At 39.1% G+C, this 109,541-nt stretch overlaps 4 protein-coding genes, 5 non-coding genes and 1 pseudogene across 9 annotated transcripts; 1 reads left to right on the plus strand and 9 right to left on the minus strand.

Annotated features, from left to right (window-relative positions):
* Positions 1 to 353: 353 nt before the first annotated feature.
* Positions 354 to 1,760, minus strand: LOC113080806 (fibrillin-2-like; the record flags this gene model as incomplete). The annotated part of the gene is made up of 4 exons (XM_026252855.1): positions 1,678 to 1,760; positions 1,358 to 1,478; positions 828 to 953; positions 354 to 476 (listed from the first exon to the last, which is right to left on the minus strand). Coding segments are annotated over exons 2-4 (337 nt in total), but the record flags the coding sequence as incomplete, so codon positions are not given.
* A 2-nt stretch (positions 1,761 to 1,762) lies between these two features.
* Positions 1,763 to 33,155, minus strand: LOC113080807 (fibrillin-2-like). The gene is made up of 12 exons (XM_026252856.1): positions 33,067 to 33,155; positions 29,133 to 29,427; positions 24,457 to 24,539; positions 23,496 to 23,594; positions 19,606 to 19,701; positions 19,170 to 19,265; positions 13,536 to 13,733; positions 11,538 to 11,663; positions 7,545 to 7,670; positions 3,668 to 3,820; positions 1,901 to 2,112; positions 1,763 to 1,819 (listed from the first exon to the last, which is right to left on the minus strand). The coding sequence occupies exons 2-11, from the start codon at positions 29,306 to 29,308 to the stop codon at positions 2,027 to 2,029; spliced, it is 1,239 nt and encodes a 412-aa protein (XP_026108641.1). The 5' UTR covers positions 29,309 to 29,427; positions 33,067 to 33,155; the 3' UTR covers positions 1,763 to 1,819; positions 1,901 to 2,026.
* A 17,272-nt stretch (positions 33,156 to 50,427) lies between these two features.
* LOC113080805 (ceramide synthase 2-like) lies at positions 50,428 to 57,435 on the plus strand (annotated as a pseudogene).
* Positions 57,436 to 63,008: 5,573 nt separating this feature from the next.
* On the minus strand, positions 63,009 to 63,080 carry trnad-guc (transfer RNA aspartic acid (anticodon GUC)). The gene has a single exon. It is a non-coding gene; the product is annotated as a tRNA-Asp (tRNA).
* A 1,179-nt stretch (positions 63,081 to 64,259) lies between these two features.
* trnad-guc (transfer RNA aspartic acid (anticodon GUC)) lies at positions 64,260 to 64,331 on the minus strand. Its single transcript has one exon. It is a non-coding gene; the product is annotated as a tRNA-Asp (tRNA).
* A 1,329-nt stretch (positions 64,332 to 65,660) lies between these two features.
* trnad-guc (transfer RNA aspartic acid (anticodon GUC)) lies at positions 65,661 to 65,732 on the minus strand. The gene has a single exon. It is a non-coding gene; the product is annotated as a tRNA-Asp (tRNA).
* A 2,294-nt stretch (positions 65,733 to 68,026) lies between these two features.
* On the minus strand, positions 68,027 to 68,098 carry trnad-guc (transfer RNA aspartic acid (anticodon GUC)). Its single transcript has one exon. It is a non-coding gene; the product is annotated as a tRNA-Asp (tRNA).
* A 1,074-nt stretch (positions 68,099 to 69,172) lies between these two features.
* On the minus strand, positions 69,173 to 69,244 carry trnad-guc (transfer RNA aspartic acid (anticodon GUC)). The gene has a single exon. It is a non-coding gene; the product is annotated as a tRNA-Asp (tRNA).
* Positions 69,245 to 70,987: 1,743 nt separating this feature from the next.
* Positions 70,988 to 79,725, minus strand: LOC113080802 (UV excision repair protein RAD23 homolog B-like). Its single transcript, XM_026252853.1, has 10 exons — positions 79,452 to 79,725; positions 78,088 to 78,169; positions 77,860 to 77,939; positions 76,769 to 77,106; positions 76,638 to 76,684; positions 76,424 to 76,551; positions 75,947 to 76,058; positions 74,643 to 74,800; positions 74,429 to 74,569; positions 70,988 to 73,580 (listed from the first exon to the last, which is right to left on the minus strand). Exons 1-10 carry the CDS (start codon positions 79,518 to 79,520, stop codon positions 73,467 to 73,469), a joined length of 1,269 nt encoding a protein of 422 aa, XP_026108638.1. The 5' UTR covers positions 79,521 to 79,725; the 3' UTR covers positions 70,988 to 73,466.
* A 631-nt stretch (positions 79,726 to 80,356) lies between these two features.
* LOC113080803 (calreticulin-like) lies at positions 80,357 to 84,334 on the minus strand. The gene is made up of 9 exons (XM_026252854.1): positions 84,124 to 84,334; positions 83,389 to 83,490; positions 83,040 to 83,243; positions 82,821 to 82,915; positions 82,530 to 82,739; positions 82,308 to 82,421; positions 81,517 to 81,660; positions 81,005 to 81,097; positions 80,357 to 80,861 (listed from the first exon to the last, which is right to left on the minus strand). Exons 1-9 carry the CDS (start codon positions 84,212 to 84,214, stop codon positions 80,658 to 80,660), a joined length of 1,257 nt encoding a protein of 418 aa, XP_026108639.1. The 5' UTR covers positions 84,215 to 84,334; the 3' UTR covers positions 80,357 to 80,657.
* Positions 84,335 to 109,541: the final 25,207 nt, after the last annotated feature.

Raw genomic sequence — 109,541 nt, forward strand, 5'->3', positions numbered from 1 at the left:
TTCAAGAATAACGTGTCAGTAATGAATAAAGATGTCAATGGCGGTCAATAACAACTTAAATTATGGTCACTAAAGACATTGGTGAATGACACCAGATGCGAGAACCAAAGACGTCTCAAGATGTGTGACATTACGATTGTAATCAAAGTTAAGATTTTAATAATTCCTTGTGACAGTTTGCTGTTGACGTCAAATATGCGACAATGACTTGCAGTTACATGCAAAGCCATTTTGAAGAGCTGCACTGAAGAAACATTGTTAAGAGAATAACGACTATGGTCTTTAAAGACTTTTATTTTCGTCTCAAGTATTTTTTTGATTTTCTTAGGTTTAATAATTCCAGAAATGCTTACCAGTGCAGTAGCGTCCATTGGGAGCCAATGCAAATCCAGGTTTGCAGATACACTTGAAGCTCCCGTCTTCATTTATGCACATGCCGTTGAGACACATGTTGGTGGATGCACATTCATCATGATCTAGAGGACAAGAAAACAATGTTTCAATGTTCCTAAAAAAATACACTATGAACAAACATTTGATATTCAGTTTAGTTCTTGGACTAGCTGTATTCATCAAAAAGATTAATTAAAAATGATTATTTAGACCTTCCACCCTCACACCTTCCCCAAACTCCAAAAGAGATTTATAAAACATTTTAAACAATTTTAAGCAATTTAGCATTTATAGTATATTATCTAATACTCCGCAATCAAACAGGTGAAGGATCTAATTTTGTGTGAATATTTCAAAATACTGAGTGTAAAAAACCAAAAACATATTAATATTAAGTGGTTAGAGTTAGTTAAAGTTGCAGTTTAAGCTCTTACCGACACAGTTCTTCCCGTCAGGACTGATCTCAAAGCCAGCATTACAGATGCACTGGAAACTTCCATCTGTGTTCACGCAGCGTCCGTTACGACACATAACGCCGTTCACGATACACTCGTCGATGTCTGAAGCAACAGGAACAGATTTAGTATACATATACATTTTAATTGAAGGTGAGGTAGACACATCAGCAATTTTTAAGTTGAAGTATTAAAATGATAATAATATAATAAAATAAATAAAATATCATAATAAAACATCTTTGCAGTGAAAATTGAAGAAATTGTAAAAAAATAAAATAATATAAATAAATATATAATTTCAATAATAGTGTAGGCATAGAGCACAAGCCTAGACAATTTTATAGTATAATTATATTTTTGCTTTAAGGTGTTGTTTTTTAGTCCTAAAGATTTTGCATGTAAAAATGTTAGCATTAAACTTGTTCTTGTCCTAAACTGCGAAACCCTAAACTGCGAAACCACAGACATGTTTCTGGCATATAGTATAATTATATTATGCCACAAACCGATGCAGGCCTGTTTGGTGGGAGTTCCCTGATATCCCTCGTGACATTTGCAGTGGTACGATCCCTGTGTGTTGACACAGTCCTCCATTCACACACGGGTTACTGACGCACTCATCCACATCTGAGGGTAGAAAGCAGATGTATGAGAGACACTAATAATCAATAACATGCTGAGATAATGACAAAATCAGCTGTTTATAACCCTCAGGCCTGTGGAAGACAAGCAAACCGCCTACAGATGGCAGCAGAGGACATTTCAGATCATGCCAGCATTCAAGGCACTGACTTTTCTTGAGTGAAAGATGAATGCACAGGTTTACCGATGCACTCCCCGCGCACGTCCTGCCGGTATCCCATGTTGCATTCGCAGCGGTAGCTGGTGGGCGTGGGAATGCAGCGGCCGTGTCAGGCACAGGTTGGTGAAATGCTTGCACACGTCGATCGTGGTCTCGTTCAGCTGGCCTGAGCACAAACAGGAAAACACCACTGAGTTCTTAGCTTCTGACAGTTATTTGAAAGGAAAAGCTGGCAGCTTCCACTCACTGATCTGAATCTTCTGGCCACCGTTGCCTCCATTGCCATTTCCAATGGTGTGCTCGCGGCCGTAAATGTAGCCTCCGCCGTTTCCGTTCTGTGACGGGCCTTTGCCATAGCTGCCGATGCCGATATTCAGAACGCCGTTACCATCATGAATGACGCTGCCGCGTTACCGGTGCCAAAGGGAAGCCTCTGGATGCACAGTCTCCTGTATTCATCTGCAAATCAACAATAGTAGCTTTAACACTATACCAGTTGCAGGGAGATGGAAATATATAGCAATTTATAGAATTCCTACAATTGAAGAAGTTTCAAATTGCAGAAATTCCTATGTACATTCCCACTTTAAATGCAAACTTTTTAATAACTTTAAAATAATTACATTTTTCAGTATTAAATATATTATTTATTTATAATGATATTATATGTTTATTTATAATGAAATATTGTGTTTATATTATATTATATATTATATATCTTTTTTTTTTACTGTAAACAAATAATGTCATCACATTTAGATAATATTAATAAAAATCTACTTGTCTAATCTAATGGTTTAAACCATTGAAAACCATGAAATAATGAGCAATCTGAGCTTTGCTTGCGCATTAAACGAAAGCAGAAAAACTAAGGATTTGGCAGCCGCTCGACACATGCATTCCTGTGGAAGACACATGACGGTGTCAAAGAGGAGGGAAGGCGTAAAACAGACGGGTGAGAAGAAGTGGGAATGAAAGAAAACGTTTTATTATCCCGAGGGACGATGGCTTTGCTGACCTGACATGTATTTATCATGATTTTGTGGTGAGGTACAGTATGTCTGGAGCGATTCATCAAAGAGCTCTACTTAAAGGTCAGATGCTTGCACGTCTAAAAAAAATAGCTCCTTTGAAATTATGTTTTTATTGTAATACAGTACAAGAAGAAAGGATCATAATGTACTTTGAAATCTGTGGCCGTTCAGAACTACATTAAAAACACCACAAAAGATGGCATGTAATACAGTTTTATTTCTGTATTTCTTTATATATTTTGAAAAAGAAAGTTTGGACCCTTTTTGAAGGTGCCAATAGTCTATAGCTTGCATTACAGCCATGAACTATGCTACTTGCTATCGCTATTCAAAAGCAAAAGTTTAATTTATAAAAAAAGTATAATTTTAAATGTGAATATATGCTAAATATCTTTTAGTTTTAGAAGCATGCTAGCATACAGATGTTAGCCTCAAAGCTAACAGATATGGACTATAAGCATCAATTTATATATATTTTTTAAGACGCTAGCCGCTAACAGACGCTGACTAAATGTTCTTAAAAGCTCATTTAAAAGTGCATTTTAAAAGTATGCTAGCATACAAATGTTAGCCTCAAAGCTAATACATGTGGACTAAAAACGTAACAAAAAAACTTTTCAAAATGTGTATTTATGCTTATTGTCTTGGAGTATGCTAACATACAGATGTTAGCACCAAAGCTAACAGACATGGTCTATAAACTTCAAAAAAGTTTAGATTTGTATATAAACTAAACATATTTTTGAAGTATGCTAGCATACAGACATTAACCTCGAAGCTAAAAGACAAAAAAAATTAAAATTAACTAAAGTTAATTTTATATGTGTAAATACATTAAATATCTTTTAGGAATATGCTACAATATGAACATTCACCTCAAAGCTAATACTCTAACGTTCACATTTCTAGCATTAGCAATAGTAACAGTGATGGCTGACGTCTTAGCTGTAAATGCTAGTGATTAGCATTAGCCCACTCACCAGATCCTCTGACGGCGCACATCTCTGGGATGTGTCCAAGGGCCCAGCAGCGGCCAGTGTCGCAGCAGCACTGCATCTTGGTGTATTGACCGGACAGCTCGCTAGCACACCGGCCATTTGCTAAAGACGAGAAACACGTACCGAGCCGATGATCTGTGAGAGAGAACGAGAGAAATTTCAGAAATGCTACTGTTTTTGCCTAGTATATGCATACTGTAAACAATATGTGAATTTTGTCAAAATGAGCAATATGAAATAACAGTATACTGTATCCCACAATGCAACGCGCTCAACTTAGCCTTTTATTTTAAGTGAGAGGCAATTAGTACCAAATCGTGTACTTATGTACTAATCTATGACGTTTTGTGGTATTGGTAGTGTGAGGAGTGTATTGAAAATTCCAACTGAAAATTCTGAACATTCCAAAATTAATAACATTCATACTCTACATGGTTGAGTGCATAAGTACATGGTGTATAGTGCATCATGTGGGCCGCAGTTATTGACCAGGAAATAACATCATTTAACTCCGACACCGATTCCCAGAAGTGATGACATTTATACCAATTTATTAACTCCAAATAAAACAAATGCTTCTCTCTCAAGTACATTCGCACTTCACAGGAAGTCCGGTCTATGCGTGCCCTTTTACACGGCCCCCTAGCAGGAAGTGAATTTATGAGGTGGGAGCCTGAGAAAGCCACTGGAGGGCCAAAAACATACAGACTTGAGATGGGACGTTTCGCTTAGTCAAGGTCAACGAAGGGGGCTGGTTGCGATAGGGTGTGTACACTGCGACATTAGCGTGAGCGAACCATGCGAAAGGGGGGTGAGAGTCGATTAACTCGACTAATGAGCCAGCACTCTGCCATAAATCAAGTCCATGTGGAGTAATCTCAAACAATTATGTCGGACATAAGAAACCCTTCGTCTGGAGGTTGCAGCCGTACACTCCCGAACTGCAGCCTCCTGGGATTGACCCGGCCTGAGGGGGGCAGGGTGGGTTTTGCAAGCATGGTGATGGGAAACTGGCTTCAATTGGAACCAGAGCTTCTTTTGAGCCTCAAAGAGAGATTTTTCATGTTTGCATTGGGGCCCTGCGGTGCATTAACGCTGATTAGCGTCAGGGTAAATGACTCCCAACGGCCTGGTTTTGTGCGATACAAAGCACCAACGCAAAGATACCATAAAACTTTTGTGCCACCTTTAGTTTCTGGCCTAAAATAATGTCTAAATAGCTTGTTGATGGTTACTAATAGCATGGTTTGCCTTTGGAATAACATGCACTGATGAATTACGCGCAATTACACAAAGTCAATTTTGATTTCGCATCAACTTTCGAACATTCTCCCATGACATTGTGCTCCCAAAACCATTTTGGCTTCCTCTTTCTGTATGTCAACATGTAGAAAATCATGCGGGCTGCCCACATTCTCCACGGATCCATATGTACAGTGAACGTTTGCCGTAAATCCACACGGGTTTCTGGGAACGAATGAAGGCCACGTCAATGCGTCATCCAGGGCCGATAGCTCACGTTTCTGTATTTGCACCCGGGGACCAGACAGATCACAGGGTTACGAGAGACATATGGGGTGGCGGGAGTGAGAAACTCAAGACGACGTGTATAAAAAGAGAAGGGAGTGTGAGAGAAACGGACAGTTAAGAGAAAAGACAGAGGAGATGCCAGAGACAACAGTGCCTCTGCCTCACTGTATTGGAATGTTAGCAGGAGGAAATAGCATCCATGTGACTCTGTTTTCACCGTTGTCTTCTGGCGTCTGATCCCCCGAGACCGGATGAGACCACGCGAGACCTGTTCGCCAAAAGAAACTAAACTGAAGTCTCAAACTAAAAAAAGACTAGTTCATTTGGATTGCGTTTTTAAAGGCAATTTGCAACGGTTTCACATTTAAATACGTTTTCATTTGCCAGTGCATTTGACCTTTGTGACGTCAACAGAAAAAAAACACGAAATGAAATCACCAAACAAATTTCCAGATATTTGCAAAACCAAACGTTTTTCGTAATGCCAATTGAAAAATAAATTTGTTCTTCATGTGTTTCCCAAAATAATTTGATGAAAACACATGAAAAAACATTTTCTTATTGAAAGAAACGATTGTAAGATGAGCATGAATATGACAAGCGGTTTCCATTAGTACAAAGTTTCGTTTGTATATAAATTGTTGCATTCATTATAAATGAACCAAATAAATTTCTAGGTAAATTATTTGCAAAACCACAATTTGTTATACAAACATTTATCATAATGCCAATTCATGCACAAATTTGTTCTCCATGTGTTTCCCAGAATGTTTTGATGAAAGATTATGGAAACATAATTAACACATTAATATTACTTCTTTTAGCCCAAATATTTTCATTTATTTATTTGTATGTTAATTCATTGTTGCGTTTATGAAACGAAGCCGAACAAATTTCCAGCTAAATTATTTGTGAAACCCAAGAAGTGCATACAATTTTTTTTTCTTACAAATAAACATGTAGAAATGATTTCTGCTTGTGTTTCCCAGAATGCTTTGAAAGAATATTACAACAAATATATTTTATTTAGAAATCAACAATCATTGTAAGATGAGCCCGAGTTTAACCTCTTTTATTCAAGGGATGTCAGACCACAGTTTTTTTAATAAATTCCATAACGCAAGCATGTCCTTCAGCAAAATTGGATTTTTCTGTGTCAGTGTCGTTCTGATATGCACTGAACTGTGCAACACCTGGCTTAGGTTTCACGACAGCTGCTTCACAAACATGATCGAGTTTCTAAAAGGGTTTTACAGCCCAATACCATAAGAGAGCATTCATAAGTTCTTATAATGAAATTCTTATAACCTCTTTTAAATCCTTATGATTAAAAGTTTGTTTCATGACGCAATCTTTAAGTTTTATAATTTAATCTTTATAATTAAATTTTAAGTTCTATTGATTAAATTCTTAGGATGAAATTCTTATAAACTATTTTAAAAAATTCAAATGATGAACCTAAATTCTCAGAAGAACCTTTTGCTAAAATGGACTGACAATTTTATGTTTCCTGAAAAGAAATACAACGAAAACATTAACAATTAACATTAACATTAACAATTCTGACACAAAAGGAACCTATTCGAAACCTAAAAGCTAAATGATACCTAAAAAGAATATCATGATACAGAATAACTTCCAGAGATCGACTGACCATTTTACGTTTGTTAATTATCAAGATGTTAAAAACACCTGAGCGTAATAGTTAATCCTGACGCGAAAAATGTTATCAAAACAAGAACCAATTCAAATCTTAAAAAGATTCTAAGTTTTTGTGAATCAATTTTAAAAAACAACCTTTTTAGGATCATATGATGCTACAGAAGAACTATATTAAGTTAGCTAACAATAGAAATAAAAAACAGCAAAATGTAATAAAAACACGAATGTACAATGAGCAAATCCTAACAATGAAAAATGTTAAGAGCTCAAAATAACAAACTTATTTGAAACGTATACATTTCCGCACTATTAGCAGCACCAGAACAATTTTTTCCCCCGTCAAACAAAATTCAGTTCCATTAGATGCCACTAGAGTGGTGCAGAAATTACACTTTTGACCTGAAACAATATGTCGCCAACTCGTCCAGGTTTATTTACATTTGTAAAACAACAGTTCTGTCCTGTTTGCAGATGAAGAGACAGGCCTATATACACACAAGCACACTTGCCCGGGCTTGAAGTGCTTGACCACACACAACTTCATCCCATGAGTCATACAAGCAATATGATGCACGGCTCAGATGCAACCCAGGAGTGTAAGGTCACGGGAACACGCGTGGGCATGCTTGTGTGTTTATATGTGTGTGTGTGGATGAAAGAGTCTCACCGACACATCTGGAGCCGTCTGCGCTGGTGACATATCCCCGCGGACAGGTGCATACGTAGCTGCCGGCCGTGTTGGTACATTCCCCGCCATCACACACTCCAGATATGGTTGTACATTCGTCGATATCTAAAATACAACACAATGATACATTTCCTAGAACTGTTAAACATTTCAAGATGCTGATGTAACCGAAATTGTAGTAGAAACCAAACGGTATGAACTCAAACGCATTTTTTTTCTTTTTTGGAGAAACATTTAAGGCAGCAACTCTCATTTGGATTCTACGATGCGAGCATTAATTGAGAAACCAGAGAGATTTGCATTTTGGCTTCATCCATCTCCGCACGGGCATGAACTCAAAGCAAAAACTGACAGATGGTTAAGAGATTTCTTGGTTTTTATTGCGTGTCGTTCTTATTTTTATACACACGTGCAATTTAGTAAAATTAAATGCGGACGCTGTGTGGGGTTTGTCGCATGAGATTAAGGCGGGATGTGGGAAGAGCATGACGAGCGATTACGTGTTTGATGTGTGTGGAAACTGGGAGTCATGGTGTCCCACTGCAGCTGAAAAAGGCCCTGCTGAAGTCATAAAAACCTCTGCAAAACAAACCCTCTCGTCAGCGGAGCCCCAGAAGCGGGAATAGACTTTACTCAGGGCAGAATGACAAATGACTGCTGGAGTGTGTGTGTTTGCATCCTCATATGTCACGAGGAGAACACTTCTTTGGGTTTTTGCATTGCAGATGCAGTTGTTTCTCTGATCAAATGATTATGTTTAGTAAAACTCTGAGAGAAAAAGGAATTATGAAGGGTGGGGTAAAAAAATAACATTCAAAAATGTCATGTTTATGAAACTACCCCATTACTTGGGCTTTTTTGGCAAGCTTAAAAAGTAATGGACTAAAAATGGTCGAAAAAATAATGGTTCTAAATAATGAGAACATTCCAAGTTCTCATATTGCAGTATAAGAACTCTTTTTAAATTATGATGTCATGAAAGTTCTTTTGTGACATAAGAACGTAAAGAAGCTTTTAACAATGGTCTTTACAAGTAGTGTTTTACAAAATTCTTAAAATGTTACCGAAGAAACTGTAACTTATTATAAAGCCATCAAAAATAACTTTTTCTTATGACATCATAAAAGTTTTCGTCTATGACAAAATTACTTTAAAAAGGTTCTTCTAAAGGTCATTGAAGACTGTGTTCGAAATTCTCATCCGAAAATTGAATGCGATCTCACGTTGTGTCAATCACGTTAAAAAAAAAAAAAAGAAATGCAATGTTTATGAAACTACCCCATTACTTGGGCTTTTTTGGCAAGCTTAAAAAGTAATGGACTAAAAATGGTCGAAAAAATAATGGTTCTAAATAATGAGAACATTCCAAGTTCTTATATTGCAGTATAAGAACTCTTTTTAAATTATGATGTCATGAAAGTTCTTCTATGACATAAGAACTTAAAAAGCTTTTATAAATGGTCTTTACAAGTAGTGTTTTACAAAATTCTTAAAATGTTACCGAAGAAACTTTAAGTTATTATAAAGCCATCAAAAATAACTTTTTCTTATGACATCGTAAAAAGTTTCTTCTATGACAACATTACTTAAAAAAAGGTTCTTCTAAAGGTCATTGCAGATTGAGTCCAAAATTCTTGTCCGAAATTGTAGTACGATCTCACGTTGTGTCAATCACGTTACAAAAAAAAAAAAATTGGATCAGGTTCATTTTTCTGCGGTTTCTTATCCGTAGTGAGCATTTTGATAGGAAAGGATGACGAATATGAAAAAAAACTTTTGTTTTTGTAGTTTTATTCAGTTGCATTTAACGTTGAGACAAAAAGGAAAAATTATGAAGGGTGGGATAAAAAAAAAAATTCAATGTTTATCAAACTGTACCCCATTACTTGGGCTTTTTTGACTAGCTTAAAAATTAATGGACTAAAAATTGTCAAAAAAATAATGGTTCTAAATAATGAGAGCATTCCAAGTTCTTATATTGCAGTATAAAAACTCTTTTTAAATTATGATGTCATGAAAGTCCTTCTATGACATAAGAACGTAAAGAAGCTTTTAACAATGTTCAATTTTCTGCATTTTCTTATCCATTTTTATAGGAAAGGATGACGAAAATAAAAACGCATACGCATAGTGTGCAACGACCTTACGTTTTTGAAGTTTGATTCAGTGGCATTGAACTTAGACAATTTAAGTTCCTATAAAGAACTTTAGTCTCTTATGATGTCACAAAAAGGTTCTTCTGTGACCTTAGAACTTTGAAAGGTTCTCTTTTTCCAATGGAAATGATCTAAAATGATCCTGATCTGAAGAACTATAATATAACGGTAAAAATCTCCAAAGCAGCATGACTTCTCATCTCAGGAGCTCATGACAAATCAAAATCCCTAAATCACTAAGTCTTTAATTAAAGAACCTTTATATGTGCATTTTCATGCAAACTTTGTTTAGCTTTCTAGACCTAGTTTCTCTGAAATGAGCTCCTGGCTTCTGTAAGTCAGAAAGTGCCCCATAAGCAGTGCGAGGTGCGCCTCATTCTGTACCTCCTCGCCCGGGGCAAGACTCTTTCCACCACACCACTGTCTTGTAATTAAGCGCCCCTCCTCACCCCACAGAACTACCACCTGGGTTTTTATTCCACCCTCCATGCAGCTTCAAAGAAAACACTTTTTCAGCAAACTAAAGCCATTCAGCCTCATAGTTCAGGTGTTTCAGTAATCGCACGAGTATCTAATTTACAGACGTTTCTCTTTCGCTTGCTCGAGGGAAAACGCTGCTGACAGAGGTCTGCTTCTTCTCCAAACCTTTATTTTAGTCATGGCCTTGTCATTCGGGGTCAAAATGTGATTCAGAGTTAAACTAATAACCTCAAGGGTTGGGATTCCCTCTGTCTGGCTTACTGGAAGTATATCGAATCAAATTGGTTCATATGCTTAACTCTTTGCTAACAGTTTTGAGCGAGAAGTGAAAATGTAGAAACTTGCAGGAATGAAAAGTCTCAAATGAGATCTCCGTTGTTTCTCCTAGACGCCGACAGGATTAACCTGGGAGTAAGCGTTTTCACTTTTACTTAAGTTTCTTGCTTGCCAGATGCAAATAAATGTGAATTTTTAACAGCGCTGTACTCTTGCTGTATATCAAAACAGCTCATTTGTGCCTTTTAGTATTCCTCCTCAGGAATTTTATGACAAATATCTGAGACAAAGTGCACACTGGAATGAAAGTTAAATCAAGCTAATGGAGCCGTGATAAAAACAACCTCTGAGTTATGCCATTTACTTCAGGTAAGACTCGTTTCATTAAAAGGCTGTCTGGAAACCCAGAATGCAATATGTAATCAACGCTGACATTTATAAAACACAGTTTAATGAAACCGCAGTGTAAAATAAAATATTATATTTGAATACACTTATTTTAGAAATAGTGCAACAGTGTAAATTGTAAAAAGAATACAATTAATACATATTCTTATTTTCACACCTATTGTTTTACTATTTTTTCCATTAACTGTTGTTAACTCACTTGCATTTTTCCTAAATTGAAATATAATACTGGTGGTAGATAAGAAATAAGCTCAGCCATCTGGTATATAATAGCTGTGATCCACTATCTCTCTCTCTTTATCTCTCTATTTAGGTTTATCTCAATCCGCCTAAGAACCGCAGACCGTCGCTTTACAACACGCCTGTTTGTTTTCACTCGGCATTGTTCAAATTCCACCCAAACAGCACTGTCTAATGTTAAAGACGAACCTCAACCCAAAACAGCATAAACCATCATGTACTGTAGGCTGATTCAATGCAATTCTCCCCGGACGTCAACATTTCATGCATATTAACTCGCTTACAATGTCGACGAAGATGCCAAGTGTGTGACTCAACTTCTTTTTTTCCAGTTACGAATAGGACTGAGATCATCCTCGTGCTGTTTTCTGACAGCTTGTGTGGTTTGGACTCGGTGCAGTAAGTGACGTACCTTCGCACTTCTGGTTGGTCTCACTTTGCCGGTGACCCGCGGGACATTTGCACTCATAGGAGCCCACGGTGTTAATGCAGTTCCCTCCAGCACACAGTCCTGGGACGGCCTGACACTCGTCCACGTCTAATGAAATGAAGAGAGGAAAGTGAACACAACTTGACCAAATGGTTTTAAAAATATATATTTATCTCATAAACAGTACTTTTACAAAAATGCAGTAAACAACCAGAGCATATTGTACTCAAGAATACTCCATAAATCCAATGCACTCAACTCGCTACCAATAAACTTTCAAATTAAACTAATTTTTTACAACCTGGAAGGAATATCAACCACTGGACTGCAAAATTTAGTAGTTTTTTAAACAATGAGCCTTATTTATTAAACATTTTTTTTTAATCGTTCATATAAAACTAAATATACGAAGCCAATTAAAAATGGACTTTACAATTTATTTACAGATTAATTAGTTCGCAAAGAAGCAAAAACAGTGTTGTTTACATCTAGAGCAGTGTTTATCTTGCATATTATTTCACATAACAAAAAAGACTATATATGCTTCGAAGTATGCAATAAGTACACAAGTATTTTATTCTAAACATAACCTATGTTTTTCTTTACAGGTCAACCAACATGACCGCACTGATCGCAAAACCTTTTATTTTTAAATGCAGTTTGTTTGGATAGGAAATAGTAATTTCTACTAGAACAAAAACAGCAGTGTCTAAAGTTCTTAAATGGAGATCCATTATTGGTTTTCGCCCACTTTAAAGGATCTTTCATAGGTTATTTTATGTCCATGAAAGGGTGAAACACATGTATCATCTTTGTTTGCTCATAGTCTGGGCATTTTCAGACTTATTAAACACAACTACAGATCTTGGGTATTGTCTGGATTGGATAGCGCTTACATATCTGGCTAGCACTGAATCAATCTGTCTCTTTTTGTTGATACGCACATCCGCAGACCTTCAACCTGTATCCAATAAGCACCAAATCATTGGTTCTGTCTACTAATATAGACTGAAAATAACTTCTTCCATTAAATGCCGTCAAACACAAAAAGACTCTGGAAAGCTCGCTGCACGGTACGCAAATCCTCCCGCCCGAATGTGCACATGTGTGTGCTTTGTACTTCAGCCAGACTGACTTTTGCAAAAGCACTCCGTCTTTGGGCAAATCCAGGCCAGACTTGGAGCTGTCTCTTATGTTGTATATTAAGGGGAGGGAAAGAATATCTTAAGTTTAAGAGAGACGTCTGGGAGTGGTCGTCTTTGAGATGATGTGTGAAATCAAGGTGGCATTTGCTGTTTTGGCTCACAAAATATCTAACATTGTAAGAACTGGTTATTTACATCTGTTCTGCTGCAGAATCTGTAATTATTTAAATCTAAATGGTATATAAAACACTGTGCAGAATCTACAGCCTCAATGAAAAAGGAACTGAGAACTGAATGTAGTAACATAAATGTACTGGATACTGCAAAATAATACGTAATTCCCATTAAAATAGTTTTGCTTGCCCCGATTGCAAACAAAAAATTGTATCTGACTGAAGAAAGCCTCTCCAAACCAGTGTTAATCATGCTATGGTAACCTCATCTACTGAATGTTCATGACCTAATCGAATAAGTTTATAATGTGTTACAGGCCTTGAGAACAGAATTAAATCACGTCCATCTGTGTCCCTGAAAATCAAACAAGAAGTCCAAACAATACCCCCTATAATTACAAATAAATGTGACAAGCCATTACGAAATCCCATTTAAAGCACTCCCACTGGAAGTCATCTAAATATTTGACTCTACCAAGAAGCACAATGGGGAAGTGTCCTCTTGGACAGGGATTGGAGACGTAGGGTTTACCCTAAACGGCCCATGACTGCTCTTAGTGTCATCTGCCGCGTCAGGCTGCTCATTAGGACAAGAATTTGCCAGACGCTGAGAAGGAAAGAGCTGTTTGTTCAGACGCCAGACGCCAGACGCTCATTCTTACCTTGGCAAGCACCAGTGCGGATGTTGGGGATGAAACCTCTTCGGCAAGGGTGGGGTTGGGCAGGGCACATCTCGCATGGGTGACCCCATGCTCGCCCGATGGTGGCGCAACACAACGTCTTGGTGCACACGATGCCACTCAGCTGACCTTGGCACATCTGGTTGTTGACTTGTGTGAAGCATGGCCCGGTCCTGTAGTCTGATTATAGGAGAGATGAAGAGCATTAGAGAGTTCAGAAGTATGTGAATAAGATTACGTACAAATTGCAGTCCATTACTGATTCCAAATTTCATTCATTTAATTGTATTTAGTAACGCTAGTCCATTGCATTACACTTTTTAGGCCACATAGTCAGACTACTTTTGGATTACTTTTAGAATAATTTTGAACCAACTCGTTAATACATGATCTTGTACCTTATATAAAAAGGCAAATATATTACATTCTTTGTAATTAACAATGTGAAGTCCATTAAAATATATATTACTTCAACCAAAAGTAACACCCAAACCAGCCAAGACGAGCAGGCCAACATTGGCATGGAAATCCTTTCTATAATATGACAAAACAAGCACTAACAAACATGACATGCAACCAAGAAATTACGACCACAAGAAATCCCATTTATGGATAAAGAAGTAAGCAGATGCATCTTCTCCATCGCGCAGCTGTTTCCCATGCTGGAGGTGGGTCTGGGAATGCTCTGACAGGGATTCTCTTTCACGGTCTTCTAATAGGATAACCAGATAGTCACTAAGAAATTGCTGGGTTGCACCAATAATGGCAATTTCCATGACAAACGGTCTTGTTTTTGGCTGAGGTCAAAATGTGGGATTGTGGTGCTAGCACTGTATTGACTGTTGGAGATTTGGCCAAATGACTTCCTTTGTGCTGGTTGCCAATTGAGACGACTTACAGTAATCACATTAACAATGTTTTGAGCATCAAACAAACCAGTTCGACAGAAATAAACTGACCATTTCAGGATGCAGTCATTTCTGTTTAAAAGAACTCAAACAAATGCCCGGCTGTGCGGTATTGGATCCTCAAAGTCTTTGCTAGTGTTCTTTTGAAAATATAATTGAATGAGATCCTGCATTTGTTTGGGGTATAGTGTGAGAGTCAGTTTACTCTGGTGGGATATGAATGAGATCCTGACCCTGGTCATTTCTCAAAGATATGAACAAATCTATCCATATCCTTCATAATATTGCATGCGAAACCAAAACGAAATCATATATCCATACCCAAGAGGGAGGGAAATGGCACTAAGAAAGTAGGTCAAGAGGGGAATACAAGAAGGGAACCTTCATGTGCCTTCAAATCCCGCTGCTGTCCCTTCTCCTCATTCCTCATGCGCTCCCCTGACCTGCCCATTCTTCCTGGACGATTTGAGTCCAGGAATGCAGGTCCTCTCCAAGTTGAGGGGACCCACTGCGAGCATCCTATGCACATCTGGGATTGATTAATTGTGCCTGGTTGGGACTATGTTGGGACAAGCTAAGGCCCAGATGTGTCCGTGCATATCCAGTATTCCAATTCATCAGCCTCTCTATATTGCTGCTTTGACTCTTACAGTGAGTGATGATATTCATATGGGTAAAACCTTCTGGGTCATATCTTTAAAGTCAAAATCTTCTTGATTTGTGGATTTGGTCATTTCCCCTGATGGGAGCAAACAAATCCAGTGCAAAAAATAGAGTATCTATTAGCAAAAACAACCTTGCGACCTCTACTTTGAGGTAGCTACGGTTGGAAATCGAACATCGATTCCAATTCCAGAATCGGATACATGTGGTCAGAAAATTGGATACTTGTAAAATGTAAATTTGTATTCTACCTATTGATTCCTGTGTGAGCATTTTTCTTTCATCTGTGAGGACCCAAACTGGCGATCTGCCAGGACTTTGCTCATTAATCGAAGCACTCCAAAGTTTGGCTACACTTGTAATCAGATGCCAAAAATGCTAAGTAAATAAATGTAGGTAAGTTAAATATTCCAAGAGAGATGTCACCACCACCCCATGACAAAGCACTTTAATTTAACAGATCGTTAAAGATCACAAACATGAAACAAATAATGTGATTCTATTCCTAGATTACAATGATTCTTCTGTTTCAGTAGGCGGTGAAAATGATCTTTTAAAATGTATTTGTCTTTGAATCATTTAAGAGATTCGTTCAAAAATGCTGATTCATCCAGTAATGAAAGAAGTAAATCTTGACTTAGTCATTGAATCATTCATTCATAAATGACATGTGAATTCGTTTAGTTGTCTAATGTTTTTTCTCCAGAATCCTGAGAAAACCATAATCTACATTTAAAGAAAAAAATAATCAATTTATCCAGAATCATGCAGCTCTATTTTGCATACAAACGGCTCTTAAACGAGTCCAGTTTTTATGTAGCCTGCTGATTTTTGTTCATGCTATTCAGCTACAACTTAAAAGTTTTACAAAAAGAGACAGAATAAATATACTTGATATCATTCTTTAAATATCAAACATATTTTATATCAGAGTCGATAAGCAGAATCAGAAACAGAATTGATCAAATTCAAATGATAGCCAATCCTAGAGGTAGCTTGCACCACTGCCTAGTGCCATTAGTTGGTGAATTAGTAGTGACTTGTCAAAGGGTGGACTACAGGAGTATCCAATATCGGTCCAGGTGAGCTAGTGTGTTGCATAGTTAAGCGCCAACCCTATTTAAACACACCTGAAGCAGCACATCAGGGTTCTAGGCATACTAGAACTTCAAGACAGGTGTGTTGAGGCAATTTGGAGCTAAACTCTGCAGGACACCAGCCGTACACGATCAAGTTTGCAGACTCCTGGTCAACTTTTTCCGACATTTACAATACCTACACAAAGGACTACATGGATGTCACAAGTTGCCTTGCAGTGAAGAATAGCAATGTAGAAAGTACTGAGAAATTTCTGCAATAAGACTATCCTTGAAGCTGCTCAGGTCTGTCTAACAACCTTTTGATCTGCAATGAAACTGGAGCCACTGAGTCTAAAGGCTCCTGCCAACATAATTCGGAAGCCGCCACGTTGTTCAAATCTGCCAATTTCTGCACTGAACCATTTGTATGCGCACACGGCCAGAAGAATAAAGGCAGTGTAACATGGTAGGTCCATGCTAAAGACTGGACTCCTTTGAGGACTTTAATCTCGCAAAAGGGAGATCGGTTAACCTCAATGTCACGCTGGCAAATTTAGTGGCAATGCGCAGAAGCAAGGAGAATCATAATCCGTAGAAGAGAGTATGTGTCTGTGATACAGACAACATTCGGAATCAATTTTGACTTGATTAGAGTTTGAGTGGTTTGTCAGATCAAAACCATTCACCTACACCCATCCTCCCAAACGCTTACTCACCTCTACTTTCCGTTTAGTCACCACAGTGTTTCTCTGCCAGTTACATCTGCCAACTATTCAGCAGTGAACATTATCATGAATCATGAGGCAAGAAGGGGGAAAACGATGCCTCAGAAGGTCGCTGATATGTGGCATTCACACTTGTCCAAAGCTTGAGCAGCAGCGTAATTTGGCAGGAGGAATTCCAGTTTTCTTCACACTCCAAAGGCTTGGCCTGTTTTTATCATCCTCAGTGCTAATGGACCGAAAGAGAGTAGACTGTCATGAAAGACCTTCTAAGAAATGAAAAATCAGCCAGAGGGAAGTTAATCTAGTCTGGAACGTTAAGCCGCGGGGACCAACTGCAGGTGGAAACCTCAAGCGCAGCCAAAAACCTGCTTAAGAGTGAATGACTGAGAATAGTCATTCGCTTTGTTGTGACCTATTTCGGTTTAATCAGAGTACACACCAAGATAAGAAATGTGTTTTCACTTGGGGAGAAGCAGAAGTTCATTCACGTAGGCCTGAAGAAAAAAAAAGGCGGGGGGAAGGGGTAGGGAAACATTAGACGGTCAAGCTTCCCGGAGGAAGACTTTGAAGTTTTTCGGACAGACCAACAAACTGTTTTACTGCTCTGTGATTTACACTACAGCTAAATAAAAACAGCCAATCTCTTCGCATCTTATCTCTGCTATACACATCCAACAAGCCAAGGTTACAACAGTTTTATGACTCCCAAATGAGTCAGTCTAGTGACACTCGGCCCTTTTTATTCTTTCTCTTGTGGTTACAGGAGGATTAGTCACATTTCATTGCTCGGAAAACACTTTTTCTCTAGAATTCAATGCACCACATAAAAAAAAGCCATCTCTGCCATAACAGTGGTAATTGATCAAACTAAGATGGACTGGTGACCCATGACCCCGAGCAAAGTCAACCATTGACTGCGAATGAATATTACACATAGCTTTCTTCGGTGTGGGTCGTGGTAAGTGATAATGCAGAGCACACGTGACTAAACGGAAAACAAATTAGATGGGACTAACACCATTCTTACCGTTAACTTGCTTAACTCCCTCTAGAAACCGTGCCAACTCAAAGCTGAGCTTGCGTTATGTTTCGCTGAACTCTTCTGCAGAAAACTGACTTTATAAAAACGCAAGCCAACTATCGTGCTTCAGTCTTTTCAGGATCCAATTTCTTTGTTACTACCTCTTTCTTGGAAGACGGTGCTGAATTTTTTGGGAAAAACCAAATAGAGAGACTGACATCAGGCCTGCATCATCTTTTGGAAATTCATCAACTGTGTGAAATCCAGTCGCTTGATGATAAACAGGCGTGCCTGAGACAGGCTAAATAAAGACTCAGTCTCTGCTCTGTGAAATGACTGATTGTTTAGATTGATGTTTTTACAACCAACAAACAAGGACCTTGAGGGTGAGTCTGGACTGAAGCGATCTGGTCGGGTGGCCCACAAAGGAGGAAGGTGTCCCATGGACGGCGCTCTCCGTGTGAAGGGATTGTTTGTACTAGTTCAGGCCTGGCTGTGTATACACAGCTGGGGTCTCCATTTCTTGGAGAACACCCCCCTCCACCACCTTTTCTTGTCAGAGAAGTCTCCACAGAAACATTCCCTTGTCATTTCCACCCTACTTTATCTACTGCCAGATGTCTCCCAAACTTTTCCACCTCCCTGTGTTGGGTTTTCAAAGGGAACCGGCCTACAATTGCACAAGGGGCTTCGTGAAGGGGTGGGGTCAAACAGAGAACCAGACGCAAGAGGGTGGGGTACCAAAAAAGGGCTAAGGTATTCGGTCTAGTGTGCCTGGGGCGCTTCTCTACCACATTTCACACGGACTGATGGGAACTGCCTTTACGGTCCTCTCGGTCTGTCATTCTCTCATAACTCCAGTCAAGGATATCACCTCTGATAGCACGTCTCGTGCACATGTGAGGGAGGCTTTCGTCCTTTTTTTTTTCTCTCTCTCTCTCTCCCAGATTACCTCATTGTTCCTGCTCTGAGAGACTTGGCCACAATGTAAACTGTAGCATTAATTTCACACCGGCTACAGTGAAGAGGACTTTGAAGCACACTGCCTCAAAACGCAAGTACTGTAAATTACCCTCGGGGCAATTCTGGGTCACATTGACACAGTGTTACCACATTCTTGAAGCAGGCCTGAGACGGTAAACAAACCACACATCTTCACAGACGTCAACACAATTAAGACTTGGGAAAATATGAACTTTGGAAGCATAGCGATGGCTTACCTCTCTCGCACTGCGGCCCAGTAAAACCGTAGACACAAGCACATCTGTTGGGTCCAATACAACGTCCGCCATTTTGACATCCGCTCTCGCACACAGCTACGGAAAGCAAAGTTGGTGAAATCAAACAATCAGTTTTAGTGCATTTTATCCTACAATTAGAAAAATATACATATAGAGTTCTTGAGTTGCTATGTGGTTGCTTTTCTTTGGAATGTTTGGAAAGTTCTTAATTCTCATTAAAAGGTCTTAAATAAAAAACAATAAATAAATGACATAAGAGATAAATAAAACTTATATAAATATATAGTGGGGTCTGAATGCAATCAGAGATAATTTGTGTCTGTAAGCCAAACTCTAGTGAAATCATCTATTGTTGTCTGTGTCTGGACAGCTATGCGGTGATGTCTGGCCATTATGAAATGAAAGATTCACTTACGCTGTCCACAGTGATTTCCTGTGTAGCCCTTCTGACACGAGCAGGCATCTTCATTACAGACCCCTCCATTCATGCATCTGATGCTGCAGGACTGGACTGTACAGAGACAAGAGAGGTGATTACAATTCATCTAGAGTGCTCAGTATAACAATAAACCATGCATGCAGCTAAATGTATCCCTGTTATTTGGGAATAAACCCCCTCCCCCCCAAAAGCTAAAAAAGCTAAATCATTGGATAAAATCTTAGATTAATTTCCAGCAATCAGTTTAAACTGCTTTTTAAAAGACTTGGCATTGTACACTATGAATATTGTTGCCACGGTGATGTAATTATCACAAAGAATTACAAAGAAATAGCAAGTGACACACTGAATTAAACACGAACATTTAAAGTGAAAAAAAAAAAAACTGTTAATCTGTTAAATATCTAAATATAATGAAATCGATTCAAAACTGATAAAAAAGTTTCACGGAAGTTTCCATGTGGCATTTTTTACATATTAATGAAAAGTAGTGTGTGAAACATTTTTACACTACATTTTTACCAGTTTATAGTTCTTGTATTAGATTGTTACACTTTTAATTAAGAAATGAAGATCCCTGGATAAATGTGGAAATATGGAAAATACAGAAAAGCCCCCCCCCCCCCTCTTGCTATATCCTACAGCTTATTTATTAAGATAATTGTTCAGAGAACATATTTTGAACTTTCTTCGTATTTATGTCACATTAGTGTTTACTGCATCTTCCTCCCACTATTTATTTAACTTAATCATACTTAGAGTATATATTGAGAAAGAACCTTAATTCTTTTACATATATATTGTCTATCCAATATCGGCGACCGCCAATTCCTGGAAACTTGGCCAAATAGCCTATTTTCATAGGCTATTTTCATCCTGATTTTCTACCAGACATTTTTTTGGATGAGTAGATTTATTTTCCAGCGATTTTCACAAAATGGAAATTCTGTTGGCACAGAACGAATCAATAAAGTTCAATAGAGTTTGCATATGGAACCATGAAGATTTAAAATTGTATTTAGATGACATAAGCACACAACGAATCATCTCTGATGAGACTTTCGCACCGAGTTTTTTAGGAAGATTGATGTTCCCCATTGGTTGCATCAAAACGTTGCTCTCTCCAAACTCTTTCGTTCTGTCTAAACAAAGGCATCGTGCCATTACGCTTCAGCCCAAATATAATTCAAGCTACTACTTCTCCCTCATTTATTCCTCATTTATCTTTGCCTGCCATGATCTAATCCTTTTAAAGAAACTTTAAAAGAATAAACGAAATCAAAGGGTAAAGGATGAAAAGTTTTTTTTTTGCTTGTTTTTGTCTGATTTCGCATGAAAAATGTTGTTGGATAGAGATCAAACGTGAGCGATTTTTTTTTTCTTTTTTCGATGATAGCATGCTTTCAACAGTGAGGCCTGTAAATGTTTTAGCATGGGCTGTGTTTTCCTAAAGCGCAGGAAATGACTTCATTGGCTAGACCTGCTGACGGCCCCCTACAGGTGGTTCGCTCGCTGACCCATGCTAAGTGAGCTGCACGTGCTGAGACGCATACGCACGAAACGGGGCTCCCTGAGGCCTGCCGCCCCACAATGCACCTCTGTCTACAGCTGTCACATCTGTCACTTTTTTACAGGCTACGTTGACGGCAGGAAACATGAGCGAGGTTGAGAAACATAGGTCCTTTATGGTCGTTTCTTTCTCGTGGCGTGGAGATCCGTGGCCTGTCAATGTCAGATTCACCAACGAGACATCATGGGGTGAAAGACAAGATGAAAATGAATAGCTTCTCAAAGAGTAGCAGGGGGCGCTAATTCTTGTTCTGCGTTCTATTATATATCCAGAGATCCGATTTAAGAGCTGTCGGCCAGACAGGTTATTAATTCAGTTTATTTGTATAGCACTTTTCACGATACAAATCGTTGCAAAGCTTTATAGAAAATTATGTTTCTACAGTATATGTAGTAGTAGTTTATCAGTGGAAGAAGTAGTTACATTAAGAAGTAGTTATTTGCCTAGGCAACATTTAAAAATTTTCCTTAGTTTAAGTACTAAAATAACCAAAACACAAATTTCGCATTTTATTTCAGGTAGTTGTCATAGTTTAAGAACTAAAATAACTCAAACAAAATGTAAACGTTTTATTTCAGTCAAAATGAGAAACATTACAAATTACAAATAATAGTACAAAGATAACAAAAAAATCTTAAACTTTAAGTTATTTTCTAAGGCAACTTTTTAAAGATTTTCATTTGCTTTAAATACTAAAATAACTACAACACAAATTTAACACATTTTATTTCAGTTAGTTGCATAGCAACATTTCTAATTTCTTTTCTTAGTTGAAATACTAAAATATCTAAAACAAAACTTTATTAAATTTAGCTTCCAATGCAACATTTCTCATTTTCATTTAGCTGAAGTACTAAGAAAATTAATTTTGGTAATGCATTGCAATAAGTTCTTATTAGTTACATATGTCGCATTAACTAACGACATTTTTCTTTTTTAAATTTTGAAATCATTGGTAACATTAATAAAAATGCAACTATTCATTGTTAGTTCATATCAGCTCAGTTCCATTTAACATATTAAGTTACACCTTTTTACTTTAATAATGTATTAATAAATTAAAGTTGAACTAAAATTTGTATTTTTATTAAGTACTGTAGTTAACTAGTGTTAACAAGTGCAATAGGTTAACAAAAAACGAAAAAAATTACTAAAACACAACAAAATAACAAAAAAACTTTAATAATAAATTAATTATACTAAAATGACACTGCTGATTCAGATTCAGAAAAATCAGAAAAATTCAGATGTGTGGTAGACAGACATTAAGGATGAAGAGGCTAGCATTAAAGTATCTTGAGCACAGCTGCAGTATTTGGACGCTAATTGCTACGGCTAACATCTGTGTGGTGGCTTGTTATTTATGGAGTAATTGCAGATTCATAACTGACTCATAAATGTGGCCGCCTCCAACCACTGCAGACGGCACGCGGTCGAGTAGGCGTAATGACAGCATCACCGATCTCGCAAATCCCATAAGGCTGCCAAAACGGAGTACAAGCGTATGTTTAGCATTTGCTTTCAAACAGTCAGAGGACTGGCAGCTAAATTAGATGGTCAATTTCTCATTGCTGAATAAATTGACTCTGGTTTTACAGCTTACGAGACCAAACCCTATGGTTTGGTGCATTTGGGTTTATTTGTCTATGACCACATATTCCGGGCATTCGCTGAGAAACGTCTGGACGCCATTGGCAGGGAGCAAGTGCAGTAAGAGAAACCTGCGCTAATGCTAAACACCTCGTCCAGGAATCACCGACGGTCATTACTTTTCCCAGCGCCATCTAAACAAAATCAATCACGCTTTTCTAAGCAAGTCATAAAAAACGCTCAGTGCAAGGTTTCACCGGTGGACGTGTGGTCTCAAATTTAACATATCTCAACAGAAAACACTCCTAGCTAATGATTCGAAGGATGAAACACTATACAATGTCAGAGCATTTTCACATTTCCAGCATTTCCAGCCGGCCATATCTCTGCTCAATTTCACCTCTCAACATAATAAATTGCTGGAAATGTCAAGGAAAAGTTTGAAATTATGACAAGCCATTCAACCACAAAGTAAGCAAGCAGGGTAGAGAGAATTATTTTAAAAAACACATCTACAGTCAAAGCTGTGCCCTAGCGGTTAGCACACATGCTCCAAACATTGCAAGAAGTCATTTCATATCCATTTCCTCTTTTTCTAAAATAGGCCCATGAATGAAAGTACCAAAATGGCCAAAATTCTGAAAGTTTTTCATATGGCCCAGAGCGTTTTGTTGACACAAAATGAGACCGAAATGACTAAACTCACCTGCGGCCGCACCACAGCTGGGGGCAAGATGACCACTGGAGCAGGTACACATGTTGGGCCTCGAGCAAAAGCCATCCCCACACGAGTTCCTACAGATCGCTTGAGAGACAAATATTCATGATAAGTGATGAGCAAAGGCATTTTATATCTGTTAGCATATAAAGAGGTGGACAGTACACAAGATAAAAAACATTACATGACATTGTTTACATGCTGTTACACTGACATCTTTCCATGGTTAAAACACTGACTGAGTGATTAAATGAGACAGGATACAGAATTCGGTAAGTTTTACTCTTTCTTTTATCATAACTGCAGATATTTATTCAAGTTTATTTTGTGCTGAAACTGCTATTAAAGAAGAGGAGATGATCATGTGCTTTGCGCTGCCACTTCTTTTAGACACTACAGCGATTTTTCACTTTACATTAAACAATTGCAAAACGGTATTTATTTTTTTGAATATTGTAGTAAAATGGACAGAATTTGAGATCTGAGACTTTGTTTCATATCAAACGTAACAAAGCACAATGCTTATTGCGATTTATTGGGTGCGAAGTGTGCTACAATTATGCATTCGTTAAATGAAAACAGGCAACAATAATATTCTTGGGATTTAGGAACCATTAGCTTTTTGAGAATTAATTAAAATTGAGAAATACATATTTTTTATCCAGTCCTACTGTGCAGCATGCTAGTATCAGGATCCAAATATAGCTTGGGTCTTATGTTCAAACCTTTATCTTGTGGGTTTATGTTGTGGTTAAAGGTCTTGTGGTCAAACCCCAGAAAAAGCAATTCATGAACTGTTGAGTTGCTGATTTCCCCCCTGATGTAACCTTGTTTAAGAACCTTGACCACAGTTAGCCTAAGGCTAAATGCTAACTTTGTGGTTAAGTGTAGTGTGGGTAAGTGGCATCTTCAGCATGCAAAGTTAAAAACAAATATTGCAGATACTCACGAACTATACACTGGTTCCCACCGGGAAGCGTTTTCCACCCTGGACAACAATAGGAGTGGAAGCGGGAACCACATACGTTGGGCCTGAAACAACGGAAACCACTCCATTAAATTACAGAAACCAAATATTATTCCTGAACGTTTCTCAGAAACATACAACATAATGAAATATCTACAGTCTCAAAGACCTCATGACCCTTGGCAATAAATATGGCTCAATACATAAAACGGCCCCAAAGGACTTTCCAGGGAAATGACATGAAAAGAGTTTGTTTTGAGTAAGACCGTAACCAAACTTCCTGACAGAAATATTTACTAAAGCTACTCTTAAGTTCCCAAATGCGCTCATCCATGAGCTGTTTTTTGGCAACTTTCTCACAGAAAGTTGATTTCAAGGAAAAGTGTCTGTTTAGTCATAGTACATGTGATTAATGACAGGACCAAACCCAAAGTTCTGTATGTTTCTGCTTAAGTGTGAACAAACACAGCATCATGTTTTGGGGCTCGCTGATTAGTGACTTAATCCAAGATGACCAACTAGTAACTGACAGCTTGGAGGCAAATTGCCCTCAGAATGTGTCATTTTGGCAGTTTCTTTCCAACAAGCCCTTAGGATCTCCATCAAACCTGGACCCTTGCTGCGAAAACAGTTTTATTTCTATCAGCACCAAGTTAAGCCTGCCATAAATGGCCCTTTAAAAAAAAATCACAAGGTACATCTGTCTTTCTGCGCACACACATAAATTCCTTTCCTCTACAAGTCAAGATGTTTACAAATGTCAGTCACCTGGGGACAACCAGCTGTAGTTTAAATCTTTTGATGGATTTCAAACCGCATTGCCAGACGACACAACCGCTAACAGCAGAAACCAAGAGAGATGTGGAGGGCCAGAAAGAGTAGAGGCCGATGGAGGGCTAGATGTTGGAACATGAAAACGGAAAATGCTGGGGAAAGGGCAGGAATCAGTGGGAGGTAAAGAAAACAAGTGGAAGTGAAAAGTTTGGGGGGGTTGGGAGGTGGGCGACAGAAAACAAAAGCAGCAGTGGAAATTAGGCCAGATGATGATGAATTATCAGCAATGTGGAACCGTAGAGACTTATTTCTCAACTGGAGCCTGAATAATTAGGTCTGAAACTCATGCACAATGATGCCAAGAAGGTTATCCCTGGACACAAACCGATCTCTTCTTTCTTAAATCCTACATTTTTCGGTGGTGATGCACCGAATGTTTGGAAACTGAAATTTTTCATCCGAATAAGTTAAAATGCTGAATAAATTGTACCGAACAATGATGTTTGTGGTGACGTGATTAAATACCAACTAGCGTAGAATGACAGACGCACATTCTTTTTTTTTTATGCAGCAAACATGTCCAAAAGTGGGGAATCCACAGAATGTTATGTTTTCTAATACATGCAGATATTGCATGTATTTTGACTAAGCTGAATGAACTCATACTGTTATCTGCTTGTTAGCCAGGGTTCACTTAAACAGTGTTAATCTTCAGTTAAACATTTGCTGATCAAAGTGTCCAGTTTTCCTTCTTTTTTGTCTTTAGCCAAACACATGCCTGATTCAAGAAGGGGGTATCAAAAATGGCTGAATAATATTTAAAAATTGGTTTTTAATTGGTTTGAGACATGGAAAAAAACATGAAAAGAACATGTGCTCCAGAAAATGCATTCCAAACACGCAATGTCGCAAACTATGTGCAAACTACTAAATGTATTAGTTGCAGTACGGTATGTTTACCAATACTAAATGAAGAACATTTACAAAACCCAACATCTTGAATGCGAACCAGCACCTCAAAGAGAGATATAAATTGGTAACGGGTTCTTTGCTACAAGGCAAATACCTGGAAAGACCATGTGACTCCTTCTGCTAGATGGACCGATTCACTTCACTAGGTCAAATCCTTTTTAATTTACAGGGTCTACCAGCCCTCAGGCCTAAAGATATTTGCAAGTAATTCTTTGCCAAATATCTCCAGATAAAGCAGGTCAACTTTACGACATTTGAGAACCCCTCACAAACTGAATTCCAGTAAGGTCTGGACAAGGCTGAGATCAGGATTCTTTGACGGCCTCTGGCCAGTTCTCGGTGAGGTCATAAAAACCTAACAGGACGAAGGAGAGAGGGTTAAACAAAGATAGCACCATTCAGTCTCACCGGCTACCACTCCTAGAGAGGTTAAAGGTCAATTCAGAGGCATCTGCTCCCAGCCCCCAGGATTGCTTCTAAGTCCAGAGCCAATGAGCTAATGGCACGGTTGTTTTAACATTATAAAGTTCCCATGTGTAAAGCCTCTGGATCTCCATGACCTTTCCCTGTCCAACTTGGCCTGTTTCAAGCCCCTGACCTTAATGAACTCCAATCACACTGCCGTCTAGACTATACACACTTTTAATGCAACGAGAAAGGAGGGGGGTTACTCTATATGATTTCAAGTCCCATGTGGTAATGTTATTGCTTGCATGCATAAGATTGTCCACAAGACACTTTGAATCAACTGGTGGTATAGGGAATAAACAACAGAAGTCAGTTGGCTATTATACTTTTTCTTGTTTGTTGGAATACAATGAGTGCATTTGATAAGATGATGAATTTCTGGTCATGCTATTATGAACATAAGGATACACTTATCAGATCTGCATATTCATTTCCATTGGTTAGATGACAAACCCCAATAAAAAGAGAAAAACACACTGTTTTTCTGTGGGGTCCCTTAAAACTAAGTTGGCTCCATATACACAGGCAATTTTTTTTTGTTCCCAAACTGAAAAATTTATTTCTGCACATAACAATTCCACAACAAAACGTTGTTGGCTTTTAGCAAACTCTTCAAGATCCAAGAAGGATTGTTTTCCTTTTGACTGGCATGCATTTCTAGCTGTTAAAAGTATATAAATCCAAGACAAAAAACTCAGTCTCTCTGGGGAAGCAAAGATCAAGCATTTTGGAAGAACTGGAGCACATCTTCGGAGTCTTGTGGAGCTGACATTGCCTTGGAGACATGTTGAGCAAATGAAGAGAAACCATGGCCAAGCCAGCAAGACTTCTAAAAACATCTACCCTGAGCATGCTGCTGGCTTTGTACTGGGCGAAACTCCTAAGGGTTGGCATCGAGAACCACATAATCATATTCTCACCCCAAGCCCACTGCTTTTACAGCAGTCTCCCAGACTTTACCTTCATTTAAGGGGCCCCCAAATGCAATGTGATCAGACTTCTCCAATCTGACGGCCAAATTATGCTTAGCAAGGACAGCCAGTAAGCTCCAAATCCTACTGCGGCTCTCTTAAACCGTCTGACCCCGGATAACTTGGCTTGATTGGTCCTCAATACATCAAATGTGTTTTTTTGTGCAACGTAATTATAATCAGTGTTCTTAAGGGCTGTTCTTACAAAGCATTGGTATGTTAAATAGGATTACAAATGGTGCATGGTGGTGATTAGACCATACCTTAAGACTGCAACATTTGTAAGAAGGGTCTTTATGTTGACGAAGGGAACTATTGGACAGGAAAGCATGGGCTCTCAAAAGTGGCACATTTCTCAATTGACTCGGTGCCACATGGTTCTGCTCCACTGACCGGAACAGATACTGCCCCTCGGATTATCTGGGAAATTGGCTAAAGTGTTCAGTTAACTAATTTTTGATTACGATCCAGGTCAACTACTATTGGTCCCATTTCTAGTACTGGGGTACCATAAAGAATGGTGCTTTTGTTTCTGAACTCCAGTCTCTACAGTCCTAACAGACTCAAAGTGTCTGTTTGGCCTTGCAGGATTTGTTTATAGACCTTAACTGCAAAAACCCTTTCCTGATTAAATAAGGGTCTGAGAATTAGAGACATATCTCTGTTGCAAATGCTCTTTCTCACCTCTTGCTTGAAAACAAATGTCCCTTGTTGGAGCCCCCTGAGTAATCAGAATACCTCATTTCCTGCTGCAGTGTGCAGGGGAGTTATAAGCAAGTACAGATGAGCGGATGATTGGAATAACTGTTTCGAACACATGAGGGCTGCATGACACAAGACAGCCATTGTTTCCCAAAAATGAGAAAAATACACAGCTTTGGCTTTGCGGAGACGAATGCAGACACTAAGTTCAAGAGCCACTGGAGGGTTTGGAAAAACATCCATCATGCAATCACTCATCTTTTAATACATTTAAGTGTGTTTACCTCAACTTTCAACAGAAACTAGAGACCTAAAACACCATGCATTCTTCTTGGACATATAAAGACATAAACCAAACAATAATATCTTTCAACAGTGCAAGATATCAGTAGGAAGTGACACTCCTGTTGTCATGACCAACATAGTGAGGCATTTCAGTACTTAAAATTCCTTCACAGCAGACTTCTGCAGAAGGCTCCATCGCATACGCTGCTTTCTTAATCACGCTTTCAACCCAGTTTGGCTCTAACCCAAACAACACAGCAGGTTGCAAAATAAATCTACTTCATTAAAAAGTGCATTTAAAGAAAATGATGCTAGCTTCGAATTCAAGCTTTAAAGATATACCAACCCCCAAATGAATATACTGTACTTCTGGTGATAAAAGTTGAGTTAAACCCTCCGCTTCATATGGTTAAGCCATTAGAGTGTCCACATTAATAATGAAACTGACAGAAAACAGGAGCAGGACGGTACTGAAAAAACTCTTACCCCCTGAGGGACTCCTGGCCTCTCCGACGGACCCTCTGTTGCACCTCCCCCTCAGGTTTTCCAGTGAATCGACTGGCCTGGATGTCTCCATCTCCTTGCGCCTGCGCCGAATGGACCGCGGCCCACCAGATTGCGGCCCATCCGAGCACCACCTTGGCCAGATTCCACACTCCCATTGGCCCCTGCTGTGCGACTCCTAAAGCGCCGTTAAACGTGCCTCACTTGCAATAAAACTCTTCCTTTCCAATGAGCTCTTCAGACGCAAACTTCAAGCTTGTGCACTCCAGACTGAAGGCTAAAAAAAGAGAAGATGAAATGCATAGCTTTACTGCTTAGCCTATTTGGCCTATACAGTGAACATACGAACAAATGTGCCCCCTCATAAATTTTTCCATTAAATCGCCCACGGCCGATGATGGAGTTTTTTATAAAGTGTAGTATTATTCCAGGCAAGCCGTGTGGCTCTACACTGTAAAAAGTGATACTCTATATTTACTCAATTAAATTGTGGCAACAGATTACAAGCATTATTGTTAATTACCTTTAACACATTAGAATTAATTAGAATTAATCAAATGAGATGCTTAAAAGCAATTATTCAAAATGAGTAAAATAACATGAAAAAAAATAATTAAAATGTATTCAAAAATATCGGTTTTGTTGGATAAAACGAGAAGCACCCAGCTGCAGCCTGCATATAGAGGCGGGGTTGCACATGTTAACCCGCCCCATACCTACTGTGATTGGTTTGACCATCTTTCATAGGCATACATGATAGGAAATGTGTGTGTAGTTGGTGTACACTGTCAAAAATAATACATTATATTTAATTAATAAAATCGTGGCAACAGATTACAAGCAATATTATTAATTAAATTTAACACATAAGAATTCATTAGAATTAATCAAATGAGATACTTAGAAATTAACCATTCGAAATGAGTTAAATAGCACAAAAATAAGCTAAGTTTAAAGAAATACAAACCACAAAAAAAACATTTCTTTGAGAAAGAAAAACAAAACACTATGCTAATGAACACTATGTTATGCATACCAGGCCAGTAGTTGGTGACTAAGAAACACAGCGCAAAAATGTAATCCACAAATTCATGTTTTAGTTGATTACATGGAGATGATACAGGCATTGTGTTCAAAAGCTCATGTTGTCAAGCCCCCAAAACAGAGTTACTGAAGACACCTGATGTTAACAAACAGAATCACTGCAGGAGAATAATCTACATTTTGGTTACCACTACGGTGGTCAGTGTTTGCTGTAGTTGGGATCTTGACCCTTAACCTTTTAAACAAAACTTTTTTTGGTTGCTGTGATTGTGAGATTGCTGCTAGATAAGCCAACGAAGAGTAAGATCAGGTGGTGTTGTTTGTTTTGACAGCCTTTGGTCTGGATTTCTGAGTTGGTTTTGTCTTACAGGCAACAGTTGTTCTATGTTTGAACAGCATAAGGTCTAGACATTTAAAAGAATATATATATATATTATTTAGGCAAACAGACATCAAGAATCAGCCTGAGAACCTCAACAATGGTGACCATCAAAAACTTGTTGCACTGCATTCTGGGTGCCACCAATCAAAACTCATTTATGGATCCCATCTTGCTGTCTGTCACCATTCTTGAGAATCATATGCTGGTTCTTGATGTCACTTAGTGCAAAAGAGAAAGTTTCCCTTCTCCGTCACAATTTTTTTTCTTAATCAGAATTCTTAAACTCTGGATTTCACATAAAAATCCAGGTCTTCTATTGTAGAATTACAGGTGTTGCTTTAATGAATGTCAATTTGTCTCTGAGAACAGGCTCAATTTATAACACTCAGGCCAAACAAAGATTATGCCAAATTATAACCAGGACCACCGCAATACTCTTAGCAAGTAGCTGTTATAATTCAGTTACAACAGCCATGCAAAATGTAACAGTAAAAAGTCAAGGGTCAACAGCCCAACTAACGCAAACACTGACCACTATAATGGTAACCCTATAAATGTACCCTTTTTTTCCTTCAGTGATTCTGTTTGTGAACTTTGTGTGTTGTTAATTAACTTTGTTTTGGGGGACTGAAGACACACACTTCTGAACATGATGCCTGTATCATATCTATGTAAGCAACAAAAATGTGAACATGTATAGTGTTTCATGATCGCCAACTACTGGCCTGGCATGTATAACATAGTATTCTTTAGCATAGTGTTTTTTGTTTGTTTGTTTTCAATCAAATCAATATTTTTGTGAATATTTTACTTAATTTTTTCATGTTATTTTACTCATTTTGAATGGTTGCTTGTAACCATCTAATTTGATTATTTATAATTAATTATAAAGTGTTAAATGTAATTAATAATATTGAATGTAACATTTTAAACAATTTTATTGAGTAAATAAAGTGAATCATTTTTTACAGTGTATAAGCACCAGACTGCTTTCTTTTACAGGCCCACTTAGACTTGTCTTAGTGTGTAGAAACAAACCAACTCTTGGCCAAGACTGGACTCCTGGTTTTGTCCTCAACTGGCTCATTAAAAATAAGATTTTTAGGATAAATAATGGGCGTCAAAAGATTTAGAACCATGGCAGAAATGGATTTCAACTTCAGAGGGGTGGCAAGACAGCATAGTTTTCTTTTCAGCATGATATATTTGTGTTAAACCTTTGCAAAGTGGGCTTACTGCTTAATAAGGACATTCTTTAACAGAGGTAAACTGGTAATGCCTCCACAGACTTGCTTAATATAATATATGACTTTGTTTTACTGCAAGCCGCTTTTGATAAAAGCGTTCGCAAAATGAATACTGTTTAACATCAAAGTCTTAAAAAGTTGGTTTAATGAGAAGATTGTGATAATAAAGTTAGTTAAATTACAGTACGCCATCTTAGATGACAGGCCTAAGGAAAGTTTGAAGAGTTTTCAAGTGGGCGGGTCAGTGTGAATAGAAAAAACAAAACATCAATAAGGGACTGCAGTTTTTACAGTATACAAAAACAGATATTTTATATTCTGATAAAGCATGAATGCAGCTTTGATAAAAGCATTTGGAAAATTAATTAAAATATTATACTTAACAAATGCCTTCAGATTGTTAGTTTAATGGCAAATTTAGTTAAATCACAGTTCATCTGAATTTGACAGGTCTGGCAAATCTGAGAGGGAAAGTTTGAGGCGTTTTCAAGTGGGCGGGGCAAAACGAGGCGCGAACAAAGAAAAAAAATCATAAATGACAACAGTCATCTTTCCAAGGTATTATTATGAATTACATCGTTTGCTTTTCCTATTTTAATTAAGTCAGACACCGTGACACAATTCAACATCTTATACTTTAATTTTGACGTTAAAAAAAAGACAGCAGCACGTGAGCGTTTCCTTTGGGAAAAAAAAAGTCGTTAAAAAAAGTTGAGTTTGCTGAGGCAAACGCGCTCTAACGTTACTACACACATAGATTTCGCGATTTCGTTAAGGCGTCCAATATTCTACTGATAATAAGTGTACTTGTTGCATTTTAGTCTATTTTAACGAATATATATTATATACTTGCAGATGTAACCTATTTAAAGTATATTTAACCAACTTTTACTTAAAGTTTAGTCTCTCTTAAAATAACTTTTTTTCTCATGTTTCTAATCTTTACAACTTTTCTCATCTTTATAATTTATTTCTATGCAGTCATGTACCGGGATAATAGTTTTATTGGAGTTTTAAACGAGTTAGCCGGTCAACAAACTGTAGGGAAAGAAACGCCGGTTTGCGTCACCGAGGACTTTTTTTCTTCAAATTAATTTTTGCAAAGTAGCCAACGTCTCAATCGCCTTAGATTCGTTCTTTCCTACATTTTAAATGAAAATCGCGGTGCATCTTATAAGCGCTTCGTTGAAACTGATGCAAATAAACCATGCGATAAGTAATCAGGATATTGAAGCAGAAATACCTCAGATGTCTCGCAGTGCCTGGAGGAGTCCGTTATTGTCACGGGATATGTTCCCCTGAATGGAAAACTGCACTGTAGCCCTTGTGAGAAAGAGAAAAGTAAGTGAATTACCCTGAAGGGTCGAGGGGAGGTGCTTTGGTAGAAGAACCATAGAGGAGGGGGTCTGAACCCGCTGACTGCCCCCCTGCACTGCAGCCAGCCATTATTTACACGATTGAAAGAGTGAATGAAAGAGAAAGCTAAGTATGTGATTTAGATCTTTTGTCAAATTTGTCCTCTGTTTCTTTGTAACCAGCGATTGATGCAGTAATGAAGTGCACTGATTAAGTGATTGACTCATGACATAGGAAAGATAGGGCTACAACACGAAACGCACAACAATCACGAGGCAACATTTTACCTGACACGAAAAACAATAGTATTTAGTATGTTTGAGGTACCTTGGTACACATGCTATAGAAAAAACTTTGTCAAAATATATTAAGACAAAATATATATTTGACCCTGGACCGCAAAACCAGTCATATCATAAGGTAAACTTTTTTGAAATTGAGATTTGTACATCTGAATAATCAAAATATTGAGAAAGTCACCTTTAAAATTGTCCAAATTATGTCCTTAGCCGTGCTTATTACTTATCAAAAATTATGTTTTTATATATTTACGGTTGGAAATTTTCAAAATATCTTCACGGAACATGATCTTAACTTAAACTCCTAATGATTTCTGGCATAAAAGAAAAATCGATGATTTTGTCCCTGACAATGTATTGTTGGCTATTGCTACAAATAAACCCCAGCGAATATGCTCCACGGTCACATATATAGACAATCTAAAAATTTCAATTGTTGACAATTATTAAATATAATTCAATTTTTTGACAGCCTAAATGTAAAGTATTGACATAAAATGCAAATAAAAAGTTTGTTATATAATTTATTATAATTTGTTATATGTAATATATATATTTTTTAAATGGTACAGAACTGCAGAATAAATGCATTTTACTACAAAAATTCGTTTTTTTGCTGTAGGATTTGTGTAGCTTTTATTTTTGCATTTTTATAAACAAAAATGTATTTACATTTTATTTTGTCACAACAATCTATGTGAAAAAGTGGAATTGAAAAAGTCTTAGTTCGTCTTTGTAAATGCTGAATTTATTTAGCATGTTTTTGCATTCAAACATTTACCATTACCATTTATAATGTCAACATAACAATTTGAGAGAAAAGTTGAATCGAAACATTTCAAATGGTCTTAGTATTTGGTACGATTTATACCGACTTTATTTCCCCAGCGCATGCAAAAACAACAGAAAGCTGCAGTAAATCTTAAAAAGTAAAACTGACTAAAGGTGATTCAGGTTCAACATGTTGTCATCATATTTAAAGGGTGAATAATTCAGTGTTAACAAAGCTTTGTTTTCTGACTGTTTTCTTAACTGCTACCTAGCTTGCCTGATTTTAATTGGCTGTTAGGGTTGACGCGCCACCTGGGTGGTCGAACAGCTGAGCGCATGTGACCGGAATGCGAGCGCCAATGTTTTTGAAATGGCCAAACTGAGTCAGCAGGTTTAAAAAACATAGATGGCTTTGTAGTCTGAACAGTTCTGAAACAGAATGGCCTCCATCACCCTCACATTTATCGAGCTCGTTTTATCCCTCAAGTCAGTCAAAAATGTGGGAGATTCGGTAAAAATATGTTAGTTCCCAATGTCATAAAAGTTAATTGGAGAAATCAGCGCGTAGCTGTGTTTGAGCACGTCTCGTGATTAAAACGCCCTACGTCATGTAAAATACATCCATGGTGCTAGGAATGATTCCATCGTCCTTGGAGCAAATACAGTGGAACGAGATAGGAGCAATGTTCTTGGCAGAGACGTCTTTCTCCGAGACCCACGCGGCTCGCCCCTAAACAGAACCACATTGTGCGCTGCGCTGAGCCCACTTTCCCATTACTTTTGACTCCTCCTCAACATCTGACAGGTTGCGCCCAAAGAGCATGTGACATTCAGAGCCTTTCTAGGAAGATGATAAAGAATGAGGCATTTTCTGACTAATGCCTTTTGTGGAGATTGTAAATACGGTCTGCTTTCGATTCATGTAATACTTTCCTTATTAGCAGTGTTCGCTTGTCAGGCATCACTACTACTTTTGCTCATAGTGATTGGAACAAACATCTTGTGCTCCAGACAGAAGAGGAATGTTTTCTCAGGCCATCCGAGATAAGGATGAGTTTGTTTCTTCATCAGATTTAGAGAAGTGCCACCAGTGGATCATCTGCAGTGAATGGGTGCCGTCAGATTGAGAGTCCAAACAGCTGATAAAAACACCACAATAATCCACACCCCTCCAGTCCATCAGTGAACATCTGGAGAAGAGAAAAGCAGTGTGTTTGTAAGAAACAAATCCATCATTAAGACTCTTTTAACTTTAAACTGTCGTTTTTTGGCTGAAATATGAGTCCATAATCCATAATAATGTTTCTTCCAGCGGAAAAGTCCATCTCCTCTTTATTTGTTCAGATTTTGAACTGGTTCATATTGGATTATAGAGTTATATTTTATGATGAAGCAATGGTTTGAAGGTAGAAATGTCTTAAGGATGGATTTTTTCTGTTCTTACAGGCACAGCTTTTGTTTTTTAAGATGTTAATTAATGGACTGGAGTGGTGTGGATTATTCTGATGCTTTTATCCGCTGTTTGGACTCTCATTCTGACGGCACCCATTTACATCCATTGGTGAGCGAGTGATGGAATGCTACATTTCTCCAAATCTGATGAAAAAACAAACTCATCTACATCCGGATAGTCTGTGGTTGAGAACATTTGCAGTAAATTTTCATTTTTTGGGGTAATCTGACTCATGTGCTTTATTGCTTTTCAAACTAATCAAACATGCCTTTTTTAATTTTTTAGCTTGACAGTCGTATTTAGATGCCACAATATCTGAAAACATTCAAAATATTTGTCAGTGCATGTTCTCAATATACAATAAAGAAGACTTGTAATGAAATGTGCGTGTTTTATTGTTTGTTAGAAAGGCAATAATTGGCAGCAGGATTGGAGATGGTGTTGTGCTACGGCTGGAGATTGTCCTAGAGATGCTTTGTTTATGAGAGATGACAAATCCTGTGTAAACCAGATGAGGATCCAGTTGTTTTTAATATGGTTTGGGTCCCATCGAGAAGCCTCTGTTTCACTCCTCCATTAATCTTGTCGATGCCGCTTTGATTGGCTTCCACTCCGCATCTCTGTCGTCTTTTTTAAAACAACACCATGTTTTATTTCGGGAACACTGTGCATTATAAAAACAGGAACTGCACTTTAAATGAGGCTTTTTGGGTCATAAAATGTAAAAACGAGTTAGATAACAAAAAATGTGTTCCCAACTAGCCTAAACAGGCCGTTTGTTTGGGTTTTGTGATTTTCCAGCATGCACTGCAGTGTGATAAATTATGTAGATATTGTTTCTGTGCTTTATTGTTTTTGATGTTTGTGTGTACATCTACATTATTGTTCAAAAGTTTGGGGTTGGTAAGATTTTTTACAAATTGTTAAAAAAAAAAAAAGTATTTTCTGCTCACCAAGGCAGAATTTATTTGATTTAAAATAGGAAAAACAGTAAAATTGTGAAATATTATTACATTTTAAAACCACTGCTGTCTATTGGACTATGTTATTACTATGTTATTGATTTCTGAGATAAAAGCTGAATTTTCAACTTCATTGCTCCAGTCTTAAGTGTCACATGATCCGTCAGAAATGATTTGAATATGCTAATTTGCACCCAAACAACATTTCTGATCAGTATCAATGTTAAAAACAGTTGTGCTGCCCAATATTTTTGCGGAAACCATGATGCATTTTATTTTTCAGAGTTCACTGATGAATAGAGGGCTCAAAAGACGCATTTATTTGATACGGAAATAGTTTTTTTAACATTCTAAATGTCGTTACTGTCACTTTTGATCAACTAAATGCATCCTTGATGAATAAACGTATTAATTTCTTTGAGAAAATCGTACTGTCCCCAAGACAGAAACAGTCAACTTTCTAAAATTCATATGATCAGAAGCTCCCTTGATGAAACCTCAGAGAGTTTGTGAAGTTCATCTGTTAGGAAACCAAATACTTCTATAGGTTCTGATATAGGAAGAATCTGAGCTGAAATCTGTTATCGGTGCGTCTCAGAGCATCACAACTGAGGCCATAGCAAGACACCCCTGTCATTTATTTTGGAAAGATGTTTGATTCAAGCCACATGGGGAAAGTTATGCGCATTAGTTCTGTGCAAACTATAAGCATGCACATATCTTCAGGTTCCCTGATAGTTTCTTCAAGAAAATAGGAATGCTCCTATCTATTGGGTAACGAATGCCTTGCTATTTGACACTGTAGCCTTGATGAAAGAAAATGATGTAAGAAATGCCCTATGTTGTAAAGTATTGAGGTCTGGACTGGTTTCAGATCTGGGTTTGTGGTGGTGACCCACAGGGGTCAGGGTGGAGCTCGACTTAGTTTTGAGATGCTCACTGCCGTCTGGCGTGAAAATGACCCTGAAAGACTCGATGCGACTGTAGAAATGAACCCATCTTTAAGTATATGCTTTACTTGTTAAGATAAGATCAACGCAAACATATTCTGCTAACCATCTTATTTTGTGCTCCACAGAAGCCATACGGGTTTGGAGCGACACAAGGGCGAGTAAATGAGGAAATCTGTGGTCATAAGTTGAACGAATCCACCATTAAATCTCCCATAAAGTGCTTAAAGAGTTTCATTCTGTTCATTTCCCCAAACATCAGAGTAGCACTAAACTCAATGCTATTTTGGGAAGTGGCTCTTCTGTTACTCTAATTTCTAGTGCTTTTAAACCTTGAGAGCTCTTTCTTCTTTCAAACACTTTGTTCTTTTTTTTTATATATATATATATACATATATTTCAGTAACGCTAACCTCACCTTCCTTCGAGGCAGCTGTAGACCTCCAGTGATGTAGCAAGGTAAGAATGCACAACTTCAAGTGCAGAAGAGAGGACAAACGCAAGCTGTTTTCAACCTGCAAAACGGTGTCATCCTGTAAAACAGGGAAAATTCTAATGTGCACCAGTGCCAAAACAACATCATGTGCCTTTGAGACATTAAAGTAGGAATTACTAACTTTAGAACATCTCCTGCATTGATAGTGCATGTAAAATGTGATGTTTATTGACTGTTTCTTTAATTTACAGAGAGAAGATGAGTAAGAGACCGAAATGTGTGAGTAGCAAAATCACTGGGACATGAAGAAAGTTCCCAGAATGCAACTCCACAAAACGAGAAATGTCGAATAAAGGAAGAGGGGAGTTGGCAAGGAGAAGGAATTCCAACAGAGCTGCATGGAGAGTCTGCTTGTGAGCTGCACCCCGTGCTAATGGATTTCAGATGTACCGTGTCTTGCACTCTCAAGCACGCATAAAACATACTGTTGCATGGGAATCTAAGAAACGGCAGGAATTTACTGCACACATTCGTAGCGAAACCTAAAGATGTGTACATTGTGACTCTATTTTGGGGAAATTAAAGACTTGAACTCAGTTAATGCTCGCTGCATAGCTTTTTCTAGGTGGTGCTCCATTTCCGTTGTGTACTTAGTACATTGAAACAGAAATAAACATTGTTCAAATCATGCAGTATCTGCAGGTGGGAAGGAATCCTGGCAACTTCTCTAATGAGATGCCTCAAGTTGGTGAGTTTTCAAGAAAAGGGTCCTTTGCTATCTCTACCGAACATGAAAATGAGTTGCATCAGGTAATGAATCACAAAAATAAGTTGTGCCACTCGTTGTTGATGTCAAACTTGGTGCAACACATCTTCTGCAATAGTTGGAAGTACACAAATGAGAAACCCATGACAGAGGAAACTCAAGTGAAGATATGATTTCAATAAATCATACAATCATACTTTTTTTTGCTATGTTTTATGGTGTTTTTTTTTTTTGGAAACTTGACAGCCCCTGGTCTCTTGGCTTCTGTTCTGTGGAAAATAGCAGCTTGGACATCTACAGAAATATTTCATTTTGAACTTGCTAGTGAGTATATGATGGCTTTTGAGCATTTGTGGTTGATGTGTGCCTTTAAATATGCTCTAACATCCATCTGAATTTGTTCTAGATCATCAGAAGTGATGTAACGACAGCTGGGAAACCCATCTCAGCCAATTTACTTAAGACACACCTTGCTAAACCATCGACAGCTGCTTTCTGTTTCGGAAACATCCAGAGAAACAGCCCAAAGAAAACGCATCCATTCTCACCGCACGCCCTCTGAAAGGCCACAGATTTCATTCAGATAAACGCCATTCATGCAGAGAATGAAAAAAACACACTTTGACTCCTCACTTAATTTGGTCATTAATCTTTTGCAGATCGGATGTGCACTTCCAGGTTCAGATGAAATGTTCGCATCTGTGGTTAATTATGTAAAGTTGGGAACGCGGATCTCTGTGGCTTCGTCTTGATAACACAAATCCATGCCCTAGTGAACAGGGGGCCTTGCTAAAACAATGATTTGCATTCCAGGGAACCAACTTGTCTTTGTTTTTGGTTTAACCCAACTGTAAACTTGTCATGTAAGTTTGTTCCAGTGATAATTCCATTAATGTCTGCAATGTTTCAGCCTTGAAACACCTGGTTCCTTTTGTGAAACAGTTTTGTCAGCATGTTGTAGAAGCACCCTCAGTGTGCAGTCCACAAAAACTGGGCAAACTTGTGTGCACAAGAGGATATCCAGTTTTAGTTAAGGTTTTGGAGGGCCAATTTTGGTTTTCAGTTGTGTTAGAAGAAGCCTGATAAGTTTTGACTATAGTTTACAACAGACGGTGACTCTGAACATGCTCAGCATCCTGCTGAGGATCTAATCCTCACCCATTTCCTCTCTTAAGTCCAGATAGCGTGTCTTGTATGTTCATTAACTCTTTGTTGGGAAGCTTTTGTCAAATGCTTCTGCATTTGGAAGCACAACTGCGAGTTAAACCTAATATTTAATGATTTTAGTAGAACATCAACAATGTCTATCTCTCACTGGCTTGCGATATCAAATAATTATTTCATTCTTTTCTTAGAAAGACAGAGCCAGGGAGTCATTCAGCTCAGCAATAATAAACCTGGATGTGCTCCAGATCTCAGATTATTTGCACAGCGGCTCTCCGTCTCAATCACTCCAGAACTGGTTGTTTACATTGAAAATGACCCAGAAAATATGGCCCAGCCAGTGGCCACCAGACCCCCCTTTGGCGGAGGTGAAAATGGCATCACAATTCATGCAAAGAGCCGTTATAAGCAAACATAGAGACTTTCTTTTTCAACACATGAGGCTAAATCTGTGAGATATTACAAACTAAGTGTGTTATAATGCCACTTCTTTAATGGGAGTAGTGTAGTTGGCCTCTGAAAGTATGGATGGAGTATAAGTATGTTTTGCCCAGTCTTCTGCTCCTGCTGAGAAAAATTCCATGCTAATCTAGTGACTTAACATTTTCTCAAACTGTGTTTAGATTTCCCAAGATACCAGTGTTCACAATGAAAAATACTTAAATGCAAACATTTCTCATCCGATTATTAAAGGTGTCCCATGGACTCTTTACCACCACCTGTGATTTATAAAAGTTTTACACTAATTATACTTTACTGTCACAGTTTTCTTAGTTTATGTACATTACTTTAAGAAGAATAATAATAAAAAAACACTTGAGGACAAATGGTGTAAACTTGAAATTTCCAACCAAATCTGACCCTAAATATTTAATACATATAACATTATTATACACTTTCCAAAGTGAACTGAAGTAACAGTTTTGAATGCTGAATACTGTTTTTTAAAACGTTTTGACAATTTCACTTGTTTTACTCAATAAGATTAATTTCAAAAAAATTTAAACATTAAAAAATACTAACATTTTGGTTGGTAAAAATGAACAAATCGTCCAATCAAATTATCTGATCTCTGTACTCCATATGTATATATTTTATAGGATTTTTAGGAAAAACTTGGTTTAACAACCCATTACTTTAAGTAACAATGTTATAAACTTGAAACCCAATGTTTTCTAATAGCAGCCTTGATAGACAATGGTTAACGGCCCTAAATGACTAGTTCCAGCACAAGCCAACAAACCACTGGAGGAATGGCACCAAACAGCCTCTTTTATGGGTGTAAATATCAAGTAAAGCAGGTGTACCATGGACAAATGGATAGACAGCCTGGAATATCATTACGGAGGGGAAGAACAGATGCTCGACAGCTCGGTAACCAGAACATCCTACCTGTACCCACGGTCTACGGCGTTTCCTGCAGCTGTTTTTAACGCAACATGCCTCATAGCACAGGAATGAAAGGTCAGAGCTTGTGGATTCACAATTTTGGCACTTAAGTATAGGAATCTGTACTTTTTCACATACCTGTACTCGAATGAATAGCTCCGAGTGATATGTGATTGTCCATGAAAGAACAACAATAATATGCTCCAGACATCAAAATGGGTCCAAAAACCATTCACCCCCTCCTCACTCTGGATTTGTGCTTGTGTGGTCACGTTTGGTGCCATTTTGTAGAGGGTCAGTTTTGCTAAGAGTCAATCAGGTGGCCAGCTGTGTTTGCTTGCTTCTTGACAACTATGCAGGAAACCCAGTACATCAAAACCGCCAACACCCTTGTGCAAACACACGCAGAATGACTAAGCACAAGCACAGTCACAGGGAAATAAAGTGTGCAAATAGCCTGGAATATACGATCAGAGATTTTGTTGTTGTATTCTACATCATTTACATACATAGTCCTTTGATTGGAAATAATCACTGGCTCCTAGAAGAAAGGATTCTTGCTTTTGAATATCAACTTTGAGTCAAGAGTTGGCAGAGTAATGATGAGAAATGTTTAAGCTCATCATACTGAATGTGGCTTGAGATGTCATGCTAAAGATGAAACGTTGAGGAACATCTGAGAAGCAATAACGTCTTCCTGTGAGAAAAAATTCCTGCGAAAGCAAGCAACTTCGGTCTCCGAAAGTGCCTAATTGCTTTTTCATTCAGTGTTTGGGAGAATTTGAGATCTTGAACCAAAGGTGTAGGATTGATTTTGGCATTTATGGGGACATGTCCCTAAATTTTACGTCCTTATCTTGAAGAGCTCTCCAGTGCTTTTCTATCCTGTAGGCCTCAAGAGCGGACACCCTTCCAAAGACAAAGTCAAATGTCTGTTTGCTTAGCATTAGCAAGTGCGATCAGCCAGGGCTGTGGAGGAACGGCACCATCACAGGACTCCCAGGCGACTGCTTTGAAGTCAGGGAGTTTGGGAGTTTGCAGATGGGGGTGGATCCGTTCTTCCACTGATGGGAAGATGGGAAACCAGCTGTTAGATGCACCACACAGGGATCATTATGAAGTTAATCACCTTCCAATATCTGCTAGGCCATTGTTATAGTATTATACAGTCACACTAACAAGTCATTCCTATTGTTTTGGGGATATTATGTTAATCGCACTCTTATATGAAAGAAAAATCACTCAGTATTGCAGATCTCAGTATTGCAGTTCATTCTGATGGCAGTGAGATGCCCCAAATGCTTCTCATCTAGAGTTTCAGTGTGCTCAGATTTCCAAAATCAAGTCTGCAGTCTTAGATCTCAATTTGACATTTCCCATCAAATTCTTTCAAGGCCGAATGATCTAAGCTGCTAGCCACATTTATTTTATTTCTCCTAACACTTTTATAAAACTATTTTAGGAGAAACATCTGAGATGAATTTGAAATGTAAAAGAATCTGCTTTCTCTGTGTTTGTTCTTCCATGTGACCTTGTTTGTACTTGTTTGGGTTGAATTCACTGGGTTTAAGTTGAAACATAACTGAGACCTCTAAATCTTCTGAGTTCCAAAAGAGCAACTTCCAACCAGTGACATGTTCTGGGAGATTTTTGACTTGTTCCCGGCATTAATATTAGCAACATTAAGAAAACAACCATTGTTTTAGAGAGTGTGTGGTCCTTGAAAGGGAAGTCTCATTCAAACATGATCTCGGCCATCTGGTAGTTGTTGAAGTTTGGCTTTTGATTGCACTCTGCTGGCTCTGGAAGCCACAGCAGGCCTAGTGCAGCATGGGATACATGTAGCGGAGCACGGCCACTTAAAATGGGAGTGGAATGCACTCTTCCTCAGCGAAATTCACTCTCGGTCGACACAGAGAGGCGATTTTTCAAACAGATACCTAAACAGACTTCTCGCTCGGTTGAGTTGAGTTGAAGTGTGGCTTGCGTTCAAATGACCAAATTCCAGAGAAAGATTGAATGGGTTTGGAAATTTGGATGAGTCTGGATGGCTATGTGTTAAACTGTATAGTGGTGGCACCGGTTTTGTATTGAAATACGTAGTTAAATATTACTGTTTGTCACTGGTGACTGTTGATGTATTTTATGGAAAGTTATTTATATTTGTGGGTAATTGTGATTGTTCATAGTTGCAACTTTATATCTCTCACAATTTTGACTTGCAACTTTTTCTCGTATTTGACTTCTTTTGGAATTTCAACTTTTTATCTCATAACTTTTATCTCAGCATTGTGACTATTTCTCACAACTGGGACTTTTTTCACATAAGTGTGGCTTATTTTCTAATTGCGACTTTTTAACTCACAATTATGGCTTAATATCTTCATCTTCTATATTTAAAAGTTACATTTCAGTTTTGGCCCTCTTGATATTCGCAGTCTACTCCCAATGAAGTGAGGTGAATTTCTGACCGCGACCAGGCACGTTCTGGAAACTACTAGAAGCTATAAGGATCCACAAAGAAGAGTGGGGGGGTTTCAGGTTAGATGGGACAGGATATAGATGCTGCGTCCTGCTGCTATGCCATTAATTTGAGGTTTACCTGTGAGCCAGGGAGCTGGCAACTGGACCTTTTGTTGCAGGGCCACATCTCAATATTGTGTGTACCCGCTAATGAGGAAATGATTAGCACCTTTCAATAACAGCTGAGGTAATCCACCCCCTGCGGAAAGCCAAGGGCAGCCAAATGAACTCAGCACAATAAATTATCTAATGCAATTTCTAAGTATTCTTGAGTCACCAACGCACATCCCACCCCATACAGCAGGGATTTGCCCAACTAGAGAACAGCGCAGCTGTCGATACTGAAACAGCAGATCTTAACAATAAAAAAACAGTCCTATGAAACATATTTTTTTCATTATTATTATTATTTGCAGAAAAAAATATATATATTTTTACAGCTTTTCTTGATTGCTTACACAAAATACAATTTTCTCACAACTATAAGCACAATCTCTAAACTATACAACAACTAGTGCAAACTTCAGTCTTCCAGGTCAAAATCAAATACTTTAGCCAGTCTCTGCCAAATTACATTACAGTATATCCTTATTTGTAATGGAAGTTTCCCCTAAACAGTCGTCTCTTAGTTCTGCAAAAACAGAGTACATGTAAAGACTACTTGTCTCCCACTAGCAGGATTCACTTTCAAAACACATAATCCCCTGTACTTTTGTTCATATCATCCTAAGATTCTGATCTGTGTTTCATCAGTTTTGCTACTGAATGTTTACAAGGGGATAAAGTTATTGGATGAATATATTTCTATGTGGTTGCCGAGGCGTTTAGAGGGGTTTTAAGATGTTCTGTGGTTACTAAGGTGTATAGAGTGGTTTAGGCTTGTTGCTATGATGTTTAATTCTACAAAGGTGTCTTCATTCATTGTATAAATGGAGAAATACATTGAATGTTGACCAAAAAGACTTTGTGCCAGAAAGCCGTTTCATGACTGCAATCATTCTTCTGCGCAAAATCCTCATAACACCATGTGTTTCGACCATAGACTGTATCAAACATGGACGTAGTGTCCGTGACGTCTCCCGTAGGTTTCCGAAGAGAGTTTTTGAAACCAAAATTGGGCGGAGCGTCACCGCGCGTCACTCTGGGGTAATCAAAAATGAGCAAAAAGGCGGGAGCTGGTTGCCTAAGCCACGCCCACCTAGCACGAGGGCGGTGTCAGGAGCAGCAATCCACCTGTCACTCAAGTGGCCATGCCCCTAATTATGCAGAACTTTAAGGAATTATATAATTTAAACGGATGAGCTATAAAAACAATTCACCTCCTCACAGTTGTCATGAAGGGCTAAATTAGCTATATAGACAGAAATAATTTTTTGCAACAGGCTGTAAACATGTTTTTTTCTGCTGTAAAGTTGGGCATTTTAACATGGGGAGTCTATGGGACTGACTCTCTTCTGCAGCCAGCCTCAAGCGGCCAGTCGATGAATTAAAGTTTTAGTCACTTCCTTGTTGGCTTCACGAGAGAGCGCGGTAAGTTGCCGCTCGGTTTCAACACATGGTGGCTGTTATTCGTCTTTAGATGATGCAGTTGGAACTGAATTACCGGCCTCTGATAATCATTCATGAAATGATCTCACACAGAGCAGACCTGAGATCATCTGAGGACAATGACAGACTTGGAAAACCGCACGGGTCTCTCTATGAGCAAACCAGTGAACATTTACGACCAAACCTGAGCGCCGCATGTCTGAACAGCATGTGTTTCTGAAGCACTGTGTGGGGTGCCCCAAGTGTAACACTACATTTTCAATTCATTAAATTGACAAAGAAAATGCTATGCAGTTACTAGAGTGTTTAGAGTGGTTTTAGTATGAACTACACGTGAACGCCCATAAATAAACAGCTGTCCAGAGGTGTTAGCAAGATGGCCGCCGGGTGACCTGACCTTCCACTTGAACTGTTGTTTCTCAATGTTTAAATTAAATCTCTGTTGTCTGTAAGGATTTCAGAGTGTGCTGATGTTTGTTGTTTAACAGAATTACAATTTTCCTTGTAAATTTGATGCAGGGCGGCCTTCTAAACATTAAATGAGGGTTGGACCACAGTAGATATGACGTATGTGATTCGTGCCAGTGTTCACTTGTTAATTAAACCCATAGACAGACGGCCCTTGAGCCGAAAAGAGACAGAAAGGTGGAAGAAAACAAATATTATCCGGAAATACCGTGACTCACAAATAGGGCTGTGCAAAAAATCGAATGCGATTTTCATGCACATCTCATCCGTAAAAACCCTCCTTTAATTGGAAGTATTATCTCCAGCATGTGTGTTCAGATCAGGGTTGCCAGGTTTTCACAACAAATCCTGCCCTGTTGCTTCTCAAAACTAGTCCAAAACTAATCACGATTCCAGGAGGTTCCCAGATAAAAAAAAAATGCTTCTCTGGGTTTAAATATATGTTTTGTTTTTTGGCATGGTTGTCTTGGTAAAATTCGCATTTTAGGGGCTAAATATCACGTTATTGGTATTAGGGTTGCTTCAAACCGCGGACATGAAAAACAACCGCAGACTTGGCAACACTGGTTCAGTGTTGTCTACCGACAACTAACACAAAATCGCTTTCAAAATCGACAAAGAATCGCCACCCATTTTAAAATCGATTTTGTGTAGATTGTCAGTGAATTACGGCTCGGAGTAGTAAATGAATGCTGATTGCTAGAGTGCATTAGGCTTTAAAAGTGATTTTAGCCTGTTGCTAGGTAGATTTAACAAGTTGGCATATGGTTATTAGGGTGTTTAGAGTGCTCTAAACATGTTGCTATTTGAATCAGAATCAGAAAGGGCTTTATTGGCAAGTGCATTAAGGAATGTTGTGAGAACGTTACCTTTTAGCTGGTGTGTAGGCATTTGCTAGTGCTTTGGACGGCTGCTATAAGGTTTTGTCTGGTTGCTAGGTTGTTCTGGCTGGTTGCCAGGCAGTTGCTAGAGTGTTTCGGCTGGTTTCTGGGTGTTTTTGCTGCTCATTTTTTCTTATTTGATAATTGAACATTATATTGTTTAAGTATGGTTCATTTATTTGGGACAGAAGGACCATGAACTTCACCTCCCTGTTCCTGTTTCTCTTCAACACCTCCACAAGACATTTGGTGCCTCCGCAGAAAGGATAAGACATGGAAATATTTGCTGGAAACGTGAGAGGGTGGACCGGTCTGAAAGAGCTTTTTTTCAAGACAAAACTGGGTCATATCAGTTTAGATTGTGTCCAAATTAATTTCTTGTTGAAGGGGGAAAAAATGAAATTGATTCCTCCTCTTTGTTTGTTTGTTTTTGAAAACCAAATAAGTCTCAGAATCAGACACATCGCTTTGGCGTGACATTACAGATAAATACACGGCTCACCGCCGAAAGATTGTTTGTTTCTGTGTTATTCACCAATATCATAAACTAAACAGCCAAACAACAAGGTCTTTTCAAACCCTTCATGCAGTGATTGCAACTGCCAACAAAGAAACGTGACTTAACAAATGTGACATTGCGCCCTCTGCTGAAACTCAAGCAGACCTGCAGTCCTTAAAAACAATCTGTGGCTTTTGTTCAGAAAAGCATGCTAGCTACCATACTACTCATACTGTTCTTGCAGTAATCTGTACATTTACTCTGCAAGGTAAGATACGTTTCTGTATGACACACATAAAGCAAAACATGCTGAAATAATATAATGTCTAACGATGAAATGGATATAAGCAGTTAAAAATTACAAAGCTGCTGACAACAATCTAGCATTGCTCAACTACACAGAACAAACTAGCAACCATCCAAAACACTGTAGGAACTGCCAGAACACCCCAAAAACACCTAGAACAACCTGAAACAGACAAAACCAGACAAAACACTCTAGCAACTGTAGTCAAACACTCCAGAGATGGCCTAGAAACTAGACAAAAAACCCCTAGAAACCACATAGAACAACCTAGTAACTAGTTAAACCATTCTAAAAAAAAAACTCCCACTAACCAGCCAGAACACATCAGTAACCTATTTTGAATCACCTAACAACCAGACAAAACACGCTAGGAACTGCTGTAGTCAAACATGCTGGAAACCAGACGAGAAACCCTTAGAAACCATCCGGAACAACATAGGAACCAGCCGAAACATAGTAGTAGCTGCCTAGCAAACAGCCAGAGAACCACAGAAACCACAACCTAGCAATCAACAAAAACACTCTAGCAATAACCTAGGTGTAACCAACTACAACAACCCAGAAACAATTGCAAGAGTTCTTTGATTGGTTTCCAGGCAGTCTCTAAAATGTTTTGGCTGGTTTCTAGGCAGTTTCTAGAGTTTTTTGGAACGTTCAAGAGGCAATTGCTAGAGTGTTTTGGTTTGTTGCCAGGCAGATGTTATTTTGTTTTGACTCGTTGCCAGGCAGTTGCTAGAGTGTTTTGGTTTGTTGCCAGGAAGTTGTTATTTTGTTTTGACTCGTTGCCAGGCAGTTTCTAGAGTGTTTTGTCTGGTTGCAAGGCAGTTGCTAGAGTGTTTTGATTGGTTGCTAGGCAGTTTCTAGAGTGTTTGGGCTGGTTTCTATGTTGTTCAATGTGGTTTCCTGGGGCAAACATGTGAAATTAAACTGCTGTTTTGCCTGGTTCTGAATCAGTAGTACATTGACAATGTAGATTGGGTCAAATGTGATTTCACGAATGAATCTCATGGGAAAGTCTCTCGCTATGCTGTGAAATACGGCGTCCCTGGCCGTGTGCCCTGCTTCTGTTGCTGTCAGCCATCAGAGGGGCACTGTGAGGGAGACCACAGCCGAGCGCTCTGGCCTCAGCGGTCGAATCGCTGGCACTATTAGAGGTTCAGCCTGGCTGACGTCCAGTTCTCATTCTCTCAATTATATCTCAGACATGTGAGCTGAACTGAGATGGGACTGACAGAACAAAAACTAAAACCTAAAAAAAGGACTTAAGCTTTGTACCTTTACTCTAAGTGACCAAAAGTTTTATTTTTGTAAGCTCATAGCTGCAACTTATACTTTACAAGTATATTCTGACCTTTACAACGAAGCAGATTCACCTCTTTAAACCCACAGGTGGAGGTCTGAGGTGGTTCTGAGAACTTATGTCTAAGCAGTTGCTAGGGTATTCTGCGTGGTTGCTTGGTGCTTGCTATTAGTATTACTGGCTGGTTTCTGTGGTGTTGCTAGGTGGTTGCTGGGTTTTATGGTGTTGGTGGCCAGGTTGTTCTGAGTGGCTGCTAAATGCTGCTAGAATGTTTGGGATGGTTGCTAGGTAGTTGTTCAATGGCTGTTTTTATGCTGGTTGCTGGGCACTTGTGAGAGTGTTCGGCTGGTTGCTAAGTAGTTTTTAGAGAGTTTTGGATTAATCTCTAGGCAGTTGCTAATTAGCTAGTTGCTAGGTACTTGCAAAGGTGTTTTGAATTGGTTGCTAGGCAGTTGCTATACTAGCCGCTCTTTGGACTGCCGCTAGGCACTTGCTAGAGTGTTTTGGCTTGTTGCTAGGCAGTTTCTAGAGTGTTTTGCCTGGTTGCTAGGCAGTTGCTAGAGTTTATTTAAATACCATTGATAAATCAGATATAAGGTTAAAATATCAGAGAGAACTTTATGAAGTTAAACAGCCTGCATTATGTAAACTCACATACTGTGAATATATTATACACATAATAAGGCTATCCTGAAGGTTTGCAATGCATACATTGGCTTTTGGCCACATATATTGCATTTAGATTTAATGCCCTGGAGTCTGGGATAACATGCATGCTAAAAGCCAAAAAAAAAAAAAAAAAAACATGCAATGCATTTTACAGGACTGTCATTAGATGGAACATAGAAAAGAAGAAATGAACCGTGCAAATTGTGTTTTCGTGTGCTGTGCACAATATCCTGAAATAGACGAGAGATGAGATCGTCAAGAGACAGCCAAGAACAATTAATAGACGATTGTTTTCTTCCATTTGAAATCCCGGCTGATATGAAAACAGACAGTAGATTCATTGTAAGGAGCCAGACGGACAGGACTGACGTACATTCCTCTCTTAAATGGTGCTGGAAGTTGGCAGACCTTTTACTTACCTATTGGTAATTTTTCTTGGCAAAACATATAACAGGAAAGGGGAAAGTATACGTGCCATTGAGAGTTTTGAATAAAAATAATAAAGGTATAAACCTGGTTGTGTATTTCAAACAAATCTTGTTTAATTTCTAATTGATTGACAGATATTCAAGTTTAGTATTCATGGTAAAACTATGTTATCCAAATATAGGAACAATTTATATGCAATTAAAATACATACAACTAAAGATAGATAGATAGATAGATAGATAGATAGATAGATAGATAGATAGATAGATAGATAGATAGATAGATAGATAGATAGATAGATAGATAGATATGTCATATGTTCATCTAATGGTCAATAGGGGGCGACTATACAACATGGATTTGTGGAAAGCAAAGCACTTTACAACATGTTTCCCTGATGGATGGAGAGAAAGACGGAGATGCTGCTCCTGAAAGCGTTTTCTTGGATTCTCTCGGCTCTGGGATAATTTAACAAATGCACGAGCTATTTTACTCTTGGAAGCCGTTGAAAGACTTGGAAACAGAGGTTGATGTGGTGGATGTGAGTTGATGTCGACATCTGGAGCGGGTCGCGCGCATTTCTTCGAATATTTGCCGGTAGAATCCGCGCGAGCGTTTGTTTTCATTTAGATCTCGAGTGATCATAATGACGGTGGGTGCTGTTCACATTGAAGAGTGGGAATAAACAACGCAAAGACGCGTTAAAGAGGGAGAAGAGGCCTGTGTCCTGCTTTAATCGATACACGACATTCTCCATCACTGAAGCATGGACAGGTAACGTAATAACCACGTTTTAAATTATAATTATAACCGCGTATGTCATTCATCACTAACATAATAATTCGGTACTTCGATATCTTACATTAGCCGTATACGGACGGCATTTCTTTCATTGTACTGTACAAAATGTACTGTTATTATAGTTCTTACTAAATTTTTGTAATAAATCATGAATAATTAGTGATTTTGTCGATTTCTGACGTCTTTTTTAGATTTATTAGTGATCTTATATTTGTCTACCGTTACATTTAGTTTTAAAATCAATTTGTGGCGTCTATTCATAATTTTATTGCGATATAATCTGATTATGTAGCTATATAGATATACAACCTGAAAACGTCAATCGCTGTCATGTCATGGAGACCCGTTAACCCTTTCGCGGTCCTAAATTAAAGTTTAGAAAACACATTTCTGGAAATATTGTGTTTTATTTATTTTATTTAAACTCACCTGTCGGAGTGCTGTATTTATCACATAGCAAGTGCTCAAAATGTATGTTTTAAAGCAGCAATTGTGTTAAAATTGACAAGGCTGTGTCTTTAGATGGTTATAGATATAATTTTGTATTTTAGATATAATTGACAATTTTGACGAATTTCCTACATTAATGAGCGAGTTGGCTTGTTTTCATTTTGTTTTACGACTAATATTATGTTGTCTATGCATAGTTTTATTGCTGTTTAGCTTGATTTGTTGTAAATACGCGGTTTGATCGGTAATCTCTGAGGAGCCCTGACGTCACGGAGGCAGTTTAAACCCTTTCGCGGACCCAACAAAACACATTTCTGGTAATATTGTCTATTTTCATATGTTTTATTAAATAAATTCATCCGTCCAGTGCTCAGAATTGATATTTTAAAGCAGTAACGTTAGTTCACCCCATCACTGAATTCAGTGATGAACTGCCTTAAACTGTAATTTTTTTTTGCATTATTGACACACTGTTTTCCTAATTAATGTTGTTCAGTTGCTTTGACACAATATGTTTTGTTAAAAAAAAAAAAAAAACTTAACTATACAAATAAAGGACTTGACTTGTCAATATAACTGTGATCGCTAACCGCGTTGGAGTCATGACGTCACAGCATGCTTAACCCTTCGCGGGCCTAAATGACTGTTCAGAAAACACATCTATTTATTTTAATTAGTTTTATTTAAACTCACCTGTCAGAGCGCTGTATTTCTAAACGCTCAATGTCAGTAGTTCAGCCATTATGGACCATTATGTTACTATTTTGAGAGTTTGTTGTTAACTTAATAGTTTGTCTACTGCTGACCGAATTTTATCTGTAGATGGTTTATGTGCTGTAATAAGCTCTAACCTTCTTCTTTGGCGTCTGTAGATTAGAGGAACTTGTGAACCAGTGGATGTGGCGGCAGGATTTCTGGCTTCCTCCTGGCGTCACGTGGAAACACATCTCTGAAGGGACGGCGGACGGAGGTCGGCATCCCGTACCTCGAGACCTGCTCATCTCCCTGCCCTTGGCCCTGGGTTTCATCGCACTGCGGATCGTCTTCGAAAGGTGCATATCAGTATTACATCTACTGAATGTTCACCTTTGAACATTAACAGGCGGAAACTCTGATTGGTAGGGTATCATTACTGTAAACACTAACAGATTGGGTTAATAATATACCGTTTGGGTTTTCTCTCTAGGGCACTTAGGATGCTTTTTAACTTTAACCGGGATGTGTTATTCAACAGTTTGTCTCTGAATGATCGAGACTGTAGTGTGTCGGTTTTGACAGAATGAATGTGGAGCAATGTTTTCCAATGGTTTTGTTGTCAATATTTCCTTGTGACAAAAACCATTGGTGCAGGCTGCTGTTTTTACACTGTGTCCATTGTGTTTTTGCAGTAACTGGATACTTAATGCACGCGTTTATTTTTTCTATTAAAGAACTGTTTATTTATTTGGTGTTCATTTTTATTATGGGCAAATCTTATTTAGAAACAATCGTATGTAATTGTAATTAATTTCATATTTTAATTATTTATTGTATAACTACAATAGTTAATAATTAATAAAAAATGCAAACAATACAATTTTAATAATGATGAATTTACCACATTTTAATTTTACATTTTAATGATGATTAATTTTACCAAACAAGTTAATTTATTTATTTATTTTTTACATTAGTTTGCTTTCATTTTTGAGTTGTGTTTTCATTAAAGCTCCAGCTTGTCACTGGTTTGTTTCATTTGGAGGGTTACGTTTATTAAATCATATTTCAGTATAATTTAAATTACCATCTAAAATGCATTATTTATTATTTAAGACATTTAATTAAGACATTAAATAAAATTCTCTTAAAAATAGAAAAGGTTTGCATTACAGTAGTGAGAATTAATTTAAGCAGGTGCAGTGTATTGTAATAGATGCAAAACTGCTGTGTGTTGTGACACAATGAGAAGCTATTTAATATTTAATGCACAGCACTGTTATGGACCAATGGCATTCTCTGGTGGGCGGGGCTACACTACACTGTCTCTGTCTGTGTGTTGCAGGGTTGTGGCGCTGCCGTTCAGCCGGTGGTTGGGCGTCCGGGACAGGGTTTGGGTGCGTGTCACACCCGTCCCGAAGCTGGAGGTGTTTTACCTGCAGAAGAAGCATCAGCCGTCACAAGTTAGTGAGTCACATGAGCGCCTGCCATCTGTGACGTTTGATTTAATACTGGACATCCACACCTGAGGATCTGATCCACAAAAACAACATGCACAAAAACATTTTAATTAAATGGGACTGTTGACTTATTAATCATATTATTACAATATTAGTTAAAATTGTTTCACATTTTATGACAATATTATTACAATATTGATTCAAATATATATATATTTTTGTTGTTGCTTTCTCTCTTGCTCATATATAGTAATTGCATACTCGCATACATAATCTTCAAAACCGACATAACACATTATAATATTCAACATTTATAATAATGTAATTTTTAGATAATCATTAATGATTATGATACATAATGTATATTTTATTTATTAAGGTAATTAATACATTATTAAGGTAATTATTTATATATATATAATATATATATATAACACATACATAGAAAAACAATATAGATTTTTATTTTTAACTTTTGAATTAATTTATCTTTCAAGCAACATTCATTGAACATTTAATTTACAGGGCTTATATTACAGTTTATATATATTTCATATATGAAATACAGTATAATAGTTAGAAAATGTGCCAAAAACATTATTGGCATATCAGCCAATTTTGACATATCACCAAATAAGCTTCAAAATATAATGGAAAGAGACCCTTATTTTATTTTCCCCGTGTCTGTGTTTGTTCAGAATGATTTGCTGGTTCTGGAGAAGCACTGTGGACTCACTCAGCGTCAGATCCAGACCTGGCTGCGTCTCCGCCGAAACCAGGACCGACCCGGCATCACCAGGAAGTTCTGTGAAGCCTCGTAAGCCTCTAGAGTCTGCTAAAACTCACAGCAGACGTCTGCGGTTGATTGTGTTTGCATTTGATTAACATGAGCTTTCCTGTGTGCCTCCTCAGGTGGAGGTTTGTGTTTTACCTCATCGCGTTCTCAGCTGGTCTCGTCCCGCTCATTAACGTGAGTATCTCCATTAAGCTGGGGTTTCTCGTCACAACGTGCAGCGTTCGGTATTGTAGCCAATCACAGGCATCTCTGTCTAAAGCAATGAATAAATGTAACAGTATTTTTAAATATTAAACCAATTATTATGTAATTGTACTCGCTATAATACTTCATCTAATGAGTGATCCATCTAATCGTAATTTCATGTAATTGTCATCTCAAAAGTCTTTGTTTTCCACAAGGATTTGGGAAATTTACCTTTGGATTTCAGGTATTGCACTTTCTCCATTAAGTGTGGATTCATACATGGTTTATTTGACCTCATCTAGAGTACTGATTTATTATAGGCATTTTATTATATACCAAAGACTTATACCTAGTAGAGGAGTAAAGAGCAGTTCTTGGTAAAGCTTATTTTTCTTATCTTTCTTCGTCAATGAAATTGCATGCTGAAATAGTCATAGTTATCGTTTATTGACCTTATTGTCATCTCGTCTTCGTCTCGTCTTAGTTATGTGAAAAAAGCTTGTCAACAAACATTTTTCGTCATGGTATTTGTTAACGAAATTAACAATTGTTAGCTTGTTTTTTAACAGTGACTTGAGAAAATCAGATTTTGCTTGCATATGTAAAGTCGCTCACTCTCCGGGATCGCGATTGTTATTTGAAAAGTTTAACTTTAACGGACAAAACCAGAATAATTCAAAGGATGGACGATCTGACAGGATTCCCTTCTGTTTGAGAGACTTACATCTATAGAGAAACCTAACATTACTAACCTAACAAGAAACTTACTTTCTGATAAGAAGTGTTTAACGCGTTTAACCTCAGCTGTCATTTTTTTTTTTGTCTGGCAGTGGCAGCATCTATGTGTTCAAATTTCAAATTGAAGCCTTTATTACGTTGATTCTGGCATCAAACATCACAACAAGATGATATTTTTAGCTCCTTGTGCCGCTTCCAATTTTCACTTTGTTTTGCCTCCAGCTAGCACTTTGACGTAATTGTGACGTCGGCACAAAAAAAGGTCTAATAATATCTAATACACTTTTTTTCATAAATACACTACAATTAGCAGTCCTATATAAAACAAAATAAAAATGGTGCATGTTGCTCCAAAATATCAAATACAAATTTGATACTATTATTTTTTAATTTTTTGCATTTCTTAATAATATCTAATACACTTCATACACAAATATTCTAGGTCATATAATGAATGAAAATGGGTGCTTTTTTATTCAAAACTTTCAAACATATAAATTCACATGGAATAATTTTTGTCAAATGGTGTTTTTCAGACGCCGTGGTTTTGGGATCATCGGGAATGCTGGCGCGGATACCCAAGACAGGTCTGTAACAAACAATCCCAGGGACTAGGATTAGGCAGAAATCAGAGGAACTAGTGAGCACAAATAGTGTTATTTGTGATTTGGTTTGCAGGTCGTAACAGACGCTCAGTATTGGTATTATATCATGGAGTTGTCATTCTATCTCTCGCTTCTGCTCTGCGTATCGGTGGACGTAAAGCGCAAAGTAAGTTTTCTAAAATTTTGTGTGAAATCGAATGATCTTAAAATTGATGAATTGTGGGTATGTGTTTGTTTCGGTTGTGTAGGACTTCAAAGAGCAGATCATTCACCACATCGCCACCATTTTTCTCATTGCGTTCTCGTACTGTGCGAACTACGTGCGCGTGGGAACCCTGGTGATGCTCGTCCACGACTCTTCTGACTTCCTGTTGGAGGTAAATCTGATTGGCCGATCTGCCAGCTTCCATTGTGACATCGTGGATTTAGAGCTCAATTAAATGTTTTATTTTTTCACAAATTCCATGTAAATTTTTCTGGGGTCCATTTTGTTTCTGCTTTTCTTTGTTTTAATCCTTTAACCTCCCTTTTAGTGGTTAAATTAAAATAAAATTTTGTCATGAAAACTCATGTCTAATCAATTGAAATGATGAAACCTATACAATTTAAGAACAATGTATTAAAAGTTTTACTAGCATGAAATGCATTTAATTTTCCCCCAGTAATTTAAAAAAAAAATTTATTAGCTTTAAATGGTTCAATTAAGGATTATTAATCAAGAAGCATGTCTAATTAAGTAAATTATTTAAAAAAAACTTTTTATATATATATATATATATATATTTTTTTTTTATAAACAAACTTTTTAATAGGTCACTATGAAATCTTTTTTTTTTTTCAGATAATATGATCTTTATAAAAACATTTGTGCTTTAATAAATAAATTAATTATTTAATACACGAATATCTGGTAAATGAAGGCATAAAACATTAATTAAATTTATCATTTAATCAAATGAAATTTTTTTATCATGGATGTATTATTTTAACAAATAATAAAGATATATACAGAAATAACTAATGTTTTGTTTTTGCTTGATTTGCAGTCTGCTAAGATGTTCAATTATGCTGGATGGAGAAAACCTGCGATGCCTTGTTTGTTGTTTTCGCCGCTGTATTCTTGTTAACTCGTCTGGTGGTTTTCCCATGCCGGTAGGAACTTAGTCAGACTTAATTTCATTTAATGCTGATTTCAGATCATTTTGAACGGGTTTTCTCAAAATATAAGACTTTGACATGGCTAAAATCTTCTTAGGATTTATAAACCGTATTTTGGTTTATTTCCAGAATCGTCTACACAGCTGTGGTGGATTCGTTGGACGTCTTTCCTCCGTACTCTGGTTATTATTTCTTGAACGGCCTGTTGCTGGTTCTTCAAGCCCTGCACATCTTCTGGGCTTGGCTGATTCTTCGAATGGTTCACAAATTTCTCTTTTTAGGCGAAGTGAGTATCGTAAGAGTTGAGTTTATAAATGAGGTTATCCCTCAATTTCCTAACAAATGTGTTTTAAGGTGGAACGCGATGAACGGAGCGATGAAGAGAGTGAGGCTGATGAAGAAGAAGATGAAGGTGGAGAAGAAGAACAAAGCTGTGAGCAGAAAAAGGGTGCCATTAACTCTAAATTAGCGTTGTTGGCCAATAACTGTGTTCTGAACAATTTGACGAATGTGAGGCGAAAAATGAATAGCAGAATGCCAAAAGCCAGGTAGTAATTCTATTTAATGTATATAAACTTTTAAGCCATCCTAACTTTCTTGGCTTATCTTGTTTGTAATTTCAGACTGCTGATGTTTTGTTTTCCTGAAAACATAGCGCTTAGTCAGTAGATTGGTTAAAAAATCTAAAAATACTACTATTTTGTATTATTACATTACCATTGGAGTATATAGATTCAACTATATTAATTAGTTTAACGTTAGTCTAATTAATTATAATGCATTGACTGAGTAGCACCTAAACTCAGATTAAAAAGTTTGCACACATTAAAATGGTTCATAAACAGACATCTTAAAGCGGGGGTGAGATGCTCGTTTTCACTCAATCTCCTGTTAATCTTGATTACCTATAGAGTAGTACTGCATCCTTCATAACTCCAAAAGTCTTTAGTTTTATTATATTCATAAGAGAAAGATAGTCTGTACCGATTTTTCCCGGAAAAACACGAGCGCCTGGAGGCGTGACGTGTGGGCGGAGCTAAAGAATCACGAGCGCCAGTAGGCTTTTGCGTTGAGAGCATGTGGAAGCTGTGACATTACCGTGAGGGAAAAACCATCATACAAAACAAACCATGGCTTACAGTCAGATTCAGCCGTTTATTTATGATCCAGAATCAGATCCCGAGGCTGAAACTGAACGAGAGCAGCAGCAGCAACGACTCGCTCCGAGCGGGGCTCGAACCCGGGTCTCCGGCATGGGAGGCGGACGCACTAACAAGGAGGCAGAGATATTTTAAGCAGTTTTACTCACCGCCTGCGGTTCCAACACACGATCGTGACCCCTTTTCGTTGGGATTGCATCATCCTTAAGAAATAAACGATACGCAAATCCGTCGTCAAACTGGGCCTTGTGAACAAGCATCTTCGAAATGCAGGGAACAAACAAAAACACTTGCACAACTCCGTTGATGCTCTGTAAAAATAAACTCCATCCACTGGTCCCTTAATGCTGTTTTTTTTTTTGGTAATCTGTGCAGGGTTGTCTTGCCCTGGAAACCAAAAACACACTTCTTTTGTGACTTTTCGCGACGCTCTCGCTCTGATCAGTGAAGTCTGTTGTGCTCTCAGTGCTCTGCTATACGGGAGCGCGCGCTCTTCCTGCAGAAGTGCCTTAGGACCCATATAAGGAAATTCCGCTCCATCTAACGTCACACAGAGCCATACTCGAAAAAAAACTTTCAGAAACTTGTGACAAACCAGAAGGAGTATTTTGGGAACAAAAATACTCCTTCAAACGTACACCTTAATTTTTGAAACTTTGTCCATGTTTAGCATGGGAATCCAACTCTTTAACAGTGTAAAAACTCAGTATGCATGAAATAGCATTTCACCCCCCCTTTAAGTATTTAATTGATTAGTTTACTAATAATGCAACTGTTCATTATGGAACAGTGATATTTAAATAAGAAATTAGTCAGCTTTCCTGACTAGAGAGACCCACAACATTTAGATGCATTCTTTTTAAGCACTTTTGTATTTGTTTAGGTACTCTTCTAGGTTGTGTGGAAATGTGTGGATTTTCTGTAGTGGCTGTTGTTTTCAAAACTGGCAGTGGTGGACCACTGGGAAAGACTTGCGGTGCAGTCTAGTGGTGAAATGTCCACTTGTCTTAGTGATTCTGCCACTGAAAGAATTTGTTGCAAGAAACTACTGGAGTTTGTTGTGTTTTGTTAGATGGCTCTTTGGTTGAGTATTGCCTTAGCAAATGAAGAATCAGATGATTTCTCACTGGAGCATGTGCCTCAAAATCTCGAAAGTCAAAGGGAATAGTTGAATCTGAGGAAGCCTATGCAGGCCCCTTGATTTATATAATCTACTCCAAGGGCTAAAGGCAAAGTCTTTTTGTTGTTCTTGATGGTTCTAGAAATGTTATTTGCACAGTAGCCATAACTGATCTTTCATTGTAAAACTGTGCATCTGTCTTTCACTGTTTTTAAAAAAATCGCTTGTTTTATGCTTCTCATTTGACATTTTTCTGTGTGACCTTTTGAATAACAATAAAAATGTACACTTACATCACTGATAGTTCTTATAGAACTGTTCTAGACCCTACTCTGAAGTAGGAACCAATTAAGTTACCACAAACGGAGATCCTTAAACAAATATGTTACTAGTTCCTGTGGTGTGAACATACAGTCTTGTTCAAAATAATAGCAGTACAATGTGACTAACCAGAATAATCAAGGCTTTTAGTATATTTTTATTGCTACGTGGCAAACAAGTTACCAGTAGGTTCAGTAGATTGTCAGAAAACAAACAAGACCCAGCATTCATGATATGCACGCTCTTAAGGCTGTGCAATTGGGCAATTAGTTGAAAGGGGTGTGTTCAAAAAAATAGCAGTGTCTACCTTTGACTGTACAAACATTTTTTTTTTCTGGGATTTAGCAATCCTGTGAATCACTAAACTAATATTTAGTTGTATGACCACAGTTTTTTAAAACTGCTTGACATCTGTGTGGCATGGAGTCAACCAACTTGTGGCACCTCTCAGCTGTTATTCCACTCCATGATTCTTTAACAACATTCCACAATTCATTCACATTTCTTGGTTTTGCTTCAGAAACAGCATTTTTGATATCACCCCACAAGTTCTCAATTGGATTAAGGTCTGGAGATTGGGCTGGCCACTCCATAACATTAATTTTGTTGGTTTGGAACCAAGACTTTGCCCGTTTACTAGTGTGTTTTGGGTCATTGTCTTGTTGAAACATCCATTTCAAGGGCATGTCCTCTTCAGCATAGGGCAACATGACCTCTTCAAGTATTTTAACATATGCAAATTGATCCATGATCCCTGGTATGCGATAAATAGGCCCAACACCATAGTAGGAGAAACATGCCCATATCATGATGCTTGCACCTCCATGCTTCACTGTCTTCACGGTGTACTGTGGCTTGAATTCAGAGTTTGGGGGTCGTCTCACAAACTGCCTGTGGCCCTTGGACCCAAAAAGAACAATTTTACTCTCATCAGTCCACAAAATGTTCCTCCATTTCTCTTTAGGCCAGTTGATGTGTTCTTTGGCAAATTGTAACCTCTTCTGCACATGCCTTATTTTTAACAGAGGGACTTTGCGGGGGATTCTTGAAAATAGATTAGCTTCACACAGACGTCTTCTAACTGTCACAGTACTTACAGGTAACTCCAGACTGTCTTTGATCATCCTGGAGGTGATCATTGGCTGAGCCTTTGCCATTCTGGTTATTCTTCTATCCATTTTGATGGTTGTCTTCCATTTTCTTCCATGTCTCTCTGGTTTTGCTCTCCATTTTAAGGCATTGGAGATCATTTTAGCTGAACAGCCTATCATTTTTTGCACCTCTTTATAGGTTTTCCCCTCTCTAATCAACTTTTTAATCAAAGTACGCTGTTCTTCTGAACAATGTCTTGAACGACCCATTTTCCTCAGCTTTCAAATGCATGTTCAACAAGTGTTGGCTTCATCCTTAAATAGGGGCCACCTGATTCACACCTGTTTCTTCACAAAATTGATGACCTCAGTGACTGAATGCCACACTGCTATTTTTTTGAACACACCCCTTTCAACTAATTCAACTAATTGCCCAATTGCACAGCCTTAAGAGCGTGCATATCATGAATGCTGGGTCTCATTTGTTTTCTGAGAATCTACTGAACCTACTGGTAACTTGTTTGCCACGTAGCAATAAAAAAATATACGAAAAACCTTGATTATTCTGGTTAGTCACATTGTACTGCTATTATTTTGAACAAGACTGTACAGTACCAAAAAGCCGGTACTTCTGCCAATAGTTCTAGGAACAAGAAGAGGTTCCTCCAGTGCGAAAGCGCCTTATGCTAACAAGTTGTGAAAGGTTAAAATGTATAGGCTCACGTGAGGTTGTTCCCTACTCCAGCCACGGAGTACTTTGTGAGACACTTCTTTTGCAGGGGTGTGTGGGATTACCACCTTCCACTGTAGGGGTAAAACCGATACAGCAGTTATGTTTCTTGCTCATGCGGTCCACCGAGAACAAACAGGGTTTCCCTTGAGAGAGTTCTAGGCATGGACCTGCCCATAGACCAACTGCTTGGCAAGTTATTGTTCAGTCTACAAATGAGCTTAGCATGTGGGTCTGAACTGTTTGTCTTGGTCAGAAGATCAGTAATGTTGGGTAAACTTAAGCAATCGGGACAAACCAGACCCACCAGTTCCATTTAGTCCTCTTCCCAACTTGGGTGAAATGTTGCCCAGCCAAGGGCCACATCAAGAGCCAAGCCTTTTTTGGGAATGCTTAAGTTGTCACTAGCAAGAAGGTCAGCCATGCTTTCCTTCAGATGGAACATAAAGTCCTGCTTGGGAGCTAAAGCATGTAGGTGTGTTAAGGCTGCATCCCTTGCTTCCGCATAGAGGTCTAGACAGCTGAGCTGCCGTGCATAGGCTTCATTCTCAAGCAGTTACTAAGAGACAATTGTCTTTCCAAGAACTTGCAAGCAGAGTAGCCGAGCCCTATCCAACTGGAGGAAGTCTGCGGCCTCCAGAATGTCAAGGACATGTGAAGCTTCAAGTTCTTTCTAAACTCCAGCAATGTGTGAAACTACTGCAGTCCAACTCCCTTAATCTAAATGTGCTTCCTGGTGCTCTCCCGACCACCGACAAAAATCACAGTGCTCCACTTGGAGCACTGTGTCAGGAGCGACATTGATGGCATCCTGATCTTCCTCAACTTAATCTTTCTTGGTTCCTAAGCTCTGATCAAAAGTACCTATATCTTGCTTTGCACAAGCCATGACTGTGCACTCCCAACTCTCACTTTTCAAGTTATATCCTTGCTCTAACCTGTCTCCATGGGAATGGGGTCAGCTAACAAATAAAATCAAGGGCTAAACTATCTTGGTTTAAGTGCTAGAGAGACCCCAATTTTTTTTTTAAAGTGCACAAAAAACTTTTGTGAATATATAAGGCAGTATCTTTTAAGAATTGTTGAGTTGTATTTGGTTGGCATTAGTCTAAACATCAGGACTTGTGTATGTGTATGTATGCAAGTTTTGTCAAGTCAGTACCACAACAAACCACCAGGGGTAAACTTTTTTTAAGATTTGCATCATCGATATTGTCAGCTGGCTCTTTAACCTAAACAAGTCATTCAAACTATTGCAGGTTAGACTACAGTCTGGTATATCTTTGCATTAATTTAACATAGTTTGCAATGTTTGAATACAAGGTGACTTTGGTGAAGCATCTAAGTTTAAGTTCTGTGTACATCTCAGAACTTGATTTGTCACTCCCATACACCCAGAGCATGCAGCCAAAAAATCTTGGCTGTGGTTTTGTGTTTATTGTCCAACTTTCTTAATCCTGATATGTGTCTTGGTGCTCTCCTGACCATTGCCAAAAACCAAGGCTTGGAAGGCATGGTTAATAAACAACTCTCTCTCCACCTGGAGCACTATGTGTGTGTGACGAATGACACCATCCTGATCTTTCTCAAAATATTTCTCTGTGCCTAAGCTGAGGGCATAAGTACCTACTTCTTGCTGAACGAAAATCCTTTGTTGTCTCAAACCAATTAAAAATGAAATGGGTTGTCAAAAGATTGCTTTTCTCCCCGTCGGGGAATTGAACCCCGGTCTCCCGCGTGACAGGCGGGGATACTGACCACTATACTAACGAGGAAGAGCTGGAGTCATGGCCAGTAGAAGAATTGATATATTTACTATATATACTCTATACGTGTTTACACCAGAGTACTTAACATTGACTGGAATTTTTCAGTGCTGTGGTCCAAGGTCCTTAATCTCAACATGCTTCCTAGTGTTCTGCTGACCACTGCCAGAAAAAAGGCTCGGAAGTAGGGACTCAGCTGGGCCAAACACTCACACTTAAAAAAAAAACCTATCCCTCCATCTGGAGCACTATGTCAGAAGTAATAAGGACAAAAACCTGATCCTCCTCAACTAAATCTTTCTCAGTCTCTAAACTCTGGTCCAAATTCTTGTTTTGTTCAAGTCAATACCACAACAAAACACAAGGGGTAGATGTTGGACAACTGAGCATGTCTAACCTATATTACTTTGGGAGTTTTACTGCTTTTGACAGTTGTGTGGTATGGTCTTGTCCTATAATGAAATCTACACTATAACTGTGTAAACAGTTCTGGTTGGCTGTAGATATCGCAAAGGATTATGGTTAAATGCCGTTGCATTCCCACCCTTTTGCAGAAGTGTTGTAGGTTGAATGTCTTTTTTTTGAAGCATTTACAGTTTAAGTTTTGAGTATATCTCAGAACAAAAAGTTAATTTATCTTGAAATATTGTTCTACGGCTTAAGTCTTGCAACTAACAAGGAAACAAGCATGGTTTTTGTGGCCCACCTCTTTTGTGGCATCAATGTCAGATGGAGGAAATTCCTGATTCGTCACCTAACCCTCACTTAATCTTTCTCTGTTCTTAAGCTTGAGTCATATATCAAACTTGGAGTTAGTTCTGGCAGATCACGTTAGTCAAGTTCACATCAGCTGACACTCGGCTGATTCACATCTACCTACAGGGATGCAACACCTATCACAGTACCCATATATAAAATAAGTATACAAGTTTCATATATAAGATTCAGTATTATCACCCACTTTTTAATTGCTCAACAGATAATTACCCTCCCCCATCCCCAACTCCTCCTCTGTCAGTCAGGATTCAGTTCTCTGAGAACAGAATGATACTACCAATCCAAAACCCTATGCTAATTTTCAGTCATCTTTGACTTTAGTGGTCCTGACAGAGGTACCTACTTCCTGCTTGATAACAAAAATGTCTGAAACCCATTAAAAATGAAATGGGTCGTCAAAAGATTGCTTTTCTCCCCGTCGGGGAATTGAACCCCGGTCTCCCGCGTGACAGGCGGGGATACTGACCACTATACTAACGAGGAGGAGCTGGAGTCATTGCCAGTAGATGGCAATATATTCTTACACCTGAGTGTACATAACATTTACTGAAAACTGTTCCAGTGCTATGGTCTATGGTCCTGAATCTCAGTATGCTTTCTAGTGTTCTGCTGACCACTGCAAACAAAACAAAAAAAGGCTCGAATGTAGGGACTCAGCTGGGCCAAACGCTGACGGTTAAAAAAAATATATATATATATCCTTCCTCCTGGAACACTGTCAGAAGTTATAAGGACAGAAACCTGATCCTCCTCAACTAAATCTTTCTCATTTTCTAAGCTCTGGTCCAAATTCTTATTTTGTCCAAGTCAGTACCACAACAAGCCATAAGGGGTAGGTAGATGTTGGGCAACTGGACATGTCTAACCTATATGTAGGGTATTTTACTTTGGGAGTTTTACTGCTTTTGACAATTGTGTGGTATGATCTTGTCCTATAATGAAATCTGAAGTTCTAATGTTTGATTTTCAGTACAAATGCACTATAACTGTGTAAACAGTTCTGGTTGGCTGTTTATATTGCAAAGGATTATGGTTAAATGCCATTGCCTTCCCACCCTTTTGCAGAAGTGTTGTTGGTTTAATGTCTTTTTTGAAGAAAAATCTCAGAACAAAAAGTTAATTTATCTTGAAATATTGTTCTATGGCTTGAGTGTTGTAACTTACAAGGAAACAAGCATGATTAAACCACCTCTTTTGTGGCATCAATTTCAGGTGGAGGAAATTCCTGATTCTTTACCTAACCCTTAATTAATCTTTCTCTGTTCTTAAGCTCAGGCCATAAATCAAGCTTAGAGTTAGTTCTGGCAGGTCACGTTAGTCAAGTTCACATCAGCTGATCCACATCTACTTATATGGATGCAAAACCTATCACAGTACCAATATATAATATCACTATACAAGATTCAGTATTATCACCAGCCTTTGTGTTGCTCAACAGCTAATTACCCTCCCCCATCCCCAACTCCTCCTCTATCAGTCAGGATTCAGCTCTCTGATCCTCCTTTGAATCAGAAGGCTAATTTCTAGAATGCTACATTAAATTATTGATATTTTATGATATCTGCAGAAGATTTATGTTGGTTCTGTTTTGGGGGGTTATTGCTGCTCTCCCAGTTCTTATCTATGCTAGTCTGCATGGATGTGCAGGGAGTTTTTGCCCAGAACAGAACGATACTACCAATCCAAAGCTACATGCTAATTTTCAGTCATCTTTGACTTTAGTGGTCCTGACAGAGGTACCTACTTCCTGCTTTATAACAAAAATGTCTGAAACCCATTATAATTGAAATGGGTTGTCAAAAGATTGCTTTTCTCCCCGTCGGGGAATTGAACCCCGGTCTCCCGCGTGACAGGCGGGGATACTGACCACTATACTAACGAGGAAGAGCTGGAGTCATGGCCAGTAGATGGCAATATATACTTACACCTGAGTGTACATAACATTGACATTTTTTTCCAGTGCAGTGGTCTATGGTCCTTAAACTCAACATGCTTCCTGGTGTTCTGCTGACCACAGCAAAAAAAAAAAAGGCACAAAAGTAGGGGCTCAACTGGGGCAAATGCTCACGGTTCACAAAAAAAATGCTATCCATCCATCTGTTGTTCTGATGATCACCACCGCCAAAAAAATCCCTCCATCTGAAACTCTATGTCAGAAGTAATAAGGACAGAAACCTGATCCTCCTCAACTAAATCTTTCTCAGTTTCTAAGCTCTGGTCCAAATTCTTGTTTTGTTCAAGTCAATACCACAACAAACCACAAGGGGTAGATGTTGGACAACTGAGCATGTCTAAACGGTGCTTCCAAAACCTGTCCTGGAGGCCCCCCTGCCCTGCACCTTTTGTAAGTCTCCCTTATCTAAAGCCCCTTTCACACTGCACGTCGGACCCGGCACATTGAAATCTGAAGACAGTATTATCACCCACTTTTTCATTGCTCAACAGCTAATTACCCTCCCCCGTCCCCAACTCCTCCGCTATCAGTCAGGTTTCAGCTCTCTGATCCTCCTTTGAATTAAACTTCACACCCTGATGTCACGTGTCGTTACGGGACCTTTTACGGGTTGTGTGTGAAAGCACGCACATATCCCGGGTAATCACTGGCAGTGTGAAAGTGCAAAATCTAGCGACCCGGGAACAATTGCCGGAACACTTTACCCATGTATTTGCCGGAATCGCAGTGTGAAAGGGGCTTATCACACCTGATTCCACTCATTAGCTTGTTAGTAGAGACTGCAAGAACTAAATTGGGTGTGTCTTATTAGGGAGACATACAAAATGTGCAGGCAGGGGGTCCTTCAGGACAGGTTTGGGAAGCACTGGTCTAACCTATATGTAGGGTACATTATATATACGTCCAGTATATAAGATCAGTATATAAGACTCAGCATTATCACCAGCTTTTGTTTCTCAACAGCTAATTACCCTCCCCCATCCCCCTCCCCCATTCAACTCCTCCTCTTACAGGCAGGGAGTTCTTTTCCAGAACAGAACAATACTACCAATCCAAAACTCTTTGCTAATTTTCAGTCATCTTTGACTTTAGTGGTCCTGACAGAGGTACCTACTTCCTGCTTGACATTGACTGAAAATTGTTGCAGTGCTCTGGTCTATGGTCCTTAATCTTAACATGCTTCCTGGTGTTCTGCTGATCACCACCGCCAAAACTATCCCTCCATCTGGAGCATTACGTCAGAAGTAATACGTACAGAAACCTGATCCTCCTCAACTAAATCTTTCTTATTTCCTAAGCTCTGGTCCAAATTCTTGTTCTGTCCAAGTCAATACACTGTCCTAGTCTTAACAAAAAAACAACGGGTAGATATGGGGCAACTGAACATGTCTAACCTTTATCTAGGGTATATTACTTTGGGAGTACTGTTTTTCCTGCTTTTGAGAATTGTGTGGTATGATCTTGTCATATAATGAAATCTGAAGTTTGAATGTTTGACTTTCAGTATTACTACACTATAATAGTGTAAACAGTTCTGGCTGGTTCTTCATATTGCAAAGGATTATGGTTAAATGCCATTGTTTTTTTTGCAGAAGTGTTGTAGGTTTAATGTCTTTTTAAAGCATTTAAAGGTACATTTTGGAGTATACCTTAGAACAAAAAGTTAATTTATCTTGAAATATTGTTCTATGGGTTGAGTGTTGCAAGTAACAAGGAAACAAGCATGATTTTGTGCCTGTGGCCCACCTCTTTTTTTGATAATCGATGTCAGGTAGAGGAAAATCCAGTGTATAAGATCAGTATATAAGATTCAGTATTATCACCAGCTTTTGTGTTGCTCAACAGCTAATTACCCTCCCCCATCCCCAACTCCTCCTCTATCAGTCAGGATTCAGCTCTCTGATCCTTCTTTGAATCAGAAGGCTAATTTCTAAAAGGTTAAAATAATTTATTGATCTTTTATGAGATCTTTTATGATATCTGCAGTACATTTATGTTTCTGGGGGGTTATTGCTGCTGTCCCTGTTCTTATCTATGGTAGTCTGCGTGGATGTGCAGGGAGTTCTTGCCCAGAACAGAAAATAACTACCAATCCAAAACTCTATGCTAATTTTCAGTCATCTTTGACTTTAGTGGTCCAGACAGAGGTACCTACTTCTTGGTTGATAAAAATAAATGTCTGAAACCCATTAAAAATGAAATGGGTTGTCAAAAGATTGCTTTTCTCCCCGTCGGGGAATTGAACCCCGGTCTCCCGCGTGACAGGCGGGGATACTGACCACTATACTAACGAGGAAGAGCTGGAGTCATGGCCAGTAGATGGCAATATATCCTCACACCTGAGTGCACACAACAATAACAATTTTTCTTCCAGTGCGGTGGTCGATGGTCCTTATTCTCAACATGCTTCCTGGTGTTCTGCTGACCACAGCCCAAAAAAAGGCTCGAAAGTAGGGGCTCAGCTGGGGCAACTGCTCACGGTTCACACAAAAAAAATGCTATCCATCCATGTGGTGTTCTGCTGATCACCACCGCCAAAAAATCTCTCCATCTGGAGCATTATGTCAGAAGTAATAAGGACAGAAATCTGATCCTCCTCAACTAAATCTTTCTCATTTTCTAAGCTCTGGTCCAAATTCTTGTTTTGTCCAAGTCAATACCACAACAAACCACAAGGGGTAGATGTTGGACAACTGAGCATGTCTAAATGGTGCTTCCCAAACCTATCCTGGAGGCCCCCCTGCCCTGCACCTTTTGTAAGTCTCCCTTATCTAACACAACTGATTCCACTCATTAGCTTGTTAGTGGAGACTGCAAGAACTAAATTGGGTGTGTCTTATTAGGGAGACACACAAAATGTGCAGGCAGGGGGTCCTTCAGGACAGGTTTGGGAAGCACTGGTCTAACCTATATGTAGGGTACATTATATACGTCCAGTATATAAGATCAGTATATAAGACTCAGCATTATCACCAGCTTTTGTGTTACTCAACAACTAATTACCCTCCCCCATCCCCAACTCCTCCTCTATCAGTCAGGATTCAGTTCTCTGATCCTCCTTTGAATCAGAAGGCTAATTTCTAGAATGTTACATTAAATGATTGATCTTTTTATGATATCTGCAGTACATTTATATTAGTTCTGTTCTGGGGGGTTATTGCTGCTGTCCCTGTTCTTATCTATGGTAATCTGCGTGGAAGTGCAGGGAGTTCTTTCCCAGAACAGAACGATACTACCAATCCAAAACTACATGCTAACTTTCAGTCATCTTTGACTTTAGTGGTCCTGACAGAGGTACCTACTTCCTGCTTGATGACAAAAATGTCTGAAACCCATTAAAAATGAAATGGGTTGTCAAAAGATTGCTTTTCTCCCCGTCGGGGAATTGAACCCCGGTCTCCCGCGTGACAGGCGGGGATACTGACCACTATACTAACGAGGAGGAGCTGGAGTCATTGCCAGTAGATGGCAATATATTCTTACACCTGAGTGTACATAACATTTACTGAAAATTGTTCCAGTGCTGTGGTCTATGGTCCTGAATCTCAGTATGCTTTCTAGTGTTCTGCTGACCACTGCAAACAAAACAAACAAAAAAAAGGCTCGAAAGTAGGGACTCAGCTGGGCCAAATGCTCACGGTTCACAAAAAAAAACGATCCCTCCATCTGGAGCATTACGTCAGAAGTAATAAGTACATAAACCTGATCCTCCTCAACTAAATCTTTCTCAGTTTCAAAGCTCTGGTCCAAATTCTTGTTCTGTCCAAGTCAATTCCACAACAAAAAACAACGGGTAGATGTTGGGCAACTGAACATGTCTAACCTTTATCTAGGGTATATTACTTTGGGAGTACTGTTTTTACTGCTTTTGAGAATTGTGTGGTATGATCTTGTCATATAATGAAATCTGAAGTTTGAATGTTTGACTTTCAGTATTACTACACTATAATAGTGTAAACAGTTCTGGTTGGTTCTTCATATTGCAAAGGATTATGGTTAAATGCCATTATTTTCCAACCCTTTTGCAGAAGTGTTGTAGGTCTTCTTAAAGCATTTAAAGGTACATTTTTGAGTGTATCTCAGAACAAAAAGTTAATTTATCTTGAAATATTGTTCTATGGGTTGAGTGTTGCAAGTAACAAGGAAACAAGCATGATTTTGTGCCTGTGGCCCACTTCTTTTTTTGATAATCGATGTCAGGTAGAAGAAAATCCAGTGTATAAGATCAGTATATAAGATTCAGTATTATCACCAGCTTCTGTGTTGCTCAACAGCTAATTACCCTCCCCCATCCCCAACTCCTCCTCTATCAGTCAGGAAGCAGCTCTCTGATCCTCCTTTGAATCAGAAGGCTAATTTCTAAAAGGTTACATTAAATTATTGATCTTTTATGAGATCTGCAGTAGATTTATGTTTCTGGGGGGTTATTGCTGCTGTCCCTGTTCTTATCTATGGTAGTCTGCGTGGATGTGCAGGGAGTTCTTGCCCAGAACAGAACAATACTACCAATCCAAAACTCTATGCTAATTTTCAGTCATCTTTGACTTTAATGATCCTACTTCTTGCTAGATGGGGGAAAAAAATATCTCAAACCCAATGAAAATGAAATGGGTTTTCAAAAGATTGCTATTCTCCCTGTTGGGAATCGAGCCCCTGTCTTAGTTGAGCTTAACTCCCTTAACTTTTCCCATTCATTCTCTATGGTAGTGATTAACACTATGGATGCAATATATTTGTGGCCACGCGTAGATTTCATGGCGCTGTTTTGCCTTTTCCGTGGCAGGGAATTTAAGAAGCCTAGTGTCATGTCAATCATTTGCTGTTAAGGAGAGGAGACGCGTTTTACAGTAGAAGATTTCTTCATAAAATGTTTTTGTTTAAATAAAATACACTGTTAAACTACCTTGGCTTTATTAATTATTACGTAATTGATTTGTTCAATTTCAAAGTCTTCAGAAGTGGTTTTAAGTGACTTAAAAAAAGAATCTGGTTAACATGAATTTTATAGTAATATAGAAGTCATTGAAGTACATTGTAAAAACTACAGTATGTGTATTGAAATTTCTTAATACCATAATATTTTTTTAAAGTATACTTCTTGGGGATTTAGAAGCATACATGCAGTCTGATTATGGATCATTACATCATTACTAATGAATGAAACCATATCCATTTGGAGACTTCATTGAAGCTTTTTAAAAGCAATTTATTTCACACACCACTGAAACAATACATTCATTAATCACTCAGCAAACCCTTGTGTGCTGTTGCATTTAAGACCAAACACCTCCATGTTCACTTTCTCCACACATCAAATCCCCCAAGAAGAAAAATGAATATAAAATGCTGAAATGAACCAAAACTGTATCACCTAGTGTAAACAGGATGCTTAGTCTTCCCTGTACCTGTCAGAACACCTATAGATTTTTTAACGTACTCGATAAAAATACCCTTCCAGCATTTTTCGCTCAAAACTACACTATAGGAGCAGGACACATCATTTACATAAAAAATATATGCATTCTGCGTCCATTTCAAGCATTGCAGCTAGCTCTGTAATTTCATTCATTTCCAGTTTTCTAATTATGTTTGGCACTGTCTTAAGTATGCAACAGAGTCCAAGACAACACAGTTTTTTTTCCCTTCACTTGAATACCGGTATGTACAAATATTCAAATTACAATGCATATTTTTAGGAGGTTTTCGAGACCCGCTGAGACACTCGACCACATTCAGTCACCACATAAATGACCTACGATTGTTGCAGCATTTCGGGCTCCATTCAAAACCACCGATCATTCCGTTTCTACTGCATACTGAACTGATTCTACTGAGAACTTTAGAGTTAATAAAGGGATATTTCTACAAAAAATTTAAATTAAGAATGAAATAAAAAAAAGAATGTTGGTAACCAAACAGTTGTCGGTAGCCATTGAGTTCTATAGTGTTTTTTTCCCCCATACTAAGGAAGGTAATGTCTATTGTTAACTGTTTGGTTACAGTTGACGGTAGCTATTGGATTCCATAGTATGGAGAAAAATACTTTGGAAGTCAGTGGCTACCGTCAACTAGCCATTGCGCTCTATAGTATGGAAAAAATACTATGGATGCCAATGGCTACGGTCACCTTTTTAGTTACAGTTGATAGTAGCCTTTTCCCTCCATAGTATGGAAAAAAACACTATGGAAGTCAATGGCTACCATCACCTGTTTGGTTACAGCTGATGCTAGCTATTGCCTTCCATAGTACGGAAAATAAAACACTACGGAAGTCAATGGCTATCGTCAACTGTTTAGTTACAGTTGACGGTAGCCACTGGATTCCACAGTATTTTTCCTCAATACTATACTATGGAAACTATAATATACTACAGTCAGCTGTAACCAAATAGTTGACGGTAGCCACTGACTTCCATAGTATGGAGAAAAACACTATGTATAAGCCAATGGCTACCATCACCTTTTTGGTTACAGTTGATGGTAGGTATTGCCCTTCATAGTATGAAAAATAAAACACTACGGAATTCAATGGCTACCGTCAACGGTTTAGTTGCAGTTGACAGATGACGGTAGCCATTGGATTCCACAGTATTTTTCCCCAATACTATACTATGGAAACTATAATATACTACTGTCAGCTGTAACCAAATAGTTGACGGTAGCCACTGACTTCCATAATATGGAGAAAAACACTATGTATAAGCCAATGGCCACAATCACCTTTTTGGTTACAGCTGACGGTAGCCATTGACTTTCATTGCGTTTTATTCCCCTATACTGTGGAAAGCAATGACTACCATTATCTTTTTGGTAAGGCCCATCAGAAACAGAAATAAATTTGAAAATAACATCTAGTTGATGAGCCAACTATATTATCACATATCAACTATCAATGCTGTTTTTCTTTAAATCAAAAAGTCATGATTGTAGACGTTATCGATAGTTCTTATTTTAAACATGGGTTTAAAGATACTAACATACCCATGCAGTGCAGAAAATGTGGTTTATTTTTTATATTAATGGTTTGATTTAGGGGAACAGATGAGTTGAAAAGTAGTTTGGTGACATCCACTGCATAAAACTTGTATTTTACACAGTAGAGGCTAATAATGAAAGAAAAGTAAACACTAAATATGATTTTACATGGCATAAGTAGACGCCGTATTTAATTTGAAATATTCCCAATATTCTAATGGAGAAAATGCAACAATTGAATGTTTTGATGTCTATCCATCAAAGGCTTGTTTTCATTGGTAACAAATTAAATTTGGCATCTACTTAAACTGAAACGTCTCATTATTAATACCAAAAAACAATTGTAAGAAAAGAGCGATGATCTTGAGTGTTTTTTTGGCAGGGTTTAACTGTGATAAATAAAACCTCACTCGACGCACACAGCAAAGATAGCAGCAGAAACCAGACAGACAACGGACACCTCATCGTAAGGGATTGGCTATATCTACCAAAAAATAAAAAATAAATTGCTGTGCTGATAATAACGTCACATCATGGCTTCAGCTTAAACTCCATGAAAATCATCATGGAAGACCAGTCGACGTCCAATTCACTTTAACGCACACACACACGCACGCAACATGCGGCCTAGCGCTTGCATTCTCTCCGTTGCCATTCTCCGAGTGTCGTCGCGTCTAAACGGTTAACGTTCACTCATCGTCAAAGGTCTGCTGGAGCAGGAAGTTCGCAGCGAGGTTTTCGTTCTTCTCGCAGGCGAAGTAGGCTTGGATGACGAGTCCCTCTGGAAACCCCAGAGCTTTTAACTAGAAAACAAAACTCAATTTTATAAAATGTTAAAACATGTGAAATAACTGTTCTTTCGGTCATTTTAAATTCATTATTAAAATTAAAATATGAAAAAAAAAAAAAAAAAAATTGTATTGCAAGTAAGTTTATATTATTTAAAGTGAGACTTTTTGTTAACCCCGACATTTTGTAATAGATAAAATAGAATTTTGTATGTGTATATGTAATTATATAAGGTTCATTTTTTGAAAAAAAGTGAAGATATAATTATCAAAATAAACATTAAATTAAAATAAAAGCTAACTGAATTATAAAATATAATAGAAAAATCATCAACAAACACAAAAAATTAATTATAGATTATTATCTACATAACAATTAGAGTGCAACAATAAAAAAGAAGAATTATGCAAATGTTATAAAACATTTCAAAATCAAATAATTTTATATTAAATTACAATTACTGTAATGTTTTAATATATTACTAAATTAATAATTTTATACACACATTAGCAATTATATATATATATATATATATATATATATGTTTGTGTGTGTGTGTGTGTATATATATATATATATATATATTTTTTTTCTGTTTCACTTTGCATTATGTAAATTAAAATGGACTTTAATGGACTTTAATTAAAAGTTGATAGGTTTATTAGTATTTTATTTTAATTTAAAACCGTTTTAAAAACGAAAATTACATTTTTGTTTTTTTTCTTATTTTTTTGTGTAACTATTATAACACCAACATGACCAAATGGTATCTAGTAAAATTAAATTTTTACATTCGTCTGTTCATTGTGCCTGGTATCACAGAAACGGTACTTTATCTTCAAACCAAACGTTGTTAGCGTACCCTCTCGATGGCCTCCTTCTCCTGCGGCGTGACCTGGATGTAGTTGGTCTGTGGTGCGCTGGGAGCTTCAGCAGCTCCGGCTTCACCTGCGTGTGGCTCGTTCAACATCTGCACGAATCGCTCCTGATGCTGCGTGATTTGCTGCACAGAAAAATAAGCGCAGGTTCAGCATCGTGCGTCCAATAGCAGCAGCTCCGCTCTAAGCTCCACCCACCTGCAGGAGCTGCGGGTTGTCGCGGCCGAGTTGCTGCAGGAGCGCGGGCAGCAGTGCAGGGTTCTGCTGGATGATCTGACGCATCTGCTGGAACTGTGGCTGGTTCCTCAAGAACTCCAGCGGGTTCGCCAAGGACTGAGCCGCTCCCGACTCCACACCTGATCACAGGACAGAAATAGCTGTAGAGGAGTCTGGAGATTCCTTAGATTCCTTTAGTTTTATATTTATCATTTTGTGTTTGTTTTTTTAAATGTAATATATACATACATATTATGAAAGTAAAAATGCAACACATATAACACTAATGCTTTTTGAATATATTTACATTTACACTTTATTCTGTCTGTGGTTTCCATGAAAACCAAAACTCAACACAACATTAAAAAAAAAACATAACATAACTAACTTAACTAAAACCATTTCATTTCTTATTTTCATTTAGTTTAAGCTGAACTCAAATTAAATAAACTTATTAAAAATGGTGCAAGTGACTATACACCAAGCATAATTATTACCTACATTTTTTGTACTATAGTGTAAATGAGTGAAGTACTACTAAAGTTTTCATTAATATTTTGAATTCGTTTTTTTTTTTTTTTGTCATTTACATTTTTGTCAAGAGTTTCAGTAATTTTGTTGTGTGTTTTTGCCATTTTTTATTCATGTAAAACCAATTAATAATTGAGATCCAAAAAACAATCACTCAAAAATATAATTTCACAGAACGTTTGAATTTAAAACTCATAATTAAGAAAGTGTTTAATTTTGAGTAAACCTTTCTATGCATCTCATATTTTTTTGTTTGTGAAGCTTTTTTTGTGCCAAAGTGCATGGAAACCAATGGGGGTCAATTGGACCCCAACACCACCAAAATTCGTCCAGCCTTTCCAAAACACATCTATGTGTTTGCACACACATTCATATCCCAAAATGAGAAAAAGTCACCAAATTTCAACAAGTAAAATAGTTTATCCAATGTATCAAACAGTTTAGTAAAATCAAATGTGGGTCAAGTTTACTCTCAACACATTAGCATTGCAAAATCTATGCACATCACCTTTAAGTCCAAAGTTCACATTCACTCATTAACACTAATTTTGGGGCAGACTTTATTGAGATGTTGACCTTTACACTTCCTCGTTTGCTTAATGAACAGAACTAGAGTGTTACTCATGAGCATAAATAAAGACAGCGCCTGCAGCTGTGCTACCGGAAAACAACGGTTCAGCGAATTAGCAAGAAGGCGGCAGCTGCAGGGCAAATGGGCGTCTATTTCCACACGTCGTGAACAAATGTCCACTCACCGGCTGTGGCAGGTGGTGGCTGAGGTCGCTGTGGTGCTGGAGGGGTGGGGTTGGACACTGGCGTGGGCTGCACTACTTCCTGTGGTGGCTGCTCGGGTTCTGTGGGAATACCCTGAGGAACAGACATTAACAGCTCCTTCACTTGTGAATTTAAATTACATTTTAGTATTGATTATGTATATATTAAGTTTGGACAAAGTTGTTTCTTTTCTTACTTTTTTTTTGGGGGGGGGGGCTAATTCTTACCATCTTAAAAGTTGAGCAATTATCCAAACAATATGTGAAGTAAGCTTACTTCACCAAGCAAATGTACAATATTAAATAGTTGCAAAGTGCAAATATCTATAAAAGTCCCTGTTTCACTCAGAAATTTGCGAAATAAAATAGGTTGCAAATGTCATTTCATGTTGACTTTGAATAAAACTAGTTCCTGGCTTTTTGCAACTTTATTATAGTAAGTACATTAGTAACTCTCACCATAAGCAGATACTCCACGGCTCTGTCCGGATTGTTGAAACTTGCTCGTAAGGCGGAAATCACCTGTTCTCTCTCGTAACCCATTGACATGATTTCCGTCACCAAATTCTCATACGCTTGACCTGTAACTACAGAAACGAAAGGCGACAGACGTTAAAGACAATTTATTTGATTCTTTACCTGGTTTATAACAAAACCAAAAACCCAAACATACCTAGTATGGACGCGGCTGCTTCTAAAATACCAAATTCATCTGTAATGCTGAACAAATCAGATGACAAATTGAGGAATTTTCATTCTTTGAGCGATTAAAAACTTTTTTTTTTTTTTAGGGTGTGGCCATACCTGGCCTCTGGTTGGGCAATGGCCTGCTCCTCTTGGGCTTCCTGTTTCTCTTCTTCTGAGATCGGTGTGGGAGTCACGCTAACAGGCTCAGGCTTTTCTGCTGCAGCCTCCGAGGCAGCAGGGGGCGCTGTGATGGGCGGCACGGGTGGCTCCGCTGATGCCGCTGGTTCTATGGGAGCGGGAGCGGGAGTAGAGGTCGATACAGGCACTGTGGAGACAGCAGGAGGTGCAGCAGGAGTTGAGGGCTGATGTGCAGGGGTTTCGTCGACAGTTGCGCTAACGGTAGCGGCAGCTGCTGGCACAGGAGCAGGAGCTTGTGGAGGTGCTGCAGATTTGGGCTGTAGAAAAAGAAACACAACTGCACAGAGAACTATAGAAAACTGCTAATGATCTTTAACACTGTTTCTATCCAAAGTTGCAAATAATTTGAAATTTAATTTCAAATAAAACATATGCGGATAAAGAAAAGTGTTCAAGAGAACAAAAACGTTACTTCCTGGGAAATGGGCAAGTTGCAGCAAATGGTGAGAGCACTTTGGCTCTTTTTACTACAAAATAAACTTGTGCGCAGATGCAATAACAATCGTAGTCATGTCATCTTGTATTTCTATGTCTGATGTTTGTGACGATCTTGTGACGATGTTCTGGGAAGCAATTACACCAAATCAGTTTTTTGTTTTGCATCGTGGAATTTATTCGGTAAGGGTACGTTTACACAAAATGTTTGTACTAAAAATGTTTTGTGTATAGATGACAACATTGTTAAAATGATCCGGTTTTAAAATGTTGCATATTCAGGCCATTATCAAGTTAATGAATTGCTGAAAGACACAAGTTTTCAGATTTGTTTTTTGTTGAAAACTGTTGCGAATAAATCCCCTTAATGTGATTCCAACATAGTTAATGGAAATATTTTCTTATTGGATAAAAAAAAATTTCCCCTTCAAAAGTATTTTTAATTGTTTTATGTGCATAGGTTAATGTATGTGCATTTTAATATTTTATGCATATCTTGGCACTCCCATCCAGTGCTTTTTTTATGCAACATCCTAAAATCGTAGAGAGATTTCTGAGAGATAAAACAACCATACCTTTGTAACCATCACCACGACAAAGTTCTTCTCATCTATCTTGTATTCTTTTAGAGGTATATCGTCATTCAAAATTTTGCCTGCATTTAATGAAGAAAAACACAAATGCAATTTTATAAATCTTAAAACTGAAGAAGGATATGGTGCATGCGAAAAGTGAAATTTGGCAGTAATTATAATATATAAGCTTTGCAATGGAAGATATAACAAATTTCCAAAGAAACAGACCTGCATAGATTAGCTTTTGACCAACAGCTGGAAAAGCATCTTGCCCCTTTTCTTCTTCGATCTTCTCTTTTAGAGCCTTTACCTGTATTGTCATTGAACAAGAACAGAATTCCATCAGAAATATCTTTACAATTCAAGATTGTCCTTCAAGGACAAAATTAGACTTAAAAACTGTATGACTATGAAAGCAGGCAACTAATGGTCATGTGCTTCCCAATCTATCTTCAAGAACCAAAGCAATGGATTCATATGGGCATATGCTGAATTATGAAGCCATTTCATCTCGTTGCTTTGCTCAAACACAGTCAGAATGATACTGCATTATCTGGAAACCTAATTAATTCCCCCCTAAATTAATTCAAATGCTCATTACAAAAGAACACATTTATAAAAACTAGATATTTAAATTACCAAGATACATTCATCTGACTGCATATAAATACGTTTTAAACAATAACAGATCATAACATAAATGCAATGCATACCAGCAATGCATTGTCATTCTAGGAAAACAAGAAGCATGGCAAGCTGTTGTATTATTCATTCATAAAAACTAACTAGCACACACTACTGTGTATTCCGGTTATTAGTAGCATTTTTAATTGTTCTAGTAAGATTTATCGAACTATGAAGTACCCATTCATTTCTTATTAAAAAAAGGCATTTGAGAAAATAAATTCTAGTTGGCATACATACTTTTTTTTTATGATTACTAGTATCTTCTAAAAACAGATTAGTGAAGCTAGAATACATACTAGTAAGTACTGGTATAAATAAAAGTAACATACATATTTGGCATTACAGTAAAATAGTAAACCTATAGAGGTACAAGCAATAACAAGTTGGTAGTGTATAGTTAACTAACCCCCAAAGAGTTCAGTGACAAAAATTAGCATTTTCTACCTAGTAATAACGCAATAATTAGTGGAATAGTGACAAGTCCTAGTGTCTAATGAATTAGCATTATTGACTAACTATTGGGATAACTAGAGTTCTAGAATGTGTAATGAATAGTTATCAGCAAAATAGCCAGTATGTACTTATCACTATTGGACTACTTGCTGGCAATTAAGATAAGTTACAAGTAACATTAACAAGACTAGTTATTTTAATCGAATAGGTGTTAAAACGGCTTGCCACAGGACGAGAGTCAAAACAGACCTTTAAAGTAAACAACGCGACCGTTATTTTCAAATTAACAGCCGTTAGAATGCGCGGCTCTGTGACGTCACCGGTTATAATGTAAAATTGTACAATGACAACGACTGCTCCACGCGCGGCAAGCCGCCGGAGGCCGCGGCGTCTCCCAGCGCGTCACGCCCGCTCGCTGGCGTGTTTACACGGGCACAGACGCGCACACTCACCGTCAGCTCCTCGTCGACCTGCACTTTGAAAGTCTGCTGCTGGAGGGTCTTTAGAGTGATCGTCAGCATCTTGTTTGAGCGCGAGACCCCGCGAAATACAGCCTCGTGAGTGTCTTCAATGAGCGCGCGTGGAGATGTGACTCAGCTATCTTCTGGAGGGATGAGGCGCCTGTGTTGTGGGAAGACGCCATCTACTTGCTGAATTGGACAAGACACATGGATACATGGACGTACAGTGACCCCTAAGAGTCTTATGAAAGTTTGACTGGCGTTATCCGAGATACAATACCAAAGCAACACATTTATGGCGCTTTCCTCAGAACTAGCTTCACTGGGTCCTAGATAGCACACGTACGTCTGCAATATGTCTGTTAAAGATAGCTTGATCTGGAAAGCATCGGTGTACAGACATCTGACAGATGTCTTTAAGATGCTAGTTTTACATACAGTCTAAATCATAAAACATCTTAAAGACATATAATCAAAGTCTATTTGACTAGGAAAGGAGATAAGAAATGTTCTTTAGACCGATTGCAAATGAACAAACACTCAAAAAATATCTTTTGTAGATTTGCTGTCAGGGTCAGTGACAAACAAGCTTGTTAGAGACCACAAAAAAACTCGCATTTACATTTTCAACAAACTTATTGATTTAAAATTAGTTAAAGACATTTAAAATAAACATTCTCTATTAAGAATTACAAAAAATAATAATAAAATGACCAAAAATCTAACTCTATTAACATGAAGCCACAGAATATGATCAAAAATGTATAAATAAAGCTTTTTTTTTTTTTTTGAGAAATAATATTGAATTATTTTAAGTACTTGCAGTTAAGTGAACATTTACTTTCAACCAAAAAATAGGACGATTAAACATCCACAAAATAAGAGCCAGACGAGCATTTAAAAATAAATCATTTTAATTTAAAAAAAGTGCAAATCCAATAAATGATACATCAGAACTTTTCCCTTGCGCGACTGAAGACAGAACAGAAAGCCAAACATTAATTAATCGTAAGTTTATCAGGTCGTACTATAAATGTGTTGGGCGGGGGTGGGCTTCTAGCAGCAAAACCAAAAGAAATCTGAGTTACGTCATGTGACATGTTTCTAGAAAGGGGCAGGGCCAAAAATTCACACCACGTATATAAAGAGAGACATCAGAAACACGTCAGATCTGCTCATTCAGAAGGAAACTCCTCTTCACAACTCATCTTTGGGGAGCGTATCGTCCTCACCCTCCTCTTCCTCTTCCTCCTCAGTAGGTTCTTCTGTGCGCTCTTCCTCATCTCCCTCATCCTCCTCATCTTCCTCAGCATCATCATCATCCTTCTTGCTCTTCTCCTCCTCTTCACTCTTCTTCCGTTCTTCCTCTTCCTGCTGGTCCTTCATTTTCTTTTCTGGTCCCTGATACGTAAAAATAACATCATTCCATTGTTATTTATGGTTAATTATCAATGTTTACAATGCATAAACAAATGTTAGAACTGATCAATGAAATCAAATATCTAAGTTATTATTTGTAACATCTTGTTAACAGGCATAATTACCTTTGTTGCTCCCCACGTTTCTGTACCAAATTTTTCAGCCTCCTCAACGTCATCAGTGATCAGAAAGTTATCAAAAATTGTTCCAGTTTTCACCTGTAAGAAAGGTCAAAAGATAACTTAACACTAATCACAAAAAAAACAAACACCTTACCTGCAGTACTACATAACATTACTGATATGTTGGTGTGAAACGAAGAAAAAACCTGTGTGCTCCATTATAATTGACTTTCTTATTTTTATACCAACAATAAAATTAAAATAATGATGTTGTGTGTCAGAATTTTGTAAATCACAAAAATAAACATGCTTTCTGCATTTTGTTTCTTTTTTTCTCCAATGTTCAACTATTGTACGTCACACCTAAAAATTTTAATTTGGTATTCCATGAAATTCTGGAAAAATTGTGTAATCCTGGTGGACTGGTCACCAGAGATAATCAAACCGTGTGTTTTTTAAAACCTACAAATTAACTTTATGATGTTGGTTTAACGGTACGCCAATTCAAACCATACCTGCCAAAGATCCAGTCCCAGAATGCCAATGTTATCAAATTTGTAAATGGAGTCATCTGGAGAGTATTCTGGGTTGTCAATTTCAGGGTGAATCCAGGTACCTTTGTAGTTGGGGTTGTCGATCTGTTTTGGTTTCCACTCGCCCTATGTAAACACAGCTTTGTTAGCTGATTGGTAAAACTGGTTTGTGCAATCAACAATCTCTCTGATTGAGAATTTAGTTTTGTAAATACAGTAGAAATAGACCATGTGAAACAACCTGCAGTATTATTTCTTATCAAAAACTTATTAAAACTCCAAAAATATTGGGGACCGAAACCAATCTAAATTGGTTTTAGCAGATCTCCCAAGGTATAAAACTAGAATTGGATGATCTTTGCGCCTACTTGGTACTGAACCCTAAACCTTCTTTTGGCAGCTTACCATGCAAAAAAGACCAGTCTAAATTGGTTTTAACTGGTCTCCAAGGTACCCAATTTAGACTTAAAACCTCCAAACTAGACAAATACAACCAATTTGAAGCACTTTGCGGCTTTATGTTTGGTAGATCTTAAAATATTAAGATCTACTACTTGATAACATTACTCACTCTTAAAAACTACTAGAAAGTCCACATCTACTACCAAAACCTTCTTTCTGGAATCTACCATGCAAAAAAGACTACTCTAAAGTGGTGTAACATCCAAAACCGTCAAACTAGATTTATCTGACCATCTTAAAGCAACTTATAGCTTCATGTTTGATAGGTCTTGAATATTAGGAACTTCTATGTGAGGGCTATCATTTTGTACCTTGTACTCTGGGTTCGGGATCATTGCAGGTTCCCATTCTCCATCCATGTCTTCATCCCAATCGTCTGGTTTCTTGGCATCAGGATCAGGAATGTTCTCAGATTTGTCCCAATCCTAAATATAAAGTTAAAGCACCGTTGGAATAAAGTCTAAGAACAACTTTCTTTTTGTAAATATTGCAAGGATTTCTGCACACTACAGCTCTGACAAATGAAAATGCACCTCAGGTTTGGTGTCTTCGGGATCGTCGATTTTTGCCCGGTCATCCCAATCCTCTGGTTTCTTGGCCTCGGGATCCTTGATCTTTTTTGGAGGAAGGAAATCCCAGTCTTCCTCCAGAGAACCCGATTCTACTTTCTCATTGTCGATTTTGACTTCATACGTCTGGTCTGGCCGCAGGATCAGTGTATACAGGTGAGTGAGTTCATCGTCCTGAATGTGAAAGTGGAAGAAATTAAATGCAACAGCTGCGATTTAATCTTGAGATATTTTAATTACATTAGTAAAACATACTTTGCATTTGATGTCCTTCTTGATTAGGTGGTTCTGGCCTTTGTAGTTGAAAATGACGTGAACTTTCTTGGTGCTGTAGCCACAGATGTCGGGTCCTACAATGAAGATCAAAGTGAAAATGACACAAAAATTGTTAAAGCAAATGCTATCAGTTTGGATTTCATGTTGCACTAAGTCAATGCTTTTCTTGGTGAAAGAAAGTGACCAATCATGACTTACCGAACATGATGTAGTACTGCGAATCGCCGTGCATATTACTCTGGTCCAGGTCGGCGGGGAAGATTTTCACATACCCGCCACCACAGTCAATCTTCTGCTCATGTTTCACAGTGAACTGGATGACAAGCGGTTTACCCTCATTACTAAATGAGTCAAAGCGACTGGATAGAGCGTAAAACCGGGCATCTTGACTTGTTTGCAAACCTTGAAAGGGAGAAAAAAAAAACATTGCATTATCAGTTAAGTTAAGTGCATCACACATCGACTTGCAATGAGTTGCATTTTCTTTTCAAATTAAGACATTTGCATAAGCAATATGGTGCTGGTAAAAGACAGCATGACCTCTGACCTTTATCAAGCTCAGCATCGCCGTAGAATTTCCCTGAGGTCAGTTTCCACTGGCCATAGTCGGATTTGTGTTGGGACTCGACCCATCGGCTTTTCCAACCATCTGGAGAGACAAGTTTAATTAGGTGTTTGCAATAAAAGTAGGAATTTTATTTGGGTCAGTTGATAATGGATATACCATATCAGTCAATACTGGACATTTTTATTTGACACAATATTCAGGATATTAGGTCTATTGACTTTTTTTTTTTTTACATTGTATTGTTTCTCAGACTACAGACTGGAGTTTTACTGTCAAATATAATTTCAATTATATTATCATTTAAATTATACAAATAAGTTGAAAACAACAGATATGAATCACTGGTACCTCAAATTTGCACTTACAACAACCGTTTAATAGTCTAAAACGCAAACTGAAACCAAAACCTTTTGACTCATAAAATATATTTTCCTTTTGTCTAAATCAACGATTAAGTACGCATTTTGACAAAAATCTGATTGATTTACACAAATCATGGATTCTTAGCATAACTTGTAAGTTGTACAACACAGTTTAGGATGCAAATGAGAGTGCCACTGGCGAAATGATAAAACAGGCTTTGATCGAAGAAATGCAAGTTAACTTACTCAATACATGATAAAAATACATGATTTTGACATTTCCAAGAAACACTTTCATCTCAATAAAACACTGACAATGCTATCCGATGACGATCAAAGACGTGACATTTACCTCCGTCCAGAAATTGTTCTTTAAAATACACATCTGCATGCGCAGTGAAAGCCAGAGCATATATAAAGCACACTGCAGCAGCGATCCGCATCTCTGCACTGTTAGAGGATCTATAATAGAAGAAGATCCTGATATAATAATGAATGGCGCTGGAGCTAATGGTCAGTGAAATATGGCTCGGTAGTGTTCCTGCACAGATGGCTGAGGACCATTGGCCGGACGCGCAGCCAATCAGAAGAGACCACGAGTGAGGAGTCAGCGCTGTGGGCGGGGCTTCTGCGAAGCACGTGACGTGAACGGGAAGGAAGTGTGTAGAAATAAAAACAAGTATAGTGAGATTGACCTCAAAGCTGTCTTTAAATTATCCTTTCTTTCCTTTACAATTTTTTTGTAATTTTTTTTATTTTTTATCTTTAATATGTCTTGTAAATTTTTGTCTCTAACAGAACCTCTTGTGATGATGTCCGTTTGCCCCCTGTTGCTTCAAATATGTTGTTGTTCTTTCAACTGCAATAAAAAAAAAAAAAAGTATAGTGAGATTCTTCTTGCGATAGAAAACTAGAAAAATGACATTATTAAATGTAAAGGACGTTAATGTGATAATGTTAAAGTGTGTGTGTATGCTGCTTACAATTGTATTATTTAATATCCTAATAATAATCCTATAATTATTTATTTGTGATTTTCTCTAAAACATTACCGTGCACCAGTACAAAAATAATAATTGTGTAATTATTAAAAATATAAAAACAATGTTTTATTGTAAGAAAAAAAAAAGAATATGGTCATTAATGTTTTAATGTAAAGATATGTGGCACTGGTGAGCCCAAAATTCAAGCACTACATATCAAAAAAATGTAATAAAACAGACTTAGACTCGAATCTCAGAGTGAGAAAACTTTATTGCTATCACTATCAATGAATTGCTATTATTAGCAGAATACTATATAAAGCCTAGCAAAATAAATAATGATTAATATATGATTAAAAAAAATAACTTTAGACTTCAGATGTGTGTATATGTTAAATCAAATAATGACGTGATCAAACAGACTATTAGCACTATTAACAGCAATTATAATATGTTGTAAATCAAACTTTTGTTAGTTCGTTTGTTGTTTCAGGGTTGGCATCATCTGGCGTCCTCTGAGGGGTTGCATCATCTCTTCTCAAGTATGGATCCAGACTGGAGCTTGGCAAAAACATAGAAACAAATAGAGCTTGTGTTGAACAAATTAATTTTACTTGGTTGGAACAGCAGCAATGCTAATTATGTCTTATCCAGTTTGATTATTCAGCTTCAGTCTGTTTCTGAATCTCCCATCAAGAACATCATCATATACAGAGAATCTGTCGGCACGTTCATCGATTTCAGATCAAGTGTTTTCAGATACAGTCAGTCACAGAATCATGTGGTTTCAAATGTCAAACAACCAATCACAAAAACAATGACTTCGAAACTCCAAGGCTGCGTCCAAAAGCCTATGCAGCTAACTCGCTGCCTTATATGAGGCAATGACATTGCAGGCAGTGTTTTTGCACAAAGGCACCTCATGAAAGTGATTTCGGACAGACACATCGCGATACTTGGCATCAGTTTGCAAGTGCCACAGGTTGGGTGAGTAGTCGTAAATACGCTCTTTTAATACCTGTTTTAAATGTATTCTGTCTTCTTTATTAATCAGATTAGTGCCGTATTGTTTACTCGCTGTATTACATCAACTAAATGAACACAGATATCACATTAATCACATTTACTGTACCATGCTTTTAATACCTTTTTATTGGAAAAGTTTCAGTGACCAGATCAGTTGCACTACTGATAACAGTCATTTAAGCATGTAATCATTTTTAAAAGAATTCATATGAATATAGCTTGCTATTACTGACTTGTTTTTAACCCTTAAGGCGCCAGGTTTTTTTTGGAAAAAATGCTGTATTTTAACATGAAAATTTCAAAAGCTTGAGGCTTGAAAGGGCTTAAAGAAAGAGATCTACTGTCAATGAGAAAAATCTTTGGCATTATCTAAAGTTTATGTGGGGTGTAAATATACTAATCTAATTTGCATATTATGACGTCACCAGGGGGCGGCCATTTCGAATTTCATAATATTCAGGAAATAATAGATATTGAATGGATGTTTGAACTTATTTGCATGTTTTTGTGTGTGTTTGTCTTTTTTTAATCCTCATTCCAAATTATCAGAAAACAGGAAGCCAACAATAAAACAGGAGAAAGTACTAAATTATTACTAAATGATTACACTATATAGTAGTAAAACGCAAGTGAACAGTAGCCTACTTTTTGATCAGTTCATCAGTAATATTCATGAAATAATAGATATCGAATGGATGTTTGAACTTATTTGCAAGGTTTTTTTGTTGTTATTTTGTATGTATTTGATTGTTGTTGTTTTCTTTCATTTTATTCTCATTCCAAATGATCAGAAAAACAAACAAACAAACAAACAAACAAACGGGAAAAGTAGTACATGTGTAGCTTTTTCTCAGCCAGATGATATAACAGTCCTAACATCCCATTTTCAGATATTTCCCAGACCTGGTCAAAGTGAAACAAACACATACAATTCAGAAGAAATTGTTTATTGGACAGTAAGACAGCCTAGTGTTTGGCATTATTTTACCAGGGTGAGCAACTATGACCCTTGTAGTACTGTACACAAACCAATTTTCAATGGATGGTTAAGACAGACTCCACTGTGCCCATCTCTCTCTCTCTCTCTCTCTCTCTCTCTCTATCACTCTCTTACACACACACACACACAACACTCCGCATTTGAACAGTAATTGGCAAATACTTAAACTAATAACAAAACATACTTACATTAGCTGATTCAGAAGTGCCAGATTGTCACAGCAAAGTCAGAATGACCTCCTCTAGGTTCACGAAATGCTCATCCATAAAATGCATAGCTGTTCTGTTGTAAATCTTAAAGATTCCTAAATGCATCTACTTTCAAAAAAATAAGTGCTTTTGCTTTCGCCTAGTGTATGAAAGTTGTTGACGTGCGGATCTTAAACTAGGTGACAACCGCTACAGATTGTTCAGGCAGAACAATAAATCACTTGGTCCATGTCCACAATAAAGTTCTTTACTGTTGTCTTTTGCTTCATACATCAGTACGGGTCTGGTTTTTATAAATGAACAATTATAACAATAATGAATATACAGTAGATACAATGAGGCAGAAACATTACTGAACAAAATAAAGTAATGCAACAGAATAAAGATAAGGACATATTTATACAAGTCCAGCATCTGTACATTTACCTCAGGTTTATGCACATGTTCACTTCAAATAAACTCACATAATATTACATTACATAATATTCAAGAAGTAACATTCAAAGTCTAATTCAGCGCTTTTTATGCTGAAATGAATGTGCGATCGAGCTTATGTGGTCATTGACTACCTCAAAGGAATAAACAAACTTTTAGAATTGCAATATAACATTGCAGCAACTGAATCTAACAATATATACATGAAAGAGTATATAACTACTTACTTTTAAGATGTATGCACACAGTATGAACAAAAATCCGCTAGAAATCGGACCCGATCAGCACGGAGATCTCTACAAAACTGCCGTGAGATTTAGCAACATAGTTACATGTCTGGACATGAACACATTTTGACTGACATTAATTTCTCCCAATCTAAACCAAAGAAATAACAAGAATGATAGTCAGGTGATTCAGAAATAATATGTATATCCTAAAGTGCAAGAAATTAAATGTCCAGCAGAGGGCACCAGCGTCATTAAATCTTAGCCTTTTGTACAGCCGCCCCCAAATTTGTAAATAAAGAAAAGGCTCATTAATCTTTGTTGGTGTCATCAGGTAGGGAAGGCAGTTTAATCAGATGAGCCACAGGCCTTGTGCAACTTTTGTCTTTGACATTCACTACAGCTGTACAAAGACGTCCATCTTGTCCAGGAATGACTTTGGCTACTGTACCCAGTGGTGGACGAAGTACACAAATCAAGTACTTGAGTAAAAGTACAGATACGTATAATAAAATATTACTCCAGTAAAAGTAAAAGTACTCCTTTTTAAATTTTACTCAAGTGAAAGTACAAAAGTACTAAATTTTTTATGTACTTAAGTAAAAAAGTACTGAAAGATAGATGTTTGCAATTATATATAGGCTAATTTAATTTTATATTAGCACATTTTTTTTTTTAATATAATCCTACTGCTCAAAATACCTGGGATTTTTTCCAAAATAACCACTATATGGAGTCAAGATATATTTTTGTTGTTGATATGGACTACACTGATGAGAGTAATGTTAACTGTGAAGCTTACACTGTGATATACCTGAGAGAAAACAGAGATGACCATCTGATTTTCACCAGTAAGAACAAAGTATTTTAAAGTTTGTTGTTTTACAGAACATCACAGTTATATATGACATGATAATAAGGCCTGAAGATTTTAAGGAAAATATAATTATATTTTCATAATGATTTTTTCCTTCTCAAACCTTGTCTGGGGTGTAAAAACACCACTGGCCAAACGGGTTGCATCTCTTCCCCTCTTTGATAATTAGTGTAGTTACCATGTTCTGAACATCACATCCTTTCTTTTCTCCCCAGATGTAATCTATATATATATATATATATATATATATATATATATATATATATATATATATATATATATATATAGGTGGTTGAATAAAAATATTTGGACATTATTTATAAAAATTACCTCAAGTTAGCACCACACAGCAAAATCCCCAGTGTTAATTTAACACTCCCCAGTGTTAATTTAACACTCTGAGTGTGGACTCATATAAACACTAAAGCAGTGTTAAAAGTAACACTGAAGCAGAGTTGAAGTTAATGAGATAATTAAGAAGTTAATTGGGTCATGATTGAGCATTATTGAAGACATCTGATGTTAACAAGCAGACTCACCAAACAAGAAAATCACAATTTGTGTGTCACGATTATAGTGGTCAATGTTTGCTTTAGCTGGGATCTTGGCTTGTAACTTTTTACTTTTAAAGTTTGTTTGTCAAACCAAGAGCAAAAATCATCGCGTGTTGATGATTTTGTTTTAATGTAATCGTTGTTTGACATGAGTCACTGAACTCATTTACAGTCTTTTCTCAAAGTAAATCTTCCACATTGATTGTCACAGCTTTGATTCCACAATGAAAAAATCTGTATTTTCTATACATTTTGTAGGTATCTCTTGCAAATGATTCTGATTTTTTTTTTATTAAAGAATTTAAATTTTAGGCACACACAGATAACAATAATCAACGTATGAATCTCAACAACGGTGACAAACAACATATTCAGATAAACAGACCAACTCTGAACATCACAAAACTAGATACAAAAATGAACATAAAAACAGCAAAAATAAAATATAGTTAGAATAAAAAGTTAAAAAGACAGTTCAGCTCATAATTTATTCATGCCGCAATGCATGATGGGAGCCATGGATGAGCTTTTATTGGCTACAACATGCTTTTTTGATGGTCACCGTTGTTGTGATGCTCACGCTGATTCCTGATGTCTGTGTGTCTAAACAAAATATTTCTTTTTTATGTAGAACTAGCTGTTAAAAACATGTCATACTATGTCAGAAATGCTTGGTTGCTTCCTTTTCTTTTTCACTTAATTTATGTATGCAGTAAAGAAACCTAAACTCAGGCATTCAGATCACTCTATAACAAATAGCTCAAACCACAATCAATAGCACACATGATTGCCTCTGCTGTGGTTTGTCTGTATTATATAATTCAGTCACCACAGCCACATAAAATCTAAAGATAATAACTGAAGGGTCAAGATCCCAACTAAAGCAAACATTGACCACTATAATGGTGACACACAAATTGTGATTTTCTCGGTTGGTGATTCTGCTTGTTAACATCAGGTGTCTTCAATAATGGTCCATCATAACTCAATTAACTTCTTAATTATCTCATTAACTTCAACTCTGCTTCAGTGTTACTTTTAACACTGCTTTAGTGTTTATATGAGTCCACACTCAAGAGTGTTAAATTAACACTGGGGATTTTGCTGTGCAGCAAGCTTGTTAGCTAGACAGTTAGCATCAGCTAACAGTATTTACTTATTTTCAGTACGGTTATGAATAACGTCCTTAATAACAATGGATGAAAAGTTTAGAGCTCTACTGATGATTAAGTCTAGTGTGTCCACCTTTGTGTGTGGGTCCATGTACATGCTGAATCGACAAGTAAAAAAAAAGCCTCAAGTCCAAATATTCATTTATCACCAATTAACTGTTTGACAAACACTTCCTGCTTCGATGTCCAGATCTGAATTTAAAAAAAATCTCAAACATGCTCCGATGTCCCGATCTGAATCAACCGAGTCGCGACCATTCTCCGAAGTGGCGATCTGAATCAACCGAGTCGCGACCAGGCTCCGAAGTGGCGATCTGAATCTACCGAGTCGCGAACAGGCTCCGAAGTGCCGATCTGAATCAACCGAGTCGCGAACAGGCTCCGAAGTGCCGATCTGAATCAACCGAGTCGCGAACAGGCTCCGAAGTGCCGATCTGAATCAACCGAGTCGCGAACAGGCTCCGAAGTGCCGATCTGAATCAACCGAGTCGCGAACAGGCTCCGAAGTGCCGTTCTGAATCAACCGAGTCGCGAACAGGCTCCGAAGTGCCGATCTGAATCAACCGAGTCGCGAACATGCTCCGAAGTGCCGATCTGAATCAACCGAGTCGCGAACATGCTCCGAAGTCCCGATCTGAGTCGCAAACAGGCTTCGAAGTCCCGATCTGAATCAACCGAGTCGCGAACAGGCTCCGAAGTGCCGTTCTGAATCAACCGAGTCGCGAACAGGCTCCGAAGTGCCGATCTGAATCAACGGAGTCGCGAACAGGCTCCGAATTGCCGATCTGAAAACTTCGACCAAAGAGTGTAAAAAAAATAAATAACTCAATTTGTCTAATAACTCTATACTCTAATAACTCTACAGATCTAGGAAAGACTCAGATCACGTGTCTAAAAATAAATCGCTATAGTAAAAGAGAAATAATAAGAGGAGTGACCGTTCTGCTGTGTTTGGTCCTCACGCGCGTCTGATGCTCTGCGGCGCGTCTCCGCCCCTCACACGCGCGTTTACAGCGCTAAATTAATCATCTTTGCTAATTATTATACATTTACTTCATTGTCAGCTCCAGGTACTTCATTTATTATTGTTCATTGAACTGTTTGAAACAAAAAAGGTTGTATTTCAGTAATAATTCAAAATTATCAAAATAAAATATATAAAATAATGGTTTCTATTTTAATATCCTTTAAAATATAATCTATTTCTGTGATGTGCAGCTGTATTTTCAGCATCATTCCTTCAGTCTTCAGTGTCACATGATCTTTAGAAATCATGAAAATATGATGATTTATTATTAGAACTATTAATAGTTGTGCTACCAAATATTATTTTGGAATCTGTGATCTGTGAAAGTGTTTTTAAAGTTTGTGGTTTTACAGAACATCACAGTTATATATGACATGATAATAAGGCCTGAAGTTAGGAAGAACATTTTAATGAAAATATAATTATATTTTCATAATGATTTTTTCCTTCTCAAACCTTGTCTGTGGTGTAAAAACACCCCTGGCCAAACGGGGTGCATCTCTTCCCCTCTTTGATAATTACTAGTTACCATGTTCTGAACATCACATCCTTTCTTTTGTCCCTAGATGTAATCTATATACATATATATATAGGTGGTTGAATAAAAATATTTGGACATTATTTATAAAAATTACCTCAAGTTAGCACCAGCAAGCTTGTTAGCTAGACATTTAGCATCAGCTACAATATTTACTTATTTTCAGTACTGTTATGAATAAACATTCATGTCTGTCTAACGTTACTCGTCTAGTTAATCCAAACAATATACATATGTATAACATTACTGTTAATACACAATATAAAAACAGATGTCATGGTAGCATTTTAATAAAACTGTTAATATTACGGTAGCGGGGAATTTGGACATGCATGAGTTATTTTATTTAATCTGTGTTAGTTTAAGGTTATTTTATTTTATTTTTTAAGAGACGCTGATTGATGTGTCTGCATGTCAGCATTTCAGTGGGCTTAAACAGATCACTCTTTACAGCGGATTTAGTTCCCAAACAACTGAAAATTTTGACCTAAATATGATTTTCAGTTACAATAATTAATCCTAAATTTCGACATTAATAACTTACTTTTAGCGACATCAGACGCACGCGCGCTCACAAGATCTCCCGGTTCTTACTTCTGTAGACTCGCACTTAACGGTTCATTTGAATGAAGTGAGTGGTCGACTCCTGAACAGCAGCAATCGGATCATTCTAATTCGTAAACGAATCGTTTGGTGCGATTCGCGATCCGATTAAAGTTTATTTTGAAAAGACTCAGTTCGTTCATGATGAATCAGACACCGCTTCTGCGTGTCGGAGCACGTGATATATTATAGGGAGTAAGGATATGTTTTATGAAATGTAGTGAAGTTAAAAGTACGATCTTATGCTTTGGAATGTAGTGAAGTAAAAGTAAAAGTTACTCAAAATAAAACTTCTCCAGTAAAGTACAGATACTTGAAAAATGTACTTAAGTACAGTAACGAAGTAAAGCTACTCTGTTACTGTCCACCACTGACTGTACCTATTTGCCACAGGGCTCTTGGTGCTTGTTGGTCCACAATCACGACTTCACCAGTTTGTAGGTTTTCTGATTCCCTTTGTCACTTTTGTCGTCGTAGCATGTCTGGGAGGTAATGCCGTATGAAATATTTCCTGAAGTTTTCAACTAGACTCTGGCTGTGACGCCATCTCCTACGACTGAGCATTTCTGATTCCAGATAGACAACTTGTGGTAATGCAGAGGTTGGATGTCCCATAAGGAAGGAATTAGGTGTCACAGCGTCAATATCTGCTATATCTGAGGAAACATATCCAAACAGCCTGGAGTTTAATATGCCCTCCACTTCCACAAGTACAGTGATCAGTACTTCCTCTTGCATGGATTGAGAACCAAGGGAGGTGCGCAGTGCAGTCTTGATAGACCCTGCCTCTCTCTCCCATGATCCTCCAAAATGCGGTGCATTTGGTGGGTTTAGACGGAAACGGATCTGTTGAGAAGCCAGATGTTCTTTCAAGGCTGGGTGAAGTCTACTGAAGGCATTCTGGAGTTCTGTGCTACCTCCCTTGAAGTTTTTACAGTGGTCAGAGAGCACTTCATATGGTTTCCCTCTGCGAGCTATGAACCTTCTTAACGACATAAGAAAGGAGTCTGTGTCAATGCTCGACAGAAGTTCAATATGAACAGCTTTGGTAGTAAGGCACTTGTACACTATTCCCCAAAGTTTTTCACATCTGTGTCCAAACTTAACCTGGAATGGACCAAAACCAATCAATGCTTGTCGAATAGAAGGCTGTTTCTTCTGGGAAGCTTTCAACTTGAGCACGTCTCAGAAGTTCCTGTTCAGCTTGTGTGTAGTCATCAGCAGAGTGTTCACTTTCATCTGCTGACCCATGAAGGTAAATAGCAGTAGCCTTAATCAGATCTTGAAGTTAATTGTATTGAGAGATATCTGGAATATCAGTTTGGCTGGAGGATAGCGCAACACAGAAAATAGAACTGCGGTTGTGGCAGAGGGGGCGTGGTTTAACGAAGTCTAAGTGAGTGGTAAGTGAGTGGTTTGGGCAAAAATGATCATCACCTGTTTCTTGTTTCAGTAATTGCCGTGGAAAGAGTATAAAACGGCAGGAGAGACGGAAGCAAGCGAGAGAGAGACGGACTGCTGACCCGAACCGGAAATGGAAACCGGAAGGAGTAAACCGAAAAGTTTCATTATTTTTGTTAAATAAATACGTCAGCAGTCCAGCCGACCCCTTTGTCCTCTTCCTTTCCTCCAACAAACGTACTACACTGGTGGCGAAACCCGGGAAGGAAGAAGGACCACCGCCGCCGCCATGCAAAGCCCGTCCTCCACGCCGCTTGCGGACATCATCGCCTCCCTCGCGGTCCTGCACCGCGAACAACACCAGGCCCTGTTGGACTTGAGGACCGACCAGGAGAGGCGCTTCCAAGCCATCATCCAGCGATCCAGCAACACGATATCCTGAAAAAATGAAATTCAGTATGTGCAAGCCCAGGACCGCCAGAGCCAGCTGTATAACAGGGGAACTAGGTTACGCAAATTTGCATTACTCCCAACGTCTAGCTCTAAGTTAATGGCTAATTGGCAGGGACCGTTTGAGGTCGCACGACAGGTCGGAGATCTTGATTATGAGGTAATACGGTCCGATAGGAACGGGTCCCGTCAGATCTACCACCTCAACCTCCTTAAAAAATGGAATGAGGCGGAATCAGTGATGTTGGCAACGGTGATTGGGGGGAGGATGATCTCGGACCAGAGGCGAACGTCAAAATTCAAAGTCACCTTTATTTATATAGCACTTTAAACAAAATACATTGCGTCAAAGCAACTGAACAACATTCATTTGGAAAACAGTGTCTCAATAATGCAAAATGATAGTTAAAGGCAGTTTAACAATCAGTTAACGTCAAACCACAATCCCTCGCCCTGGCTCCAGGTGCAGATCACCTCTCGCCATCCCAAGTCACTGATTTAACGAAATTGCAGGCAGAGTTTGCCGACGTCTTCTTGTCCCCTACCGGGCCATACTAACCTGATTCAGCACCATATCGAGACTGAGCCAGGCATGGTAGTTCGCAGCCGGCGGTATCGCTTACCTGAGCACAAGAAAAAAGTAGTTCAGGCTGAATTAGACTCTATGCTTGATATGGGGGTAATAGAAGAATCCAATAGTAACTGGGCGAGCCCGATAGTTATAGTTCCGAAAACGGACGGCTCAGTCCGGTTCTGTGTGGATTTCCGCAAGGTGAATGCTGTGTCGAAATTCGACGCGTATCCAATGCCGCGGGTTGATGAGTTGCTTGATCGGCTAGGCACGGCTCGTTTTTATTCGACATTGGACTTAACAAAGGGCTATTGGCAGATCCCCTTGTCTCCATTGTCCAGAGAAAAGACAGCTTTCACAACGCCGTTTTGATTACACCAATTTGTTACCCTTCCATTTGGCTTGTTCGGGGCACCAGCTACCTTTCAGCGCCTCATGGATAAGATTCTGCGGCCCCATGCTGCATATGCAGCTGCCTACCTGGATGATATCATTATATTTAGTAATGATTGGCAGCGACATATGCAGCATCTGAGGGCTGTCCTGAGGTCGCTGAGCGGAGCGGGGCTCACTGCCAACCAAAAAAAAAAGTGTCCGATTGGGCGTGTTGAAGTAAGCTATCTGGGCTTCCACTTGGGGCATGGACAGGTGCATCCCCAAATTGATAAGACAGCTGCTATTGCGACCTGCCCACGTCCCAAGACCAAAAATGAGGTAAGGCAGTTCTTGGGGCTGGCGGGATATTATAGACGGTTTATTCTTAATTATTCAGACCTCACCAGTCCTTTGACTGACCTTACTAAAAAGGAGGTGCCAGATACGGTCCAGTGGACGGAGCCGTGTCAGCAGGCCTTTACCCAGGTCAAGGCTGCTCTGTGTGGTGGGCCGTTGTTACACTCTCCTGATTTTTCTCTCCCTTTTCTGTTGCAGACAGACGCGTCGGACAGGGGGCTGGGGGCAGTCCTGTCCCAGGAGATAGAGGGGGAGGAACGGCCGGTGCTGTACATTAGCCGGAAGCTCTCGAAGAGAGAGGCTAAGTACAGCACCATAGAAAAAGAGTGCCTTGCCATCAGATGGGCCGTCCTCACCCTCCGCTATTATCTCCTGGGACGGGAGTTCACCCTCTGTTCGGACCACGCTCTGCTGCAGTGGCTCCACCGCATGAAGGATACCAACGCGCGGATCACTCGTTGGTATCTAGTTCTTCAGCCTTTTAAGTTCAAGGTGATCCACAGGCCGGGTGTTCAGATGGCGGTGGCCGACTTCCTCTCCAGAAATGGGGGGGTTTGCAGGCCGGATCGCTCCCCGGCCTGAGGCGGGCGGTGGGGGTATGTGGCGGGGGGGGGGGGGGGGGGGGCGTGGTTTAGCGAAGTCTGCAGCGGGAGAGAGAATCAGGAGACGAGCGGTAAGTGAGTGGTTTTGGGCAAAAATTATCATCACCTGTTTCTTGTTTCAGTAATTGGCGTGGAGAGAGTATAAAACGCCAGGAGAGACGGAAGCAAGCGAGAGAGACACGGACTGCTGACCCCAATCAGAAACGGAAACCGGAAGGAGTAAACCGAGTGTTTGGCAAACATGTCAAAATAGAAGTCACCATTTGGTGTTTGTAAAGTTTCATTATTTTTGTTAAATAAATACGTCAGCAGTCCAGCCGACCCCTTTGTCCTCTTCCTTTCTTTCAACGAACTACTACAGCGGTGTTCTTGAATATCATCACCTACAGCCTCAAGTGGCTGTTTGGGCCAAATACTAACTGGCAGATTTAAGAACTGTGGACCTTGATTCCAGCGGCTTTGTGTTGTAAGTTTAGAGAGAGTGAGGCCTCTGGTAATGTCGTCAGCTGGGTTCAGTTCTGAATTGATATAGCACCAGGCTTTTGGGTCTGTAAGATCCTGTATCTCAGTCACCCGCGTTCCGACAAACACCTTGTAGTTGCATGAGTCCGACTGAAGCCAAGTCAATACAATTGTGGAGTCAGTCCAGTATAGTTCTTGATCAATTTTGATGGTCAGTTCTTTTCTCAAAGTGGCAGCCAGCTGAGCGCCAGTCAGGGTAGCACAGAGTTCGAGTCGCGGTATAGATTGTTGTCGTTTGGGTGCTACTCTCGATCTCGCAGCAACAAATGAAACCTGAGTTTCGGCATGTTTATCACTTGTACTGATATATGCAACTGATCCGTAAGCATGTTCCGATGCATCACAGAATACATGAAGAGTGCGACTGCTAACTGATAGATCAGTATTTGGTTTGGTGTAGCATCTTAATAATGTGACGTGGTAATTGTGACAGCTCACTTTGCCAGGTCAACCAGGCCTGAAGTAGATCTTTGGGAAGATCTGGGTTGTCCCATTCACGTTTCTTGTCCCATAAACGTTGAATAATAATTTTGGCTCTTGTTGTGAATGGAATTAAAAAGCCTAATGGGTCATATTGGCTTGCAGGGGTTTTGTAGATGTTCCTCAATGTTGGTACAGAATTTTCCTGTTTTTTTTTTTGTATCTGTAACCAAGAACATCTGAAGAGCACTTGCCGAGTATGCCGTATGCCGAGAGTCATTTCCTGTGGGTCTGCTCCATTTTGAGTGAACCAAAGGTGAGTTTGCAGATTTCAGCTCATCCGGGAAATTAGCGATTACTGATGGAGTGTTGGTGGCATACTGTCTCAATTCAAAACCACCCCTCTGAAAGGAGTTTCTGCATCTTGGTTACAAGAGTCTGTGCTTCATCAGCTGATAGAAAACTTTGCAGCGAGTTTTCAACATAAAAGTTGTGCTCTACTGAAGCATGCACATCCTCGTCTGGTTTGCTGTGGTCATACACATGTTTCTGCAAAGCAAATGTTGTGCAACAGGGGCTACAGACTGTTCCAAAAAGCAATATCTGCCACTCATAAACAGTGGGCGCTCTTCCCTGTTCCAAGTTTCTCCAAAGGAAATGGAGAAAGACGTATAGAAGACGTCAAAAAAAGACGTCATAAAAACTTTCATTCTGGCTCCTCAGTGGACGTCTTTTCAACGTCAGCAAAGACATAAAAAAGACGTCCACTGGACGTAACTTTGCCCAGTGGGCTGCTGTTGACATTCTCCTGCTTCAGATGATCAACGAGTATTTGGTACTTAAAACGTTCTGTAGCCTCAACAGGTAGCAAATTCTCCAGTGGAATTTTGAGTCGTGAAAACTCTCTGGGATCCTCACTGGTGGGAATGGTGGGAATGGGACCTCCGTAGGTGGGCTCTACATGAGGATAAAATGGAGAAGGAGGACGCACTGGGTGGTATGGATGATATGTTTCAAACTGAGCATAATCTGCGTACTGTTGTGGGGTCAAGAATCTTGATTTGTCTGCAGGAGTAGGAGCTGATCGACCATAGCAGTCAGAGTGTCTCTCATAGCGTGCATGGTGAGCTAATGTATCCCTTGGCATAAGTCTCTCATCTTGGTAGACTGGACTTGTAACTGAATAAGCATAATGAGGTTGCTGATAACCGTGTGGTTCGGTGGAAGGGAAATAGCTGACGGGTCTGCTGTTCAGACTATGATCTTTATAAGTCCCATAAATAACTGCCGTCTCTTGGCTGTAGTCATGAGGCATAAACTGAACAGCTGAGGGAGATTGGCTGTGCTCTCTTTGGTCAGTGGACAGATAGTTATGGCCTCTGTGGTCTATGTTGTAATAACCACATTGTCTGTCTACATGCCTAATACCAAGATGAGGATATGTAGCATCCCCCTGATTAGCTAACTTGTGCTGGGCTTGAGCTGGTTCATAAGGAGAGAAAGGATTGCTTGAAGTTAGCAGATTTGCAGAGTCTGGTAGCCTCAGTTCTCCTAGGTTGTCAGTGAGATAATCAATCTCTTTGTGACTGACTGACTAAATGAGAATGCAAGGGGTCTTTTCATGGTTCTACAGGCAGTGCCCTCGTGGGCTGAGGAAGATCGTCTTGATCTCTAAACAGAACTGGCCTGTCCTGAGTGGCTGCTGTATATGGACTTGAGGAGAGAACATTCTGATCTTCATCAACTATTCGCCTCGGAGAAGTCCGAGTACGGGGCTTCTTCTTCTTCTTTCGTGTGTCGTCATCAAATGTCCAGCTCAGTAGAACTCAGCCACGTTCTCATCTCAGGTCCCACGTCGAAGAGGCCGGCCTCCGAAGGTGGTTTATACAGTGGACAGGTGGTGATTATGTGCTCAGCGGTCTGCTCTGGCTCCCCACACTCACACACTGCTCTGTCCTCCAGGCCCCACTTCCTCATCGATGCTTTGTATCGTCCCACCCCAGTTCGCAGGCGGTTTAGCAGAGTCCATTGCCGACGTGGCAGATCCTCTCCTTCAAGACCGCCTCCAGGGTCAAAGATGTAACGGTGGATTCGTGAGGGTCCTGCTGACTCCCACTCCTGCTTCCAAGCTGCCGCGAGCCATGCCTCTGTAGACAGGTCCTCAGGGATGGACCTGAGCAGGTCTTGTGCCGCCTTGTTGTACGGGTGGCGGGACTTCAGTCTATGAGGAGGCAGTGCTGTTGTGGTGGTGTTGTGCAGGATATGCCAGTTGCATCTTTGGGCTTTCCTTGCAAGAGCGAGGGTAGCAGCCTCTCGTCGGAGGCCGGCCGGGGCAATTCCTGCTAGTGTTGGCAGATGGTAGACAGGGGTAGAATTCAGGCAGCCAGTTATAGTCCAAAGGGCGGTGTTTATGGCAGTGTCGACTTTCCTGGCGTGTGGGCTTCTGCACCAGGCTGGGGCACAGTATTCAGCTGTGGAGAAGACGAGAGCTACTGTTGATATTCGAAGCACCTTGGCAGTTGCACCCCAGCTAGTACCAGCGAGACGTCGAATTATTGCCACCCTTGATGACACTTTGGCCATCACTTCTTCAAGGTGTTGTTTGAATGTTAGAGATCTATCCAGGCGTACGCCAAGGTACCGTGGGGCTTGCTGGAACTCAAGACGCTTGTTATTAACGAATATGTCCAGTTCCCGTCTGGCCTCACTGTTGTTCAGGTGGTAAGCTGCTACAACTGTCTTGCCGATGCTGAGCTGTAAACGCCACTCACGCAGGTAGGCTGCCAAGGTGTCCATGTCCTGGTTTAGGCTGGCCTGTATCTGCTCCCATGTTTGTTGTCTCATCATAATGGCCAGGTCGTCAGCGTAACCATATTTCCGGGATGTTGTTTCCGGTAAGTCATGGATGTAGATATTGAATAACATCGGTGCAAGGACAGATCCCTGCGGAACACCATTCCTCAGCCTTCTAAGCCTGCTGTATTGACCGTCACTTGTCTTTAAGGTGAAGCTGTGGTTCGTCACCATCTCAATGATGAACTTCACCATGTGCCGGTCGGGAATGATCTTTAGTAGCTTTAGGTGGAGTCCGCGGTGCCAAACGGTATCGTAAGCGGCTGTAAGATCAAGCAGCACTACTCCAGCCTTCTGTTTTTCCTGAAAGCTGTCCTCAATGTCTTGGGTGAGCAGTGTCACCTGGTCAACTGTTGACCGACCGCGCCGGAAGCCAGCTTGTTCCCGTGGGAGTTGAGGGTCCACTATTGGCTCGATACGATTATAGATCAGCCTCTCCAGGTTTTTAAATGGAACACAGAGCAGTGAGATGGGTCGGTAGGATTTGGGGTCTTCCGCAGGCTTGTTTGGTTTTGGAAGGGCTATAACAGCAGCGCGGCGCCATATCTTCGGGAGCTTGGACCTCCGAAGGCATGTCGAGTAGAATGAGCAGAGCCATACAGATGTTCTTACACTCTGGTGAGTCACAAACTCAGGGTGGATGTAATCATGGCCTGGTGCTTTCCCAGTACGGGGCTTTGGCTGTGGCAGTGGCTGCGGCAAACCCTGATATGTCTCCACAAATGAGCTTCTTTCATTTGATCCGCTTTCAGTACATGGGAACTCTTTAAAGGCAGGCATTTTACCTGGTTCAGGTCCAGTTGCACCATTTGTGGGCTGTTCATCAGAATGAAGTAACTGACATGGCATTGTGTAATCAACATAGAAGTCATCTAAGTATCTTGGTGGGATGACTTGTCGACGTGGTCGAGCTGCTGGTAAATCTGAGGTAGCATGTCTTTCTATTCTGGACATGGTAATGCTATAGTAGCTGCTTAAATCCGGCTCGAAAGACCAAATTTTGTATCAAAGTTGTTGAGGTGCGGATCTTAAAGTTAGCCTTTAAGTCTTAGCCTTTTTACACCAAGATACAAACAGAATCTGCCTGACATGACTGCTTCAACGCTAACTGTGTTAATGAAACCTGGCCTTCTTTCTTTTGTGTGAACATTTGGGTGGCAATACGCAAATATTTCCACAATGTGATGTAGACGTGTTTAAACAAGGCGTTTTAGGAAAAATAATATCTCTTTGTATTTGAAACTTGCAACTTTACAGATCTTCTTCATGTATCAAGAGCTAGTAACACTCCAAAGAGAAAGGAAAATTTTAAATTGAATCATATGACCACTTTAAAAAATATATAGGAGTACAGTCAAAGAATTGCAGAAAAATGCAGTTTTACAAATGCTAGAAACGTGGCTTTCTACGGATAGATTGCTATCAAATAGCACACATAGGTTCCTTACTTTTGACAAAGAATTGACAGAGCAGACATCAAGTCTTAGTGTTCTAGGTATAAAATGCAGAGTTTTAGGTCCTATATTTAACGCCTCTGTCTTTTCCAGTTTTCTGTCTTTTTATATTGAATATGCATTCCATTAGTTTTTTCAAATTGGTGTGTTTCACCAGGCCGCAAGGAAATATAGAGCTGAGTATCATCAACATATTGTGTCAATTGTGTCAAATGCAGGACTAAGATCCAATTAAACTAATAGAGAGATACAACCACGGTCAGATGATAAGAGCAGATCATTTGTAACTCTAAGGAGAGCAGTCTCAGGACTATGATACGGTCTAAATCCTGACTGGAAATCCTCACATATACCATTTTTCTCTAATAAGGAATATAATTGTGAGGATACCACCTTTTTTGGGGACATATCCTAATGACAATGAGGAATTAATAATAGTCAGAAGAGGATCTATGACTTCTGGAAGCACCTCTTTTAGGAGCTTAGATGGTATAGGGTCTAACATATGGTTTTAGATGATTAAACAAGTTTATACAATTCTTCCTCTTCTATAGTAGAGAATGAGTGGAACTGTTCCTCAGGGGGTCTATAGTGCACTATCTGATGTGATACTGTAGCTGACGGCTGAATGGTTGCAATTTTATCTCTAATAGTATCGATTTTAGAAGTAAAGTAGTTCATAAAGTCATTACTGCCGAGGTGTTGGGAAATGTCAACACTTGTTAAGGCTTTATTTTTTGTTAATTTAGACACTGTATTGAATAAATACCTGGGGTTATGTTTGTTTTCTTCTAAACGAGAAGAAAAGTAATCGGATCTAGCAGTTTTTAATGCTTTTCTGTAGGATAGGATAATTTCCCGCCAAGCAATATGAAATACCTTTAGTTTTGTTTTCCTCCTGCTGCGCTCCATTTTTCGGGCTGCTCTCTGTAGGGTGCGAGTATGCTCATTATACCATGGTTTTCCTTAACCTTCCTTAAGCCTAAAGGAGCAACTGTATATAAATGCATCTTTTTCATTATCAACATGGATATTAAAATAACCAACTATTAAAACTTTATCTGCAGCCAGAACTAACTCGGATGTAAAATCAGCAAACTCTTAAATAAAGTATGTATGGTGGCCTGGTGGCCTGTATACAGTAGCCAGTACAGACATCACAGGGGATGAGTTAGCAATCATATGAAAATGGTATTAATGTTAATTTGTAGGCTACTAGGTGGCACAGAAGACAAAAGTGGATTGAAGGTGTTTCCACACAGAGACACACGCACACACAGACAGAGACACACAGACACACACACACACACACACACACACACACACACACACACACACACAGACAGACAGAGATTAATGTTTTAAATATAACAATTTTAATAGGCTTTAAATATATTCAATGATTAATTCTAATGTTATTATTCAATATTATTATATATATAATAATTTCTTTGTTGTGGTATGGGGTCATGTGTTTCATTAGTTATGACTTAGAGACTTGACGCCTAAAGCCGATAGGAAAATGTCTCCAAAAACTTATTCTTGGAGCTTCATCAAATTACACTTGAACCCCTGCTGTCCCATGGATTATTTTACAGATGTTCTTGCTATGTTTCTGGGCCTTGATCGTGTAAGCCTAGCTTGCTGTCTGTGGGTCAGAGAGCTCTTGGAATGAATAAAAAATATCTTAATCTGTGTTCTGAAGATGAACGAATGAACGGTTTAGAAGAACATGAGGATGAGTAATTAATGACAGAATCTTCATTTTTGTGTGAACAAACCCTTTAATAATAAACCTGAAGTCCTCTGTGGGGATTTTCACTACAGACGATAACCGCTACAAGTTGGCACCAGATGCGTTTGAATGAAAAGAGGCGCGAACCTCTGGAGTGATACGAGAGATGAGAGGGAAGAGAGAGCGAAGATGTTTCAGCTTCAGATGATGGCGTTGATATGGACGACTGACAATATTAGGAAATATTGCGTTCCTGCTCAGTTTTGTAAGTGTGACGTTTTGGCAGCTGCGGAGAAAAAAGAGGCGACATTTAAATGAGCAAACAGATTTGTTTAAGAAATATGGTTATTAGATGATCTGCTCTCCGTTCTCTCTCTTGACTTTTCCTCTCTGTTCCTGGTTTATTTTAGCATTGAAAATTTTATTTATTTATAGCATTAGTTCGGCTAATAAAATGATTTGTTGTTGGATGTTTTTGGGTGTTTTTCATCTGAATTTTTCATTGCAACTGTAAGTGATTCTTCGCTAAGTTCGCTGCTTATTTCTTATTTTCAGGGGCGGATCTACCGGGGTGGCATAGGAAATAGCAAATAACAAATGCCACCCTAAAATTAAAGGTTATGGCCAATTTGAAAATTTACGAGCGCGAATCTTTCGTGATTCGTGATCCCGCTCTGAACTCCCGAACTGATTCAAATGATTTGCGATCCCCAAACTGACTCAAATGATTCGCGAACCCGCTTTAAACTCCCGAACTGACTCAAATGATTCGCAAACCCGCTCCGAACTCTCGAATTGATTCAAATGATTTGCGATCCCCAAACTGACTCAAATGATTCACGAACCCGCTTTAAACTCCCGAACTGACTCAAATGATTCGCGAACCCGCTCCAAACTCTCGAATTGATTCAAATGATCCGCGAAGCCGCTCCGAACTCTCGAACCGATTAAAATGATTCGCGAACCCACTGCGAACTCCCAAACTGACTCAAATGATTCGCGATCCCCATAACTGACTCAAATGATTCGCGATCCCGCTACAAACTCCCGAACTGATTCAAATGATTCGCGATCCCCAAACTGACTCAAATGATTCGCGAACCCGCTTTTAACTCCCGAACTGACTCAAATGATTTGCGATCCCCATAACTGACTCAAATGATTCGCGAATCCACTTTGAACTCCCGAACTGACTCAAATGATTCGCGAAACCGATCCGATCTCCCGAACTGATTCAAATGATTTGCGATCCCAAAAATAATTTACAAAGTATTAATATTTGTAATATTTTGTTGTTGTTTTTGTTGTTGTTGCTATAAAAACAGACCTAAGCCATCAATAGCCTTTAAAATGGCTTAAAATGCATTGTATAAAAAAATAATGAGGCAATAATGATTGGTTAATAATAACACTGTTACAATACATAATGTAGGCAAATACAAAATAAACTATTTATGTACATGTTATTACAAATGCCATGTAATTGCTGCTGTTACACTTACAGGACGATCAAATCCTTGTTTAGGCTACTGACCAAACATTTAATTCAAATATTCACTCAATCTTTCAGTTTTTCACAAGTTCATCAAACAACCGCAGTAAGAATATTTCATCAAGCACGGTGAGTAATGGCTTCGCCTACTATCGTTATTTGCACCTCTTGCCACATGTACAGTTTATCTATCTCTGTCACTGATGAGGGATTCAAGTGTGATAAATGCAGGGAAATAGTTAGGCTGACAGAGAAGATTTCAGAATTAGAGACACGCATCCAAACTTTAATTGAGGACAGTAAGAATGTTAGGGCTCTAGATCAGGGACTCCTGTACATTGTCCGGTTCCGGCAACAGACCCCCTGCAGCAGAGCAACTGGGTGACGGTGAGGCAGCGTAGTCGTGGGTCAAAACACCGCTCTTCTGTTCTGATCAAAACATTAAACAGGTTCTCCCCACTCAGTGATGCACCCACTGAGAAACCTGATGAAAGTGCTCTAGTTATTGGTGATTCTATTGTACGGAACGTGAATATAGAGACACCAGCCACCATAGTCAAATGTTTACCGGGAGCCAGAGCGCCTGACATCTTGGCAAATTTAAAAGTGCTGGCTAATGCTAAACGTAAATACAGTAAGATTGTTATTCATGCCGGTGCAAATGATGTTCGACTTCGCCAGTCGGAGATCACTAAAAATAACTTTAAAGAGGTGTGTGAACTTGCAAGCACGATGTCAGACACTGTAATATGCTCTGGTCCCCTCCCTGCTTACCGTGGTGACGAGATGCATAGCAGATTGTCATTACTCAATGGCTGGATGTCTAAGTGGTGCCCACAGAATAACATAGGTTTCATAGACAATTGGACGAGCTTTTGGGGCAGACCTGACCTGTTTAAAAGAGATGGTCTTCATCCCTCCTGGGGTGGCGCCACTCTTCTCTCTAGAAATATGGCACATAGTCTTAGTGTTTATACTTGACTAACTGGGGCCCAGGTCAGGAAGCAGACAGACTGGCTAAACCGACCGTCTGCTAGCTGCCTCACGTCACAGAGGTCAATTAATTCTCAGCACATAGAGACTCTTTCACCTAGATATCACACTATAGAGACTGTGTCTGTTCCCCGAACTAGAAAATACAAAAAACGTCCAAACCAAGTTAAGGTTAACAATTTAATTGAGGGTCACCAAATAAAAAACAAATGCAATATGGATAAACAAATGATAAAGATTGGCTTATTGAATATCAGATCCATATCTACGAAAACACTTTTTGTAAATAATATGATAACTGATCATAATATAGATGTGCTCTGTTTAACAGAAACTTGGCTAAAACCTGATGATTACATTATTTTAAATGAGTCCACCCCCCAAGATTACTGTTATAAACATGAGCCGCGTCTAAAAGGCAAAGGGGGAGGAGTTGCTTCAATTTATAACAACGTTTTCAGGATTTCTCAGAGGGCAGGCTTCAAGTATAACTCGTTTGAAGTAATGGTGCTTCATATAACATTATCCAGAGAAACCAATGTTAATGATAAATCCCCTGTTATGTTTGTACTGGCTACTGTATACAGGCCACCAGGCCACCATACAGACTTTATTAAAGAGTTTGGTGATTTTACATCCGAGTTAGTTCTGGCTGCAGATAAAATTTTAATAGTTGGTGATTTTAATATCCATGTGTCAGACACAGACGAGGACACAGAGGAGTCAGTGATATAGTGTTTAATGTGATTCAGAGGTTTCAGACACAGGTGAATCTTGACACGTGGATGACACAGTGATAACACGACTTTCCTTCAGGTGACTGGTGATACAGATGGTTATTCAGACGAAGACGATGGGAACAGGAACACTGATGAGGATGAAGAGGGTTCAGAGGATCAGGTAGGTTACACAAATGGCGTTCAGGTAAGAGGAGATCGGTGCTAGACAAGACACTGGGTGATGGTGACTGATGGCTTTATATGTGGTACTGGTGATGATGCACAGGTGTTCAGAATTCAGGTGATTGGGGACGAGTGGGTGTGGCGTTAGTGTCCGATTCCGGGAGTGTAGAAGGTGTGGCTGTGACAGTACCCCCTCCTCCACGGGCGGCTCCTGACGGCTGGGATCTTGTGCGACGACGGGGTCTACCTCGGCCACGGGGAGCGGGGCGGTCTGGATGGTCTCGGTGAAAGTCAGTGAGAAGGCTGGGGTCCAGGATGTCGTTACGATTAACCCAGCAACGCTCCTCCGGGCCGTAGTTCTCCCAGTCTACAAGGTACTCCAGTTGAGGACCCCGTCGTCGAGAGTCGAGGATAGCTCTCACCCGGAAGATGTCGTTGTCGTCTTCGATGGCCGGAGGAGGAGGTACGGCATCATCACCAGGTTCTGTGGATGGAGGAGACAAAGGTTCAGTGAAGGGTTTGAGGAGGGAGACATGGAATGAAGGTGAGATACGGTACTGTGCAGGTAGCTGGAGTCTATAGGTCACTTCGTTCAGTTGCCGTTCAATTGTGAATGGTCCGATGTATCGGGGACTCAGCTTACGGCAGGGCAGCCGGAGGCGGATGTCCCTCGTCGAGAGCCAGACTTGCTGTCCAGGTTGGTATTGCGGCGTGGGTCTTCGACGAGGGTCCGCTTGCTCCTTATGCCTCCGCACTGCCCGCTGGAGATGCACGTGAGCCGAGTCCCAGACCCTCTCGCTCTGTCGGAACCAGTGATCTACCGCTGGGACCTCTGAGGGCTCACCTGACCATGGGAAGAGCGAAGGTTGGTATCCAAGGACACATTGGAAGGGGGTGAGCCCGGTGGTAGATTGCTGGAGGGAGTTCTGAGCGTATTCTGCCCAGGGTAGGTACTGGCTCCAACAGTCCTGGTTACGGTGGCAGTATATCCTCAGGAACCTCCCCAGCTCCTGTATCTTACGCTCCGTCTGGCCGTTGGTCTGTGGGTGGTATCCTGAAGAGAGACTGACGGACACCCCTAGAAGACGGAAGAAAGCTGACCAGACTCTGGAGATGAATTGGGGACCTCTGTCGGAGACGATGTCCTCTGGAATGCCAAAGTGACGGAAGACGTTGTGGAATAGTGCCTCTGCCGCTTCAAACGCAGTGGGAAGTCCTTTGAGAGGGATGAGTTTACATGACTTTGAAAACCTGTCGACCACTACCAGTACACAGGTGTAGCCTTGAGAAAGAGGGAGGTCAGTCATGAAATCAATGCCTATATGGGTCCATGGACGTTCAGGAATGGGCAGAGGCACCAGTTTACCTTCCGGGAGTCTTCTAGGGGTGTCTGCTATGGCGCAGACGGAGCATCCCTTGAGGTAGCGGACAGTATCCAGAACCATCGATGGCCACCAGTAACGCTGTTGCAGGAGCGAGAGGGTCCGCCTCCTGCCTGGATGTCCAGAGCCCGGAGAGGTATGAGCTAAGTCCAGGAGGGTAATCCGATGTTGAGGAGGGACGAAGAGTTTCCCTTCTGGACCTCCCGGCGGAGCAGGGTGTTGAAGGTTTTCTTGTTCAATCAGATGATCAATATTCCACTGGATGGGACTTACTATCATGGCTGGGGGGAGGATTGGTTCAGGAGATTCGGGTTCAGGATCTGCTTGATGAAGACGGGAGAGGGCATCGGCTCTATTGTTCTGGGAGCCAGGGCGATAGGTGACCTTGAAGTTGAATCTCGTGAAGAACAAGGCCCATCTAGCTTGGCGATGATTCAGTCTTTTGGCTTCACGGAGGTATTCCAGGTTCCGGTGGTCGGTTACTACCTCGAAAGGGAACTGGGCTCCCTCCAGCCAGTGACGCCATTCTTCCAGAGCCAGCTTGATGGCCAGTAGTTCACGGTTACCGATGTCATAATTCTGCTCCGCCGGGGATAGCTTCTTCGAGAAGAAGGCACATGGATGGAGTCGTGGTGGATTCCCCTGCCGCTGGGAGAGGACTGCTCCGACCCCGATTGATGAGGCGTCCACTTCCATGATGAACTGGTGGTTGGGATCAGGGTGGACTAGGATCGGAGCGGTTTTGAAGGCTTTTTTGAGCAGGTGGAAAGCTTCAGTGGCCTCGGGGTTCCAGGACAGAGACTTGGGCCGGTTCCAGAGGAGAGAAGTTAGAGGGGAGCTGAGTAAACTGTAATCTTTGATGAATCTTCAATAAAAGTTGGCAAAGCCCAGGAAGAGTTGAAATTCTTTAATGGAACCAGGTTGAGGCCAGTGTGTGATGGCGTCCACCTTCCCCTGGTCCATCTTCACGCCACGTGGGTCGATGATGTAACCCAGGAACTGGACTGAGGGCGTGTGGAACTCACATTTTTCGGATTTGAGGTAAAGGTGGTGTTCCCGGAGTTTTCGGAGTACAAGTATGACATGTTGGATGTGTTCTTGCTTGGATGTGGAGTAGATGAGGATGTCGATGTAGAAAATTACGAACTGGTTAAGGTATTCTCTGAAGACTTCATTCATATAATTTTGGAAGACGGATGGACTGTTGGATAACCCATACGGCATGACCCGGTATTCATAGTGCCCGGAAGGAGTGATGAAAGCGGTCTTCCACTCGTCCTCCTTCCGGATGCGGATTAGGTTGTAGGCGCTCCTCAAGTCCAGTTTCGTGAAGATCCTGGCTCCGCGTAGTTGTTCCAACGCCGCTGGGACCAGGGGAAGAGGATAACTGAATTTGACGGTTTGTGAATTGAGATGGCGATAGTCGATGCACGGCCTCAAGCCTCCGTCCTTCTTGGCCACGAAGAAAAAGCTGGAAGCGGCAGGGGAAGTAGATGGTCGGATGAACTCCTGAGCGAGAGCTTCCTGTATATACTCCTCCATGGCCTTCTGCTCCGGGATGGACAGTGGATAGACTCGTCCTTTAGGAAGGGTTGCTCCAGGCAGGAGGT

This window comes from Carassius auratus, unplaced genomic scaffold (assembly GCF_003368295.1).
Source record: "Carassius auratus strain Wakin unplaced genomic scaffold, ASM336829v1 scaf_tig00032082, whole genome shotgun sequence".
NCBI lineage: Eukaryota > Metazoa > Chordata > Actinopteri > Cypriniformes > Cyprinidae > Carassius > Carassius auratus.

What these genes read in the sequence shown, in the direction of transcription:
- LOC113080802 (XM_026252853.1), bottom strand. Translation starts at nt 79,520, where the DNA reads ATGCTGACGATCACTCTAAAGACCCTCCAGCAGCAGACTTTCAAAGTG. An exon ending in TCAAAAGCTAATCTATGCAG is followed by an intron (nt 77,940 to 78,087) that starts GTCTGTTTCTTT and finishes CATTAAATGCAG; the next exon opens with GCAAAATTTTGAATGACGAT. An exon ending in ACAACCCGCAGCTCCTGCAG is followed by an intron (nt 74,570 to 74,642) that starts GTGGGTGGAGCT and finishes TTTTCTGTGCAG; the next exon opens with CAAATCACGCAGCATCAGGA.
- LOC113080803 (XM_026252854.1), bottom strand. Translation starts at nt 84,214, where the DNA reads ATGCGGATCGCTGCTGCAGTGTGCTTTATATATGCTCTGGCTTTCACT. An exon ending in AGAAGGACATCAAATGCAAA is followed by an intron (nt 82,740 to 82,820) that starts GTATGTTTTACT and finishes TTTCACATTCAG; the next exon opens with GACGATGAACTCACTCACCT. An exon ending in TGGGACTGGATCTTTGGCAG is followed by an intron (nt 81,098 to 81,516) that starts GTATGGTTTGAA and finishes CCTTTCTTACAG; the next exon opens with GTGAAAACTGGAACAATTTT.
- LOC113080807 (XM_026252856.1), bottom strand. Translation starts at nt 29,308, where the DNA reads ATGGGAGTGTGGAATCTGGCCAAGGTGGTGCTCGGATGGGCCGCAATC. An exon ending in GGCCAGGAGTCCCTCAGGGG is followed by an intron (nt 24,540 to 29,132) that starts GTAAGAGTTTTT and finishes CCGTTGTTTCAG; the next exon opens with GCCCAACGTATGTGGTTCCC. An exon ending in TGGGAACCAGTGTATAGTTC is followed by an intron (nt 23,595 to 24,456) that starts GTGAGTATCTGC and finishes TTGTCTCTCAAG; the next exon opens with CGATCTGTAGGAACTCGTGT.